Source organism: Cricetulus griseus, chromosome 2, assembly GCF_003668045.3.
Source record: "Cricetulus griseus strain 17A/GY chromosome 2, alternate assembly CriGri-PICRH-1.0, whole genome shotgun sequence".
Lineage (NCBI taxonomy): Eukaryota > Metazoa > Chordata > Mammalia > Rodentia > Cricetidae > Cricetulus > Cricetulus griseus.
This window is the reverse complement of record NC_048595.1, coordinates 437,147,197-437,263,066: the sequence shown is the minus strand read 5'-3', so window position 1 is coordinate 437,263,066 and position 115,870 is coordinate 437,147,197. Positions and strand designations below refer to the sequence as shown.

Sequence of the window (115,870 nt, the reverse complement as noted above, 5' to 3'; positions counted from 1 at the left end):
GCGGGAGGAGAGTTGGCCCAGGAGGAAACGGGGTACTCCCGCCGCCCTGCTTCCCCTCATCCCTGTCCCCTTCCCGCTGTCCCTGCTGCAGCTGCGATTGCAGATGTTGGGGGGCACCCCTTGAAAGACCCCCCCGCCGGCCTCCACTTCCCCCGCCGCCACACACCCGGCCACCGGCTCCCTCCCAAGCCTTCACCCCGGCGGGGCTCGCGCCCCCGGACCGCCCCGCCTGGCACCGCGCCCCGGGGCTGGGGCCGAGCGAGGAGCCCGCGAGGCGGCCAGAGGCAGGCCTGCCCAGGGCCCCCGCCCCCGCGCCCCCGCCTGATGGGGAATGCTCCATCCCAAGGTCAGCCATCTGGACACGGAGGGAGTTAAGTAGAGCCAAGGCCACTTCGCCTGATTATCAGACCTTGAGAAAATGCTCTGTACCTCATTAAATTGTCCAATAGAATCCCTGTAACTATGCTTTTCGCTTCTGTACTGCGCTTTTGCTATATAAGGACCTCTCTCCCTTGGCTCGGCGCGCTTGGCCTAACAGAAGCTAAGCCGCCCCGGGTACCCGTGTAATAAAGCCTCTTGCTTTTTTGCATCCAAGTTCGTGGTCTCACTGATTCCTGGGTGCGGGTCTCCTTCTACGAAAGTACCTCTTCTGAGGTCTTTCAAGAAGAGGGGGGAGGACCACACAACTGATAGAGTGACGATTCACCCTGCAGACACCTGGCCTCTGCTCAGACTGCTAGAATAAAGGAACAATATCTTCTATGACTAAAACTGCAGTTTACAGGGTGAGCATGTCAGCAGTAGAGCACTTTCAGTGTTAGCATTCAGGCATCTACACTGGCCTCCTCTCAGGGACCAAGCAGGATATGTCATTAGCGGCAGCCAAGATGTGACATTGTAGGTAGATCAGTATTTCTGTGTCCCTGGAAGTAGGTTTCTCCGTCCATCAAGCCAGATGAAGCCAGATTAAAAGTCCCAGTTTGATGAGCAAAGCACTCTCAGATGACTCTCTAGTGCCCAGAAGTGAGGTGAGGGAGCGAAGAGGGAAGAGACATGGCAGGTCTATGGACTGGAGCTTAAATACACTCTATTTGAAGGCTTGAGCAGCTCTGGGGAGGATCCATTGCTTGGCAGGCTTTCTGAGGGACAGGGTTTGGAGAGGGAGGAGGGGGCTGAGGCAGAGCTTCCAAGGGAACATTCCATCCTTCTTGTGTTGTATGGGTGCTGCTTAAAGCATGGCTACTTCCTGTTGGCATCGGATGATGTGGGAGTCATGGGGTGGGGACTCAGGAGTCAGTGGGCCAATGCTCAGTGGGAGGGGTGGGTGAAGAAGCATTCAGCTGGCTGCCATGCTGGAGGCCTCGGGCATCTGTTCCTTGAGGAAGTGGAGAAGGCAAATTGCTAGGAGAAAAAAATAGGTTGTTTTCCCCGGCCCTATGAACGGGACTAGCCATGGGAGAGTGGAGACGTGCCCTGGCCCTGGCTGTACTCACAAAGACGAAGGAGCGGGCAGAAGAGCAGACAGGCTCTTCATTGGGGCAACTTGTAAAACCGGAGGACAGGTGCCCGCCTGAGCCTGGAGAGGTGGTACCAGCACTGATGCCCCAGGAGCTTGGGGGATGGCGTGTCAAATCAGGGGATGATGTCATCCAGAGTACCTGAGTCGTCACATCTGCTGTATCCTGGAGGTGGGGAGTCTCTCCAGCCATCCTGCAAAGGTGTTGCTAAGAGTTAAGAGATAACAGAGCTTTTTATGAGTGGGCACGTGGGTGAAGACAACCTGCCGGTACTCACCTGGTTGGTGTCCTCGGGGATGGTGCAGGAACTGGTGCATCAGGAGCACGCCCTGTGGGTTGGCCTTGGCAGAGGTCTGCCAGGAAGAGTGGACCTGTAAAATACAGGCTCGAAGATGGATGGGGTCAAAGAGGGGCTCTAGAGACTGATGTTAGCTTCCACCAGGCCAGAGTTCTTGATACAGTAGCAGAACTCTTTCCCCAGGAACCTACAGGGCCTGTAAAACAGCTGGGACAGATGTATACCTTGGTGTCACAGCAAAGCCCATGTGTTTGGGTTAAAGCATTTTCCCTAGGGCCTGATGAAACATACCTTTAAGTCTATGCTTAGAACGTAGTTTTTACACGTGTTAAGTGGGAAGTCACACCTGAAGCCTATTTATCCTTTATTATGAAGCCTTCTATCCAATACTGGCAATTGGGTTTCTGGCAGGGCTGCCTGCCTCTGGCCCTTCCCTTGAATGTGCGGCCTCCTTTCTCGAGTCCTTTCTTCACCTTCTGGCTTTTCTTGAAGTCCTGGTACTAGGTGACTATGCCTCTCTTGAGCTCAGAGCCCTTGGCCCCTGTTCTCAGTGAAAAGGTACTGAACAGCTTGTGCCCACTCCATCATATCCTCCCTGAATGTCTGGGACATCCAGGCTTTGGATTTTCTTCCTCTGCCTCAACCTTTGGAACTGTGTCATGCATCTCCTCACTACCTTTGGGATGTCTTTTGGAGACCCACTGACCACGCCTGTCAAATCCAATCTGGCCTCAGTGTTTCTTAGACCAGACTGTCCACTTTCCTTTTCATTGCTCTAAAGTCTGTCTGTTTTCCCTCTCTATACATCCTGTCTAGGTTTGCTGCAACATCGGAGTCAAAGATGGGGACAGTCCTCAGGAAAGATGTCTTCAACTAAACGTGCCTTTAAAAACATCTGTGTTAAAAAAAAAAATGTCACAGGAACTTCACCTCAAATAGGACCCTGCTCCCTTGAGTTTCAGAGGGCACCGAGATCAACTGCCTTCCCCAACTCCAGAAAAATGAGGGTTCAGCCTGCAGCTGCACTCAGCTCTCCTGGACTGGGAGTCCCACGTGAATGCTCCCCTTCCTGACTCTTCTGCTCATTCTCTTATCTTGAACAAACACATCCTGCCTCGTCAATGTCTTCTCTATGTATCTCCAACGACACATTCAAAAAAATCTCTGACCAAACAACTAATCAGCTATTGTTACAGGGCTACCAACTGTTGGGTGCAGAGCTGGAGGTGCAAGACTGTCTATCTGTCAACCAAGTCCAGGTGGGGAGAACCAACAGCACCCCAGAGGTATGTATCCACATCCCCTCAGATTCAGAAAAGAGACCCAGAACAGATTTTTTTTTTTTTTTTTTTTTTTGGTTTTTTGAGACAGGGTTTCTCTGTGTAGCTTTGGAGCCTATCCTGGCACTCGCTCTGGAGACCAGGCTGGCCTCGAACTCACAGAGATCCACCTGCCTCTGCCTCCTGAGTGCTGGGATTAAAGGCGTGTGCCACCAACGCCCGGCGTCCCAGAACAGATATTAACGCAACTATTATCCCTTTATTTAAAAGGTATTAACTATACAATGACTGACCATCTGTGTTTCCTGGTAAATTGGATGAAAAGAGGGTGTTCAGGTGATGCAAAAGAATCAGGTGTTTTGTTTTTTTTTTTTTTTTAAAGATTTGTTTATTTATTATGTATACACTGTTCCGACTGCAGGCCAGAAGAGGGCACCAGATCTCATTATAGATGGTTGTGAGCCACCGTGTAGTTGCTGGGAATTGAACTCAGGACCTCTGGAAGAACAGTCGGTGCTCTAAACCTCTGAGCCATCTCTCCTGCCCAGAATCAGTGCTTTAAGGTTTGTTTATGTGAAGAGAAAAGAGCTTAATTGGTGATAAGGAAAAGTGACTTCACACTTAAAAAGAATGGAACATGTTCCAGATTTTTCTTTCACTGAGACTCCTTCCCCTATAATGAGATGGCTGACTACCTTGAATGCCATCAAAGAGCCTTCACCCAGTAGCTGATGGAAGCAGAAGCAGAGTTCACAGCTAAACACTGAGCCAAACTCCTGGAATCCAGCTATAGAGAGGGAGCAGTGATGAGCAAAGGGGTCAAGACCATGCTGGGGAAAAACACAGAAAAAGATGACCAGAGCAAGTGGGAGCTCACAGACCCCAGTTTGACAGCTGGGGAACCAGCATAGGACCTAACCAAGCCCCCTGAATGTGGTTGTCAATTGGGGTCCTGGGCAGTCTGTGAAGCCTCTGGCAGTGGAAGCAGTATTTATCCCTAGTGCACAAATGGGCTTTGGGAACTCATTCCCTATGGAGGGATACTCTCTCAGCCTAGATACACGGGGGAGGGCTAGGTCCTGCCCCAAATGATGTGACAGATTTTGATGATTCCCCCATGGGAGGCCTCACCCTCCCTGAGGAACGAATGGGGAGTGGTGGCAGTGATGGGAGGACAAGAGGGAGAGGGATCTGGGATTGGTACATAAATTAAGTTGGGTTTTTGTTTGTTTGTTTTTGGGGTTTTTTTTCCTTTGGTTTTTCAAGACAGGATTTCTCTGTGTAGCTTTGTAGACCATGGTGGCCTCAAACTCACAGAGATACACCTGCCTCTGCCTCCCGAGCACTGGGATTAAATGCGTGTATCACCACCACCCGGGAAAAATCAGATTGTTTTTAATTTAAATAAAAATTAATTTAAAAAAAGGCTCCAAAAGTTCATAGTCTTAACATTAATTGCTGGAATTCTGATACGCTATTAATCTAGCAGAGTACTGCCACTAGGTAAGTATACTAACTTTTCTGTAATGAGGATTTCTGTAAAGATTATAAACAGTGGGAAATGTGTCTAAAAACTACCTTTTCATAATTTCAAAGAATTATTGTAAGTTCCAGGGACATGACTTGGATCCACCTCGAACAACATCTTGCCAGGTCAAAGAGTCACTGAACACCCCACAGAGCCTGGATAGTGAAGCAAAATGGCCAGCTATTCTTGGACTTGGCCAGAACCCCAGCTTTCTCTGGTCCACCAAAGATTGCAATGTCCCCAGGTTGGCAGGAAGCAGTGTCAATAAAACGGAGTCCTCATCCCCACCTCACCTGCTGCCCCTTTCTACCTCCTCACCTTTTTGTAGCAGTCACCCCCTCCCCTGAACACCTCACACACTAGTTTCTGTCTACACTATGGTCAGGATTGTTGATACAGGAATCTAGAATACTCAGGCCTTGTGTTAATCCACTTAGGTGAGAATAAAACCACTACCATAATTTTGAACCCCGTTTGAAGCAAGCTTTAATTTAATATAGGTCAAGATGATGGGCTCTAGCCAGGCCCATTCCTGGGTTTCCAGAAAATGGCAATGAGTCACCTTTTGCAGAGCCTTAAAAAGGCAACTCCATAAGGTCACTGTATTTCCCATCATGTCCAATAAGGGGCAAGCTTACATCCTGCCATATTTCATGCCTACAAACCTTCAGCCCACATGGGATCAAGCACATCCACTGCAGCTAGGTCAAACAAACTAGTTTAGGGGATTGAAAACTTGTGGCTTGTAATGTCCCATAAACAATAGCCTCTAGTGTTTCAGGAAGTATCTGTCCTTGGGCAAAGGTTAGAAGCATTTGAGTTTCTTGGATCTCTGGCACAGTAATTAAAACAAAACATAATTTTGGCTGTCACACTTGCTCATACCAGCAAACACTTCTTCAGCACACAATGGGGCTTAGAGAGAAGCTAGAATGAAGGTTTCAGGAGAGGAAAGCCCAGTTTAAGGCAGTCTGGGAAGAGGGTGCAGATCAGAAAGTGTGAACAGACACTCCATGGAAAGATCTGGCAGGCACTGGGTGGTTAAAAGGGTTGTGGAGTCTGGGGGCCCATTCTGGGTCAAGACTGATTGGGTTGGCAGTTGCCTACCAACTCCTGCTCAAACCAGAACTGGGAAGCTTTGTTACCGCAGAGGGAACACGTGGTTATGATGGCTCAGATGGCAAGCAGTCTTCGTACAAAGGACAAGGCTTAGTTCTCAGTTCAGATGGAATTCTGTTCACCTGGACATCACCAGGCCCTTGGCTTTCTCTTTTCTGAAATTTCCCCTTCACTCCCAAGAAATCCTGGTAGTTCTGGGTTTAGTTTGTTCGTTTATTTGTTTGTTTGCTTTGCTTTTTTGTTTCTCCATGACTCTACCCACCGGAAAGCTTCCTAGTAAAGTTCAGTCTGCCCTGAGCTCTAAAGGTCAGGCAGTAGGAAGCAGCAGGTTGATTCTGGGCCAGCTGCCTCACAGGTTCTGTCTTCTCTCCAAAATCCCTCTGCAGAAGCCTCGGGCTGTTTGGGTTTTTGCACAGCATCCAGAATCGCTGCTGATAACAGCCTAGTTGTCAAGTGCCTCTTCAGGAACACTAAGTCAAGCTCCCTTATTCTTCACCGAACAGCAGCATGGGAGTCCTGGCCATTCCCGTACCCAGCCTGGATCTTGGAGCATGAGAGGATCCAGACAAAGCCCTCTGAGCTTCTTTACCCACTCAGGGGACAGATGTGCCCCCACCCAGCAGCATCAGACATGAAGCATGCCTTTGAGAGGAGAAACACAGCTTAGACTCACAGGCCCTTGTGCTTACATGCTCCCAGGAATGAGCCTGTTTCAGAAACATAAATAACACACCTGTGGAAAAGTCATGGGTCATTGTAGACTTTCAGTGGGAGTTAATACAGGCTGTCCTGACAGGACTGATGTAGATGCTCTGTGAAGCCTGAGAGTTCCTCTTCTTTGCTGAAGGATGTGGAGTGACAGCATCAGATCTGGTCCATGTTCTAGACACTAAGTAGTCCTCACTCTCCAAGGGATCCAGGCCACAGCTGAAAGACCCAGAGTAAGTCTGAACATTAGCCCACCTACCCAGATTCTTCTATTGCTTGAACCTTCTCCCATATTCTCTGCAGAACTTTTGGCTCAGTTGGTTAAAAAGGAAGACAAGATCCCAGCTGTGTCAAGAGCTATGTTAAGATAACCACAGATTTGGGTAAGCAATCCCCTCCCCCTGTTAAGCTTGTACAAACACCTCGTTATGACAAATTATATCACTGGTTGTAAGATATTATCACAAGTTGTAAGTTCCTGGAATGTACATCACCCAAGACTTAACCTCTAATTGTGAAAGTCCCTTCTTGTTTCACACTTGACCCCTGTACTTGGAACTCTTTGGCTTTAAAAGGACCCTACTCCCTATGTTCGGGGTCACAGTGTTTGAACCGGACTTACCCATGAACCAGATCTACCCATGGCCCTAAGTAGTTAGAAGTTCTGCTACCCTGTGGTTATGGAGTAAAGATTCCTATGCTCATCTATAATTGGCCTCACCCTTGACAATTCCCAGACCCAACACAGCCTTCCCTGTCTCCTGCTGTCTATCCCTGAGCACATAAAGATAAGAAATCACAGTCTACCAAGCAGACTAGAGAGCTTGACCTAATAGTTTTTGGGCGCCAGGGTATTGGGAAGCATCCCAGGGCCATCCCCACCATGGGAACAACTATGGTTCTCAACCTTCCTAATGCTGTAACCCTTTACTACAGTTCCTCATGTTGTGATGACACCCAACCATAAAATTATTTTAATACTGCTTCATAGCTGTAATTTACTACTGTTATGAAATTGTAATGTGAAATAGCTGATGTGCAGGATGTCTGTTATTTGACCCCTGTGAAAGGATCACTTGACACCCCTCCCCACACACACACACAGAAAGGAGTCACAATCCACGGGTTGAGAAGCATTGAATTACAGCATCCCATCTCCTCTGCTCCTGATGTAAAGTGCGTGTCCCCATTGCAGCTGATTCTGAGGAGTGATAAGGGGAAATTCAGGCTAAGGGTTATCCCCAAGAGTCTTTGACCTCTCAGCTCAGGACCTCACAATCAGCAGAGTAAGAATACAGCTAGGCTCTACAATCTGGCAGCACACACCTGCACTCCTGAATTCAGGAAGGATGACTGACAGCTTTAGTCTCTTTCATTGCTGTTGACTGTCCAGTAGGGTGGAGTAGATATCTTCCCTTCTAGAACAATGACCAACTCAGCCTTTGCCTCCACAGCACAGGGCAATGAAATAGTGATTCTGCTCCAGCACACTCAGAGTTTAGCTGCAGGCTCTTCATCCTTCAGATTGGCTTGAAGCTATCCCATCCCTCCACTGGGCAGCAATGGTCCACCCTGGATGTTTCTCAGATTGGATCCATCCCTCAGCCATGTTATCCTCAGATATCCAGCCTCCCGTGCATCAATATTCTAGTGGTACCTTTGGGTGAACAACCTGTCCTCCTTTGGTATATGTATAGAGGGATCGTTGATGGGCACATTTAAGCAATCCCAGTTAATTCTACTGTCTTGTGTGTGTTGTGGTGGGAGTTCCTGTATACTGGAGTGAAGAGTTATGAAGAGTTTTTTGTTTGTTTGTTTTTACAGCATGTAGCTGATCATCAGGCCCTTAAACAAGAAATCCCAGGTGTTTCTGGAGTCAATGCCCAGCCATTACTGGTTCCTGGGCTGTTTGCCATATCAGCTTCCCAGGCTTCCTACCCCTTTTCTGCACCACCATGAATTTCATCAGTGATGTCCCCCTTTGTCTAATATATAAAAATGAATTCTCTCTGGGTGGTAATGAATCTTGACTCATTAAAGGATGCTTGTGCAGATTTTGCAAATTTGTGTTGATTATTTTTGTAGATTACATACAGGGCCAATCACTTCATAAATGGGTGATTAATATAAAGCCAGCCATCTCATGGTCTATATACATCTAGCATCTTCATGATACAGATGAGACAAGGGCAAGCAACTTACCCAAGGACACACAGCCAGCCCTGGAGAACCTGGGTTTCCATCCACATGGGCTGACTTCAGAGTCTTTGCTTGTCTTTGCCTGTGAGTATTAGCAACTTCTGCTCATACCACCAAAAATAACTAAAAGAGATCCAACTGCAAACAAGATAATAAAAGGCAAAAGCCCAGATATTTGTAACTTTGCTGTTTACTGGTGATTGTATCCATTATCCAATATTAGATAGAAAACATTAATTAGCTCATTTTCTTAAGACAGCATATCTTCTACCCCCACTCCCACCCAAACATATAACTCACAGAGCCTTGAATGGTTTTCATCAGATTGCCAGCCATAGTCATTTTTCCCTTCTCCTCCAGCAGACTCAAGGAGCCGAGCCCCTGGCACTTAACCTTCTGACTGGCTGGAACTGCCCCTTCCCTCTGCTGGGCAGCAGCCATCTTCTGAATTTGTGCTTCTTAGTTGTAGGAGATGCACAGTACAAGGGCTTGGAACTGTGCAGGGGAGATCCTGAAAGCTGCCAAAACCAGCAGGTTTGTCTCTTAACACCTGGAGTGCCTGTGACTTACCCAGGTACCAAAATCCACAAGATTCTTGCTCATCAGATTCAAAGAACATATAGTTAACAATATAGAGAATTGCAATAATGTCTGACAGAATACAGGCAGGCTCGCTCTCTGTCTCTCTGTCTCTCTCTCTGTCTCTCTGTCTCTCTCTCTGTCTCTCTGTCTCTCTCTCTGTCTCTCTGTCTCTCTCTCTGTCTCTCTCTGTCTCTCTCTGTTTCAGGAGAGGAAAGCCCAGTTTAAGGCAGTCTGGGAAGAGGGTGCACGTCAGATAGGAGACTGCAGATCAGAAAGTGTGAACAGACACTCCATGGAAAGATCTGGCAGGCACTGGGTGGTTAAAAGGGTTGTGGGGTCTGGGGGCCCATTCTGGGTCAAGACTCTCTCTCTCTCTCTCTCTCTCTCTCTCTCTCTCCTCTCTCTCCTGTCTCTCTCTCCTCTCTCTCTCTCTCTGTGTGTGTGTGTGTGTGTGTGTGTGTGTGTGTGTGTGTGTGTGTGTTTAAGACAATTGTCCTATTATGTAACTCTGAATATACCAGAACTTACAATGTCGACCAAGCTGGCTTTGAACTCATCTGTCTCTTCCTCCTGGGTGCTAGAAATAAAGGCATGCACCACCAGACCTAGCAACAGGCTATATCTGAACAGAAAGCAGGGAAATTCACTTTCCACTAAGGTTCAGTATACATACAACAGTGTGCTAAACAAACAACAGTGTACTGTACATGATACTGTTATCCAATCCATGCAGTGGTTAATTCTCTTAAGCCTATGACTTCTGGTAGATTTTCCATAGTAATAGCTGCACCTCCCTTCCAAGAGGCTGTAATAAAGATACCAGGTCGGTATCTTTAAAGGTTGAGAGCACTGGCTGCTCTCAAGGGACCGTGTTTGGTTCTCAGCACCACTAGGCAGCTCAAAACCATCTCTAACTCCAGTATTAGGATCAACCACCCTCATCTGGTTGCCTTGGGCACCAGGCACAGGCATATATGAGGGCAAAGCACCCATACACACAGCAAAGAAACAATACATCTGATACAACAACTGGGGCTTCACCTTGTTAGCTTTTGCAGACTGTTGGCAGATGAAGAGATGGAGGTGCAATGGGGATAACAAACCTTGCATCTTTGTATCCTTGCGAGCGGCACTGCCCCTGTCATTCCTGGGCTGTGTTGGGATACTGCTTTCCACTGTTTGTCCCATGGGAAATCTGTGTCCAACATGCATTCTGCTTGGTCCTTCTGAGACAGTCTTTGTCATTTCACAGATGCCATCTCAACTAGCCTGATCATACATCTGGGAACAGAAGAAATGATTGTTTGGTGCCTCTGAAGATCTGGTGGACTCATTGTGACAGGAACATTACCTTACCTCTTCATGGCTTCCTCTCTCGGGAGACAGTGATGGAACCTTAGGTTCCAAAATGTCAGCATCAGCTCAGATGCTGTGCCCAGAATCCCCTGAAGGAGCTATGCATTCCTTTCCCTGGCAGGAGACAATGTGAATAGATGTTCTGATATTCCTTTAGGGGAAAAACTATGAACCACTATGCATACATTTGCAAGGTTTCTTCTACTGAGAATGGCCTCATTCCTTTGATGGGTTCTGAGTCCCATTTACAAGCAGCTCAAATTGGAAATAATGAGAAGATTCTAAACTTTTTATTGGGATAGCTGACTCCCACCATGTGCCCTTCTACTTCCTCTAGTCTTTCGTTGATGATATATGAACAGTAGCCTACGGTCTGCCCCACTGGGCTGACTATAGGAACATTTTATCCCATTGGCTGTCTCCACAGACATCTACAGACAAGCTCTCCAGCTGTCTCTCTAAGGAAATTACTTTACCTGGTTTCAGCAGTTGTGTGCTTCCACCTGGTCTCTGTTATTCTGGAGAGACCATGGTTCCATTGCTACTATGGAGATCAGGACTGTGAAATGTTCCTACCATTATTGCATCCTACAGACAGCAGCCACTGGTGAGCTGCTCCAGGATGCTCATGGCCTGAGCGGTGTTTCTTGTTACCTCGTCAAGGTCATATCTCTGAGTGGCCCTGAGTACCACGGTCATTTTCTAGTTCTAGAGAGTAGAGCTATCCACCATTTCAATTCGGTTTGTCCCCTTAGTCAGCTATCATTGTTCCAGCAGCCCTACTAACATTTCATTAATGTGACCTGAAACTATGTTGAACCTTCAGCAGCCACCAGGGGACATGCGAGAATCATTACCCTTGGCCATCACCATATGGATATGACTTTATGTCACAGAAGAACATTTAAGTATTGATAACTCTGTTAGCCAGTTTAGTATTTTAGCTTTCTTTATTCAGGGTCCTCTCTGAAACACACCTTCCTTGCCCCTCCTGTCTGCTGAGATCGCTATTCCTTTTGTGTGGAGCCTCTATCTCACACCTTCCAGTCCCATCCAGCGCTTGTCCACTTGAGTCTTCCTGGAAGGCCACACACAGGCTTCATTCAAGCAAGACAGGGAACAGACGTGTATGGTGTTATATTGTTTTATGATTTATTAAAGCCTGCCTGAGGATTCAGAAAACAGAGTCACTGCAAGCCACAGAAGACAGGCAGGCACACACCTTTAATCCCAGCAGCCTGAAGCTAGGAGGTAGTGATACACATCTTTAATCCTAGGACTCAGGAAGACAGATCCCTCTGAGTTCAAGGCCACCCAGGGATACAAGAGATTGAATCAGTCTAAAAGAGTAACAGATGACAGGAATTTAATGCCAACACTAGAGGGGTAAAAAGATAGAAGCAGGGTCTTCAGTGGTGAGTAGGAGGCCTTCATTCTCCAGCCAAGCTGAGGACAGGTTACAGTCTGAGGCTTGGTAAGAGCTTGTGGAGACAGGATCAGCCCATTCAGTCTGAGGTAGAGGTAAGAAGCTAGTGGTCAGCTGCTTTGCTTTTCTGATATTCGGCTTGAAGTTTGCATCCCAGTATCAGTTTCTGTGTCTCTTATAATTAATGCAACAAGGTAGCTCTTTCTTCCAAGAAAGAGTGAAGGGATTCTTTCAGAGGCAAGCAGGTTCAAGGGAAACAAGTTCACAGTTCTCCAAATAACTATTTCAATCCCCCAGTCAGACTTTCAGGACCCTGACTTTGGCACAAGAGACTTCCTAACTTGACTCCAGTCTTCCCTGGAGTTCTGTCTTTCTGAGTGTAAAGGCCTAGAGCCTTTGCTGCTATCTGAAAACACAGCTGCAGGACTGGGTGTCTCTTTCCATAATACTTGGGATTCTACATCTAAGCCTGTCAATAACTGCTGTCAATTTATTAGCACCAAGTACCAACAGCCACCAAATCCCATCATCCTTAGAGTGGGAGCTCTTTGCCTGTAGCTCACACAGTCATTAGTGCCTTTTACAGGCTAAAAATTGTTCCCTGTGCTGGTTTAACACCTGAGGGCCTATTCACATCCCACCAATCACCTTTTGAATTGGACAGTGACCCGACTCTAGAATCCCACCCCTGAGGCTTTGCTTCTAGAACTGTCATCTTAGGATGAGGCTCCTAGAGAAAAACCCAGAGTTGATTGAGGCCTTTCTTGTCTTATTTGGTGAATTGTCTGCTCTTGAACCAGGATCTTACTTTATAACCCAGAGTAGTTGAAACTCACTATGTAGGCCAGGCTGGCATCATACTTACAGCTATTCCCTGCCTCAGCCTTCCAAGGTCTGGGATTACAGGAGTGTGTCACCATATAAATTGAAGTCTTGGAAACTTGTGGTTAATTATGATGTGCTCTCAGGAGGAGGGACAAGGGCAGCAACATATGTGTCACAGGGGAAGTGGGGGCTAAGCCAGATGCAGACAGGCTCCAGCATAGACCCTTGGTTGCAGCTGGAGGCAGGGGGATGGACCACAAGGCCAGGAGGTGTGACTCCATATAGATGATAACAAAGTGGAGTCAGAGATAAGTTGATAACAGGTAGTTTATTGGGGAAAATACTCACGCAAGGGAGCCAGTGACAAGGCTTGCACCTGAGCAGGACGGACCCAGAAATGCTTCATAGTCAGCTCAGCAAGGCAAAAGAGAGCCGCTTGCGCACTTCCTGCCTTCTTAAACCCTTGTTATGTACCTGTGACTATTTCCAATCAGGGTTTCTCCCTACAATTCCCAGTTGTAACTGTGTCCATGTGACCCAGAAATCCTCTGGGGATGGTGGAGTCATTACAAAATTCTCACTGTTGCTTCAGATGGGAAGGTCCAGCCAGAAAAGGACACAGTGCCAGGACACCAGTAGCATCTGTATTGTCAGTCAGCTGTTTCCATTTGAGTCCTGAATAGCAAACACTTCCTTGAAATTCTTCTCAAACTCAGACTCCAGTCCAAGTCCCATTTGGCCAAACTTGGGGTCCTAGAAAAAAAATAACAAAGACAAGAATGATAGAACATATTATCTGTGAAAGAAGCATCTCCTTCTTGGCACTTTTACCCTCTGGAGAAATCTGTCAACTTCATGGTCCAATCACATGAAAGGAAAATTAGACTTTGCTATTTCTGAGAATTAATTGTGCCTAGGAGAATGTAAGAAGCAGAAAATTCCCAGACTTGGGAGATGACTCAGTGGGTCAATGTTTGCCACACAAATATGGGGATCTGAGTTCATATCCCCAAACCTATGGAAAGCTGCATGTGGCAGCCCACATCTGTAAACCCTGCTCTCCACAGTGGTGAGCAATAGGTTACCTTGTGTCAAACAAGGGGAAAGATGAAGAACACTAGCCAAGGTTGCCCTCTGACTTGATCCTCTTGTATTCTATGACACACAGGCACCTGTATTCACACATGAACATACACTCACTCATGTATACACACACATCACACACACACACACACACACACACACAGAAAGAGAGAGAGAGAGAGAGAGAGAGAGAGAGAGAAACAGAGACAGAGACAGAGACAGAGACAGAGACAGAGAGATTTAAGCTATGACCTGAAGAAATGGCTTAATGGTTAAAAGCAAATACTGTTCTTGCAGAGGACACAAATTCAATTCCCAGCACTCATGGCAGGCAGCTGTAATATCAGCTTTGGGGGATCTAACACCTCTGGCCTCCACAGGCACCTACAATCACAAGTACATACATTGCGCCTACACACACACACACACACACACACACACACTTTATTCTACATAGTATTTCTCTGCATAGCACTGGCTGTCCTGGAACTTGTTCAGTAGACCAGGATGGCCTCTGAATCAGAGATCTGCCTGCCACTGCCTCCCATATGCTAAAACTATATGCTATTAAAACACTGCTACCATGCCCAGATTAAACATATACATATTTCTAAAAATTAATTAATAAAAACACATTCTCATATGTAACTTTCCTCTGCATGCTCCTAGAGCATGGGGCAAGAAATGAGCTATGGTGTCTAGGTACCTGCTAGATCTTAAACTGAAAAACAAAACACCTCACTTGCAGGTTTCTTCATTTTGGAGTTTGCTTGTTTGTTTGAGATAGGGTCTCATACTGTAGATAAGGCAGGCTTTGAACTCTAGACAATCCTCCTACCTCAGCCCTTTGAAAGCTGTGATCACAGGCATGCACCACTGTGTCTGGCATCTCAGACTTCTTGCTTATGAAACCTTATGACAGGAAGATGTGGGAAACTAGACTTTCCAAGTACCAGAAACTGAGGGAAGAGTAACCCAGTGGAAAGACGAGATGCAGGCAGGGAGGGATGCTTACCTTGAAAGTGGTCCTGTGATTGTGGAAGATGAGTCTCATGTCTTGCACAAACCCTTCCACATGGGAGTAATCTCTCTCTCTCAGCTTTTTCTTGATCAAGTCCAACCACATCATCTTCTTCACACCCACAGGCGTCTCTCTAAACTGGTAACAGAAATAGCAATTCTTAGAGAGTGACTAGTAAGACTCAGCATTTCCCTTCCACAGGACCCCAGAAAGCAAAGCTGAAAAAAAAAAAAGAGCCTGTGGTCCTGGGGGGTTTGATCCCAATCCTACAGGTGCCCCTCACAGTCCCATGACATCATGGCACCAGGGATGGGGTCACCATCAATACTCACATAATAGTAATATGGAATCTTGGAAAAAAAGGAGCTCTCAGAACAGCAATAGATGCTCAATAGGACAAACTCACACTTCTGCAAGAAAAAGGAGTCTCAGTCAAGTGACTTAGAAAGGCAGAGTCCATACACATGCCCAGGAGGAAGGAACCACTCAAACCCATCTGGAAGTTTCCCCAACTCGAGTGTCTCTTGGTTACAGACTTTAGTTTTTATGTCAATGGGTTATGTGTGACAACAGCATGGTGGAGTGTGACTTGGAGGAGCAGGCTCCCTTTGAGCGCTATTCTGGCTCCAAAACCATTTGGCTCTTCCAGGGGACAGGAGAAAGTGTGGGGTTCATAGGAACTCACCAGCTGTTCCTGGGCAACCATCTGCCTCTGCAGTACCTCAGATTCTGGAAGACTCTGTTGACTTCCCAAGGACTGTATCCTACAGAAGATGCAACTCCACGGTGTTCTGAAAGGTTGGATGTGGGGTGAGCAGAGGCAAGACTTGAAAACAGCCACAATTCTATGCCTGCTTCTGTGCTTTAAGGAATGGCTGACAGACTCATCTGGGGGAGAGGTTCCCAGGCTCTGAGGGAGCCCATGTAGGATCTGAAGCTGCCAGAACTCCCATCAGGGTCATGGCAGGAACCAGTCCTTGGAAAAAGTGAGATTTGTGGTGAGAGGTGGGATCCACATTTCCTAACAAAGATTTCTGGGAGCACAGAGAGGCCAGCCTATCAGGTTTGTACACAGAAGATGGTCTTCCACAAGTTCTGGGAAACTTGAACCTTGATTGGTCTACTATAACCTGATGAAATGCACAAAGCACTCATGTTTCCTTCTTTCATGAATAAGTACATTAAGAGAAGAACCTGGCATATGCCACTCTCAATGCTTTGGACAAGAGGCGCCAGTGAACAGCTTTGAGGAAGAAGCAGTAGTAGTGTGTAGGCAAAGGGCCTGGGCTTTGTATCAGGAGAGAAGCCTCCCCTAACACAGAGAACATCAACCTCTTGCTGACAACATCTTGAACCAGCTCTCTGCATCTTCCTGTCTGGTGTCTGTTATTAAGAGCTCTTGCTCATCCTCCATTGAGACACAAGCTAACAATCTCCATGGCTAACGTGTCTGACAAGGAAAGGGTGTCTAGGAGACAGAGCAGGGACCACATCTCACTCACATCTCAGCCTCCACTGTTGGGATGTGGCACTCCTCATGGAAGGCTCTGGAGCAAGTATCGCAGAAGAAAAGTGTTCCTCCATTCCGGCACACCTCACATTTATCTGAGTTCTGCATCTAGAGTAGAAGATTTACATCACCGGGAGATGAGACCCACAGAGCCATCACTGTGGCAATCCCCAAGGTGTGGCCTTTTGCACGAATCTGCAAGGACATGGGTGCTTCTTCCTGGGATATTCAGGAACAGCATACAATGTAAATTGCAGGAGCAAAACTGTGTCCTCTTTTATTTGCTCCTCACACTTCATCCACAGACAGCCATGTCCACTGCCACTCTGGCCTCTGTCCCAGGGACCCCAGAGATGTAGAGCTCTGTCTCCCCCACCCTTAGGGTAAATGAGGACATGAGAACACATGGTGAAACATGGTAGGATGCTGGCCCAAACACTAAGACTGGTTCTCCATGCCAGGGTTGGTAATGATGACTCATCACCCAGAGCAGCATACCCAAACTGAGTGAGTCCCTTCAGGGCAGAAGGAACTATGACACTGGCAGTGCACCAAGGATAAGAACTGGGCTTTTCTGGGGTTGTTAGGGGTTGGTACTTATACAAGGCTCAGCTGGGGAACTGTACACATTTTGTGTTCTCTGCTGAAAGAGCAAATTTGAGTGACAATGTTAATCAAATTTGAATTTGTTATTCATTCAAGGAGTCAAATGACAGTTGATTAAATTTGTTTTCATCATCGCCAGCCGTAATCTTATTTTTGAGGTATGTCTTACTTTAGCCCAGGCTGGCCTTGGAATCACTATATACCCAGGGCTGGACTTGAACTCCCTATCCTTATGCTTTCATATTCTATGTGCTGGGATTCCAGCCATGTGCCATCTCGCCTAGATAAAATTTAATTATTTATCAGCTCATGGGTAGGAACAGCTCAAGTATTTGGCATTCACACCCAAACAAATTAGAGGCTAATGCAAGGCAAAATGAAAGGAGGCATTTTACGCATAGTCTCTCACTAAGGACTTTCCATCCTGATCTATCAAACGTGTTTCTCAGTCTTACTTTCCCTTCAGCCTTGTGCACCTGCAGGGGGAATCTCAGAATTTGCTGACAGAGGACCCTTACTCTTGAGTTCTTTGATTGAAAATATTGGTTCAGGTCATTCTGTCTAAAGCGTTTCTCTTGAATACTTGTCCCAACTACCCCCTAAAGAATTTTTATGGACCTAGCATCTGCTAGGAGAAAAAGAGGTGCCATTGAACTGTTTTTGTTTTTTTTTGTTTGTTTGTTTGTTTTGTACCAAAGCAAGTTCACCTTCTCAGCCCTGGTCCCCAGGGAGCCCTGGTGGACTCATACAGGAGGAAGGGTCAGTTTTCTCAAGACTAGCTTGAACCAGTCCTAGAACACTTACGGCCCTTTTCTTTAAATTTGGCCACCCAGGATGTATCAACCATGACCACCAGCATCCCACTGCAGAGCAGCTGCCATGAGAACAAAACTGAAGATGTACTGAAGGGACCAGCTGCCCCTTTTGGCAGCCATAACAGCCAAACACCTGTGATTGTCTGACCTTGCCTTGGTCACTAGGTTAGATGCCTGCCTCGTGGCAAGGAACCAATCAGAAGTTAGCTGGTGGTACTATGCTTTACGGACAAGTGCACAGCAATGACGCACAGAGCATAGCAACCACCCTGAGAGGGCCTATGGGCCATAACAACCAATTGGCCAATCAACACAGGGCAAGCTCTCCAAGCCTGAAGGCACACCAATCCTGAACCTGTGCGTACCCCTAGACACTCCCATTATGCTGCCCTACAAGATCTCTCTGCAGCCGGTTTGAGCTGTCTTTGCTAGCCATCCACCATGGCGGGTGGGTGAAAGGCACGAGCTAACATGGAGTTAGCTCGATAAACAATAATAAAGCCTCATGCAGTTTGCAACAAGCTATTGAATCCGCCAGGTGATTGGGGTGACCTCGGTCCTGGGCTAAGACCCTGGAAGCCTGAGTTTTCTGGGGGTCTAACAGTACCACAATCATCTTTGAGAACCCATAAGGATCAGAGTCCTGGAGTCCAAGTGATCCCAGAGAGGAAATTGGTCACCTTCTGTTGCTCGCCCTGGAAATCAAATGACCCCACAGCACCCAGGGCTGCAGCTCTTCCTCTTGATGCCTCCCTCCCTCCTCTCTATTCGAAACTCAAAGAGATGCCAGAGTGCAATGTTAAGAGGCAGCACTGGAAATCACATTGCTTTAACACATCCATTGGAATGACTTGTCACCCTTCCCTTCTGTGACCCAGGCAGTCTCAGCTCTTAACTCCAGTCCAAGACCTACTAGTGCTGGAGACAAGCATGACCTGGGCTACAATTGAAGGAACCGGCTTCCCTTTTGGCAGCCATAACAGCCGAACACGTGCTTGCCATAAACCTGCCTTGGTCACTTAGAGGTCAGATGCCTGTCTCGTGACAAGGAACCTTAGTCACTAAAAGGTCAGATGCCTGTCTTGTGACAAGGAACCAATCAGAAGTTAGCTGGTGGCGCTATGCTTTACAACCCTGGGTGTGCTTCACGGACAAGCGCACGACAATGACGTAGAGAGCATAGCAACCACCCTGGGAGGGCCTATGAGCCATCACAACCAGTTGACCAATCAACACAGGGCAAGCCCTCCAAGCCTGGAAGCACACCAATCCTGAGCCTGTGCGTACCCCTAGACACTCCCCTTACGCTGCCCTATAAGATCTTTGGGGAGACCTTAGGAGCCGTCTTTTTCTAGCCGTCAGCCATGGCGGGTGGGTAAAGACCCGAGCTAACATGGGGTTAGCTCGTTAAATTACAATAAAGCCTCGTGCAGTTTGCAGCAAGCTCTCGAATCCGCCTGGTGATTGGGGTGACCGCGAACCTGGCCTGAGACCCCGGATACTTGAGTTTTCGGGGGTCTAACACAATCACCTAAGAGAGGGGACTGTCCACTGACCACTGTTCCAGAATCTCCTACTTCACACTATTTGTTATTCTTTAATGGGACAGTGACTTTGACACGGTCCTTGACATCCCTCGGGGTACTGTTCCTGGCTTATCTACAGTCCTTGGATGTTCTGTGTACACTTGGTAACTGTGAATTACACAGATGAGTAAATATGGCTTTGCTTAGAAAGAGAAACCAGGTATCTCAATGCAGACGCCAGCATACAGAAATGATGGCTCTGGTGACCATACCAGACGGTCTGACACATGCCAGTCATCACCAGGAAGCTTTAATGGTCCTGCATGAGTTGGGAAGCTGTCATGTGATGCTGACAGTGACGTGGAGGTTTCCAGAATCCATGGCTCTGAGCACATGAAGAGGCCCTGAGAGACTCATGAAAGTGGAAATGGACCTGGGCTTCTGTTTCTCTGGGAATTCTGTTCTTAGAAACAGAGACTCAAAATAAGAGGCAAGTGTCCCTTGTGCTATGAAACATTTCACCCAGGAATAAGGATGGTTGTGTGGGTTGGACATTTCTACCACACTTGAGGGATCCAGTACAAGATACTGGATTTGGATCCCGGCGTTGGTGGCACACGCCTTTAATCCCAACACTCAATCCCAGCACTTGGGAAGCAGAGGCAGGCGGATCTCTGTGACTTGGAGGCCAGCCTGGTCTCCAGAGCCAGTGCCAGGATAGGCTCCAAAGCTACAGAGAAACCTTGTCTCGAAAAAAAACCAAAAAAAAAAAAAGATACTGGATTTGGGGGAAAGGTAGAAGCAATGGGCTTTAAGCAGTCATCGAACAGGTTGTGTGGTAGATTCCTTTTAGGAAACTGAGTGGATGAAATGTCCCAGTGGCTTAGAGTTCAAACCAGCCAGACAATAATGCAAATGACAAAAAAAATGCAAGTCTGAAGTTCAAATTCTCAGTGAGCTATGAAGCCCAGTTTGGAATGATATCTTTGTCAGGACCCATGCAAAGGAGTCCATTTCATTTTGACTAATGGTCAGAGGGTTTTAAAATGTCCTTCTGAATTTAAGTCTATAGCTTGGGGCTATAGGATGTCTTGGCCCTGGCAGTGGATGTCTCTTATCTAAATAACAATAGACTTGGGTTCAGATGCCTTTACTCTGGACCCTGAAGGCCCCATGGCAGGTGTGGCTACCTGGCCTGGAGGATTAAGGGAAGTAAATCCCTTGTACATGATAATAGAAGTCTTCAGCCATTTTGTCCTCACTGTAGGTTGAATACATAAGATTCTTAAAGAAAAAACTAAGGGCCCTTTCAGTAAGGATTGAATCTGCATTCCCCCCAGCTATCCTGTGTCTCTATTCTTAAACCCTTTCAGCTAGCCTTTCCCTCATCCACACCACCCCTTCTCAGGCACACACCTGGGGTTGCTCAGCTGACTCTGATTGCAGCCCCTCAAACACGGCTTCTGACATATGTTGAAGACTATGAAGTCTGTGTTGGTGGCTCTCTATCATTTTCAGCTCAGAGGAGTCAACACTGAAGGCAGACCTAGCCTTACCCACAATGCAGTAGCATGAATGAGGACATAGGATGAAACAACAAAAGAAAAAAGTAGAGGAAGGAATGAGAGGTGACGTGAAGTATGGCAACCCAACTGAGACACCACAAAATAAGAGGCTGTGTGCATAAAATCACATGTTGAGAACTCACCTTTTTTCTCTTGCCATATTTTCGTGGATAATTGGGTAGAAAGTCTTTCTGCAAGACAGAAGGACCCAAGTATGTAGTTATCTGTATCTCGGTGGTGTGAGTCTGGCATTGCCAGCCTCCTCCAGAAGTTCTGCCTGGTCAGATCCACGTTGTCTGACTCCAATTCCCTCTCATCACCTACAACTTAGAGACTCCGGCCTGTGGAAGCTGGAAAGACCTCCTTACATCCCTTTTCCTTAGTCCAGAGAAATTGCCCTCACTATCACTATCACTGATTAAACCATTACATGCTCTCTGCTGCCACCTGACACACTTCAGCTTGACTTTCTGTATCAGGACACACTTGTTGCATGCATCTAGGGTGTCACATACTCTGATGAATTTGAAACACAGAGACAGAAAACCTGGTTGGGGGGGCGGGGGATAGAGGAAAAAACTCATGGAAAAAGCATCTCTCTCTCTCTCTCTCTCTCTCTCTCTCTCTCTCTCTCTCTCTCTTTGTGTGTGTGTGTGTGTGTGTGTCTCCAGGGTTTCTCTGTGTAGCCCTGGATATTCTACTTGCACTAGAGCAGGCTGGTCTCAAACTCAAGAGACAACTGCCTCTCTGCATCAGCATTGCTTGGATTAAAGACATGCACCACAACCACCAGCACACAGAACCACTCTCAAATAGTTTAAGAAGGGTCTCTGGGAGCTGAGGGGCCAGGACATTCAGGAAGAGGTGAGATATCTGAGCTAAAAATAATAGGATAAATAATGGCTTTCTGGATAGAGAGATGATGAAATCATGTCTAGGGCAGTCTGTTTCTAATAACATTGTGGATGTGTCCTGGTTAGTTTGGCTGTCAGCTTGACATACCAAAGAAGAGCAAATGTCAGCTGAAGAACTGTCTATCTCAGATAACCTATAGGCATGTATATGGGGGCATTTTATTGGTTGTGAATTGATATAAAAAATTCAAGCCCACTTGAGCATTGCCATCCCTGTTTAGGTGGGCCTAAGCTAATAAGAAAGGCAGGTGAACATGAGCCAAGGAGCAAGTAAGAAGGCACTGTTCTTCTGTGGTTTCTGCTTCAGCTCCTGCCTCCATGTTTCTACCTTGTGTTTTTGTCTTGGCTTCCTTCCATAATGGGCTGCAGCCTGTAAGCCAAACACACCCTTTCCTTCACCAAATTGCTTTTGGCCATGGTGTTGTGTTTATCATGGCAGCACAGGAAGCACAGGAGAAGAGGTCTGAGACTAGCTTAGTGCTTCTTTAGCTTACTTGAAGCCTTGGCTTCTATCCCCACACACCAGATGATGATGATGATGATGATGATATATCAACTGCCATTTCCTTGGTCTTTCTTTTTTGTGGTATTTTGAAACAGGGTCTCTCTATGTAGACCTGGTTGTCTTGGAACTTGCTATTTAAATCAGGCTAGCTTCAAAATCACAGAAATCCTCCTGCCTCCACCTCCCAGGTGCTGAGATTAAAGGCTTCCACCACCAGACATAGACTTCAGCTGCAATTTCTTTTTTTTTTGTTTTTTTTTTTTTTTAATTTGTTTTTTGAGACAGAGACCAGGCTGGCTTTGAACTCAGAGAGATCTACCTACCTCTGCCTCCTGAGTGCTGGGATTAAAGGCGTGAGCCACCAAAGCCCGTCCTCAAGTGCAATATCTAACCTCAAGGACATCACCGAGTCCTTGTCCACATTATAAATCTGAAGTAATTAGGGTGGCATTAAATCCCTGCACAAACAACATAAATTGATGGCTTATGCCTTACACACAGCTCCTCCCCCACACCCACACAACTGCCTTTGGTGCAGCTGCTTGCATGTGCTCTCTCTAGATTCTCTTTCACTTGTCTGACAGTCAACTCTTCCTTTGGCTCAATGCAGAAATCTCTCTGCAAGAACACCAACCCTGAATGGCCATTTCCTCCTCAGAAGTTCTCTATCTATCATTTGCCAATGCCACCACCTCCCAGCAACGAGGCTGTGAATGTGGGCTGCTTCTCTCCTAAGTGACAGGTAACCATCATTGGCATCAGGGCTTCCCAGTATCTCGTACCTATTTGTTTTGTAAACAGGGCAAGAAGCACTAACACGCCCCCCTCCACAGCAATACCTGGATCAGCGATTTCAGGGGCCAATTGTAGCAGCGCAGACTCAATTTCCAGTTCTTGGATCTTCCAAAGCCTCCCAAGATTTCAAATTCAGTGGGTGTGTACCAGTCCCCATCTTCACTCTGTATGGACTTCACAAATATCCCTGTAAGACCACAGATATCCCTGTAAGACCACAATAGGCTGTTTGTGAGCCTGCTTTGTCTCTAGTGGTTTCCCACCACACTGAAGCTGGAGCCACCCAAACTGTGCTCAAAGTCAATAGCAGAAGAGTCCTGTCTCCTCTCTGGCTTCAGAAGTCCCAGCTCAGCCCTGGAGTTCCCTAAACTTAGCTGAAGCCATGTGTGTTTATTTGATTTTCATGCATGAGGAATATGGCTGTCGCCACCAACAGAAACCTTTCAAAACTACTTCAGAGTCAACTAGAAAAGGACAAGCTAGTGACTGACTGCACAGCGGGAGCCGGGGTCAGGAGGCCCCAGGCAAGGTGGAGGTGGGGACCTGAACTTAGAGCTGAGACTGCAGCTGGGTTCTGTAGCTGGGGAGTCCTGTGACATCATTACCCAAGTGAATGAGACAGTTGAACAGAAGCTTGCCCATCCCTGCAGTTGGAGGAAGGTACCTTTTATTATTATTATTATTTTGTTTTGGTTTTTATCATTTTTTATTTGAATTAGAAACAAGACTGATTTACATGACAATCACAGTTCCCTTCTCCCTCCCTTCCTCCCCTACTCCCCTCCCCCCCCCCCCCCGTAGGTAACATTTAAACACAAATGACATATTACCCAGCAGAAATTTAGATTAAGTTAAAACAAAAAACAAAAAAAACCTAGTCCTGTGTTTGGCATCTTCATATAAAAATGCAAACAACATCACAACAACCACCCTTCATATTCCACCAGGATGACCATAATAATAAAACAACAAGGAATAACAGCCATTGATATATATGAAAGTTGGGAGGTCTCCTGCATTGCTGATGGGAATAGAAAACAGTGTAGCCACCACCAAAAACATTGGAGTGATTCCTTACTGAGTTCAACATATAATCACCATGACCTAACAGTTCACTACTATGCTTGTACTGCAAAGTGAGTGGTTTATATTGCTACACATGTCGTACTTGAATTCTCAAAACAGCATTATTCATTATAGCCAAGCGGGCCGGGCAGAGGCAGGCAGATCTCTATGACTTTGAGGCCAGCCTGGTCTCCAGAGCCAGTGCCAGGAAAGGCTCCAAAGCTACACAGAGAAACCCTGTCTCGAAAAACCAAAAACAAACAAACAAACAAACAACAACAACAACAACAAAAAACATTATAGCCAAGCGTAGAAATAATACAAATTGGCTAGGTGGCGGTGGCACATGCTTTTAATCCCAGTACTTGGGAGGCAGAGCTAGGCAGATCTCTGTGAGTTTAAGGACAGCCTGGTCTACACAGTGAGTTCCAGGACAGCCAGGTGTTACATTGAGAAACCCCATCTCAGAAAACGAAGAAAGAAAGAAAGAAAGAAAGAAAGAAAGAAAGAAAGAAAGAAAGAAAGAAAGAAGGAGGGAGGGAGGAGGGAGGGAGGGAGGGAGGGAGGGAGGGAGGAAGGAAGAAAGAATACAAACTGATGAATGAAAAAAGAAAATGTGATAGGGTCATAAAATGGAATATCATCTTATTTGGTAATTAAATATAATATTGCATGAACTACACAGACAAGGTCTGAAATCATCATGCTGAGTGAAAGAAGGCTGTCATAAGTGGCACACATCATATGATGTCATTTGTATGAAATGTGTACAGTAGGCAAATTTATAGAGCAGGAACTAGGTGGGTGAATGCTCAGTAGGGCAGTAGACAGACAAATTTGCTCTAGTGTAAAATAGTGACAACGTATCTCTGTCAACTGTCAATCACAGGTTCATAATGAGAGAGAGAGATCTGAGATGAAGTCCGTCATAGCGCAGTTTTTTTTGCAAACCCTCATGGCCTATCATTGCAGAATATGTTCTACCAATGGCATCAATTAATCCTCATGGATATGCCATGGGTCAGGCTTTATATTCTTGTCCTCTACTTAAAAATGGGAAATTTCATGCTCAGAAATCCCCTCCCCCATTACAGAATGAGACACCTGGCTTGGCATAGCTGAGTCTGGGACTCAGGTTCTCTGATTCTCAATCCTGTGATGGTTTCACCATGACAAGTGCCCTCCCCTGGTGCTAATGACCCAGGGATGTGAAGGCAGAGGCTGACTGGAAGAAAAATATGCCATAGTTTCCATCTCTGGATGGAAGTTCATGGGCTTCTCTCTGGTTCCCTGGGCATCTCATGGCTACATCCATGTTGTGAGCATCTATTAGGTATGGTTTCTTCAGGGGTGAAAATAGAATGTTAGGATCCCTTCTTGTTTTCAAGCCACACACCTCCAATTCCTTGAGTAATTCCATTTTTGCTTGTGATTTTTTTTTAATTTAGCAGTTGCAAATTAAAGACCATGAAACCCACCTTGCTTGAATTTTTCCTTGTGTAACACTCCCTTCACGGCACCACATGTCACAGGAAGCAAGGCAGCACTGAAGTCTTCATTTTGTGTTCTGGGCTTTCTTGGAACTGAAAAAGATTTCTTCTGTCTCACTTTGGAGGTCCACATGCCCCTCCGCTGTCTTGGAATCATTCCTTTAACACTGGGGACATTTTGCTCCTCAGATCTATAGCTTCTAAATCATTCTGGCAAGTGGAATGTTGGATACATAATGACAAATATTTTACCTCTATCTAATTTATAAAAAAACAAAAACCAGAAGGCTCTGGCAGAGAATTTTGGCTTTGATAAAACTGTTCTTATTCTCACTCTAGTAACCACCACGCTTTGCTACATGACCATGAAACAGGACTGATCTACCTACTCAGTGTTACTAAAGATGCCAGCCAGAGATGGTCCTCTTGCCTCCCCATTTGAGCACTGACTGGGCAAATAGGGAGAGGAGATGATGGGCAACCTAACAGAGTTGAGTTGGATCATCTCTACTTCTTTTTGTTCTACCCTGCTCCATTTCTCACTCACGACAGATACTGAGAACAGAAACACAAACCGCAAAGGTGCTGTGCAGATAGGCTGTGGCTTCAGTCAGTTAGTGCCTTCTGGGACCGCTTTATTTGGAGATGTTTCTTTCGTACAAGCTCAATACTAAAATTCAAATGTTAGCTTTGTGGAAGACAAAACTCGGCAAACACACAGTGCAACACATCCACACGAGGTGCACATACCCACAGTTCCCCAGGATATTTAGCAAATGCATAAGGGAAGAAGGGATAACATCTGATTAAGGTTAGTGAAAACTAAACCAGTGGTAGGAGAGAGAATTTTCCAGCCAGAGCGCAGGAAAAGCAACCCGTTCCCCACTTAATAGGGAGAATGCAAAAGAACACAACACATCTCTGTGGCCTCTGCATTCTTTGGCCGAGAGAGGGAAGACTCCTCCTCTCATGAGCTATTGGCAGGAAGTGCATCTACAGCCTCCTCACAGGCCATTTGGCAGCATCTATGAGCAAGTGATGACTAATGCCTTTTTGTTGTTGTTGTTTTTGTTTGTTTGTTTTGTTTTGTTTAGACAGGGTTTCTCTGTGTAGCTTTGGAGCCTATCCTGGCACTCGCTGTGGAGACCAGGCTGGCCTCGAACTCAGAGATCCGCCTGCCTCTACCTCCCGAGTGCTGGGATTAAAGGCGTGTACCACCAACGCCCGCCCGGCCTTTTGCTTCAGTCACTCCATTTCATTTGTTTTAGGCACAAGACTAATGAAGTATAATGAAATTAAACAAAATGAATTATATGGCCACTGATTTTACAGCTTGTTGGTGACAGTGAACAGTGGTAGTGGCCTAAAAGTTATCAAAAGCAGACTGGTTTAAAATCCCTGGTAAGGACTGGCAAGATGGCTCAGTTGATAAAGGACCCAGAAACCCCAGAAATCACAAGGTAGAAGGGAAGAACCAACTCCTCTACATTGTCCCTTAATCCATGGTACACACACACACAGCTGAAACACATAGGAATAAAATAAAAAATGATCAATCTCTTGTTTCATGTAACAGTCCTCTGAATAGAACGGAGCTATTAAAAATAATAACGTAAATGTATAAGGATTATGGTGAGGACTTCACTAAAGAAGGTTTCTACTTTACAATATCAATCTGAGGCTCAAAACAGAACAATATTAAAAATAGAAATACACGCTATGTGTTTATGTAAACAAGTTATGCACAGAAAAGCTTCAGAAAAGATAAAGAGGCTGGAGAGATAGGTCAGCAGTCAAGAGTACTGGCTGCTCATCCAAAGGATAGGAGTTTGGTTCCCAGCACCCATGTCTGGCCTCCAAAGGCCCTGCCCTAATAGCTCTCTCTCCTACTCCCTCTCTCTGGGACCCCCCTCTCTCCTACACACACACACACACACAGACACACACATAGAGACACACACAGAGACACACACACACACACACAGAGACACACACACACACACAGACACACACACAGAGACACACACACAGAGACACACACACACACACACACAGAGACACACACAAAGAGACACACACACACACACAGAGACACACACACAGAGACACACACACAGAGACACACACACAGACAGACAGACACACACACACACACACACACAGTAATTATGTTTTGGAAGATAAGGAAGATCCAGGCATGGTGGTGCACCCCTTTAATCCAGTACTGGGGAGGCAGAAGCAGGTGGATCTCTGTTGAGCCTGATCTATATAGCAAGTTTCAGGACAGCCTAGACTACATGATAGAAAGAGCAAGAGAGCCTGTGTTAAAGAAAGAAAGAAAGAAAGAAAGAAAGAAAGAAAGAAAGAAAGAAAGAAAGAAAGAAAGAAAGGAAGAAAGGGAGGAAGAAAGGGAGGGAGGAAAGAAAGAAGCTTGAACTCAAGACCAGGAGCTGTGGAGAATGTGTATGGCATACAGTTAAAGTGATTTTTATCCTTTCTATATTTCCAGAAGGTTTAAAACTTCAAAACCACATTCTATTGTGCAGGACAGTAATCCCAATCACTCAGAAGACCCAGGCAACAGGATCACAAGTTCAAGGTCAGCCTGATCACTTAGCAAAGCCTTGATTTTAAAATACATAGAGATATACAGTCACGCATATTCAAGGCCCTGGGTTCAGCTGCAGTGCTGGAAAATAATGTGACTTCCTTTGCAGTGACAAACACACGGACTGTATTACTTCTGAGCAGCACATCTGAATTAACCACTGCTGGAGCAGACAGAGGTCTGCCATTTCCTTGTCGGAACTATCGTCAGCCTAGGACAGGACACTAGAGTGAAAATAAAATCCTGCAGCTTGTCCTGACCTTTGCTACCAAGGGCCATTCCTCCCTTGGGTCAAGATCTGTTGAGTGGGAGCTCAGACCAGGAGCGAGCCTGGGAAGAGCTTCCCAAGTGACAAGTCCTGCCAGACAGGTAGGAGACCAGGATGGGGGAGGGGCAGCTGTTTACCCTGAGTCTCCCCAGGAGTCCCTGACAGCTGTGGCCAGAGTCTCCTTCTGACGTCTAGCTGACTGTGGTTATAAACAAGAAAGCTGTGACTGTGTGCATAATGGCAAGCTGGCCTTGCCAGCTGATATCTTACTCAGTTTTAAAAATGACAGATGTCCTCTGTCTGTCTGTCTGTCCCTGTCTCTCTCTCTCCCCTTCCCCTTCCCTCTCTCTTGTCTCTCTTCTCTAACTACAATTCAGAGTTTCTTCATGTCCAGGGGTTTGCCTGACTGAAGCTGCAGCCACTTAACTCAAGACATGAAGTGACAAATGTTGTCAGAGGGCAATGTTACAGAGGGAGAAAGACCCACCTGGTGATGACCTGCAGCTGCTATTTTTCATCTTCCAGCTCCTGCCTGGGGCCTGGGAGGGAGAGCTTTGATCTGTGGTCTCCTCACAAGCCTCCAGACTGTCTGTTGTGGCCTACAACTGAGAGCAGGAAGTCAGCCTGAGTACTAACTCAAGAGGGAGGGCTCCGCCCAACTCAGCAGGATGGGCTCCGCCCTGACGGGGAAAAGAGAAAGGAAAGTATTTCTCTAATCTCAAAAGTGCTGTTGTAAGATACTGTCGTCCCCCTCCAACCCCCCAAAATGTGCTCCCAAAGAAGGCAGAGAAAGGGGACTTAGTGGATTACAAAGAGGCACACCAGCGACAAGTGGAGCCAGTTCCTGGGAGTGCCTTATTTAGGTAAAGACAAAAAAGCAAAACTCTACTCAAACCCGTGCTGTTTTCAACTACTCCCATGTCTAGAGGCACAGAGGTTTACCTGGGGTTGGCAATAATCCCCTTTTGCTGTCTCATTCCAAGTTGAATTGGTTTGGGTGTGATAGAGATGGGAGGGAGGGACAAAAACTTTCAAGTTATCTCTCAGGCTACCAGGAGAACCCAGAGCTGGGTCCTGACCAAGAGAAGCTTTCCCTCAGACCTGAAGAGAAGTACAGGTGGAGAGGGAGATGCCCCAGCTTGAAAGACACTCTGGGTCAGAGCATTGTCTCTGAGAAGTTGTCATCACAGCTAGAACTCAAGGGTGGGAAAAAGCTGTCACAGTGGCCACCTGGGCATAAGGACAAAGAACTTGTCCACCCTTCTGAGATGTGGACCTGGAGAGAAATGGACAGACACTTCCAGGGAGTCCTTCTAGGAAGCCCCCAGGGATCATGAGGACACATCAGGTCCCTCTCTCTTCCTCCTTCTGGGAAGACTTTCTCTCAAGAACTTGGTGGACTGGGGTGAGCCTGTACCCTGTCAGGTCTCCCAGCGGGCTTCTTGCCTGCACAGACCATGGCTCTATTCTCATCCCATGGCTCAAATGCACAGGGAGAGGCTGGCATGGGGCTGGAGTGGGCATGACTGGCAGCAGAGGCTGAGGCCATGCCTGGGGTTAGAGTTCAGGGCTCCTTTCATGGACTCATGTCTTAGCCAGGTCTCCAATTCTATTTCTACCAGAAATAAAACATTCCAAAATGATTTTTTTAAAGGATGAGTATGTTTCTGTATGGGGTGTGTGCACATGAGTGCATGTGGCTGATGAGGCAAGAAGACAGTGTGGGAGCTGGAGTTAGAGGCAGCCATGAGTCAGCAGCTGTGGGTGCTGGGAACCAGACCCAGGTCCTCTGTAGGAGCAGAATGCACTCAACCTCTGAGCCATCTCTAGCCCTCCACGGTATTTTGATCCCCATCCCATCTCTTCATTTTGCCTATCTGTCAGATGGTTTAGAACCAAGGCTTGGGAAATGATAGAGTTGGGGCTATGAGTCCCTAACCCTGTTTAAGCCTAAGCCTGTTTTTTTTTTTTCAAGTTCCTTCTACCTGTGAACCAGATGAGTACAGAGGCTGGGAGCCCTGGCAATTCCATGATCATGATGCAATTATCTCCAGGCCTGGTGGACTTTGGGTAGCAACATTTGTGCTCTTAGAGCCTGTGTTGAGACTGAGGCTAACACCCGGTATTAGTCAGGGTTCCCTAGAGTAACAGAGCTTACAGATTGAGTCACTCTCTATATAGAAAGATTTTACTAGAATTACTTACAGGCTACAGTCCAGTAATACAACAATGACCGGCCAAGAATGGAAAGTCCAAGATTCCAGTAGTTGCTCAGTCCACAAGGCAGGATGCTTTTAGTATACAATGGAATCCAGAAGAATCAGGATCTAAAGCCAAGGAAGAAATGGATGTGTTAGCATGAATAGAGCAAGCAGGCGAAGACCAAAAGCATCCCTCTTCTGGGTGCTTCCAGCAAAGGGTGTAGCCCTGATTGAAGGTGTGTCTTCCCACCTCAAGATCCCTAACAAAAGCCTGTGTCGCGGGTGGAGGTGGCGCACGCCTTTAATCCCAGCACTCAGGAGGCAGAGGCAGGTGGATCATTGTGAGTTCGAGACTAGCCTGGTCTACAAGAGCTATTTCCTGGACAGCCTCCAAAGCCACAGGGAAACCCTGTCTCGAGAAAAAAAAAAAAAGCCTGTGTCTTCCTATCTTAAAAGTCTAGAATAGAAGTCAGCCCACCCAAATCAAACCAAGCAAAGAATCCTTCACAGAAATGCCTGAAAGAGCTCATAAATTGCTATCATAATAGCAATAAATATTTGTAGAGAAAATGATGGTTTGGGAAGATTTTGTATGAAATAAGTCACACTGTACACACAATATGTTTCTTACTTTAAAGTAAGTATAAAATGTCTAAGAAATGCTGCTTTTAAAGGGTTTAATAAAATAAAAAATGTTTGCTCAAAAAAAAGAAAAGAAATGCCTGAAAGACCCCCCAGAGGCTCAGGCCCCCAGGATCTTAGACCAGGACCACGGCGACCCCAATCACCAGGCAGAGGCGGAAACTTGATGCAAACAGCAAGAGGTTTTATTAAACCAGCAGATTGGGGTCCGGAGTCAAGCTCACTCAGGAGTCAAAGAGTCGGACCCCGAACAAAGGTTTAAGGGCTTCTTAAAGTCAAAAACCACAACCAGGTGGGGCCGGGGGAATGCAGAGAATGCAAGGATAAACAGTTCTGATTAGCTAGTTCCCTGTGGCAGACCATAATCTCTGGGCCCATGGGATCATGGAATGTTCAGGGTGGTGACTTCCCTGTTTGTGGGCTGAACAGTTACCAACAACAGAGATGTAATCACTCAATGGTTCATTTCAGTAAAAGTCACAAGTTCTGGTATTTTCACTCAGGGTTCTTCAATGCCCTCCATTTTTGGGTTTTAGTTCCAGATGTTGATAGCCAAGAATGATCATTAGACACCCCTAACAATCAGACCCCTGCCTAGAACCTCAGGAGGAAGCTAAGGTTGTGTGAAGATTGATGTCACAGGCTTTGAAGTTTGTGAGATGCTGGGGAGATAGAGGAGGAAACAGGAATATTTCTACTTGGATTGTGAATGGGAAGAGATCCCAAGGCAGACAAGGAAGAGGCCAAGGACAAGGGCACACAGGAGGTCCATCTGGCCATCTCCTGAAGATCTGAGGACTATCCACAAGAAACACCTTGAAGAAGCCCAGGGTCCTGATGATGCTCAGGAGGAGGCAGGATGCTGGTCCAGGGCCTCATGTCTGGGGTGTCCCTACTTCTAGTCTGCATCATCACCATAGCCCTTCAGTTTGTATTCTGTGTCATCAAGTGGACAAGGACAGAGAGTCCCTGTGTCCTGGGTACAGGCGGGAGACCCAGCGACTCTGTAGTCCATTAATGTCATACATCCCTTTCCTCCACAGTCCCCTGCCACTGAGATGGCCATGTGCACACCACCCAGCAAGGAAAGACCTGATGACTTTCCTTTCCATGTTTGCTAGTCTATTTGCTTGTTTAACAAAATATGGTTTCTCTGTGTAGCTCTGACTTTCTTTGAACTCCCTCTCTAGGCCTTGAATGCAGAGATATACCAGCCTCTCCCACCTAAGTGTTGGGATTAAAGGTGTGTACCAGTACCACCCAGTTTGTGCTGGCTGGTCTTATGTCAACTTGACACATAAAGGAATCACCTGAAAGGAGGAATTTCAATTGAGAAAAGGCCTCCACAAGATCCAGATGTAAGACATGTTCTTAATTAGTGATTAATTCAGGAGGGCCCAGAACATTGTAGGTGATCCCATCCCTGGGCTGTTGGTCATTGAGTTCTATAAGAAAGCAGGTTGAGCAAGCCAAAAGCCATCCCTCCATGGATCTGCATCAGCCCCAGCCTCCAGGTTACTGCCCTGTTTGACTTCCTGTGCTGATTTATTTTGATTATGAACAGCAATATAGAAGTGTAAGACAATAAACTTTTTCCTATCCCATGTGCTTTTTGGGCATGATGTTTTCTTTTCTTTTTTGGGGGGGCGGGGTTGACAGGGTTTCTCTGTGTAGCTTTGGAGCCTATCCTGGCACTCGCTCTGAAGACCCGGCTGGCCTCGAACTCACAGAGATCTGCCTGCCTCTGCCTCAGAAGTGCTGGGATTAAAGGCTGCGACACCAACGCCCGGCCGGGCATGATGTTTTCTTACAGCAATAGAATCCCTGACTGAGAGATTCTCTCATTTTCTTTTTCCTTTCTTTTTTGTTTTGTTTTTTTGTTGTTCGAGACATGATTGCTCTGGGTAGTCCTAGCTGTCCTGGAACTTATGGAGATTCCCCTGCCTCTGTCTTCCGAGAGCTGGGATTAAAGGCTGCTGGTGAAGGGAGCAGCTCCCCATTTTGGCAGCCATAACAGCCAAACACCTGTGATTGTCTGACCTTGCCTTGGTCACTAGGTTAGATGCCTGCCTCGTGGCAAGGAACCAATCAGAAGTTAGATGGTAGTACTATGCTTTACGGCTCTGGGTGTGCTTTACGGACAAGTGCACAGCAATGACGCACAGAGCATAGCAACCACCCTGAGAGGGCCTATGGGCCATAACAACCAGTTGACCAATCAACACAGGGCAAGCTCTCCAAGCCTGAAGGCACACCAATCCTGAGCCTGTTCGTACCCCTAGACATTCCCCTTACGCTGCCCTATAAGATCTCTATGCAGACTCTTGGAGCTGTCTTTCCTAGCTATCTGCCATGGTGGGTAGATGAAAGACCCGAGCTAACATGGGGTTAGCTCCTTAAACAGCTGTAATAAAGCCTCGTGCTGTTTGCATCAAGTTTCCGCCTCTGCATGGTGATTGGGGTGGCCGTGATCCTGGGCTGAGATCCTGGAGGTCTGAGCTTCCAGGGGTCTTACACTGGAAATAAAGGCATGAGCCATCACTGCCCAGCTTTTCTTTTCTATTTTAAACAATGATTTTATTCCTTTTTATTTTCTGTGCATTTGTGTTTTGCCAGCATTTATATCTTTATGAGGGTATCAGATACCCTGGAACTGAACTTGCAGACAGTTATAAGCCATAAAGTAGTGCTGGGAATTGAACCTGAGTCCTCTGGTGAAAGACCCCCTGAAGCACAGGCCTCCAGGATCTCAGCCCAGGACCATGGTCACCCCAATCACCAGGCGGAGTCGAAAGCTTGATGCAAACTGCACGAGGCTTTATTATAGCAGTTTAACGAGCTAACCCCATGTTATCTCGGGTCTTTCATCCACCTACCATGGCAGATGGCTAGGAAAGACAGCTCGAAGAGTCTGCATAGAGATCTTATAGGGCAGCGTAAGGGGAATTTCTAGGGGTACGAACAGGCTCAGGATTGGTGTGCCTCCAGGCTTGGAGGGCTTGCCCTGTGTTGATTGGTCAACTGGTTGTTATGGCCCATAGGCCCTCTCAGGGTGGTTGCTATGCTCTGTGCGTCATTGCTGTGCGCTTGTCCGTAAAGCACACCCAGAGCCATAAAGCATAGCGCCACCAGCTAACTTCTGATTAGTTCCTTGCCACGAAGCAGGCATCTGACCTTCTAGTGACCAAGGCAAGGTCAGACAAGCACGTGTTTGGCTGTTATGGCTGCCATAATGGGGAGCTGTTCCCTTCACTGGTAGAGTAGCCAGTGCTCTTACTGTCGGAGAGCAGTAACCACTTTCTGGCCAGAGTAGGCTCTAGCTAAAAATACAAGCCCCCCTCCCCAAGTGGCTTTTGCAGGTAGTAGTCTCCTTAGACCTGGATTCTACTGCCATTGATAGAAACCAAAAATCCTTTTCAAGAGCTGTGAAACACTTGGGACTGTCAGTAGAAGTTCTGAGTTTTGATATAATCTTAATTATTGACAATCCAGTAGCATAAATGAGCTCTTGGTCTATACAGAGACTCGTGGTTCAAATTGTCTGGGAGGTACTGTGAATCTGGCTCAGCCACACCTCCTGGAAAAGCCCATTTTCTTCCTGGAGACCTACATTCTGCTTGTGAGCACCAGGGAGACCCTATTTCACGGGAAGTCAAATCATTGTGTCCCTCACCCTGCAGTCTTGTGGGGTGACCTGGAGTCTCCTCAAGCACAGAGTTCTCATTGAATTGTGATTTAAGACACTTCAGAAGATTAAACAGAATCAAGATGGATGGAATGAAATTTTAAGAGAAAGCATAGGGCTTGAAGAAGTGTTTTATGTGAGACCATCAGAAAGTACCGTGCACCCCTATTTCATACACTACAGCCTCCCTTGGGGTGATCTTTACCGCCCTCTACATTCAGAGTCTTCTTGAGTCCACATAGCTTCTCCCAGAGGAATGGAGAGCTCTCTGGATTCCCTAGACATATTATCTATGGCCTGTGACTCCCACACCCAGAAATCAATCCAGTGCTGAGTGAAGGCTACAAGTACCCACCATAGCTTCCAGGTAAAGACATAAAAAGAGAGAGAAAATGTGTGTGTGTGTGAGAGAGAGAGAGAGAGAGAGAGACAGAGACACAGACAGAGACATAGACGGGGGAGGGGGGAATCTCTCCATTATGTAACTACCTCTGGTTATACTGGAACTCTGTATGTAGAACAAACAGCCTGGCCTTGAACACACAGGGATCCACCTGCCTCTTCCACCTGGGTTCTGGGATTAAAGGCAAGCACATGCATGCCTAGCAGACAGGCTATATTTTAACAGAAACCAGGACTATACATGTACACTGTTGTCCAATCCATGCAACTGTCAACTCTTTTTTATCTACTACTTTCTGAATGGAAATTTAAAAGTACATTTTTATATTAATAGCTGCATATCACTTCCCAGGATGTATAATATGTGTATGTATATAGTATGTATGTATATAGTATATGCATAATACACACATGTATGTATGTATGTATGTATGTATGTATGTATGTATGCATATACAGAGAGAGAGAGAGTAAAGATCATGTATCTGGGGAGATAGCTTAGAGATTAAGACAATTGAGTGCTCTTCCAAAGGCCCTGGCTATGATTCTCAGCACCAACATGGCAGCTCACAGTTATCGCTAACTCCAGTTCTAGGTTCTAACACCCTCATTTGGTTTCCTTGGGCACCAGCTGTGACTGTGTGCACACACATATACAAGAGCAAAGCACCCATCCACACAGCAAAGAGACAGTACATCTGATACTACTACAATTGGGGCTTCACCTTATGTTAACTCCTGCAGACTGTGAACAGCTAAAGAGATGGAGGTGCAATGGGGATAACAAACCTTGCATCTTTGTATCCTTGCGAGCGGCATTCCTGTCATTCCTGGGCTGTGCTGGGATATTGCTTTCCACTGTTTGTCCCATGGGAAATCTCAGTGTCCAACATGCCTTCTGCTTGGTCCTTCTGAGACAGTCTTTGTCAATTCACAGATGCCATCTCAACTAACTGCTGTATCTAGCCTGATCATACATCTGGGAACAGGGGAAAGGGTGGCAGGGTGTCTCTGGAGATCCAGTACTCATTGTGACAGGGACATTACCTTACCTCTTCATAGCCTTCCTCTCTCAGGAGACAGTGATGGATCCTTGGGTTCCCAAAATTCAGATCAGCTCAGATGCTGTGTCCAGCATCCCCTGAAAGAGTCATATGTTCTTTCCCTGGCAGGAGACAATGTGAATAGATGTTCTGATATTCCTTTGGGGGAAGAACTGTGATCCACTGTATGTATGTTTACAAGGTTTCTTCTACTGAGAAATGAACCTCATTCCTTTGATGGGTTTTGAGTCCCATTTACAAGCAGCTCAAATTGGAAATAATGAGAAGGATCTAAACTTTTTATTGGGATAGCTGACTTCCACCATGTGTCCATCTGTTGTGGGATGTTTTGATCACACTCTGACACTCCCAAGAATGACATTAAGTTTACTTTGAAACACAAGGCTTAGCTAGCTACTAGCTGACCAAAATTAGCAATAGAGTTTGGAGGACTGAGGATATAGAGAGACACTGGAAGAAGTAGGAAGGAACCGAGAGAAAGGCTCCACCCTTTTTGGACAGAGGAATGAAAGAGATAGGGCACTGGTTGCTTCTTGGCTGCTTCTCTGATCATTTAGGTTCCTAACCCGATATCTGACTCCCAAGTTTTTATTGATGAGGAATAATTGGAAAAATTCTTGGCCCATCTGTTTCCAGCATTCTTTTGATGATATATGAACAGTAGCCTACGGTCTGCCCCACTGTGCTGACTATAGGAACATTTTATCCCATTGGCTGTCTCCACAGACATCCACAGAGAAGCTCTCCAGCTGTCTCTCTAAGGAAATTACTTTATCTGGTTCCAGCAGTTCTGTGCTTCCACCTGGTCTCTGTTATTCTGGGACCTCATGGTTCCATTGCCACTACGGAAATCAGGACTGTGAAATGTTCCTACCATTATTGCATCCTACAGACAGCAGCCACTGGTGAGCTGCTCCAGGATGCTCATGGCCTCGGCAGTGTGCTCTATTTGGGAGTCCCCTAGCAGTGAGACCAGGACCTGGTTCATGAACTGGCGTTTTGGAACCCAATTCCCTATGGTGAGATGCCTTGCTCAGTCTTGAATCAGGGGGAAGGGCTTGGTCCTGCCTCAACTAAGTGTGCCAGGATTTGTTGAGTCTCCACAGGAGGCTTTACCCTTTCTGAGGAGTGGATAGGGGTGGGCTGAGGTGGGAAGTTAGCATGGGAGCAGGAGGAGGGGAGGGAGAGGGAATTGTGGTTGGTATGTAAAATGAACGAAAATTTTAAAATAAAAAAGAACACATCAATTGCAGTTTGAGGGGTCAGTCGGCAGTGGTGTGTTTGACTCTTTTACAGACTGTCTTTAGCATTGTTCAATTTAGGAATAACTTAAGTATCTTGGACTTACATAAATCTTGAATTGTATAAACTATAAAAAAAAAACCACATCAGTATTGATATGATAACCCTGTTAGCCAGTTTAGTATTTCAGCTTTCTTTATTCAGTGTCCTCCCCAAAACACAACTTCCTTGCCCCTCCTGTCTGCTGAGATCGCTATTCCTTTTGTGTGGAGCCTCTATCTCACACCTTCCAGTCCATCCAGCGCTTCTCCACTTGAGCCTTCCTGGAAGGCCACACACAGGCTTCATTCAAGCAAGACAGGGAACAGACGTGTATGGTGTTATATTATTTATGATTTATTAGAGCCTGCCTGAGGATTCAGAAAGCAAAGTCACTGCAAGCCACAGAAGACAGGCAGGCACACACCTTTAATCCCAGCAGCCTGAGCTAGGAGGTAGTGATACCCATCTTTAATCCTAGGACTCAGGTAGACAGATCCCTCTGAGTTCAAGGCCACCCAGGGATACAAGAGATTGAATCAGTCTAAAAGAGTAACAGATGACAGGAATTTAATGCCAACACTAGAGGGGTAAAAAGATAGAAGCAGTGTCTTCAGTGGTGAGTAGGAGGCCTTCATTCTCCAGCCAAGCTGAGGACAGGTTACAGTCTGAGGCTTGGTAAGAGCTTGTGGAGACAGGATCAGCCCATTCAGTCTGAGGTAGAGGTAAGAAGCTAGTGGTCAGCTGCTTTGCTTTTCTGATATTCGGCTTGAAGTTTGCATCCCAATATCAGTCTCTGTGTCTCTTTTCTTTCTTTCTTTCTTTCTTTCTTTCTTTCTTTCTTTCTTTCTTTCTTTCTTTCTTCCTTTCTTTCTTTCTTTATTTATTTTTGGGGGTGGGGGGGTTGAGACAGGGTTTCTCTATAGCTTTGGAGGCTGTCCTGGAACAAGCTCTTGTAGACCAGGCTGGTCTCGAACTCACAGAGATCTGCCTGCCTCTCCCTCCCGAGTGCTGGGATTAAAGGCGTGCACCACCGCCGCCCAGCTCTCTGTGTCTCTTATAATTCATGCAACAAGGTAGCTCTTTCTTCTAAGAAAGAGTGAAGGGATTCTTTCATAGGCAAGTAGGTTCAAGGGAAACAAGTTCACAGTTCTCCAAATAACTATTTCAATCCCCCAGTCAGACTTTCAGGACCCTGACTTTGGCACAAGAGACTTCCTAATTTGACTCCAGTCTTCCCTGGAGTTCTGTCTTTTTGAGTGTAATGGCCTGGAGCATGCCTTTGCTGCTGTCTGAAAATACAGCTGCAGGACTGGGTGTCTCTTTCCATAATACTTGGGATTCTACATCTAAGCCTGTCAATAACTGCTGTCAATCTATTAGCACCAAGTACCAACAGCCACCAATCCCATCATCCTTAAAGTGGGAGCTCTTTGTCTTAACACCTGAGGGCCTATTCACACCACCAATCACCTTTTGGCTGGACAGTGACCCAACTCTAGAATCCCACCCCTGAGGCTTTGCTTCTAGAACTGTCATTTTAGGATGAGGCTCCTAGAGAAAAACCCAGAGTTGATTGAGGCCTTTCTTGTCTTATTTGGTGAATTGTCTGCTCTTGAACCAGGATCTTACTTTATAACCCAGAGTAGTTGAAACTCACTATGTAGTCCAGGCTGGCATCATACTTACAGCTATTCCCTGCCTCAGCCTTCCAAGGTCTGGGATTACAGGAGTGTGTCACCATATAAGCTTGGAAGCTTGTGGTTAATTATGATGTGCTCTCAGGAGGAGGGACAAGAGCAGCAACATATGTGTCACAGGAGAAGGGGGGGGGGCGAGCCAAATGGAGAACAGGCTCCAGGATAGACCCTTGGTTGCAGCTGGAGGCAGGGGGATGGACCACAAGGCCAGGAGGTGTGACTCCCAGTTGCAACTGGGTCCATGTGATTCAGAGCAATCCTTTGGGGATGATGGAGTCAGTAGAGATCTCTCACTGCTCCTTCAGGTGGGAAGACCCAGCCAGAAAAGGACACGGTACCAGGACACCAGCAGCATCTGTATTGTCAGTCAGCTGTTTCCATTTGAGTCCTGAATAGCAAACACTTTCTTGAAATTCTTCTCAAACTCAGACTCCAATCTAAGTCCCATTTGGCCAAACTTGGGTTCCTAGAAAAAAAATAACAAAGACAAAAATGATAAGGCTCATTATCAGAAAGAGACACATCTCCTTCTAGGCACTTCTACCCCCTGGCAGAATCTCTCAACTTCATGGTCCAATCACGTGTAAGGAAAATTAGACTTTGCTGTTTCTGAGAATTAATTGTGCCTAGGAGAATGTAAGAAGCAGAAAATCCCCAGACTGGGGAGATGACTCAGTGGGTCAATGTTTGCCACACAAATGTGGGGATCTGAGTTCATATCCCCAAACCTATGGAAAGCTGCATGTGGCAGCCCACATCTGTAATCCCTGCTCTCCACAGTGGTGAGCAATAGGTTACCTTGTGTCAAACAAGGGGAAAGATGAAGAACACTAGCCAAGGTTGCCCTCTGACTTGATCCTCTTGTATTCTATGACACACAGGCACCTGTATTCACACATGAACATACACTCATTCATGTATACATACATATCACACATAATCATGCACACACGCGCGCACACACACACACACACACACACACAAAGATTTAAACTAATGTGGTAGTTTTGAAAAAAGTGGTTGACATAAGGTGGCCTTGTTGGAGGAAGTGTGTCACTGTGGGGGTGGGCGTTCAAGTCTCCTATGCTCAAGCTATACCCAACGTAGACAGAGACTCCTCCTGCTGCCTGGGGATTAACATGTAAAACTCTCAGCTCCTTCTCCAGCGCTATTCCTGACTTCACATCGCACACCATGATGGTAGTGGACTAAACCTGTGTAACTGTAAGCTAGCCCCAAATAAAAGTTTTCTTTTATAAGAACTGCTATGCTCATGGTGTCTACTTCCAGCAATGCAAACCTTAACTAAGACAACTAGCATCTAGAGAAATTGTTTGGTTATTAAGAGCATATACTGCTCTTGCAGAGGACCCAAGTTTAATTTTCAGTACTCATGGCACTCAGCTATAACATCAGCTTTGGGGGGTGTGAGATCTCCAGCCTGCACAGGTAACTACACTCACATCCACATACACTGTGCCTTTTGCCAAACACATATACACACACGTGTGTACACATGCTAAGATTCAAAGCCTGCACCACAATGGCCAGTGTTCTAGAATAATCTCTTTGCACCATGTGAAGATGTGTCTCTGCATTACTTCATCTGCCGAAGGTGCCTTCTGATTGGTTTAATAAAAAGCTGAACAATGGGCAGGAAAGGATAGGTGTGACTTCTAGGCAGAGATAGGAACATGGGACAGGAATGTGAGGGGTGGGGTGGGGTGGGGTGGTATACCAGCCAGATGAGGAGGAAGTTAGACTTACTAGGTAACAAGCTACATGGAAAAACATAGATTAATATATATGTGTAATTTAAGTTTTTTTTAAAGGTTTGTTTATTATGTATACAGTGTTCTGCCTACATGAATCCCTACAGGCCAGAATTGGGCACCAGATCTCATTACGGATGGTTGTGAGCCACCATATGGTTGCTAGGAATTGAACTCAGGACCTCTGGAAGAGCAGCCACTGCTCTTAACCACTGAGCCATCTCTTCAGCCCTGTAATTTAAGTTTTAAGAGCTAGTGGGAGTAAGCCTACGCTAAGGCCAAGCTCTCATAATTAATAAGAAGTCTCCAAGTCATTATTTGAGAGCCAATGGTCCAAAGAAAGTCAAGCTACATGCCTAGAGTGACCCTACATATATATATTTTTTAAAAATCAAGCAATCAAAAGAAATAAACATACTTGTACTGAGAATAGGTAGCTTAATTGTCATTTGTGTGGTCCTTTAGCCTCATAGACTGAAAAGGAAATGAACTCTGTGGTGTTGGGGATCTTTCTGTTAGTGAAACACCTTCGATATTAAACCAAAACAAATTTTTCACTTCTAAATGTTTTTTTCTTTTGGGATAGAATTTCATACTATAGACAAGGCAGGCTTTTGTACAAGACAATCCTCCTACCTCGGCCCTTTGAAGGCTGTGATCACAGGCATGCACCTGATGGGGGAAGTCCTTCTGTGTATGTGTTTGTCTTATTGGTTGATAAATAAAGCACTGTTGGCCAATAGGAAAGCAAGATAGGTGGGTTTAGGAGTCGAGGAGGATTCTGGGAAATGTAGTAGAGACAGCAATTGCCATGTGATCACTGGCAAGAGAGGGCGCATAAGGCCAGTGTCCTCAATAAGATAAGTTTTTATAAAATATATGGATTAATGGTAATGGTTGATTATTAAGACTGAGCTAGCAGATGAGAAATCCTAATCATTGGCCAGCAGCATTGCACTTAATATAAGTCTCTGTGTGATATTTTGGGGGTCCTAACATTTTGGGGGAAGCAGGCGGCTGGCAGAAAGATTTATCGTTACATGCACCACTGTGTCTGGCATCTCAGACTTCTTGCTTATGCAACTTTATTACAGGAAGATGTGGGAAACTAGACTTTCCAAGTACCAGAAACTGAGGGAAGAGTAACCCAGTGGAAAGACGAGATGCAGGCAGAGAGGGATGCTTACCTTGAAAGTGGTCCTGTGATTGTGGAAGATGAGTCTCATGTCTTGCACAAACCCTTCCACATGGGAGTAATCTCTCTCTCTCAGCTTTTTCTTGATCAAGTCCAACCACATAGGTTTCTTTACACCCATAGGTGTCTCTCTAAACTGGTAACAGAAATAGCAATTCTTAGAGAGTGACTAGTAAGACTCAGCATTTCCCTTCCACAGGACCCCAGAAAGCAAAGCTGAAAAAAAAAAAAGAGCCTGTGGTCCTGGGGGGTTGATCACAATCCCACAGGTGCCCCTCACAGTCCCATGACATCATGGCACCAGGGATGGGGTCACCACCAATACTCACATAATAGTAATATGGAATCTTGGAAAAAAAGGAGCTCTCAGAACAGCAATAGATGCTCAATAGGACAAACTCACACTTCTGCAAGAAAAAGGAGTCTCAGTCAAGTGACTTAGAAAGGCAGAGTCCATACACATGCCCAGGAGGAAGGAACTACTCAAACCCATCTGGAAGTTTCCCCAACTCGAGTGTCTCTTGGTTACAGACTTTAGTTTTTATGTCAATGGGTTATGTGTGACAACAGCATGGTGGAGTGTGACTTGGAGGAGCAGGCTCCCTTTGAGCGCTATTCTGGCTCCAAAACCATTTGGCTCTTCCAGGGGACAGGAGAAAGTATGGGGTTCATAGGAACTCACCAGCTGTTCCTGGGCAACCATCTGCCTCTGCAGTACCTCAGATTCTGGAAGACTCTGTTGGCTTTCTAAGGACTGTATCCTACAGAAGATGCAACTCCACGGTGTTCTGAAAGGTTGGATGTGGGGTGAGCAGAGGCAAGACTTGAAAACAGCCACAATTCTATGCCTGCTTCTGTGCTTTAAGGAATGGCTGATAGTCTCATCTGGGGGAGAGGTTCCCAGGCTCTGAGGGAGCCCATGTAGGATCTGAAGCTACCAAAACTCCCATCAGGGTCATAGCAGGAGCGAGTCCTTGGAGAAAGTGGGATTTATGGTGAGAGTTGGGATCCACATCTCCCAACAAAGATTTCTGGGAGCAGAGAGGCCAGGCTATCAGGTCTGTACACAGAAAATGGTCTTCCACAAACTCTGGGAACCTTGGACCTCTATTGGTTCACTACAACCAGTGAAATGTATAAAGCACTCATATTTCCTTCTTTCATGAATAAGTACATAAGAGAAAAACCTGGCATATGCCACTCTCACCAGAAACGCTGGTGAACAAATTTGAAGAAAAGGCAGTAGTAGTGTATAGGTAAAGGGCCCAGCCTTTGTATCAGGAGAGAAGCCTCCCCTAACTTACTGACAACATCTTGAACCAGCTCTCTGCATCTTCCTGTCTGGTGTCTGTTATTAAGAGCTCTTGCTCATCCTCCATTGAGACACAAGCTAACAATCTCCATGGGTAACGTGTCTGACAAGGAAAAGGTGTCTAGGAGGAAACAGAGCAGGGACCACATCTCACTCACATCTCAGCCTCCACTGTTGGGATGTGGCACTCCTCATGGAAGGCTCTGGAGCAAGTATCACAGCAGAAGAGTATTCCTACATCCTGGCACACCTCACATTCATCTGAGTTCTGCATCTACAAAGTGGAAGATTTACATCACTGGGAGAAGAGACCTCACAGAGCCACCACTGTGGCAATCCCCAAGCTGTGGCCTTTATATGAATCTGCAGGCACATGGATGATTCTTCCTGGGATATTAAGAAATAGCATGGAATGCAAATTGCAGAATAAGACTTTGTGCCCTTCAGCGATGTTTGAGAGAAGAATGCCATGAACCAGTCCCAAAACAATCTTCCCTGTAAAACCAAAGATCCTGACACAGAAAGATTAGCAATAAAACAAGATTTTATGTAATCTGACTAATTTTTCTATCATATAGATTAAATGAATTTCTGAAATAAAATATTAAGCTCATTTGCCTGTATAGCAATGACATCAGCTTATCATAGAGAGATGTACCAGGAATTCAATCTTATGGAATAAACTAAGAGAAAACTGTAATTGAGCCATGAACAAGTCATGAATTGATGGGTCTGAAGAAGAGTTTTTGGATACTGGGTTCTGTACCTAGAGAGCCTTGAGCCTGTGATGGTGCCTCTGAGAAGACAGGGTATGAGTACAAATGAACAGCCAAGTGGGTACAAAAGAAGCAAAGACTCCGTGGCTGTTGGAATCTTTTTTTTTGTTTTTTGTTTTTGTTTTTTTGTTTGTTTTGTTTTTTGAGACAGGGTTTCTTTGTATAGCTTTGGAGCCTATCCTGGCAATCACTCTGGAGACCAGGCTGGCCACAAACTCACAGAGATCGGCCTGCCTCTGCCTCCCGAGTGCTGGCATTAAAGGCGTGTGCCACCTACGCCCGGCTTGTTGGAATCTTGTATTAGATTCCACATGACCAAAGAAAATGGGCATGTGAGACATGGAGTCACCAAGGTCTGTAGTCATGGTCATTGTAACCATCCAGGATTAAAGACTGGGATGGTTTTAATTGTAAACTTGAAATAATCTAGAATCACCTGAGAAAAGAACCTCTGAGAATGTCTATTAGAGATTATGTTAATTATAGTTCGACCCATTCACAGTGGGTTCCTGGAGTGTGTGAGTGGAGAAATGGTGGTGATCATAAACACACACACATTAACTCATTGCTCTATGCTCTTGATGGTGGACGTGATGTGACCACATGCTTTATGTTCCTCCTACCTCGACACCCCTGCAAGGATGGACTGGAAGCTAGAACTGTGAGCCTGTTAAGCCCATCCTCTCTCTCTCTCTCTCTCTCTCTCTCTCTCTCTCTCTCTCTCTCTCTCTCTTTTCCCCGAGACAGGGTTTCTCTGTACTGCTTTGGAGATTGTCCTGGAACTCACTCTGTAGACCAGGGTGGCCTTGAACTCACAGAGATCCACCTGCCTCTGCCTCCTGGGTGCTGGGATTAAAGCCATGCGCCACCAATGCCCGGCTAAACCCATCCTCTCTTAAGCTGCATCTACCAGGGTATTTTTATCACAGCCACAGGAAAGGAAACTGAAACAGAGACCAAAGCTCTGACATCATTTTCTGGAAGCCCAAAAGAGATCTCTGTTCTATGAAAGAGAAAAATCCCCCTAAGTCAACAGAGATTCTTACCAGGCCTAACACAGAGTTCCTTTAGTCGAATTTAGTCTTCATCTGGAGAAGTTCAATTCTGACAATGTTTGTGCCTTGTTGCTCTAGAGTAAGGTCTATTTATTAAAACCAATAGACATTATAGAGCAATGGGGAAGAGATCAATACACATCCACTGTACGGTATACAAACACATGTATGTTCAGGATGCATAAGTGGTATATGACTGAACCGCTGCTGTGTGGGAAGAGTGGCGTAACACCAGCATTAAGGCTCAATTTCATATACTGCTTGGATATATAGAAAAGTTGGCAGGCGGGCTGGAGAGATGGCTCAGAGGTTAAGAGCACTGACTGCTCTTCCAGAGGTCCTGAGTTCAATTCCCAGCAACCACATGGTAGCTCACAACCATTTGTAATGAGATCTGGTGCCCTCTTCTGGTGTGCAAGCATGCATGCAGATAACTGTATACATAATAAATAAATAAAAGAAAAAGAAAAAAAAAAAAGAAAAGTTGGCAGGCTTAAGTGGGGTGCACGGATTAAGGCATCCCACTCAGGAGACTAATACACCAAACTCATGAGTTTGAAGACAGCTTGAAACCTCGGTACCAAAACCAAATAACCGAGAGGGCCTAAAGTAGTCTGTAAGTTCTCTGCACCACTTTGTTCCTATGGGTGAAGCCCCACAACTAACAACCCCTATCATCCTTGATTGGCAGGTTCAAATGTGTTCCTCACAACCTCACAACCCTTGGGATGTTGGTGGGGTTTTCCTACTATCAGTGTTAACACAGGAACCCGAAACTGTAGCCTCTATACAGGAAAACATGCATTACTGGAGCCACCTTCAGAAAGAATGGTGACCGGTGGAGAACTGGGTGGTGACCCTATGTCAGCACAGAGAACACCTGAGTCAAACATGATGGTACATTCCAGGAATCTAGGCACTGGAAACTTGAGACAGGAAGACAGAAAGTTCAAGGCCTTCAATGGCTACATAGTGATTTTGAGGTCATTTTGGTCTACATGAGACTCTGTCTCAAAAACATTAAGAAGGGAAGAGAAGGAGGGAAAGGAGGAGGGATGGTGTGAAAGAAAGAACTCCCATGTAGTCCATGAGCTGTTGGGAAAAGTCTACCTTCTCATGACCATCTGAGGGACAGACATGAGACTTGCCTGAGGACTGCCCCTCCACTGAGTGAGTGGTGGGAAGAAGAAAAGTACACAGGTGATATGGTCAAACATTCTGTGCGCTCTGCCATCTCTGCCTTCAGGAGAAGCCTAGCCTGTGGCATCATTCTTGGTGGTTTTGCTCTATTACCTAAGCTGCTGGACCACTTTCCTTCCTGTGTCCTTCTCCTTGTCCTCCAGACACAAAGAACGGAGTTCCTCTGGTTTTCATCCTTGGCCACGTTCTGTCCATATGATCAGAGTAACTCTCCAGTGGCAGGTTTCCCTTTGTGTCCTCAGCTCAGGGTATATCATCACTTCTCTGCACCCCTACGTGTCCTAATGCTCATCAATGTCTCCTTAGGGCTCCCTAGATACACCTCAAACTCATCCTGTTAAACTATAGTCCTACTGTAGCCTGCTTTATTTTGCACTTACTTTCTATAGAATGTGCTTCATACATCACAAGCCTAGGGGTCCATCTGGCTTCTATGTTCTCTCTCATTTCCCAAAGGCATTCAATTCTTTGTCCTTTGAATACTAATTTTTAAGTTTATTTAAAATTTTGCTGTGTTTAGCAAGATCTACAAAATACAAGGATGCTGGTGATCACAGAACATTGACAGGATAGGAAGGAGTAGGAGGTTGATATGGCTATTATGGGTTGTTAACTTGACTATCTGGGATGAACTACACTCCAAAATTGGAGGGCACATCTGTGATCTGGATTTTTTTTTTTTTTTAAGGAAAGCAAACTTCTTTATTGTACACAGTACAGAATATAATGCAACTCGGCAGGTTGTACACAGCCCTGTACAGGGGGAAGTATTTCAAATCAACTGGCAGGCTAAAGCCTTTCTGCACTGTAGATTTTCCACACTCTGGAAAAGAAGCAAATGAATGATTCTGATCTTGAGGCAGGAAGACATCATGCCTTTGATCAGGATTTTGATCCAGAATGACACATGCTTTTAATCCAGATCTTGAGGCAGGAAGATACATCTTTAATCTGGGTCACACCTTCTTCTGGAAGCCTATATAAGGACAATGGAAGAAGGAAGGGTTCATTCATTCTTCTTTGCCTGCTTGCCCCATCCTTGCCAGCACATCTATTCCTTCACTGGCACTGGATTCTAGTATATACAGAAGACCAGCTGAGACACCCATCCTCATGGAACTGAGAAACTACTAGATTCTTGGACTTTCTATTCACAGCTAGCCCTTGTTGGATTAGTTGGACTGCAGTCTGTCATTCCAATAAAGTCCCTTTATGTGTAGGTAGATGATAGATAGATAGACAGATGATTTGTAGATAGAAAGATGATAGATAATTTGTAGATGATGTAGATAGATAGATAGATAGATAGATAGATAGATAGATAGATAGATAGATAGATTTCTTCCATAAGTTCTGTGACTCTAAAGAACCCCACACTTTGATACCAGCCTGGTTCTAGAGAAACAGAAGTATAAGGATGTATCTTTTAAGTATCTGGAATAGGCTTTTAAATTCACCAGTACCTTCAGGTACTGAATCCTCTCCAGACACTCCATATCTTGGGAGTTCAGAGAGCACTGAAAGTCCATAGTGTGAACTACATTACAGACTTAAAAATATAAATGCCTGCTGGGCTGTGGTAGTGCACGCCTTTAATCCCAGCACTTGGGAGGCAGAGGTAGGCTGATCTCTGTGAGTTCAAGGCCATCCTGGTCTACAAGAGCTAGTTCCAGGAAAACCTCCAAAGCCACAGAGAAATCCTGTCTTGAACCACCCCCCATATATATATATGCAAATGCCTTTGATTATCTTCACTAATCAACTGTGGATGGCAGAAGATTTGGTGAGCCTATGTATGAAACTTTTGACAGTTTGAGGGTAAGGAAAAGCATATTGCAGGGAGGTTGCTCTTTGCATATCTGGATAAACTGATCAAAAGATAGTAATGAGCTCCATGGTAAAATTAACCAACTTCACAATACAGTGAAGGACAACAGTGAACTTAAAATTGACCGGCTATAGATGTAAATAAACAGTGTAAAGGTTTCTAAGTGTGCCCTGGAAGAGAGTTTTCTCTCCAGCAGCCACAGAGTTGTGGACAATCAAAATGAAAAGCTCATTATAAAGTTGCCGAAACTACAGGAAAAGTTCAGGTCTCAGCCTCAGGCCATCAGCAGTTAAAGTAAGGGCATTAATTGCTAAAGAATGGGATCCTATAGCCTGGGGTGGGGATGTGTGGGACCCCACTGAATCTGAGAACTTTGAACCCTCAGATTCTCAAGGGTTTATCTAGCCTGAGGAAGTAGAACCCTCAGTCCCGCCCCTTTCCCATCACCCTTTTCACCTTTCCCTGAAGAAATGAAGCCTTCAGTGTCTGGCAAACCAGCAGTGACTTTCTCTGAAGGAAATGCCAGACAATACAATGCTGATGTCCCTCAAGGCCCACCAATAGACGCCTCTAGACCCATGATCAGAATCAAGGCCAAGCAGGCTCCTAGAGGGAAGATAGAGAGTGTAGTCCATGAAGAAGTGCACTACTCTACTAAGGACCTTAATGAGTCTGCTAATTCATTCAAGCAAAGGTCCAGGGAGTATGTGTGGGAATGGAATTTGAGGGCGTGGGATAATGGTAGAAGGAACATAAAACTAGATCTGGCTGAGTTTTTTGATAGGGCCCCCCTGAATGGAGATTCTACCTTAATATGGAAGCTCACACAGTTTAAAAAAAAAAAAGGTGTCAAAAGTTTGAATGGTTGGCTGAAGCATCTATTAAAAGATGGTGTACTGAAAAGGAGTTGGAGATGCCTGATATCGCTTGGCTTAGTGTTGATGAGGGCATTTTAAGGCTCAGGGAGATTGCAATGCTGGAGTGAGTGTGCTGTGTAAAACCTGATCCTCCACGATGGGAAGACCCAGAAGACTTGCCTCTCATGAGTCCTATAAGGTGCAAAATCATGAGAGGGGCTCCAGCACATTTGAAAAGTTATGTTGTCGCCTTTTTCCTTGTGCCAGATCTTAGGGTTGGAGATGCTGCTGCTTAATTGGAGGAATTAAATGCAATGGGTTTAATTGGGCCAGTGTACAGCATTGAATCAACATAGACTATCACCAGGTGACCATGGCTATTTTAATGGGCAGTGTAGACAAAACAATGTTCACAACGGCCTAACCTGTAATGGTCAGCACAGGCAAGGTGAATTTTATAGTGACATGACTCCTATGGACCTTTGGTACCGGCTAATCAAGCATGGTGTTTCCAGATAAGAAACCTACAGCTTTTCTGTTTGATGTATAAGCAGAAAAAATTCTCAAACAAATAAAAGAAAGGCTACATTGGATCGTGGCAAAAGGTAATCCCAGCTAGTGAATGAATCAGTGTCCAGATGAGCCAATTGGCAGACCCAGACCCCTTGAATGAAAGGATAGCCAGGTTCCCTTGAGGAAGAACCCTGATATGACACCTAAAAGTTTACAGTTAACCTTTCTCCAGTTCTTCCTCAGAGGGACCTATGGCCTTTTACAAGGGCAACTATACACTGGGGGGAAGGACAATCAGACTTTCCCGGTCCATTGGATAATGGTTCTGAACTGATACTAATTCTGGGAGATCACAAGAAACATTGTGGCCCTCCAGTAAAAGTAGGGGTTTAAGGAGGCCAGGTGATTAATGGAGTTTCGGCTGGTATCAGATTCACAGTAGGCCCGATAGGTCCCCCAACTCATCCTGTGGTTATTTCTCAGGCTCCAGATGTATGACTGGGATAGGTATACTTAGAAGTTGGCAGAGTTATCACATTGGTTCCCTGTATGGGGTGACGGTTATTATGGTTGGAAAGGCAAAATGGGAGCCTTTAAAGTTGTCTCTGCCAAAGAAAATAGTGCATCAAAAACAATACTGCATCCCTGGAGGAACTGCAGAAATTGGTGCCACCATCACGGACTTGAAAGGTGCAGGGGTGGTGGTTCCCACCACATCTTCCTTCTATCTGACCAGAATACAGATGGATCCCGTAGAATGACAGTTGACTATCGAAAAATCAGTCAGGTAGTAACTGCAGCTGCTGTACCAGATATAGTGGAACACGGTCTGCAGCTACTGATTTAGCAGACGCCTTCTTCTCAGTGCCTGTCCATAAGGACCACCAGAAGCTATTTGCTTTCCATTGGTAAGGCCAGTACTACATCTTTACAGTTTTGCCTCAGGGATGCATTAACTCTCCTGCCCTCTGTCATAACTTAAATAGAAGGAATCTTGATTGTCTGTCTCTTCCACAAAATATTATACTGGTGCACTATATTAATAACTTTATGGTGAATGGACCAAGTGAGCAGGAGGTAGCAACCACTTTGAACTCCCTGGTAACATACGAGTGTCAGAGGATGGGAAATAAATCCAGCCAAAATTCAAGGACCTTCTCCCTCAATGAAATTCTTAGGAACCCAGTGGTGTGGGGAATGCAGAGATACTCCTTCTAAGGTGAAGGATAAGTTATTGAACCTGGTCTCTCCCACCACCAAGAAAGAAGCCCAATGTTTAATGGATCTTTTTGGCTTCTGGAGACAGCACATTCTTCACTTAGGTGTGTTACTCTCTCCTATATACCAAGTGACTTGGGAAGATGCTAGGTTTGTGTGGGGCCTGAAACAGGAGAACGGTCTTCATCAGGTCCTGGATGCTGTGCAGGCTGCTCTGCCACTTGGGCCATATGTATGATCTAGCAGGCCTTATGGTACTTGATGTGGCAGTGGCAGATAGGGATGCTATTTGGGGTCTTTGGCTGGCCCTATAGATGGATCACAGAGGATCCTTTGGGATTTTGGAGTAGGGTTCTACCATCATCTGCAGACAACTATTCTCTTTTTGAGAGACAGCTCTTGGCCTGCTATTAGACATTCATGGAAACTGAACATTTGACAATAGGCCACCAAGTTACCATGAGACCTGAACTGCCCATCATGAGCTAAGTGTTATTGGACCCATCAAGTCATAAAGTATAGCATGCACAGCAGCAATGTATTATCAAATTGAAATAGCATATGCGTGATTAGGTCTGAGCAAGTCCCGAAGACACAAGCAAGTTACATAAAGAAGTTGCCCAACATATACCCAAAGGATGCACATTCATACAACAAGGACATATGTTCAACTACGTTCATAGCAGCATTGTTTGTAATAGTCAGAACGTGGAAGCAACCTAGATGCCCCCCAACCAAAGAATGGATGGAGAAAATGGGGTACATTTAAACAAAGGAGTACTACTTATCAGAAAAAAAAAAAAAAAAAAAAAAAAACAACGAAGTCTTGAAATTCACAGGCAAATGGATAGAACTGGAAGAAACCATCCTGAGTGAGGTAACCCAGTCGCAGAAAGAAAATCATGGCATGCACTCACTCATATAAAGATTTTAGAAGTAGAGCAAAGGAATCTACACCGCCAGAGATACTAGGAAACAAGGAGAACCCTAAGAGAAAAATGCATGGTCCCCCAAAGAAGGGGAAAGGGACAAGAACTCCTGAGAAAATTGGGAGCACTGGGGGGGGGTGATGTAGGAAAAAGAGAAGGGGAGGAGAGGAGGGGGGAGGAGAACAAGAGGGATCAGAAAGACTGAATCAGGGGAGGAATAAAGGAGAGCAAGAAAAGAGATGACTTAATAGAGGGAGCCATTATAGGTTTAAAGAGAAATCTGGCACTAAGAACATGTTCAGAGATCCACAAAGATGACCCCAACTAAGAATCTAGGCAGTAGTGGAGAGGCCACCTTTGATGTCCTTCCCCTATAATGAGATTGATGACTACCTTAATTACCATCCTAGAGCCTTCATCCAGTAGCTGATGGAAGCAAAGCAGGTACCCACAACTAAGCACTGAGCCATACTCCTGGAATCCAGTTGTAGAGAGAAAGGAGGGATGAGTAAAGGAGTCAAGACAGTGCTGGAGAAACCTACAGGACCAGCTGACCTTACCTAATGAGAGCACATGGACCCCAGTCATAAAGCCGGGGAACCAACATTGGACCAGACCAAGCCCTCTGAATGTGGGCAGTCTATGGGTCCTCTAACAGTGGAACCAGTATTTATCCCTAGTGCACAAATGGACTTTAGAAGCCCATTCCCTATGGTATAATACTATTCTGCCCAAGATACATGGAGGAGGACCTAGGCCCTCCCCCAAATGATGTGACAGACTTTGATGATCCCTCATGGAAAGCCTCACTGTCCTTGGGGAGTGGGTAGGGGGTGGATTGGGGGGGTAGGTAGGGGACATGGAAGGATGGGAGGGAGAGGGAACAGGGGGATTGATATGTAAAATGATTGTAAATTATTAAATAAAAAAAGTAGAAAAAAAAAAGGAAGTTGCCAAAATACCTATGGTTTCTACTCCTGTTACAATGCTGTCTGCTGCCAAGCGTGCACCTGAAACCTCATGGGGTGTCCCCATGATTGGTTGACTGGGGAAGACAGGACTAGGGCCTGGTTTCCTGATGGTTCTGCACATTATACAGGCACCACCCGGAAGTGGACAGCTACAGCATTATAACTCCTTTCTGGGACAACCCTGAAAGATACTGGTGAAGGAAAATCTTCACAGTGGGCAGGACTTCCGGCAGTGTACATTACAGTTTGTTTGGAAGGAGAAGTGGCCAAATGTGCAGTTATTCACTGATTCATGGGCTGTAGCCAGTGGATTGGATGGATGGTCAGGGACTAGGAAAGAACACGAATGGAAAACTGGTGAGAAAGACATCTGGGGAAGAAGTGTGTGGCTAGATCGCTCCAAACGGGCAAAGGCTGGAAGACACTTGTGTCCATGTCAATGTTCATCGAAAGCTGACTTCAGCTGAGGAGGAGTTCAGTCGTCAAATAGATAGGATAACTCCCTCTATGGACAGTCAGCCTCTTCCCCAGCCATGCCTGTCATTGCCCAATGGGCACATGAACAAAGCAGCCATGGTGACAGAGATGGGGGTTATGCATGGGCTCAACAACAGGGGCTTCCACTCACCAAGGCTGACCTTGCTACAGCTGCTGCTGAGTGCCAGGCCTGCCAACAGCAGAGACCAACACTGAGCCCCAGATGAGGCACCATTCCCTGGTGGCAGGTTGACTACATTGAATCACTTCTTTCATGGAAGGGACAATGCATTGTCATTCCTGGAGGAGATACTTATTCTGACGAATGCTTCTGCCCAAAGCACCATCCATGCTAGCGTGCCTGATCCACAGACATGGTATTCCACACAGCATTGCTTCTGACCAGGGAATCCACTTCACAGCCAGAGACATGTGGCAGTAAGGCCCACTGGTCGTACCATCTTCCCCACCATCCTGAAGACGCTGGTCTGACAGAAAGATGGGTTGGCCTTTCAAAGACACAGTCACAGTGCCAATTAGGTGGCAGAAGCATGGAGTGCTGGGGCTGGGGTCTCCAGAAGGCAGTATTATGTTCTGAATCAGCATCTAATATATGGTACTGTTTCTCCCATAGCCAGGATCCCCAAGTCAAGGGATGGAAAAGGAAATAGTTCCACTCACTGTCACCCCTAGTGACCCACGAGGGAGGTTTTTGCTTCCTGTTCCCACAACCCTAAGTTCTGCTGGTCTAGACATTTTGGTTCCAGAGTGGTGGAGTGCCCTGCCAGGAGCCACAGCAAACATTCCATTGAACTGAAAACTCGGACTTTGCCTGGATGCTTTGGGCTACAAATGCCCTTAAACCAACAGACTAAGAAAGGTAAGAGGGGTGATTGATCCAGATTACCAAGGGGAAATCGGATTGCCTTTCCACAATGGAGATAAGAAAGATTATGTCTGGAGATCTTTTTGGTTTTTCGAGACAGGGTTTCTCTGTGTAGCTTTGGAGCCTGTCCTGGCACTCGCTCTGGAGACCAGGCTGGCCTCGAACTCACAGAGATCCGCCTGCCTCTGCTTTGAGATTGCTGGGATTAAAGGCGTGCGCCACCAACACCCAGCAATGTCTGGAGATCTTTTAGGACGTCTCTTGGTGCTACTGTGCCCTGTGGTTAAAGTTTCCCTGAGGGAAACTACAGCTGCTGAATCCAGACAGGATGACAAAGGTCACAGACCCATCGGAATGAAGGTATGGGGCACTTTGCTAGGACAAGAACTAAGATCTGTTGGGGTGCTTGCCTAGGGTGGAAGAGATAGAGAGTGGGTAGTAGAGGAAGGTAATTCTAAAGATCAGCCAGGGCCACGTGACCAGTTGCAGAAATGAGGATTATAACGGACATGAGTGTTTCTGCTGTATTTGTTAAGAATGTGTTTGTACAGTATTTGTGTTTTCTCTCAATTTCCTTATCATGTGTTCTAACAACAATTAAAAGAATACTGATAAGATGTCCCCCGAGGGACACTGCCACCTCTTCTAAATTTAAAATTCATTTGTGGTTGCATGGGGGATAGTTATACCATGTTATGTGTAATTATGACCTAGAAAAATATATAATGCGTTTGCAATTGGACATGGCATAGTTATATTATATTTGGGCATTACTATGACCTGGTTGTTGTTTTTATTTGGAAATTAATCATGGCATAAGGAAATAAGATTGTGTGTCCAGTTGACAAGGAGTGGATTGTCGTGGCTATTCTTGTTGTTAACTTACTTGACTATGTCTGGAATGAACTACAATCCAGGAATGAAGGGCACACCTGTGATCCAGGTCTTGAGGCAAGAAGACAACATGTCTTTAGACCCGGATCTTGAGGTGAGAAGACACACCTGTAATCTGGGCCACGCCTTCTGCTGGAAGCCTATATAGGGGCAATGGAAGAAGCAAGGATTTGTTCCTTGCCTGCTTGCCCTTGCCTTGCCAGCACATCCATTCCTTCACTGGCATTGGAGCCTGCTTTTTGAGATTCCAGCATATACAAAAGACCAGCTGAGACCCCCAGCCTCGTGGGACTGAGCAACTACTAGATTCTTGGGTTTTCCATTCACAGCAAGCCTTGGTTGGGTTAGTTGGATTGCAGTCCATAAGTCATTGCAATAAATTTCATATATATATACATATATATATGAAACTTATTCATATGTATTTTATTAAACATATGAAATTTATTCACGTATATATGGAGGGAGAGAGAGAGAGAGAGAGAGAGAGAGAGAGAGAGAGAGAGAGAGAGAACTTCTATAAGTTCTGTGACTCTAAAGAACCCTGACTAATACAGATGGTTTGCATATATCTGAGAACCAGCCAATGTGACCAAGGGAAAACACCCTGTGAATTGCACCCTGTGATGGTTTTAGTCCTAATCATAAGTGCCCCTGACAGCTCTGTTGAGACTGGCCCTCAGGGTTTCCATGAGAACCCATTCAAACTGCAAGAAATTTTCTGCAGGATGAGGAGAGGTCTACACCTAGAACTTGCACAGGAGACCTGACCTGCTCCTCCTGGGCTCTACCCCCACTTGGGATGCATGCTGGGATGTTCTATTTTACAGATGCTGTCTCCTCTTGTATTTGTTCATAACCTTCATCCAGGGCCAGCCATGCCAACTGCCATGTCAGTGTCTGTCCCAGGGACCCCAGAGATCTAGAGTTCTGTCTCCCACCCTCATCTTTAGGGTAAAAGAGAACATGAGAACATATGGAGAAATGTGTGGTAGGACTCCAAACCCAAACTGGTCCCCCCTCCCTTGGGTTGGGGACAAATCTGGTAACCTTTGCTTATCACCCAGAGGAGCACATCCAAACTGACAGTGAGCCCCTTCAAGGGAGAGACAGCCATGACATAGGCAATGAACCAAGGAGAGGGCGAGGCCTTTTCAGAATTGTAGCTAGGAGTCAGTACTTACACATGCATTAGCTGGGGAACTGTACAGATTCTGTGTGTTCTTCTGAAAGAAAATTTAAATGACAATATTAAATGTAAGATTTGAATATGTTATTCATTTAAGTAAGTAGATGATAGTTGTTTAATTTTTGTTTTAGCACCACCAGCATTATTGTTGTTTTTGAGCTAGGTCTCAGGGATCCTGGGCTGGTCTTAGACTCACTATATAACCAAGGCTGGACTTGAGCTTCTGATCTTTGTGTTTCTAGGTATGGAACAGGGAGTGCTGGGATTCCGAGGATGTGCCATCATCCCTGGCTAAAATTAGTTTTATTAACGAGAGTAGGAATAGCTCACATGCTTCAAGTTCCCATCTATCAAATTAAGACCTAATGCTCATCACCCAGAGGAACATAACCAAAGTGACAGTGAGCCCCTTCAAGGGAGAGGCAGCCATGCCATAGGCAATGCACCAAGCAATGCTCCTAGCAAAATCCAAGGAGTTATGTCAGCCACATAAAGCTACCACCTAATGTCTCACAAGGGCTTTCCATCATGACCACTCAAATGTGTTTCTCAATCTCATTTTCACCTCAGCCTTTAGAAGCCATGGCCTCACATACCTGTAGGGGGTCCCCAGGAACCCTCACTGGACAGAGAGAACTCACTCTTGAATTCTTTGATTGAAAATATTGGCTTAATTCATTCTATCTAGAGGGTTTCTCTTAAAATATCTACTTTTTTCATACATATTTTTATGAACCTGTGCATCTCTACAGAGAGAGGTAGGTCATCAGACTACTGTTGGATCCAAAGGAAGTTCCACTCCCTGGCTTTCGGTCCCCGGGAAGCCTTTGTGGACTCATACAAAGAGACAGGGTCTGGTTTCTACAGGCTGGTTGAAGCAGTTCTATCTGCCCTCAAACATTAATGGCTCTCAGCCATTCTCCTTCAGTTTGCAGCCCAGGGTGTATCAGCATGACCACCAACCAGCACTGCACCTCAGAGTAGCAGAAGTGAGAATGAAGCCGTGGCATACCAATCATATCCCAGAACTCATAGGGCTCAAAGAAGTCTGGGTGACCTAGAGAGGAAATCCATCACCTTCTGAAGCAATCCTGGGGCCATACCTTTGAAAATTAAATGTAACTCACTGCACCCAGGGCTGCAGCTCATCCTCTTAATGGCCTTCCACCCTCTATTCACAACTCAAGGCTGGCTGCACATTTAGAAGTGACAATGGACTTCACATTGCTTTTGCACGTCCATCAGAATGATCTTGTCACCCTTCCTTTCTGGGACCCAGGCAGTCTCAGCTCTTAACTCCAGTCCAAGACCTACTAGTGCTGGAGACAAGCATGACCTGGGCTACAATCACCTAAGAGAGGGGACTGTCCACTGACCACTGTTCCAGAATCTCCTACTTCACACTATTTGTTATTCTTTAATGGGACAGTGACTTTGACACGGTCCTTGACATCCCTCGGGGTACTGTTCCTGGCTTATCTACAGTCCTTGGATGTTCTGTGTACACTTGGTAACTGTGAATTACACAGATGAGTAAATATGGCTTTGCTTAGAAAGAGAAACCAGGTATCTCAATGCAGACGCCAGCATACAGAAATGATGGCTCTGGTGACCATACCAGATGGTCTGACACATGCCAGTCATCACCAGGAAGCTTTAATGGTCCTGCATGAGCTGGGAATCTGCCATGTGATGCTGACAGTGACATGGAAGTTCCCAGAATCCATGGCTCTGAGCACATGAAGAGGCCCTGAGAGACTCATGAAAGTGGAAATGGACCTGGGCTTCTGTTTCTCTGGGAATTCTGTTCTTAGAAACAGAGACTCAAAATAAGAGGCAAGTGTCTCCTGTGCTATGAAGCATTGCACCCAGGAATAAGGATGGTTGTGTGGGTTGGACATTTCTATTTCACTTGAGTGATCCAGTACAAGATACTGGATTTGGGGGAAGGTAGAGGCAATGGGCTTTAAGTATTCATTGACCAGGTTGTGTGGTAGTTTCCTTCTAGGAAACTGAGTGGATGAAATGTCCCAGTGGCTTAGAGTTCAAACCAGCCAGACAATAATGCAAATAAAAAATAATACACAGGCCTGAAGTCCAAATTCTCAGTAGCCATGAAGCCCAGTATCCAGTGACATGTAACCCAATGAAGTTTGTGTTGGTGGCTCTTTATCATCTCCAACTCAAAGGAGTCAACACTGAAGGCAGACCTAGCCTTATAAAACAGTAGCATGAGTGAGAACACAGGCTGAAAACAAGAAAAGGAAAAAGTAGAGGAAGGAATGAGAAGTGACTTGAAGTATGTCAACCCAACTGAGACACCACAAAATAAGAGGGTGTGTGCATAAAATCACATGTTGAGAACTCACCTTTTTTCTCTTGCCATATTTTCGTGGACAATTAGGTAGAAAGTCTTTCTGCAAGACAGAAGGACCCAAGTATGTAGTTATCTGTATCTCAGTGGTGTGAGTCTGGCATTGCCAGCCTCCTCCAGAAGTTCTGCCTGGTCAGATCCACGTTGTCTGACTCCAATTCCCTCTCATCACCTACAACTTAGAGACTCCGGCCTGTGGAAGCTGGAAAGACCTCCTTACATCCCTTTTCCTTAGTCCAGAGAAATTGCCCTCACTATCACTATCACTGATTAAACCATTACATGCTCTCTGCTGCCACCTGACACACTTCAGCTTGACTTTCTGTATCAGGACACACTTGTTGCATTGTTGCATGCATCTAGGGTGTCACATACTCTGATGAATTTGAAGCACAGAGACAGAAAACCTGGTTGTGTGTGGGGGGGATAGAGGAAAAAACTCATGGAAAAAGCATCTCTCTCTCTCTCTCTCTCTCTCTCTCTCTCTCTCTCTCTCTCTCTCTGTGTGTGTGTGTGTGTGTGTGTGTGTGTGTGTGTGTGTGTGTGTGTGTGTGTGTCTCTCCAGGGTTTCTCTGTGTAGCCCTGGATATTCTACTTGCACTAGAGCAGGCTGGTCTCAAACTCAGAGACAACTGCCTCTCTGCATCAGCATTGCTTGGATTAAAAACATGCACCACAACCACCAGCACACAGAACCACTCTCAAACAGTTTAAGAAGGGTCTCTGGGAGCTGAGGGGCCAGGACATTCAGGAAGAGGTGAGATATCTGAGCTAAAAATAATAGGATAAATACTGGCTTTCTGGATAGAGAGATGATGAAATCATGTCTAGGGCAGTCTGTTTCTAATAACATTGTGGATGTGTCCTGGTTAGTTTGGCTGTCAGCTTGACATACCAAGAAGAGCAAATGTCAGTTGAAGAACTGTCTATCTCAGATAACCTATAGGCATGTATATGGGGGCATTTTATTGGTTGTGAATTGATATAAAAAATTCAAGCCCACTTGAGCATTGCCATCCCTGTTTAGGTGGGCCTAAGCTGATAAGAAAGGCAGGTGAACATGAGCCAAGGAGCAAGTAAGAAGGCACTGTTCTTCTGTGGTTTCTGCTTCAGCTCCTGCCTCCATGTTTCTACCTTGTGTTTTTGTCTTGGCTTCCTTCCATAATGGGCTGCAGCCTGTAAGCCAAACACACCCTTTCCTTCACCAAGTTGCTTTTGGCCATGGTGTTGTGTTTATCATGGCAGCACAGGAAGCACAGGAGAAGAGGTCTGAGACTAGCTTAGAGCTTCTTCAGCTTACTTGAAGCCTTGGCTTCTATCCCTGCACACCAGATGATAATGATGATGATGATGATATATCAACTGCCATTTCCTTGGTCTTTCTTTCTTTTTTGTGGTATTTTGAAACAGGGTCTCTCTATGTAGACCTGGTTGTCTTGGAACTTGCTATTTAAATCAGGCTAGCTTCAAAATCACAGAAATCCTCCTGCCTCCACCTCCCAGGTGCTGAGATTAAAGGCTTCCACCACCAGACATAGACTTCAGCTGCAATTTCTTTCTTTTTTTTTTTTTAATTTGTTTTTTGAGACAGAGACCAGGCTGGCTTCAAACTCAGAGAGATCTACCTACCTCTGCCTCTGAGTGCTGGGATTAAAGGCGTGAGCCACCAAAGCCCGTCCTCAAGTGCAATATCTAACCTCAAGGACATCACCGAGTCCTTGTCCACATTATAAATCTGAAGTAATTAGGGTGGCATTAAATCCCTGCACAAACAACATAAATTGATGGCTTATGCCTTACACACAACTCCTCCCCCACACCCACACAACTGCCTTTGGTGCAGCTGCTTGCATGTGCTCTCTCTAGATTCTCTTTCACTTGTCTGACAGTCAACTCTTCCTTTGGCTCAATGCAGAAATCTCTCTGCAAGAACACCAACCCTGAATGACCATTTCCTCCTCAGAGGTTCTCTATCTATCATTTGCCAATGCCACCACCTCCCAGCAACGAGGCTGTGGATGTGGGCTGCCTCTCTCCTAAGTGACAGGTAACCATCATTGACTTCAGGGCTTCCCAGTATCTTCCCAGTACCTATTTGATTTGTAAACAGTGCAAGAAGCACTAACACGCCCCCCTCCACTGCAATACCTGGATCAGCGATTTCAGGGGCCAATTGTAGCAGCGCAGACTCAATTTCCAGTTCTTAGATCTTCCAAAGCCTCCCAAGATTTCAAATTCAATGGGTGTGTACCAGTCCCCATCTTCACTCTGTATGGACTTCACAGATATCCCTGTAAGAACACAGTAGGCTAATTGTGAGTCTGCTTTGTCTCTAGTGGTTTCCCACCACACTGGAGCTGGAGCCACTTAAACTGTGCTCAAAGTCAATAGCAGAAGAGTTCTGTCTCCTCTCTGGCTTCAGAAGTCCCAGCTCAGCCCTGGAGTTCCCTAAAGCGCTTTGCTGAAACCAGGCGTGTTTATTTGATTTCCAAGCATGATGAATATGGCAATCGCCACCAACAGAAACCTTTCAAAAACTACTTCAGAGTCACCTAGAAAAGGACAAGCTAGTGACTGTCTGCACAGTGTGAGCCAATTTCAACCTGACGTTGACTCTCAGACTGGAGAACAACCAGAGTCTCAGGAGGCCCCAGGCAAGGTGGAGGTTGGGTCCTGAACTTAGAACTGAGGCTGCAGCTGGCTGCTGCAGCTGGAGAGTCCTGTGACATCATTGTCTACCCAAGTGAATGAGACTGTTGAACAGATGCTTGACCATTGCTACAGTATGGTTTTTTCAGGGGTGAAAATAACATGTTAGGATCCCTTCCTGTCTTCAAGCCACACACCTCCAATTCTTTAAGTAATTCCATTATTGCTTGTGATTTTTTTTTTTATTTAGCAGTTGTAAATTAAAAACCATGAAACCCACCTTGCTTGAATTTTTCCTTGTGTAACACTCCCTTCACAGTACCACATGTCACAGGAAGCAAGGCAGCACTGAAGTCTGCATTTTGTGTTCTGGGCTTTCTTGGACCTGAAAAAGAAGATTTCTTCTGTCTCACTTTGGAGGTCCACATGCCCCTCCGCTGTCTTGTAATCATTCCTTTAACATTAGGGACATTTTGCTCCTCAGATCTATAGCTTCTAAATCGTTCTTGCAAGTGGCACGTTGGATACATAATGACAAATATTTTACCTCTAATTTATAAACAACAAACAGAAGACATTGGTAGAGAATTTTGGCTTTGATAAAGCTATGCTGATTCTCACTCTAGTGACCGCCACTGTTTGCTACATGACCATGTAATAGGACCTGCTCTATGTTCCTAATGATGGCAGCCAGAGATGGTCCTCTTGTCTCCCCATTAGAGCACTGACTGGATGAGCAAGGGGAGATGAGGGGCAATGTAACAGAGTTGGGTGGGATTGTTCTTCTTTTTATCTCTTCTGCTCCATCTCCCTCACAACAGCATTTTCTGCCTGTAACTGAGAGAAGCCCAGAATGTTCTAGAATAATCTGAAAACTCGTATGTACACCAGAGCTGCAACTCCATGGAAGTAGAGATGACAATTCCTCAAACAAATATCTGGGAGATGAGAAGCTGAGCTTCCCCTGCTTGTTATCAAAGCAGAGACCTGGCGGGGGGGGGGGGGGGGGCAGCTCTGTCTCTGGTGCTGAGATTGTTTTCAAGGTAGCTGATCAAGACTACAAGGGACTAAGGATGGTTGACATAAATCAACCTCTCTTTAGAAACGAAGAAATTGAAGTAAGAGCCAAGAGATGGGCCCAAGTCTGTGTAATCATAGAAGAGAATGCTTGAACCCAGGTATCTGGGCCACCTTGATATACAATCGCTGGTGGGTGATACTGTGTATGGCAGAGGTTGTCTCCACTCTTCCAGGTCAATAGAGGCAGCACTGCAGTGGTCCAGGGCTCTAGATCTCAATGGAGGCACCACTGAGATTCTTGTTTCTCAAGCATGGTGAATAAACAGGAAGCGTCTCAGTGGTTAATTCAGCTACATAAGGCTGTTGTGCAAGCTAACACTCTTGCTTCCTCTTTGTGCATAGTAAGACCACCAGAAACAGAAGGTCATCCTCTCAGAAATGGCTTTCCAAGGGACTCTCCTCCTCCCTGTCACCCAAGTTGTTCCCAGGACTCTGGAAAGGTAAAACATGCCTGAGAATACCTCATTCCTCCCTTTTCCTCTGAGGGTCCACACTCACAGCCTACTGGGAAGATTTTCACATGACTTATTCCTACAGCTGTCCCTCCTCTATTCCCGCTCTGGTGACAGGCTCAGTCAGTCCAGTAAATGCAGAATTCTTTTCTCCCTAACTCTGTGCTTATTTTCTTGTTCCTGGAGGAACTGTTGGATTACCTTTTGTCAAATGTTTAGGCTTGCATTTTGGAGAGAAAAAGGAAACACTGATGTCTATCCTAACCCATGGAGGGGAAGTTGGTATAGGGAGATTTAGAGTTTAGATATAGATACATTTTATCTCCTATTACATTTTATTTCCAAGCAGAATAGCTGATCAAGGCAAAATTCAGTTCTTGCTGCATCCAAAGGCTATTTTGCCCATGTAATAACATGAAATCCATCACAAAACCATTAATACAATTATGGTCAAAATATGATTTAAAGTTAGTTTAAAATAATTGTTATGGTCAGTCTTAAATGTGAGAACTATGACTGATTTGTCAATACCCTGCTGTTTATCCAACATTATAACAGAAGGTCCAGTCACTGGGATTTATTTAGTAAATGTCAAATAAGGTCAATTTCCTCAGAACTAAGGACATAGTTCCTATGGGGGGGGGGGGACTGTAAAGGCTCAGACAACTATATTGAGTTGGTCCCTTGAGGATCAAGGATACACATCCTAAGGCAAAGTGCCAAACCACCTTTGTGACCACAAAACACATTAGTGGGATTGGATCAGGCCAGCAGGGGCCCCTTACACCAGACCCCAGAAGAAAAGCTGCATTTATTCTAATGAGGCCAGCATGGTGTCTGGCCTCTCCTCTTCCCTACTGTGGAAGTGATGGAAGCATCTCTTGGGAGAGAGTGCATCTGCTACTTCCAGCATCATCCACAGCTAAGCCCATCAAACACGACACCTACACAAGCACCCAGTCATCGTGGTTCTCTCTTCAACCTCCCCAACACGGATGGGCCCACACCAGCTGCTGTTGAACAGAGGCAGAGCTCCAGGAGAACACTGAGCATGGCTTGGCTACAGCCCTGCTTTCCATGTCCTATTCTAGGGCTTGGCCCAGGCTGAGAGAGGGGAAGTGCTTTAGATTGGAGAAAGCAGGAAGGTTTATTCCTTTGCTCTTTCAGACAGGGTCTCAGTGTCTCAAATAGGGAGCATCAGGCCAGAAAGGGCACTCAGCTTCTGGTGTGGGATGCTGTTGCTGCTAAAATGGAATTAGAAAGCTTCAGGCCTGCTCAAGACAAGAAAGAGCTCACTGGAAGGAGGAGGAAAAGGACCATGAGAGTGGATTTGCTTTCTGTTCACAATTCACCTAATCTAGACATTTTAATAACCAATGTGTCAGAGAAAAGCATTTCTATAAAACCAGGTTCAACTCAAAGGGAAGGAAGAAATTAGGACAGATAAGATTGATGATATAAATACAGTTCATGGCCTTGCTCCAAACAGCTTTGCTTTTAGATTTTGCTGCTCTCAAATTGAGTAAGGTTGAGTAGATTTTTTTTTAAGGCTTTAGATTCCCCCAAATATTAGCAAAATCTGTGTGCACTCGGGGGCGATGGAAAGATGTACAGAAGTCACCTTACTTACTTACCCCTGCGCCTGACAGTCCTGGCAGAGCCTTCTGGATTGCTTCTCCTTTGCCTTCTCCTGACAGCTGCCTGGCCACCAGCTCCTCTGTAATCTAGGAGAGACACAGGCAAATGCAGAGTTGAGGCAAACTACAGCTGAGAATGGGTAGGAGCAAGGGAGGCATCCAGGTTACATCAGGGTATTTTCTCCACACACTGTGGTGAGGGCTCACACACGGGCAAGGAGCCAATTCCAACCGACCAGGCAGGAGTCAGAGTTAAAGCCTGTGCAGGTGTCTGTTGTATTAACATTTTAGGCAGAGGCAGGTGGATCTCTGTGAGTTCGAGACCAGCTTGGTCTACAGAGCAAGTTCCAGGACAAGCTCCAAAACAATACAGAGAAATCTTGTCTCAAAAAAAAAAAAAAAAAAAAAAAGAAAAAAAAAAAAAAAGAAATCTCTCTACACATAGAGACTTGAATAAAATTGTTTTCAAAAACTCAGCCTGAGTAATGTGGTTTTCAAAATATGCATTCAAAAAATGGACACAACTATCTTTTTTCTCCTTTCTAAACAAAAATGTACATGTCAATCAACAGCACAGCTGAGTCATTGTCAAGAGTATAAGATTCTTGTTTGTGAAATTAATATTGAGTGGGATTCCAAAGACTACTCCATGGACCTGATTTGAAAATGACAATCATTTAGAAAAAGACATTTAGCTTTTGTCCAGGAAGAAGGAATGCCTTAGACTATTACTAAAACCAGATGCCAGGGTGCTGTTTGTAACTATATAAAATTTACAGGAATAAGATTATAGGAAATGGGGTCTGGAGAGATGGCTCAGAGGTTAAGAGTGGCGACTGCTTTTCCAGAGGTCCTGAGTTCAATTCCCAGCAACTACATGGTGGCTCACAACCATCCATTATGAGATCTGGTGCCCTCTTCTGGTGTGCAGATATACATGGAAGCAGAATGTTGTATACATAATAAATAAATAAAATCTTTAAAAAAATTATAGGAAATGTTACCATGTAGATATGTGTGTGACTAACTTGCTCAAAAATGTTCTAAGATTGATCTCTCTCGCTCTCTCTCCTTTAATAAAAAAGGCTGAGCATGCTCAATGTTTTTAAAACACAAATAAAAATATGGACATCACTTCTATTCCAATAGCCAAATATAATTACTGCACACATTTTTGCATGTGTACATACACATTGTGTTCCTTTGTATGTACATGTGTGGGTGTGCCTGAATGTGTGTGGAGGCCAGAGATCAAAGTCAAGTGTCTTCCTCAGTAGCTCTCCACCTTAACTGACAAGTTCTGACCTGAAAACCAGACTTCACTGATTTGGGTGGCTAGGCTTGTAGTCAACAAATCCAAGGTATTAACTAGTGAATGATTACAGATGTGTACATCGTGCCCAACTTTTTATGTGGGTGCAAGGGACCCACACTCAGGTCCGTGGGCTTAGGTAGCAAGCACTTTACCAATGAGCCAACTCACAAGCCCTTCAATGAACATTTGTGAAAATGGACTGTCAATCATTTTTCTATATCTAAGAACATCTCCCTCACTAGACAGATACATAGTTATATTAAAAGACCTGAGTTTATAAACAAAAATGAGTGGTTTTATGTTGTGGAATATTATTTTAAGATGTGTTACATTTGTTTATGCTGTGGAACATTTGTTTTAATGATGCAAAGATGTGTTGCATTTGTTTAACTCTGTGAAGCTGTGATTCTTTGCCTGTCTAAAACACCTGACTGGTCTAATAAAGAGCTGAACGGCCAGTAGCAAGGCAGGGGAAAGAATAGGTGGGGCTGGCAGGCAGAGAGAATAAATAAAAGGAGACAAAGAGAGAAGGGAGATCGAGCAGCAAGAAGGGTCCAGCCACCCAGCCACACAGCCAGACATGGAATAAGAAGGAAAGAAAAGATATACAGAAATAGAGAAAGGTAAAAGCCCAGAGGCAAAAGATAGACGGGATAATTAAGAAAAGCTGGCTAGGGCTGGAGAGATGGCTCAGCGGTTGAATTCAATTCCCAGCAACCACATGGTGGCTCACAACCACCTTGAATAAGATCTAGTGCCCTCTGCTGGTGTGCAGGCAGAAGACTTAAAAAATCTTAAAAAAAAAAAAAGAAAGAAAAGAAAAGCTGGCTAGAAACAAGCCAAGCTAAGGCTGTGCACTTATAAGTAATAAAAAGATTCTGTGTAATTATTTGGAAGCCGAGTTGGGGGGGGCAAAGAGAAAGAGCCAAAAGAATAAAAAAAAACCCTACAGTTTCATAGGTGCATATGAATATATATTTTCTTATCCCGTGTACATTTATACATTTGTTACATGCATGCACACGCAGCCTGTTTTCTTCATTCATCCTTCTTTGCAACATTTTCCAAACCAATAAAAAATTCATACTAAGGATGACAGCACCTCCCTTTCGACTCTGGACCACTTACCTCTGGATGACCACCTGTACCAGAAACAAACCATTTGTAAAAGACATTGTAGTATCAGAACCCTTTGTTACAGCCTCTCCCCCCACGTCTAACAGCAGCTATAAAACTTTGTGGGAGAGGGGGGTTGCTCAGTGGTTAAGAGCAACTAGTGTGCAAGCACTAAGACCAGCACCCATGTAAAGAATACATATGTGAGCACAAATAGTGCTGGTGTTCAGGGACGGAGACAGGAAGCTCACTGGTGTTTGCTGCTGACAGTTATCAAGGGAATAAAGTAAAGAATGAGAGAGAGGACATTCAACAGCCTGCCCAGGTCTATCCACGTGGGTGCAAGTATGTACACCCATCTGCACAAGTGTGGCTACAACACACACATCCTACCATGGCTCAGACACTCACAGGCCTACAAGTATGCCATAGGCAACAACGTAATAAATTCAACAGTCGTAACTCCGTTCCTCCTTTTGCTTACTTTTTGCCAGTGCAGTTCTCTGTTTTGCTTTTGACCAGTTGTGGCCTCTCTTTTTTCCTTCAAAACAAAAAGAATAAAATTAATCACTCATGGGGGGGAGGGGCTGGAGAGAAGGCTCAGAGGTTAAGAGCACTAGCTGCTCTTCCAAAGGACTGGGTTCCATTCCTGGCATCCACATAGCAGCTCACAACTGTCTGTAACTCCAGTTCCAAGGGATCTGACACCTTTACACCAATGCACATAAAATGAAGTTAAATAAATTATTTTTAAAAAATTAATCATTCAGATATATGAATGTAATTCTCTAAGAAGCCTTATGTGTCATCTGTATTCAAATACTGTTTTCAAACTTCAGATCCTAGAAATGAGGCAAAATTCTTAACAACCAGTTTAGTCATGTGAAAGTTGATGGCAGAGTTAAATTTCAGTTATTTCTGTGTCTTGGGCTATGGCTTTGGGAGGCTAGAGGAAAGAACCTTCCTTTGAACACCTTTGAATAATGGAAAGCTAATCCCTGCTCATGGCTTAGACTGATTGAACAATAAGTGTTAGGGCATGTATCTATCATGAAAATTCAAGCCAGAGACCATGCTACACTGGAAATTGAAGAATGCTCTAAACTTCTACGTGAAGACTTTTTCTTTAAAAAAAAAAAAAAATCTCTATTCTTGGAGCTGGAGAGACCGCTCAGTGGTTAAGAGCACTGACTGGTCTTCCAGAGGACCCTGGTTCAATTCCCAGCATCCACGTAGCAGCAGCAACTAACAACTTCCTGTAACTCCAAGATCTGAAACCTTCACACAGATATAAATGAAAGTAAAACACCAATGCACACAAAATAAAAATAAATACATTATTTTTTTTTTAAATCCCTGTTCTCTTGGAGTTGTAGCATGAAACTCCTCACGTGTTTAATCTAGCAACAAGAAGGGCCAGGGTAGGGCCTGGGAACTTTAAGGAAGCCCAGTAGGATCTTTTTGTTACAATTTTGTTTTCTTTTGAATTATCCAAATTCATGTGACCATAGCTCTGGGGAAATGGAAAGTCAGTCTAATGATGAACGTGATGGATCATTATTATTTATTAACCCATGGGTGTGTTGGTATATAGGATGTGTGTATGTCCGTGTTCATGTGTGTGTATGAGAGCAGCCATCATACCAGTGCATGCATGGGATGACATCCTTTCAGAATTGCCAGACCCTCACTTTGGTGTGCTCTCCCCCACTGAGAATCCTCAGATGATATCGCTCAGTCAAGGTCATGGGCAGAGAGTGGATAGGATGCTTACCCCACAGTCTGTAACCCTTCCTCAGCCAAGGACTAAGCATGGTGCAATGAGCTGGATGTCCCCAGGCCATGTTGGAGGCACTGCCTACCTTCATGATGACTAAAGAATGTACTGGTCAGAGCTGGAGAGATGGCTCAGGAGTTAAGAGCACTGGCTGCTCTTCCAGAGGTCCTGAGTCCAATTCCCAGCAACCACATGGTGGCTCTCAACCATCTGTAGATGTAGTGAGATCTGGTGCCCTCTTCTGGCCTGCAGGCATATGTGCAGACAGAACACTCTATACATAATAAATAAATAAATCTTAAAAAAATAGAATGTACTGTTCAGGGTTGTCCAACTATTATAAACACTTCTTTTCTAGGGACATGTTTTCTAAGGACCTGTGTGAAAGCCAGGCATTCACATATCTCCCTCATGCAAACACACAGAGCTGCACTTTAGTGAGCTGTCAGAGATAATCAGGAATTATATTTTATAAACCTTGTTAAATGCCACAGGAAAAAGGTCATATTTGCCACCAACACCTGCATTGCAGCATATACCTGGCCTCTTAGAATCACAGTCCTTGTGGATCTTGACAAAGGGACAAGAAGACACCTATTCTATATATACCAGATGTCACTAGAAGCTCCTGTAAGAATATGAAAGCACGGGGCCTCAGAGAGACTCCTACAAGGATGCTCCTAACAGTATCCTTATAATACCCCAAGATGAAAATGTTGAAGAGCCCAGCATTTGGAGAACATGCAAACAGATCCGGGCTATTCAGACAACATATATACTCCTTAGCTAAGAAGAAGCCAACTGGCACCAAGTCCCTCACTGTGAGTCATTCTGTGGAGAGAGGGAAACTTTACAGTAAAGAACGTGCTGGGAAATCTTATCTACAAAGCACTTAAAAATCTACCTAAATTAAGTCATCCTTGAACAATAAGTGACTGCCTTGATGGGTAGGGGGCAGAAAGGGTATGGAGAATCTTCACAGGCGTATGCTAATGTTCCATGACCCCATAAGATTTTTATTGTAAAAATAATGCAATTAGCAGGATTCACCAAAGGGTGTGCTTAGGATTTGTGTCTTTCACTATAAATTTTATCTTAAATAAGAACTGGAAAAGACAATGAGCCCTAGTTAATGGCCATATTGTCAAATACTCGAGTGGGTATAACCAGAATGAATGTAGGTTTTCTCCCAGGTACTCTCCACTTCCTCTCTGTGCATCTAAGAAAGGTTCTGCACTTCTTCAGATCTATAAAATCAGAGTGGTCACCTCTACACCAACAGTCAAAGACAACCCCCCTCCCCCAATATCAAGGTCCCTATCTTAACCATATGTGTAGAATGTCTTTGTCATTAAGATAACAGTTTCCAAGGGCAAGGAGGAACTCAGGGGAGGTCACAGTCTACCCCGTGTCATACACAATAACAATATTAAGTCTAGCAGCAGACAACTTATCAGTAACACTGAAAGCACATAAACTCTCATCCATTTCCTTACTTCTTTTCCCCTTGGATTTTCCTGCTTTAGTGTTGTTCCTAGTCTCCAAGGTATCTAGAATACAATAAGTGGCAATGAGGGAAGACATAAAGAAGAGAAGTTACAAATCTTAGGACTGATCACGCTACAAAGGCTTACATCAGCGTTTGGACTGTCAATCCTTTCCTCCTCCTAGAAGTACCCAAGGATGACAAACTGAGAACTGGGAATCCAGGGAGGGCCCTGGGCATTTTCAGCCCCACCCCCAATGGGACATTTTAAATCTTAACACGTTTTTGCATGGATAAAATAAGAATTTTGTAGGATATTTTCTGGGTAAGCCCTAATTAATTACTTGACACACTTGAGAACTCTGGTTGGAAATGCACAGTGGATTGAATATAGTTGGCCTGAACTCTTTCCTCCTCACCAGTAGCAGGCTCACACTCCTTCCTAAGGCCATGACAAAACAACTTCATTATCTGGCTGCAGACATTTAACCTGCTGTCTTGGGTGGCAGGGAAGAATGGGTACCATTCAGTATATCAAGGTAGCAGACAAGATAGATGCCAGTTTTAAGAGTGCATTTCTTCTACTCCATTCACATGTAATCAACCAACTCCATCCTCTTAAATATGGCTCTCTAAAGGGTTCTTGCTTCTCTCCAGCTCCCAATGGGCAAATGCAGAGAACTAGGGGTGGACTGAACCACAAGCTGAAGCCTGTGGTACTCCCTGAGCCATGACTAACCCATGACCCTTGGTCAGCCTTATTTATTAATTACCTGTTTGGTTGTTTCCCATCCTTGCTTCCCGGTCTTCTGGCTTGTATGCTGGGGAACACATGACACAGGGACACATCTCATTTTCACTTGTGGATTGCTCTGCTCCTGGATCAAAATTGTGGGCATTGATTTATTTGTTATTTAATTTTGCAATACTGGGGACCAAACTCAGGGCCTCACTTGGGCTAGGCAAGCAGTCTACCACTGGGCTACACCCTCACATGTTTCTTTATGTTTCAGTTCTAGACATGGTGCCAACTAATCTCCCTGGATGGCTTTGAACTCACACTAGCCCAAGCTAGCCTTGAACTGGGGTCTTCTATTGTGATCCCAAGCATCTGACACATGACCTCTCTATATCTTTATTGATCTACCCCCATTTCTCACTCCTCCAAAACAGTTTTACATTCTCCCTTTGTCTGGCTTTCAGTTCCTTTTTTTTATTTTTTCCGTTCCTGTCTTTCCCCCTTTGTCAGAACTGCATCTGTGTGATTATTTTAGGGCACAGGCATCTTGTCTGTCACGAATGGCAGACTAGAGGCACGCTCTTCTAACCCCTTTCTTGTTCACTTGGTGATCTAGCGTTCTGGAAAGTAATCCTAACCAAAAAATTGCTGTCCATGGATCCGGAGACAGATACACATGAGAGCCCCATTGCTCTCTGACTGCTCAGCAAGCTAGCTAGATTCTGAACGAAAGAGGAAGCATTTTCTGGGGAAACAAACAAGCAAACAAAAAACAATGAAGACTAAGAATCAAACAAAACCTGCTCTAGAAATCACACCCAAGATCCAATGGAGCTCTTCTCCTTCCACCATGTATATTATTTTCCATTTTTCCACTTTTAATTTGCTACGTGTAGCTGCAAGGAAACTTTTAAGGTTCTTATTTTCCTTGATGAAGGAAAAAAAAAAGTTCTTTGAAAACAGAAAAGGATGACTTTTGCTAGTTTTTCCAGTTTCAAACCTGTCCTAAATTAGCCAATGACTACCTAATCACTAACCATGCTTCTGAAATCTAGCCAGTCAGAAGCAGTGATACAAATTTGAAATCCAGCCAATCGGCAGCAGTCGCTCTCCAAATGCTTGGTTGATGGTCCCATAGCAGCCTAAGCTAAGCACTTCTGCATGCTGGTACCTGCTTCTCGGGGCTCCAGGTGAAGTGAGCTGTAGCCTAGGAGTTATGTGCTTTGAGTACAGTGTTTCCTCCCACTCCCATCATGGCCTTCACTCAGCAAGCTTCAGCTTCAGACCTGAGAGTGATGATCTCTAGCTTTTAAGTATGGTGCTCCCACCAAGATCATCTGAAGACTTGCTGGGAGAATCCTGTAGGTGTAAATTCTAGACCTCTTGTGCACAACTCAGGTGGTATTCCTGAACCACGGCCAAGCAACTCGGTCTCAACAGTAACTTGTCTCATTGTGCTCTTATTTCTGAGTTATGTTAGTTAAAGATGCATGTATAATTCTATATAAATAAGTTGCTATCCAAGGGGCATCAAGATCATGATGGCTGACAGCTGACCTGAGCTTGTGGAAGCTCACAGACTCTTGACAGACAGCTAGGGAGCTGGCATGGGACTGACCTAGGCCCTCTGCATCTGGGTGACAGTTGTGTAGCTTGGTCTTTTGTGGGACCCCTGGCAGTGGGACCAGGATCTGTCCCTGATGCATGAGCTGGCTCTTTGGAACCTATTCCCTATGGTGGGTTGCCTCACCCAGCCTTGATGTATGGGGGGGGGGAGCTTGGTCCTGCCTCAATTTGATATGCCATGCTTTGTTGACTCCCATGGGAGGCCCTACCCTTTCTGAATTGGAGACAGAGGAGGAGTGGATGGGGGAGGGTAGGGGTGAGGTAGAGGATGGAATGGAAGGAGAGGAGGGAGGGGAAACTGTGGTTGGTATGTAAAATAAATAAATATAAATTGCTATCTTGATTTGTAGGTACAGTATTTAGCAAATATTTTCTCTGTGTTTATTCTTGCTTCATTTTGTCTAATCAACTTTTAAAGTCTTTATCTTGTGTCTGCTCTTGATTTTCCCATTCTTTCTGAATATTGCAAGATAATGACCCCTCACCCAATAGATGGAAACAAAGGCCTAAGGAGTCCCCAAGCCAAAAGGGTCTCAAAAGATAATGAATGTGGATCCACCAGTTGGTGGCCAAACTGTGCAAAGATTCTTGGTCCTACTCTATCTTGGGACATTCACAAAGACAAATGGTGGCTTGCCAGTCTATGAAATAAGTCATTTTTCTCATTGTGCATGTAGTTTTGAGTCAAATACCATCATGGAACCAATCACACATCCCTTTTAAGCCTCTATTTCTCTCAGGAACCCCAGTACTCCACACATGGCAACCCACTGTTCACCCTTATATAGCATCCTCTTTCTATTTATCATGGGGTTCTTTCCACAAAGTCAAATCCCCCATGACAGAAGCTACACTTCCTCCTTGTACTCTCATAATGACTCTACTTCTAATAATAATAAACGGCAGATGTCACTAACGGTTCCACTTCACAATGAGGGGATTCACATGTTTGTCAAGTAGCTCTATAAAATAAGGGAGAAAGTCTCTCATATTCTCATGGCCTCACCAGTACTTGTCATTGCAGAATATTCTCTGGAGAACATTGCTTTCTTTGACAAACCCCCACAACCATGAGGTTGAGATCGTTCCAAAAAGGAACTGCCAGGTTAAGCGAACACAGACGTCATTCAGAGGTCCTGAAATGTTTGCCTGCACCTGTCTCTGTATAATCGGTCTGAGGCACAAGCCCCTGACTAGGTGTGACACAGACACAGGCCCTCATCCCTTCCCCAAAGTGCCTCACCTAATCATGGTAGTCTCTCTGTCTCTCCTAAAGGCTCCTTCTTGTCTTAGCACATTCATGGTCTACTTTTGTTTGATGACCCCTGTAATGTCACTTGCTTGAGATCAGTGACTCATTCAGACATTTCTTTTCTATGGGGTGTCTTGAGCTCTCTGGTGGTAAGTAGAATTCTAAGATGGTTCTCTAAGAGCTTCTTTCATAATCCTGGAAACTGTGACCATGTTGAGACATTATTACTCCTGTGCTTATCTTAGGTCATGTGGCAGAGTTGGCCTCAAGAGAGAGAAGGCTTCAGGGTAGGCCTGCTCTAACCAGATGAGCCCTTTACAAGCATCGAAGTTTTTGTTTGTTTGTTTTCTCAGCTGGCAGCAAAACAGGAAATCAGAGACTGGAAGCTTGAAGAGGGTTCCAGAGCCTCCTGCTTCCTTCAAGATGGAGGATGACTCCTGTTGGAGAAAATGAGCAGCTCTGGAGAGCTGACTGATCTGAGGTAACAAGTAACAAAGTTGTGATCTCAGTGCCACAGCCACAAGGAATTGGATTTTATTTGAGGGGAAAAAAAAAAACTGGAGAAAATTGGTTGTAGGAATTCCCCCAGAGCCTTCAGAGAAGAACTCCTGACTGGCATGGAGATTTCAGCCTGGAAAGACTGAGAAGGAACTGCTTGTCTGGTTAAACATTTATTTGCAGCATAATTTGTTAAGTGGTGAATAAGATTTCCCGGTCACCTCTACTCCAATACAAGTGTCACTTCCTTGTAGCTGTTACTGAGCTCATGTGAAACTTGGAAGGATGAATTCTAATTTTGTGAAAAAGTCTGGCAGTAATGTATCTTATTCTCTCAGTTATACTCTACTGGCCAAAGACATATTCTCCAAAATTACCCAAACACAGTGATCACAAGGCAAAGAGGATTCCTACAGTTCACTGGCCTTCAAGAAAATGAGGAGCAATCCTTTCTGACACGGTTTTTTTGTTGTTGATTTTGTTGAATTTTTGGAGCCATTTTCCAGGAATACAAGAAATGAGAAGACCTTCATAATTTTAAAAATACTTTCTTATTGACTACTTGCAGTGGATTATCCCACATTATCATAATCTAATTCTGTTGGAATAATAAAATATAGACCAGGCTCTATGGGTATAAGTTCAAAGCATGAGAGGCCTTGAGGGCTGACTCAAAATGATGGATGATGGTGGCTCTCAGCCAGGCTTTGTGCTGGAACCACCTTTAACCATTATGACACTGTGAGGGCAACAACTCTGTGGCAAGTTGGAAACACTGGACAGTTCTCTACCACCTGAGTGAAATATTCAGCACTCTAACTTTTCTCCCAGGACTGAGAATGGGAAGTGAGCACAAGTCCCACCTCTAACCAAGAAGCTGTTAGCAATGGATACTGCTGCACGAGGAAGTTAGTTTTCTCCAATGCAGAGCCACTGGGTAAATCAACCACATTCCAGGACAGGCCCCTTGCTCAGGAGTTGGCTAGGACAAATGTCACAGCTTGTGTGTGTGCTTCTTTTGTTTTCTTTGGGATTTTTTTTGTCTTGTTTGTTTTTAAACAAGACATGCACACACATACATACACAGAGAAGAATGGAGGGAGGGCGGGAGGGAGGGAAGGTGGAAGGGAGGGAGGGAGGGAGAAGGAAAGAACCTGAAGAGTGGGTAAGGATATGGAGAGGATTTGAAATGGGTTAGGGAAGAGGAAAGAATAATCTCAAAAGATACTTTATGAAAAAATATTTTAAGACAATAAATTTGAAAAAAATAAAAATGTCTTAACTTCTCTTTTCTATCCCCATCCACAGACATAATTCTTTCAAACCACTAATCTACAACTCTTACTCATTGAATTGGACTCAGGATTTTGTACTCAGTGTCCTCTTACAGAAAAGGTATTTTCGATATGGACAATACATACTCTCTTGCCTGCCTCAAATGATGGACTTCCTAAGGGAGAAACTAGGAATTGAAAGTTCCTGTACCAGAGCTAGAGTGATGGCTCAGCAGTGAAGAGCTCATGGTGCTTTTCCTGAGGACATTAGTTCGGTTCCCAGCACCAATAACAGGTGGATCACAACCACCTGTAACTCTAGCTCTGGGTATGACACGCTCTTCTGGTCTCTGGGAGTTCCTCCCATGCATACATGTATTTTTTTTTTAAAGAAGAAGAAGAAATCTCTAAAGGTTCTCATACTCCTAGGGAGATGCATTATTCTTTGACCATTTAAAAAAAAAGACACAACCAGAATAATCCTAATTGTGAGTCCAGGAAATGGGCTTGTACAAGCCAACCAACCAGCCCTATTGCCATGCTCCTGACAGGTATCAATCTATAACAGCCACGCTCTACTCACCCACTAAAATCAATTAGTCCCCCTACAGCCACTTATGAACATTCATCAGTTGCTAAGTTCAATGCTTGCACATATGCTCTACAATACAAGTGTTCACTCAGAGAGAATGGGACTCACAAGCATAGCTGTTCCTTGGTTAAGAACTTGGCTCATACCAGGTGGTAGCTACTTCTCCTAACAGCTCCATTTTCAGTGCTACTTGGGAAGGTCTTTGTGCCTCTTCCTAGCCCTCTGGGTTTTCTCACCCTGTCGTTTACTGGATTCTTCACCATCTGTTTTCATCTCTGCAGTGTGCACTGCATTTTACATTGCCTTTGGGTTCATATTTTCTAGCTTGATTCTTCTGGGGCTCGCCTATCTCATGTAACACATTCACACACTTTCTAAATCTCGGTGGTGGCTTTTCTCCTCTCTCCCTAAGCAAACCTGTCTACTAAATAGAACCTGTTTCCACTAGACCCTTGCAGGCTCACCTGAGTAGCCAAATTCCCTTGAACTTGCACTTTGGTTCAGATCTTGGGAACCTAAACACCAGCCTCATTGAACCTAGAGCCCGGGTGGAACCATCCAGAAACTTGACCTCTGATCTCCTTGTCCTTGTCAAGTTCTGAAACATACCAGCAACTTATTCACTCCTGTGTTTCTAGAAAATTAAAACTGCATCTATTCCCCCCCACCTTGACAAAGTCTTAAGAGTTTTAAGACTGAAGGAATGACACATGTGTCAAAGAATGTAGGAAGAGTGTATAGTACAAATAACATGAGATATATTGATCACATAGCTTTGGGTTTCATTAAGTTACATCAGTCAGATGATGTAATACTTCTTCATTGAGCACTTCATATTTTTTTTTAGTGAGCCTAGCCCTTAACAGCTGAGCCATCTCTCCAGCCCTCTTTGATCATTTTAGCAAGTTTGTGAAAAACACAACAAAAACCATCAACCTGCATGGAAATTATAAGCTTCTTGATTTCCATGGAGAATGAGAAATGAGAGCAAGAAATTGTCCTATGGGTTTAACACATGGTGGCCTAAGTGGCTTTGAGCACCTAACTACAAGTAATATTCTTTCATGGTGTTTCTCAAGACTTTTTTCCTCCCTGAATTTCCCCCAGAATACCATGGGCAAATATGAAGAATAGTAGCCAGAGCATGGACATCATGATGTGTGCAGAGCAAACACAACAGGAAACACCAGTTCGGAATTCAGCCCCCAGAACCCTGTAGACCACCCAGCATTCCCCTTGTTCACCTGGTTCACATCTCTGTGGTGATGAGGATAAGTCACCCTGGGGCTCTTGTTCATCCAACATTTGTTCATAAGAACTACTTCCCTCTGTAGAAAAGAACAAAAGACCCAGTGGACTCAGATGGCCAAGGAAAATCACGGCAGGAGAGCCACCTGAGACAAGCAGGCAGGTCAAACTGGCTTAGTGTCTCCTAGAAAGAATGTTTCTGTTTTGGGACTCTGAAGGGGAGGCTGACATGACTCCTTCTCTGTCCCCAGAGTCAGAACATTGGTCACCCACCCATCTGTCCCCTCTCTGCCCATCTTATTCCCCTTCATTTCTGATCCCTGTTGCTGCCTCTATGATTTCTTCTCTCTGAGGATAGAAAGAACAGGATAAGTGGGGGGACTTTCTCTCTTGCAGATTCACGAGCTGACTGGCAAATGAAGGCTCACTCACCTCCTCCGTTGCATTGTGGTAGGTTAGGCACCTCCTCTGCCTGTTCACCATTCATTGGGGAATTTCCGACACTACAGGATGCTGAAGAGAACAGAGATACCACAAACTATGCAGAGGGACCTCAGTTTTCTCTGGCAGAATCAGGGAAGTTCAGGGAATGTAAGAAAATGAGTACAAGGGATCAAAATGACAACATGGACTGTGTAACACAGATAGTGAGAAGAGCAAGGCCTGTCTTTCCCCACTAATACTACTTCAATATGAATAAAGAATCCACACACCTGCCCTGAGGAGTGGAAGGGGGGCGGGGATGGGGTTGGTGGGGGCATGGGAGGGCAGGAGGGAGAGGGAACTGGGATTGGTATGTAAAATAAGATTGTTTTTAATTGAAATAAAAATCAATTTAAAAAATAAAAAATCCACATATTCTACCCATAAAAATCAGGTTATTCCTAACAGGAGTCAGAAGTACTTCTCCCTGTCTCACACAAAAGACAAAGGGTTCAAGAAGAACCAGGGAATGGAAGTAACTAAGAAAGTTATATACAGACTAGTCTCTTGAAGAACAATAGAGGAGACAGGAAGTTGGAAACTTTAGGGAGGAAAATGGACTCAATCCTTAGGATAGCGGAAGTTGCTGAGCTGAAGGGGAGAGTAAGGTGTGCCCACTGCATGTCTGATTGTCTTGTAGAGTTGGAGAGAATGAATTTGATGGAACAAGACTGAAAGAGAAATGGCAGCTGAGACTAAAGGTTGTTTCTGTCGTGGTGGAAACAAGAGATCTGATGTGGTGGTGGTGGCGGAGTGTCTGAAACATGGTCCAGTGGTTAAGAGGGCCTGCTGCTCTTCCAGGAGACTCAGGGTCGATTCCCAGTGCCACATGGAAGCTCACAACTGTCTGCAATTTCAAGTTCAAGGGATTCGACACCCTCTTCTGACCTATTTGGACACAAATCAAGTATGTGGTACATATAGAAATGTAGGTAGATAGATAGGTAGGTAGATTATAGATAGATAGATAGATAGATAGATAGATAGATAGATAGATAGACAGACAGACAGATGGAGGCAAAACAGCCATCACATAAAATAAGAATGAGAGATCCGATATGGTGTTTCTGTTGGAAAAGGAGAAAATGGTCACGGGTGATATGTGGTAGGCTAATTTCCACTGGGAAGGGGCAGTCAGTAACAACCCTGCTTGAGAATGGAGAAATGGTTTCCCATGCTGAGACAGAGACACCAGCAGAGGAGGCAGGTCTGCTGTCCAGACAGATATCACATGCAACTTCGCCAGCGTCTCACACTGAAATTCTTGAAAAACACCTGGATAGAGGAGTCTCTGAGACAGCTGCATGAAGACATTCAGGCCTGAAGAGGAGGAGGCTGACAGGCAAGTCTGAGGGTTCATGTTTGGGCATCATTAACTTACAGACTGGAACAGATAAGAATGCCTGGGAGACACTGATCACCCTGGAATGTTTCCAATAGCACTTTAAAAGTTGGGGACATCCCAATCTGAAAACTCATAGCTAACGCATGAACCTTATGCCAGAAGTTGGTTTGGGCTAGTAACTCAGTCTCTTTTTCTCTCTTCTTTGAGGATAACTTTTGCTCTCAGCTGAATTAAAATATTATTATTATTATTATTATTATTATTATTATTATTATTATTATCATTATTGGTGTTGTTGTCGCTGTTATGTTTATTTTGGAATGGGGGAGTGTCTCACGTAACGTGACACATACATAAAGGTCACAAGACAACTTAGAGGAATCAGCTCTCTCTTTCCTTCATGTGAGTCCTGGAGATCTAACTCAGGTCATCAAGCTTGGCAGCAAATGCCATTTAACTGGCCTTCTACTGTTTTTTAATTCATTCTCCTTTATCTTTTCTCTGTATGTAGGGCTGCTGACTTTCATACACTGTTAGCATCTCCCCTGTACATAATTTTCTCCACATTTTAAACTCTGCACCTGTTTTATCTTGAGACTAGCTCCCCTCATTGTTCTCATTTCTCTAGCTTAGTCTGTTTTCTTTAATTAGCTTGCTGTGTCTGATTTTTCCAACTTAAATTTGAATATAAACATTTCATTTCTGCCCTTTCTGTATATTTGGTTTCATCCTTTCATGTCATAAAAAGTCTTTGTTCACTGGGGATGAAGGAGTAGATTCCCTTGCCAAGTGCTCTTCAGAAGTCTTCCACACAAGTTTTCTCAATTTTAGTTGTACTCATCATGTCCGTACTAGCCCAACCAAGAGGAAAGTAGCTAAAGGTGACCAGTCCTCCTCAGTGCTCCAAATGGTGAGATTAGGATTCAATGTCCATTTAGGTAAAACTGGCAGTCACTCAGAGCTCCAGATGTGATGGCTCCATCTAGAGTTCTCAAATTCCCTCTCTTGGTGTATGGTCTGTACTCAGGAAAATTTCAAACAGCCTGAAATCAGACTTCTATACTGTTTGTGTCTCCTGAAAACAATTCAAAAGTTGAACATAATCTGGCCGTCTGTGGGGAGTAGTGGAAGAAAAGAAAAGAATGGGTGGATGGATGGATAGATAGATGGATAGATGGACAGACAGAAAATAGATAGATGGATGGATAGATAGATAGATAGATAGATAGATAGATAGATAGATAGGGAAATGGATGGATGGTTATATTGGCATGTGAGTCAATGGATGGACGGATAGATGGAGGAGAGATGCATAGGCTGGCAGATGGGTAGCTAGATGGTTGTATTGGTACATGAGTGAGTGGCCTCATGGATGACAGATTGGTGAACAGGAAAGGAGGTAAAGGAATGGAGGTTCTTCTCTGTGATGGCTGAGAAATAAAACTCGTTAGGTCATTGAATCTATATCACCTTCTGTACTTCTGATTTTCTTCCTCCAACCATTTGTAAAGAAGGTGCCTGAGTCATTAAAGAGAGAAAAACCATGAAGATAGCTGCTAATGACCTGGATACATCCCGGCTGTGAATAGGCGGGACTCTGACAGTGTCAAGTTGCTGCCCAAGAGTGAGCATGTTTGCACCCCCAAGATTTGCCAACCTCTTTGAGCACTCTGCCTGGCCCGTCTCCTTTTCCTGTCTTCAACACTATCTTCCCACACTGTTGTCTGTATACCATGCATCTGTTTAAAGAGCTTATTGACTTGACTTTCTCTTGCTGACTGTTGCCATATCTTTCCATTTCTGTCTTTTTCTCTAGACACAAGGTTTGATCTCTTCTCTAATCATCTTTATTTTTAGACCCCCTTCCCCTACATTTCGCCTAATGCCACGTTTCGTTGTTCTTATATGACCTCTAGCAAGCACATTTGCATTTTTCACTTTCTTATCAAACTCCATCCTGAGAATACTTCTTATGACGCATGATAACATTTTAGTCCAGGATGGACCACATATGAGACAGACATTGCCTAGGCTAATATGACCTGATAACTGGGATCTCTAGGGGCAGGGAACTCTACAGTGTCGACGCAATAAGAACTCACCTCAAGGCACATTTCTCAGAAATTCATTGCCATCATTAAGTGACACATAACTGTATGTAAAGCCAGATTGATTTAGATAAACTCAAGTCTGCTTAGGAATCTCCTGTCCCTGCCTCTAATCGTCATTTTTATGACTTTGTACCCTTTAATTACGCAGCAGCTCTTCTATTAAGAGACTCACCTCCTTCCTTCTTGTTTCCCACTGGGGACAGCAACCACAAGTTGAACAAAAGTGTGTGTGTGTGTGTGTGTGTGTGTGTGTGTGTGTATGTGTGTGTGTGTGTGTGTGATGAGGGAAGGGTACAGAGAGGAAAACAGCATCAGTGAGGTAATTTGTAATCTAAGAACATAATCACCTTCCCTAACAACTGCTGGCAGTCTGGGCCTGTCTTCAGCATGTCTTCCATTTATCCTCTGAAGAGCCCTGTGATTGTTGGAAACTGAAGAGAAACATGACAATGACTGAATCAGACACTGATGAGAGGCAGAGACCCCCAAGCACTCTTAACCAGTTCTTGCCCTCAGCACACAGGTAAATTACTTCACCTCATCTGAGGTACTCACCCCCACCCACCCAGAGCCGTGCTCTGTCTCTCTTCTCTCTGCTAACCCCTGTCATTTTCTTCTCATCTTTTGGTCCCCAATGCTGTTCTTTTGCAACAGAAAGCAGCTCACATGCCTCAGCCCTTTTCTTCCTTGTTGATCTCAAAGCTCTTTAGCTCATCCCATTTGTGTCTCTGAGCTTCCTTTGACTCTACAGCTCTTACCTCCACGAAACGGGCTCCAATTCTATTATCTCTCCCTGTTTTTCCTCTGTATCAGACTCATCACACTCCTCACATCCCTGAGGTCTCCCATGAGAACCCTGTTCAGTGCTGCTGGCCACCCTGAACTTCTGCCAGCCTCAGACAACATCACCTATGCTTAGCATGTCATAGTCCCCCAATAAATTATATGTCAGCTATCACTGAAAAAGAGAATGAGTGATTAAATGAATGAATGAAATGTTCTTGAATTCCCGGAGCTATATTTACCATTTAGGATGACTCTTAGAATCTCCTGTAAGTCTGGGTAGGCCTTCAGATGCGTTGGGCTGAAGATCACTTCCAGAAGTGCCAGGCTAAAATTGTTCTGTAGGTCACTGAGGATGTCATACACCACTCTTTCCACTGGGATCAGGTTCTGACAACTTCCTTTAAAATTCTTAAAAATATTGAATGAAGAATTATGTCACAATGGATTTATGGGTTATAAGAGAGGCTTAGACCGGTTCAAGCACCATTTGATTGCTTGTGAAGTGTCTGAGTTTTGCACATATCGGGTGACATCTTGCATGTCCTCTCCACAATGACAGACCCATGCTTATCCGAGAGCATCTCTGATGCTGACACACAGTTGACAGGAAAGAGTATTCTAAAGAATAATCTAATGATGTGTCTGTAAGAGCCAGGCCAAGATGCTCCACAGTGGCCCTAACAGGCCATGAGAGGCTGTCTGGGGACCAGACAGTAACTCCTCAGAGACTGACATGGTCATCAGGGCTCAAGGCAACCAAGTGAGCATCCTGGCCACAGGGCAAAGACAATGCACAAAGAAGAGAAGGCTTGTCTTCATTATCCCCAGGGGACCCCATCACCCACCTTTACTACATTCTAGGGCCTCAGTGGTGCCTGAGGAACAAGGAACATTTAGGAGAGAAGCAAGCATGACTTCCATTTCTAGCCTCACGTGACCCAACTGCCTGTGGCTTTCTGTTTTTCCTTCCTTCCTTCCTTCCTTCCTTCCTTCCTTCCTTCCTTCCTTCCTTCCTTCCTCCCTTCCTTTCTTTCTTTTTGTGTTTTGAGATAGGGTTTCTCTGCATAGCCCTGGCTGTCCTGGAATTCACTCTGTGGACCAGTCTGATCTCAAACTCACAGAGATCAGCCTGCCTCTGCCTCCCTGAGTGCTGGGATTGAAGGCCTGCTCCACACTGCTCAGCTTCCTTTGACTTTCAAAACCCTCAGGCTCTGGGATTTGGAATAAAAAGGCTTTGTCAGGAAGTCCTGCTTGGACGTGTCCACTCTCATTCTAGCTTCTGATATTGCACTGCACAAGTTAACCTGGGGTGCTCCGCCCTTTAGATCTTTCCCCTCCCTATCCACCCTCTGTCACCATGAACCTCTCAGCCTTGGTTCCAGCAGCGATGGATGCGAACATTCCCTGTGATGCCCGCTTCTCCTGTCACCTCTGACTTCCAAGAAGGGAAGGTCCCTCCTCCCTGGAGGCCCTTCAGCCTGTTGGCTGCATCCAGAGGTTCAGTGTAATACAGCATGGGGCAGGCTTACTCTCAGGGCTGAGGTCATTCTCCTCACTCACCTGGAACTTCTGCTCAGAGAGGAATCCACGGTCTCGAAGACTCATAAGGAAAGGAAATGGCTTTGTGATGGCGCTTGCGATTTCCACCTTATTTTCTTTGAAGCGTTTGAACATGAGTTGATAGTCAGCTGACTCCTCTTCAAACACGCTGCCCTCAGGGGTTGACCTAAGGGATAGATTCCATGTAGAAGTATAAACTGGCTTACAAGAGGCTACCAATGGCTGGATAATTTCTGGCACGAAATTTCCACTAAAAGGAAATTTTTGAAGTAAAATTGAAACTTAAAACATTTAAAATAGTGGTGCAAGTTGCGATGCTTTGGGTTTTGTTTGTTTGAGACAGCCTGTAAGTCTGGCTTGTCTGGAGCTTGCTATGTAGACCAGGCTAGCCTCAGAGATTCACCTGCCTCTCTTGAGTGCTGGGATTCAAATCATGCTCCACCATGGTCAACATGATGATTAGTGTTAATTGTTAACCCGACAGACTCTAAAATCATCTGGGATTGTGTGAATCTTATAGGACTGTCTAGATTAAGGTCTGGGCTTAATCTAGATATAGGACTGTCTATGAGTACATCTGTCTAGTAGGGTTGTCTTCATTATGCTAATTGATATGGTAAGGTCCAGCCCACTGTGGGTGGCACCAATTCCTAGGTAGGGGATCCCAGGCTGCATTAAGTGTAGGGAACAAGCTGAGCCCTGATAGGCACTTTTGCATTCATTTCTCCTGCTCTTGACTGGGGATATGACTAGCTGCTTCAAGTTCCTGCCTAGACTTCCCTGTGGTGATGGACTGTAATCTAGACCTGAGAGCTAATAAGTTCTTTCTCTCGCAAGTCACTTTATGTCAGGGTATGTTATCACATGTTATCACAGCAACAGAAATGAAACTGGAACACAATCTATAGACTCCTGGGTAAAGGAATAACAAAACAACAATAACAAACAAACAAAACCCCACCATCTTCTTCCAGTTCATGTGTGAAGGCAAAATTGGTAAGTACTTGATTCAGGACTAAGAAAACGTTCTACACACACACACACACACACACACTGTGCAGCTCATCCTTCAGTGCTCCACATGCTTTCTTCCCTCGAGTTTCCCATCTCCTTGCAGTGATGGGGTCTCTTTGCAGCTCAGAGCCAGCACTTTTTAACCACTCTGTCCTCTGCTCCCAGGTCTGACATCTCAGGTGGCTACTGCTCTGTACCCAGAGACAGAGTCCAAGTAGAGTATCCTTTAGGGAAGGAAAGCCCAGAGCCCAAGGAGACATGGGGGTTGCTTGTTCATGTTATTGACTCCATTCTGGCAGACAAATGGAAACAAATTATGATGTATAGTGCAATGACAGACAGAAGCAAGAAAATTGGGCATATAGTCTACAGTCATGGCCTCCTGGAAGCTGAAGCAGAAGGACCATCGTGGCTTACAAAGTGGTTTACTTTCTTTTTAAATTTTACTTATCATTAATACTATTACAGTAATAGCACACGTATTGGTGAGTGGAGTTGGTTCTCTCTTTCCACTCTTTAATGGGTTCTAGGCATCAAACTCAGGTTGTCTGGCTTGCCCAGGAAGCACCTTTACCCACTGAGGCATTTTGTTAGCCCTTACCTAGTGACTTCAAGGCTGGCCTGGGCTATATAGAAGGCTCTGTCTCAAATAATGGAAAAAAATCAATACCAGCAATTTTCTACTACAAAATAAATGGCAGGAGGGCTGGTGAGATGGTTCAGTGAATAAAAGTGCTTGCCCTCTAGTGTCTGATTTTTTTTTTTTGCGGTGGGTGGGGGTGGGGGGAGTTCGAGACAGGGTTTCCCTGTGGCTTTGGAGGCTGTCCTGGAACTAGCCCTTTGTAGACCAGGCTGGTCTCAAACTCACAGAGATCCGTCTGCCTCTGTGCTTCATACGATACATACGTATGAAGATGCCATGATGAGACCCATTATTTTGTATGCTAATCTAAATAATTAATTAAAAATCAAAATAGAAAAATTAAAATAAGACACATTTTTTCTTTTTGCCTTTTGCTTGCTTTAGAATTTTATAATTTTTTTGAAAATTTCATCCATGAATACTGTATTTATTTCATTTCAACTCCTCCTTTTTCCCCTACGGTGCCCCCATGCTTTCCTGTCCCATTCTTCCTCAAATGCCTTCTTTAATTATTATTACATATATATTTATACAAATACAAATACAGAGATGATGATGATGTAGATAGATGATAGATGAAGATGGATAGATGAAAGATAGATAGATGATTGATAGATAGATGAAGAGAGATAGATGATGGATGGATGAGATAGATAGACGGATGGATGGATGAGACAAACGGATGGATGGATGAGATAGATGGATAGATAGAATCTGCTGAGTTCATTTAGAGTTGTTCCTATGCCTGTGTTTAGGGCTGACCACTAGGGAGTGGATAACATAACAGAATTAGGTTATCCTTGAAGAATACGGGTTGAGCCTCCCCTTCTCTACAGCTATTAATTGCCTATAGCTCTTCATCTAGGGGTGGGGCCTTGTGAGATTTCCCCATCCACACCAGCACATCAACTGGTACTGTCACTTTGTGTTTTTTTTTTTTTTTTTGGCATATAAAATGCTAAATCATTGAAAATGGTGGCTGTCAGGGTAGAGTCTGAGGAACCCTGGCACTGCTCAAGACTTTTTTAGTTGTCACTGAGGACAAACTATTCTCAGGCTAATACTGAGATACTGTTTACCCTTTTTATCTCTTTCCTCCTCCCAAAAGTGTTCAGTGGGATTCTCAGAGGTTCCCTGGGCTGTGGCATCACAGCAGATTAGACAGAGAAGTAAACTGGGAGTCTGACTTTGCCTAAGCAGGAGAGTAAAGGCATTTGCAAGAAGATAAAGCAGGATTACATCCTCTCCTTCATTTTTATTTTAGAAAATATAATAGCGACCCTGCACCAAGTCTGAGGGAGAACCTGTATTTAGTCCCCTAGACCTACATGGTGGAAGGAGAGAACCAACTCTGGAAAAATTGTTCTCTGACCTCAACATACACACTGTGGCACTTGCACACATACAGTAAATGAACATAATTTAAAAAAAACTATGGGTATAGACAGGTAAAAATGTGGCCCTTTCTCCTGCACTATAAATCCCTGAAGATAAAAAAAAAATTAAAGTTGAGATACAACAAAGGCTGTGCCTAGGGGGAAACATATAGAATTAAATGCATACATCAGAAGCTAAGAGAGGTCTATATGAAAATCTTCTAAGAATCAGGAAAAATAAGAAAAGCAATTTCATCCCAATGAAAACAAATGATGCAATAAAGGTTAAAGCAGAAATCCATAAAATTAAAATAAGTTGGCATTATACTTAGACTAAAGAGGTGTGATTATATATCACACCAAAAGCTACTCATTTGGAAAGAGCAATAAAGTTATTATCTTTACCTTTTATTATCTTTACCTTTTTTATTATTATATCTCTAGTCGGGCTAACAAGGAAAAGATAAACAAAAAGACAGACACTATGAGTTCCTCCAACATTGAAAGGACAGCAAAGATCAAGTAGAGCAGCCATCCCTAGATCTGCAGATTTGATAATAACAGCAACAAAAATGACCAGATGTTTTAAAACACAGAAGCTACCAAAACTCACACTCTGAGAGACAGATCACCTGAACAGGCTTGTATTAAAGAAATTGAGCCTCTAATTAATACCACACCATGCCCAAAAGAGACAGCAGGCTGTTGGTATCACTTGTGGATTTGACCGAATTTCACCGGAGAAACCATGCTTTCTTAGGACTTCTGCAGGACCAGAAGTGGCCTTGACTGAGTTCCAGTTAGAGATTGATTAGCTCCATAAACTTTTGTCTTACTTGTTCTGTTTTCCTTTTTAATCATGTATGTGTCTGTCTCGATGTGTGTTTCCTACATGTTAAGTGCAGTGCCTGTGGAGGACATAGGGGATGTCTGATCTCCTAAAGTTGGGTCGTTGGCAGTTGGAAGCCCTAAGATGAGTGCTGGGAACCCAACCCATGCCCACTAATAGAGTATTATGAACTCTTAACCACTGGGCCATCTCTCCAGTCCCTCCCACTGTGTGTGTGTGTGTGTGTGTGTGTGTGTGTAAGATAATTTCAAACCATTTCTAATCAGCTATGTAACCAGCACAGATTAAGAAAGAAAGGAAGAAAGAAAGGAAGAAAGAAAGGAAGAAAGAAAGAAAGGAGGGGAGAAAGAAAGAAAGGTTAAAGGCAACGCCCACTGCCCACCTGCTTCCATTACACATTGGTGTTCATCACCTCTCACTCCCCTTATTTGCTTGATCAAACTCCTGAGCTGACCTAAGCGATACAGGTGGGCTCACAGCTCAACTGTTCCCAACTGTAAACTGAGAAAATGTTGATGACAGACAGAATCAGGTTTGAACTTTTTCTAAATGATCATTTTTGGACAGAGTTGACTTTTAAAATGATAATTAGGGAGAGATCACAATGAACCAGCCACTCCTCCAGGAGCTCCCAGGAAGTCCACACAGTGTCAGCCCAGCTGTGACAGGAGTAAGGAAATGGAGTGAGGTGAGTTGAGGTGGCCACAGGACTCAAACAGCTAGCCTAAGGCACTGAAAACGCTTGTCCAGGTTCTTAATTCCTTGTGATCTCATTGTCTCACATACCTAAGGACTGTGAACCCGGTTTCGGCTACCCTAATAGCACATAAAAACATTGATCTTAGCAGGACTAGAAGAGGAGAAAGGACTTACCTGCTTCTGGATCCATCGTTCTCTCTTGCCATCCCCTACACAGCCCCGAGGGTGCCCTGAACTTGGCTCAAAGCAGAGTGCACCACCTTTGAGCCCCTGGGAAGCTCAGAGAGAACTCCTTGAGGGCCCTCCAAACACAGGGAAACAGAAAGTGAAATTGCTCAGCTGTGACGGGGCTGCACCCACACCCTATTCGGTTCCCCCTCCCCTCATATCGTGTGCATGCCCCCTCCCCCGCTCCTGCCTCCACCCAGTCTCTGCCCCAGAGGAGAGGAGCAAAGGCAGCCCAAGTCCCTAGAAACCTGGGAACCCTGATTTACTCCAAGGAAAGGTGGAAGAGTCGGTTTCAGCCAAGGGCTCAGAGTCGTCTGAGGAGAAGTGGCTGCCGAGTATGGGAAGGAAGTAGCTGCTTTGCCCTTAGCAGGGGTGGTGCCTGCTGCCTGGTAGGACAAGGGAGAGTAGGTTGTCCACAATCTCTTAGACTTGTGGCTGTCCCGGAACCCTAGTGAGCCAGAGCTTGAGGAGTTGGACCTGATAGTTGAGCCTCAGACTAGGAAAAGTCAGAAGGTATGACCTCCTAAAGTGCTTAAAGTTTCTGAATGTAACCAGAAGCAAGAAAAAACTCTTCCCTGCCTTCTCCAATCAAGGGCAAGTGCAGAACACTTGCCAGGCAGAACAGGTTGAGCAAGTGTGCCCTTGACAGCTAGGCAACAAAAGGGCTTCAGCTTCATCCAGGTCTTGAAAGCAAGAGATTTCTTGTAGGATGAGGAAGGGCCATAGCTGTCAAGGACAGTACAGCTCTGGAGAATGGGTACATTACATTTATTCTGTACAACTTTTTCGCTTATACCTAAGCCTCATTCTGTAAGTTAGAAAGTGGAAAGGTAAAGAAACAGGAGTAAAAATGCAAATAAGACAAACAACAAATGTAAGACTGGAAATACAGGCAAAATATGGTATCAAAGACAAGGGGGTGGGGCAGAAGGCCTGTGCAGAGTTCAAGGCTCAGAACTCTGCTAAAGAGGAAAATTACTGTAGCAGCAGGTCCCAAGAGTACAGTGGTGAACAAAGGAAACCGTACATTTCACGAGTCTTTATTTATATGACATTTTCCTACCAGTCAAACTTATCTGTGCAACAGTTGATCTGTGGTGACCTGGAACTGGAATTCAGGAGGGTTTTTTTTTGTTTTGCTTTTTTTGTTTTTGGGTTTTTTGTTTTTTGTTTTTTGTTTTTTTTTGCCAGAACAGGGGGATTTTTTTTTCCCCTTGGGGGGGAGGGGGGATGGCCCATGTCTTCATTGTGGCATGATTATATTTGGTGGAATTCACCAAAATCATCACTTTAGATGAATGCATTTTACATATCTATCAAACTGTGCTAAAATATATAATCTTACTGGGCTCTCACTTGCTGTGAATTAACAGGTGAGGTTTTGCCATGATTACTGTATTCTCGAGTATGTTTGTCGTAGAATAACATCTTTTGTCCGGGTTTACATCTGTCTAATTTAATAGTTTCCCCTGCTTTAAAGGTGTCTTGGGGTGGGGGATTTTGCTGGCACACAAGCATGCTTACACACACACACACACACACACACACACACACACGCACACACACTGAATTACACACACACACACACACACACACACACACACACACTGAATTAACTTGGACTTGCCTTGCTCCCCTCCTCCCTCAGTTCCCATCCCTGGGACAGTCTGGGTCAAGCCTGCTGCCCTGACTGTACTTGGCTGGAATGTGACTGTTGGTGCCTCCTTAGGAAGTGCAGAGGGACTCTCTCATGTGTGGGCTAGCCTTGGTTCAAGTCTAAAGCTGAAGAGTCCTCATGGGTGTCCTGGGCGGGAGTTCTTCATGGGTCAATACATTTGGGGAATATTCGACATGGTTACACAAAACTCTCAGTTCAGGCTCATTTGGGATCTTTAAAGGGCATTGCAGCATCTGTCTGCCAGTATTCACCTGCCCGTCGGCGGGCGCGGGGGGGGGCGGCGGGGAGTGGGGGCGGCGGGAGTGGGGGGGCGGGAGCGGGGGCGGGGGCGGGGGGGGCTGGGGGCCGGGGGGCAGGGGGGGTCACTTGCTTGTCTTTCATTTCAATTTTCTCCTATAGTTTTCCCCGACCAATTCTAAGCATGTCAAACATGTCTCTGGCTAGTGTTATTGTTGATTTTTTAATTTGACAATTTCTAGCAAATTTATTCAGTCTAACCTTCACCACAATCCAGTTTGAGGACATTTCAGTCTTCCAAAAACGTTAAAACAGGGCCACTAGGGAAAAAGAGACAGGTTGAGAAGGAGACAGTGGAAACCCCTTCCCATGTTCTCCAGTATTGGTCCTTAGCCTCCCCAGCCTGTCACTCCACCCTAGAAGAATCTGGATTCACAGCAGCGCCTCTGCAACCCAAACTACTAACCGCCCTGGGGAGCCTCCCCAGATGGGGGAGGAGGGAAGAAGTGGCGCGCTGGATGCTGCCGGGCTTCCTGCTCTGTGTGCTGAGATCACTTTCGGTTTTCTTTTCTGGAAACCTGAAGCGGTGGCGTGGCCAGGCCACCAGGACTTCTAGACTGGACCCGGAAGGCGTCTCCAGGCAGGGTCCCGGATCTCCTTAAATGATCTCTGGACTAGGGAACCTGGGTGACAGCCCGGCATCAAGGTGCGTTCTGCCCTTGGGCTCTGCAGCGCTGAACTCTTCATTCTTGGGGATCGACTTTTATCTGCTGGACTTAGGGTCCCTAAGCTCTTTCTTGGCAAACAAGTGCTTTTCAGAGACTCGGGGAGGGTGCCTGGGCCCTGCTAGGAGGTGGATAAGGGGGATGGAGGGGAGTGTGGTGGAAACTAACACAGAGTTCCTTTTCTGAATGTTAAAAGCTGTTGGGGATACTGTCCTGTGCGTGTTCCCGAGGTTGGACCCTGGTGGGCAGTGCCTTCAGCATCTACCAGGCATTTGCCTCATTTTGGAGCTAATGAGAAAGAGAAAGTGAGGAGTGTGCTTACTTCTCTGTAGCATGTCATGAGATTTGTTTTTGTTGTTTTGTTGTTGTTTTTGGTATATTCATGTTCGTTTCCTTGAAATACATTCCTGTGCATGAAAATTCAAGGGGATTCGTATTTTAGGGCTCATGACAGTGATTACCAAATGAGGCATGAACGCTTGAGCTGGTTTACCTTTCTACCATTATCAGGGTTGTCGATACTGTTTTCTCCGAGGATCACTTTGACATGAATTTGCACTGTCAAGCCATTCCCGCTTTTCTGGCTACTCCCACTTAATGCACTTTTTGTACACGCAGCTTCATTTACTGATTGCTCATGTTTGGGCTTTGTCTTTCCTACTGGGTGTTTGCCTTTTCCTAATTTATTAGTAAGACCCTCAACATAATAAAAACCCAAATGCAGGTATCTGTGAGATGCAGTATCTTTTTTTTTTTTTCTTACTGTTTTTAACTTCAAGACAGAGTTTCACTATGCATCTCTGGCTGTCCTGGAACTTACTAAGTAGACCAGGCTGGCCTCAAACTCATAGAGATTCTGAGTCATTTTGTCAGGCTTGAGATACAGCATCTTGCACAGTGAGAAACGAAATGTTAGCGTCAGACTCTGCCGTGCCATTGGTTTCCTCTGGCTTGGTTACTTATCCCCTCTGGGGCCTGCTTTTCATCCTTTGGAAACTGTGGCAGGTGATGAATGAGAATTCATTCTCTGTCACTGTCTTAGTCTGAGTGCTTCTATATAGTAAGTCATCCTAAACAGAGCCCAGAGTATGTGTCCATTCTGGTGCCCTCCCCCCACACACACACCCATGACTTTAATCAACAACTTTCTCTCCTACCTGTCCTCAGCTGCCAGGATTTCCTTGGGACTGAAGGCTGTTGATGGCACATACAATACTGCCATAGCTGCTGCTTCTTCTTCTTCTTCTTCTTCTTCTTCTTCTTCTTCTTCTTCTTCTTCTTCTTCTTCTTCTTTCCTCAAATTTTCTCCTGCCAAAGTCAAGAAATTTGGAAATTAGTAGAAGTGAGCAGGACTGCTTAATTTGCCACTGGGATTAACTTCCTAGAAATACACACTAATTGCAGTTTACTATTCTATTTAACAAAAGGTGAAAGGGGGGAATCCTCATGTACTTTGTGCTTAAAAACAACAACAACAACAACAACAACAACAAAACTTTAATAGGGCACTTACCAAAGATGCCCAAGGGCTCAATCCCCAGTACTGCCAAACAACAACAAAAGTGCCCCCTAGAAGATGGCACCTGTTACAACACTTTGCCAAAACTGTCACCTGGAAGTTTTCGTCCTGTTATAAATGACTGGTTCTTTTCTCACACTCTGGGAGTGGTGGATTTTATGAACATCCTATAGGAATGAGGAAAGGCACAGGTCTGTCCTTAAGAATGCAATGGCTTCATAAATCCAAATGGTGACATCACTTTGACCAATCCTATTTTTCACATCCTTCCTGATTTCATTTTACCTGTTTGTGTCAAAATGTGTGATTTTTCAGTGTCTAAATATTACCAGGTTCCGGTGGGGCGTTGGTGGTACACGCCTTTAATCCCAGTACTCAGGAGGCAGAGGCAGGTGGATCTCTGTGAGTTTGAGGACAGCCTGGTCTACAAGAGTGAGTGCCAGGATAGGCTCCAAAGCTACACAGAGAAACCCTGTCTCAAAAAACCAAAAAAAAAAAAAAAAAAAAAAAAACCAAAAAAAATTACCAGGTTCCTAGCTCCCCACTTTTGGCAGTCCCTTTTCTTGTGAGCATTGCCACTAGATGGGCTTGGCTGCAGTGTGGGTGATCTGCTCTAACCCTGCTCAGTGTAGCCAAGCTCTCATTCAACTGCAAACAAGCAACCAGAAAGTTAGGATTTGATATGTACTCTGCCTCTTCAACATTGTATAATCTAGAATGAGGGTTACCCCCCCTCTGTCTGCTTTAAAGTTCTCCACAGTTACATAGTTGCAATGACAGTGACTATCTTACAATAATTTGTGAACTCAGTGAGTTACTACTATGAAACCCTCAGAACAAAGGCTGGACATAGGAACCACTTGGTGAATAATGGATATTTTCAAAATCCCTTTCAGGATGGTAGTATGCTATTGCCCGACTCTCAGCCACTGCCTTTGTTTGCTCTATCTATAGATCTTTAAACCAGACTTGGGTCTGTAGACTGCTAAGGGATGCTTGAGGACTAGGATGTCTTATCTTCAAGTACCCATTGCAGCAAGAGCAACTCCCCATGTTCCTGGGAGCCTTTGCCTCTGTCCCCTCAGCCTGCCTCTTTCTCTAGGATGCTCACTGTGACCAACGCCTTGAAAGAGGCGCTGCTCCAGCACTTCATATACACAAAGCTGGACATTGCCTACGCCATCAACAAGCCATTCCCCTTCTTCGAAGCCCTCCGGGACAACTCCTTCATCACTGAGAAAATGTACAAGGTGAGGCCTAGGGACCCTCCACAAGGCAGGCCATTCCCCAATAAGTATGCTCCGCTATTGAGATCTAGGACCACAACTGACCAGGGCTTCTAGAACAGGGAAGGCCCATTTTGACTGTGATCATTATTGCAGCAGGGAAATGGTTGGGAGAAAGGGTACCATGGGGCTGTATTAGTGACAGGGTATATTGTAGGTGTTACCATAGAAAAGGACCACAAACCAGAATTCAGAAGTTGGAGGCCAGAAGACCCAAATTGAGGTGTTGACAAGTTGACTTTTTCTAGAAGCTCAGAGATGGATTCATTTCTGGCCTCCATTTAGCTTCGGTTTTTAGACAGCAGCTTTCAGGTTCTTAGACTAACACTTCACTGAGGTCTCTTCAGATCTCTGCATCGTCTTCTCTTCTCTCTTCCTTCCTCTAATGAGGACACCTGTGTGTAGGGACTGCTCTGATCCAGGAGAGTCTCAGCATTCTCAGTTACATCCCCAAAGACCTTTTTCCAAATAAGTTCATACTCTCGAGCTCCAAAGGATGTATCTTGTTTGGCTGCTCAGATGAAGAAGCTGCTCAGCCCAGCACAGGCATTATCCTAATGTATAAGAACATGGGGCTCCCAGGTCATGCTAAAAGTAATTGCATGTTTTTGTGGTGTGGGTATGTGAATGAGTGTGTTGTACACATGTGCCATGGCATGTGTGTGGTGGCATGAGGAAATTACATGTGGGTGCTAGTTCTCTCATTCTGCCATGTGGTCCCAGGGGTAAACTCAGGTTATCAGGCTTGGCAGCAGAAGCCTCTACCTGATGTGTCATCTTGCAGGCTCCCTAGTCCATTCTGATGTAAGGCAGGCACTGGAGGACATGGCTGTGTGTACAAACTTAGTGACTTTTATGCAATTTTGGTGTTTTTAAGTGGTTTTGAATTCCAGGTTAAGGAAAAGCACAGCAGGGATTCCCAAGTCTTGGCGCCTTCAGCTCCTTCATCAGCTGATAGCCCACACTGTTGCTCAGGAGGGTACCCACCAGTCCTGAGATGCCCGTGTTTTCCTTTATGACCCTTTTCTCAGTTGCGATGGGCTCTACTGACTTTCTGTTCAGGGCTGGACGCCCTCCTCCACCTGGGCAGAGCCCCTCTAGGCAGTGCTCCCACCTGGGCAGTGCTCCACCAGGGCAAGACCCCACCATGTCCATCTGGTGGTGGGCACCCAAGGACTAGCTCACCAAGCCTAGCAGACACTCACTGGGAGAATTTTGCAGTCAGTCCTCTCCTCCTATGTCTTCTGTTTTGAGGACTTAACTCTACATTTTGTATTAAATTTCCTCTTAAATTAAAAAAAAATATTGCTTAAATTTTGTTGTTTTGTTTTGTGAGACAGGGTTTCTCTGTGTAGCCCTGGCTATTCTGGACCTCATTTTGTAGACCAGGCTGGCCTCAAATAGAAAAAATTAGAGATCTGACTGCCATCTACTGGGATTAAAGGCATATGTCACCAAGCCTGGCCTCTTACTTTTTTTTTTTTTTTTGTAAATTACAATCATTTAATTTTTGTAAATTAAATGATTTGGGGGTGGAGGTGGGCAAGTGCTTGATATACAGCTGGAGTTCGAAGGTCAACTCATAGAATCTGTTCTCTCCTTCCACCCTATGAATCCCGGGAATCAACCTTGTGCCATCAGCTTTCATGGCCAGTGCCTCCACCCACTTAACCATCTGTAGCAGCTCCAAAGTATTTTTTTTTCCCCCTTTGGTTTTTCAAGACAGGGTTTCTCTGTGGCTTTGGAGGCTGTCCTGGAACTAGCTCTTGTAGACCAGGCTGGTCCTGAACTCACAAAGATCCACCTGCCTCCCGAGTGCTAGGATGAAAGGAGTGAGCCACCACCGCTCGGCCAAAAGCAGCTTTCTTACAACATAGAAAACCACAAACACAGAGCTCTCAGTTCAACAAAGAATCGCTCACACTAATCTTTGCTCCACTCTTTGAAGGAATCTCTGCAAGCCTGTCAAAATCTGGTCCCTCTATCCAAAGTGGTGCACAATGTTCTCACCAGTCTGGAGCGGACTTTCCAACCATCACTGTTAATGATACTGTTCAGCCAGGTCAACCTACGAGAATACCCCAGCCTGGCGGCAATTTTCAGAAGCTTCAAAAACGGTAATGTGGTTTCTCCAATAAATTTTACGTGTACAGTGCTGCTACGCTAAAAGCCTGGGTTTATCTCCAGTGTGGGAATATGCATTCTGGTGCCTGCTTTTCCTGTGTAAAGGTAAAATACACTTCACAAAAGCCCCTTCCTCCGGAATCCTGCCTCATTTGAGTTCCTGTCCTGACTTCCTTCAGTGATGAACAGCAATGCTGAAGTGTAAGCCTATTAAACCCTTTCCTCCCCAACTTGCTTTTTGGTCATGGTGTTCTGTTACAGCGATAGAAATCCCAACTAAGACATCTCCCACTCTCTGAATGTTGTGCAGATGGTAAGCTCTGTGTTAACTCCCATCAACTGCAAAAAGAAGCTTCTCTGATGAGGATTCAGTGGTGCACTGATCTGTGGATGTATTAGGGTTCTCTAGAGGAACAGAAAAGATAGAACGAATCTATATATAGGAAGAGGATTTATTAGAATGGTTTACAGGCTGTAGTCCAGCTAGTCTACCGATGGAATGTCCAAGAATCCAGAAGTTGTTCAGTCCAGGATACCAGCTGGGTATCTCAACTGGTCTTCAGTATACATTGGAATCCCAAAGAAGTAGTCTCTAGTGCCAATGAAGGAATGGACTTGCCAGCAAGAACAAGCAGGTAAAGAGAGCAAGCTTCCTTCTTCCATGTTCCTTCTGTAGGCTTCCAGAAGAAGGGATGGCCCAGATTAAAGGTGGATCTTCAAATCCTCAAATCTAGAGGTGGGGCTCTCCACTTCAAATGATAAAAGGTAGTGGGTCAGTCTCATAATGTTTGTGCCGCTGTTGCACCCGTGAGAATGGCAGGTCACAGTATTGTAGCTCACTGTTGTAGGTCACGGCATCCCTAGCTGGGTGAGATTGATGCATAGGACGGCTTCCAGCACTACGAATGCTGGTCAGTAGGGGTAAAGCGCCATCTTGATTTCTCCATGTTAGATGACCTAAGTGTATGATTCGTTCAGCAGTAGGGTCTTACCAGCAGGTCATAAACAGTAACCAATAGCATTGGCAGTAGCCTGTAGTGTTTGGGGGCAGGGGAACCTGTGGCATGCCTTTGGCCACTGACTCAAAATGATGTAACACATTCCTGGGACTAGGAGTTTTATTTGGTAGCATATGGTATCTTATTGGGGCATTGTCTCCCCCATTATATGATAACTCCATTTAAATTCCACATATATGTATTTATTTTAGGGAGCTTCCACAGGAGTAGGTTTCTAGAAGGCCAACTCATTTTTGGTGATATATCAGTGACTGAGTATCCAAATGAAATAAAAATCAAAAGCAGCCACAAGGAGGAACTTGTGGGGAGGAACCTGTTCCTCCCGGAAGGAACAGATCTGTGTATCTGGGGGAAATCAGTAACTCTGCCTCCTGTGCTGTGGGTAAAAAAGGTGCACTAGGCAATCCTTTTTGCCATATGACTTGTGAATCTCCAGGGTCATGATGTGTGCTCCTTTGCTAATTCCAGTTCGTACTGCCTATGAAGAGAATAAGAGAACTGCTCATACCCTACCCAAAGCCCCAACCGACCCAGCAGAAGGGCACTCCTTCCGGACTCTGCTGCCACTGCCCCCACCCGAACCATCTCCACCAAGTCATCTGTCCTCTGCACCAAGAGTCTGTGAGCCCCGAGAAGCCTCACACCAAATCACTGAGATCCTGGATGAGCAGCCCAGCCCTTCTCACACAGCCGTGCCTCCCCCTGGCTTCATTCGGGAAGGAAAGACCACTGCAGGCAAGAAACAGATTTCTCTCCTTCAGCTTGTAACCCTCCCTAGGAATGCTTGCTCCCTGCCACTTAGAGCCCCCAATTGCTTCCTTCTGTTCATCTGTTCCTTTCTGTGCACCCACCTACCTCCACACAACCCTTTCTAAGAAAATCACAAGCATTGCCAGTGGCCAGTGGCCAGGGAGGCTCAGATCCCAGAACACCCTCTTCCTACACCTGGACACCCCATCCTCCGCCCTTGGCCTTGGTACTTCACCTTCTCTGACCCTTTAGGGCAATGGTTCTTAACCTTGCTAATGCTGTGTTGTGGTCATGCTCAATCACAAAATTATTGTCATTGCTATTTCATATCTGTGATTTTGTTACTGTTACGGATTGTAACTGTCTTTGGAGATGGAGGGTTGCCAAAGGGATGGAAATCCACCGGTGGAGAACTGTTAGGTTAGGCATTCACTCTCTTCCTCATAGCCAGTCCTGGAATCCATGCTTTTCCTTCCTCCTTCATCTGCCAGTTACAACCTAACAGCTACAACTGATAAGGAAGAGGACTCAGAAAGGAAGGCCAGCACTTCCCCCGACACTATGCAAAGTAACGCTGACTGGGCTGTGGAGGAAGAACATACACATGCCAAATGGAAGGCTGTGCTTGGAACCTCAGGAGAAATAGATAGGCATGAAAAGATGGGCCTGGGAATAGATGGGGAGAGAAGGGGGGGGCTTTCCACAGACTCACGCTGCAAAGGAAACCTTCAAAGTGATGGGTGTCTGGGGATGTAGCCCAGTGGAAGATCACTCACCTTAAGGATGAAGGACTTCTGGGTTCAATCCGTAGTATATGAACCTCACTTCCTGTTCTGAACTGACACATAGCTTGTTATACACGTATAGTGATGATTCTCCCCTGACTATAGAAGCCTTTGAGTCTCAGCCTTATTCATTCCTTTTTTATTTCATAGTGCGTTAAGAGTAGAGCCCAGGGCTTCTTGCATGCTGGACAAACAATGACCTACATCCCTAACCCCCCTTATTTATTATTAGATGGATTAGATTCCAAGACATATATGGCATTAAAATTATTAGAAAATATTACAAAAATTTTAAAGGTCTATTGGACCTAATTTAGCTTCCAGACTTATGCCACTTGCCTTCCCCAAACCATCATTAATATTATAACACAGTTTAGTGACATTAACTACAGCAGGAGGTGCTACTGACATTGCCAAAGATACATTATTATGGATTCCCTGCTCTCCAGGACTGAGAATAAAGGAGTCCTGTTTGAACTCAGTGACATTTCTCTCACTCTTCTGATACATTTAACATAATCAGAAAGCTAAAGTCAACAGAAGGGTTCATCTTCCACTTTAAAAAAAAAAGAGTAAATACTGTTATTAAATTAATGAGTTGCTAATTAAGAGTAAGTGACTGGCCGGGCAGTGGTGGCACATGCCTTTAATCCCAGCACTCGGGAGGCAGAGGCAGGTGGATCTCTGTGAGTTCGAGACCACCCTGGTCTACAAGAGCTAGTTCCAGGAAAGTCTCCAAAAAAAGAAAAAAAAAAAAAAAAAAAAAAAAAAAGAGTAAGTGACTGTTCTGTTCGCTGTTCCGTCTCTATCCTATTTTACCCAGGTCACTTGCGTTCCTTGCTGGGTAGTTAGAATCACATCTGTTCTCTTTACCACTCTGGTCCCTGCTTGCTCATCCTGAAAGCTTCAATTCTTTTTCTTCCCTCTGCTCAGAGTCTTCCAGGGATCCCCCGAGAAATGATAAAGACGACTCTACAGAGACGCCCCCCAGTCCCTCAGGCTCCATTCCAGGTAATCTTCCTTTGGCCTTCATGTGCATCCTTTTCTGGGCACTCACACTATCCACTCTCCTCCCTGAAATCCAAGTCTGGTAACCCAAGATTTTGCTTCCTCCTCCAGTGATCCAAGACAACTTAACATCCAAGGCTGAGGAGGAAGAAGACTCAGGAGGGCAGCCTCCCGGTTCCCCTGGCTCTGTGCAAGGTAATGCTGGTTAAGGCTGACTTAACTCTTAGTTGAGATGGTTTAAACTTACCTCTGCTGGGGTACTTAGGGAGGCAGGAGACCTGTGCTCCTGAAGGGAGGGAGAGTTGTGGAGAGGGCAAGGAGGCGGGACTGGAAAAGTAGACTTAGAAGAGCCAATCACAGAGGTCAGAAAGTCCCTTCATCCCTGCTAGACTCTAAAATGCATAAGGTACTGGCAAACAGAGAAGATTCCTCAGCCACAAGGGACTATGGTGGCCTCCAGGAGAGAAGAAGACAAGGCAGGGCTGGTTGCTGTGATGAAGTCGCTGCAATAAGTAAGGCTCAAAATGGTCCTAACAAGATGCTAGATAGACCAACAAACACCCTGTGTGTCCCCCAGTGGTGGGTGATGCAACTAGTGTGGCTAGCCTTGTTGTCACCCTGACTGTGGGAACAGTCCCTCATTGTTAGTCAATTTTACATAGTATGGAATACTAAGAATATATGTTACTAAAATTATATGAAAAGAAATTATTCAAAAGTCTGTAGATGATTTACAATGTGCCTCAGTTACCTGACCGTAAAGAAGCCAGAATTTAAGACAATTTTCATGGTGTTGTGTAAACAACAGACAGCATTAAGGAAATGAACCTTTGTCTGTAATAATGTATTTCAAGTCCCTTTGTTTTTCTTATTGCATCAAAGTTAGTAAAATTTCTAAATATATTTGCTGTTAGCAGATGCATAGGTAACAACAAGGTGGTCAGGGCTGGAGAGGTGGCTGAGTGGCTAAGATCATGGGCTGCTCTTCCAGAGGACCTGAGTTCAATCCCAGCACCTACATGGTAGCTCATAACCATCTGTAACTCCAGACCCAAGGGATCTGACACCCTCTTCTGGCCTTTGTGGGCACCAGACACACATGTAAGCAAAATACCCATACGCAAAAAACTTTAAAAATAATAACAAGGTCAGATGAAGGCAAACCCCTGTGAGCTGTCAGATCCCTGCCTTCACTCCCTACCATTTAAGTTCTATTGATTTCCCTTCCAATTTTCTCTTTAGTCCATTCTGAGTTCTGAGATGGGTTCTTTTTCTTTTGCCAGCAGTAAAAGATGAGTCTCCTGCACCAAATGACCTGGAGCTGCCCCAGGAAGCACCCAGCACACCTGCCAACAAGAAAGGTAGAGACATCCTTTCCCTTGAGATGCTTTCTGTTCTTCCAGCTGTGACACATCCTAGCACCCACAATGCAACCAGTTTCTACCGTTGCTGTGTTTCTGCGACTTCTTTTCATTCCACCTTCCTCAAAGGACTTGTGAAGGTGATCCGTAACAAGCAGACACTTAGTCAGATTGAACCAAGCATCCCTCAGAATCACCAGACTCCTATCCCACAACTGCTTAGCGTATCTGTCCAATAACAATCTCTTAACCACAGTTGGTCTACCAGGAGGACACTGCTTCCTGGTAAGTCACATTCAGGCAATACCCCATGGTGGCAAGCAGGTTGGATGTCCACTTGGCTACCTACTTCCTGCCTCGCTCTTTGCTCTCCCAGCTTCTTTTCCAAGGTGTCACCATTCAATTAAAATGTGTGCTATTATTGGCCCAGCAAGATGGCTCCTTGGCTAGAGGTGCCTGCCACCACACCTGATGATCTGAATTTGATCGATGAAACCCATAAGGGGGAGAAACAGCCAACTCATTCAAGTTGTCTCTTGACCTCCACATGTGTACGATGGCACACGTGTCCAACACACCACTGCCAATAAATGTAATAATAGTAGTAATAATAACAAGAGTAATAGTAATAACAGGAATAATAATAGCAAACACTGTGACCTCTCTGACACCGTCATCCATTGGCTTCCCCATTGCTTCCTGGGACCCTCCTAAACCTAATTGTTTCCCACCTCAGATCCTGCCATGGTGATTGGTGCCTTCAAGGCATCGTGGGTAGCAGGCAACCCACCCAGTGCTCTGGCCGCTCAAGTCTTTATCTTCTAACATCTTGTGACTTTTTTCCTTCACAGATTCTTGGTTCCTCATGCCCAAAAGTCATCCATAGGCTGTACCGTTATTCGAGCTTAGTAACTAATACAAAAATTCTCATTTTAACACTTGTCCTTGAAGTTTGCTGCCTCCTTTCCAGCTAACACTTTAAAAGGTTAGGAGTGAGCTTGGAAGCTACACACACATGCACACACATACACACATACATAAATACACATGTACACACATACATATACACACAAGAACACACATGGACACATGCACATAAATGCATGCATACACACACACATACACATGCACACACAATTAATGGATAAAAATATAATTTAATTTTTTTAAATAAAAACCATTGACAGATCTATGTTTGTGGCTATAAAAGACTTTGTATCCTTTCTTCTTAGCAAAAAAGAAGAAAAGATGCATCTGGTCAACTCCCAAAAGAAGACATCAGAAGAAAAGACCCCCACAAGGTGAGATGGGGAGACTGGCCAAGGCTCCTGAGGAGCTGTAGATCTGGTAAAGGCTGGAGTTTGCTCTGGGCTCACTGAGAAGGCACACAGGAGCTCAGTCTGGGCAGTGTGGTGATCTGGCTTTAAATTTCACCAGACCAGTTTTGCCACTGAGTAACTGGTGAACTGGAGCATGCTGGAATCCTTCTGTTCTGACGGCAGGTTACAGTCCAAGGTGAAGGATGGAGAATGACAGATTTCCTCTTTGTATTCATGAGGACAACAACCATCCTTCCAAACTAGAGGGGGAGTTAACAAGTTGCTACTTTGAGATAAAATGGAAAAGAGCCAGGGTCCTAGATCTGAGGGGCAGGATCTTAGGGTTTCTATTGCTGTGAAGAGACACCATGACTGCACTAACTCTTATAAAGGAAAACATTTAATTGGGGTGGCTCACATTTCCAGAGATTTAGTCCATTGTCATCATGGCACAACAACTTGATGGCCTGCTGGAGATGTATCTGGGAGTCCTAAACCTTGCTATGCAGGCAACAGAAAATGCTCTGAGACACTGGGCATGGCTTGAGCATGTATGAAACCTCAAAGCACCCCCACACACACAGTGACACACTTCCTCCAATATGCCCATACTTACCCCAACAAAGTCAAACCTCCTAATAGTGTCACTCCCTTTTGGGGGTATTTTCTTTCAAACCACCACAGGGACAAACCCCAGAAGAGTAGAACTCTGGAGAGGCATCCTTGTGCCGGGAGACTGTGACTGTCCTGGTGGGTGTCAGCTCCCAAAGTCCTAGCAATGAAAGTACTGTGTCCTCCCTCTCCTCAATGAAACCCACTGATCCACCAGCCCTGATACCAAAGAGCCCCTGGGCCCTAGCCACACCCTCCAGTGACACTCCTGGGAACTGCCTTTGTGGCAGGCACTATGCCTGTCCCTTATGTGCCTCTGTACACTTTACCTGCAAGAGATGCTGGGTGGCTTTTAGATGATGTCTGTTCTGCACATGGGTACTACATGGAAGGTCCTCCCTCCCCACCTGAAGAATCTCAGGGCTTTGCTATTCAGGTCTGATGGGACCACCTCATGGTTCAGGAGTCTTAGAAACAGGAAGCAGAAAGCAACCCCCCCAATCCTATATTTGTCTGGTTAATTCAATCAATAAAAGCAAAGTGAGGTGTCGGGGTACAGAGGTCTGGAAGGGAGGGTAGGTTAGGTAGGGAAGTCCGTGAAAGAAGAAAAGGTTCACTGGGTGTTGTAATTTTAAAAAGTGGCAACCAGAGAAAGATGCCATGGGACAGAGCTTGGGTGGAGGTGTTTTTTATTGGGGGAAAGCAAATGGGAAATGGGGGAGGGAAGAAGGGAAACCGGCCTCTGGAGACAGGAACAGCAAAAGAGAAGAGAGAGGCAGAGAAGCAAAGAGAGAGAACGAGAAAGAAAACTGGAAGGTGGGCAGAGCCCTATAAAAGGGAACGAACGTGCACAGATGTGCTCTTAGCGGCTGCAGCTGAGGGCGTCTCCTGTCAGAATCCCAAGGACAGGCGGGTACAGATGGCTGAGTGCTAACACTGGGGACCTCCATTCACGAGTCTCTCTTGGCCCAGGGGTGGCCTCACCTGGACTTGGAGTCCAAGAGAAGCTCAAAGTGGTGGGTCAGAGGACTCCGAGGAAGGGTGACTCAACCAGGACCTTGAAGATGGTGACCAGGTCTCAGATGGCAAAAACTAAACGTGCTCAGACATCCAGATCACAGGGTAAGGCTGAGGATGGGACCTGCCATTGGAAAGGCTCAGTATGGCAGGGCCTCTTAGAGCTGGCACAGGGGTGGGGAGGTACATGAACTCAATGTTAGGAGAGAAAAGTTCAGAGAATGAGGATGGGTGTGAGAGGGGCAAAGAGGCAATGATCTACTGTGGCTGAGGAGAAGTTTTTGTTAAAGAAGCATAGCCACAGGTCATAAGGCCATAGCCACAGGTCACCTCAGCTGAGACCTAAGTCAGAGGGTCTCAACCCTTCAGATTTTACGACCTTAACGATTACTAAGAACTTCCAAAGGTCTGTGTCCATGTTGTTTGTGTCTGCTTATTTGTACATTATTCATAGCTAAAACCAGTAATTTAAAAATCTTTATTTAGAGTGAAACAATTTGTTTGGTCGTATAACTCTGTATACAAATATATTTCTGAGCCAGGCAGTGGTGGTGCACACCTTTAATTACAGCACTCGGGGAGACAGAGATAGGGGAATCTCTTGAGTTGGAGGCCAGCCTGGTCTACAGAGAGAATTCCAGGACAGAAACACTGTCTGGAAAAACAAACCAACAACAACAACAACAGCAAAAAAGTATTTCTGAAGCAAAAACAAAATTAGAAGATTGGTGTCAGTCTGTGTTCTACAGATCTCGGTAGTTTCGGACTTCATAAGAGACAGATTTTTATAGTTGTTCCTGAATTCGTGGTTATGAGTGGCTGTGGCTGAGAACAGGGGAAATCTAGCCTCACAGAGACATGAAGTTGAAAGGGTCAGGTATTCTTTTTTTTATTTTTTATTTTATTCTTTTATTAGTTCAAATTAGGAACAAGCTTGCTTCACATGTCAATCCCTTCTCCCTCTCCCTCCCCTCCCCCCAACATCCCACCTGCCCCTAGCCATCCCCCCTCCACTCCCCAGGCAGGGTAAGGCCCTCAAAAGGGGCTCCCCAAAGTCTACCACATCATCCTGGGCCAGGCCTAGGCCCTCCCCCATGTGTCCAGGCCAAGAGAGCATCCCTTCACATGGGATGGGCTCTCAAAATCCCTTTTTTTTTTTTTCTTTTTTTTAAGACCTTACATATTTAATACGAAAGGGTCGGGTATGCTAATAGTCTGTTAGGGTATCTTTGGGCATTCATCTCTAATACTACATAAATAACCATATGGTGGTAGTTTCTTCAAGATTTATCTTATTTTAATTTTGAGGGTGGAGGGGAATATACATAGGCACACAGAAGACCAGAACCATTAGATGCCCTGGAACTAGAGTTGCAGAGGGTTTCGAGCCACACGGTGGCTGCGACTTGACCTCCAGTCCTCTGTAAGAGCAGTACACGCTCTTAACCAGCCCCAGCCTCTTAGTGGTTAGCAGTAGGGTAGACTCTAATTTCATATCTCTGGTGCTGTAGTTCTATTACAATAAAATATATTATGCCAGCTGAGTGTGGTAGCCTGTGCCTTTAATCCCAGTGCTTGGGAGGTGGAGACAGGTGGATATCTTTGAAGTTAATCTCTTTGAGGCCAGCCTAGTCTATATGTTGAGTTCCAGGCTAGTCAGAGCTACATAGTAAGACCCATTCATGTCTCCCAAAAGCAAGCAAACAAAAAGTGTTAGCCATCTTACTCTTTTGGCAGGGGGAGCAGTTTTGTTTTGTCTTGTTTTGTTGTTGTTTTTAATGTAGCCCTAGCTGGCCTGAACTCACTATGTAGATCAGCCTTCCTCAGACTCAGAGAGATACACCTGCCTCTGCCTACCAAGTACCAAGATTGAAGGTGTGTGCACCACACCTGGCCCCCTTCTTATATCTCCCATGCATCCTCTGTTCATATAAGATTTTATAATGTCTCAGACATTTGGAAAGTGCTGAACTATATAGTGAGCTAGCAACACAGGCACATACACATTCTTCTTGGGACAACTGGAATTTCCAGATGAGAAAGAAGTATTTTATATTTACTTCTCCTCCCATGGGGGAGAAGGTGACCTGTCAACCGATGTCCTCAGCTCTGCAGGCCTTCCAGGGTCAGGAGACCTCTCGTGGAGCTTCCACATGCAAGGAAGTCTGTCTTTCTTCTTTCTTCTCCTCTTCCTTCTTCTTTTCTAGAGGTCATCAATGGGGCTTCAAAAACAAATGGAATAAGGAGGCCTCAGAGGATGCCCAGCCTATTACCAAAAACCACACAAGGTAAGGATGGAAAGGATGAGGCACTGCAGGTCTCAGAATGCAGCCAGCAGGAGCCAGTCAGAGCTGCCCTCTCTAAGCCAGGCTTTCACTGCCCTAAGGAGCCCTGTGGGTGTTTATCTCCTCACCACAACCTTCCCGTTATAGCTTAGTATCACTTATGTATAACCGTGCATAGAATGTGTGTGTGTGTGTGTGTGTGTGTGTGTGTGTGTGTGTGTGTTATACCATCTTTTACCCCTCCTGAAAACCCATTTTTACCCTACTGGGGACAATATCACCACCACTAAGAATCTGTGTTTGAGAATATTGCTTGCATTTTTTTTTTTTTTTTTTGGTTTTTCGAGACAGGGTTTCTCTGTAGCTTTGGAGGCTGTCCTGGAACTAGCTCTTGTAGACCAAGCTGGTCTCGAACTCACAGAGATCCACCTACCTCTGCTGGGATTAAAGGTGGGCGCCACCAACGCCCGGCTCTCCTTGCATCTGTATTTGGGCTCCTAGATCAAACTCGGATTGCCAGGCCCCACCACACAACTGCCAGGACCTACCACACAACTGCTGTCTAAAAACAACGATCCCCTACAGGGCTCTGGATTCTTCTGTCCCTCCTCCCCATTCTCTCTCTCCTCCCTTTGTCCACCCTCTGATATATATATATATTCTTTTACTCAGAACCCAGGTTGTTCAAATCACTGGCGATTCTCTTTTATGTTCCACGCCTTCGTGGGGCACCGGCACTCTCCCAGCTCCCAGGAGCAGCCAGTGCCTCACTGCTTTGTAAAGTCCAGTCCTTCCTAGCGTTCCTTAGTCAGCCCTGCAATTGTGCTTTCATAAGACATGTGCTTCCCCCTCCCTCCTCCTCTCTACCTCCTCCCTCCTTCCCAAGGGCCTCCTCTCTCTCACACACACACCCAAGACAAATCCTGTCTTCCTGCCTCCATTATCTGTCCAGCCGCCGGGGCATAGGTCTCCGGATGACATGTTCCCGGGAAACTCTGTAGCGTTCCCCTCTGGCTCTTTCAGAGTTGTGATTGGTTGTCTGTGTACCTCCTGTTTACTGTGTGAGTGGCATGTGAGGCCGGGAAGTGGACCTTTCTGCTCCTCTGTGCCTCTGTTTATCCTTAATTAACAAACCAGAACACAAGGGAGTCTAGGCCAATGAGAATGCCCATATCTGGGTCTATGCTGCCCTCTGCTGGAATATCCTTGTACTGAGTCTACAGTGGATTATTTCTCGGGACCTTACGCAGAGGCCTGGACAAGACAAGTAGGTACATTAACAAAGTACTTGTCCTTCATGTGCTCATTTGGTCGTCATGATTGGACTCAAAAAAAAAAAAAAAACTCAAATGAGCTAAAAACTTCACCTAAATGCTTCTGAAAGCTTTGTTCTTTACAGTGGAAAAGCAAGTGAGCAATCGCAAATGCCTCTTACTCCTTTTTATCAAACACTCGGGGAAGCAGGAACCCATATCTCGCTGAGCGCTGCCCCCCTCCCCGCCCCCCAGCTCAGCTTCCACCCTGGTGGGCCACAACTTCGGAGTTGATCTGGATGCTTGTGCTATTAGGAGTACTGCTAAGCCATTTTGGCTTTTTAAAAATAATGCTTTTATTTGTTCTTTTAAAACATCATCGTGTATACAATGTGCTTTGATTGTGCCAAAGTGTGCATGTTCCCTCCTGCAGCTTTCTTTCCCTGACCTCCACCCCTCCCCCGCAGTCCCCCTCCCATCTTCAATGTGCTGGGTGTGGGACCAGCCTCTGGAGCGTGGGCAACCTAACAATAGCCAGAGGCACCCCATCAGCTGCCAGCTGCTCCTTCTGTGGCATGTTGGATGGCAAAGCAAGAGCTCTCTGGCACATCTGCATCCCAGGGCCAGCTCCTTTATACATGTCACTGATGCCCGGTCTCCTTACCGCTGAGCCTCGGGCCCATCTGTTAAATGGGCTATCCTTGCCTTCAGCTTGTGAGGATGAAGGATGCAAGTCTTGACGTTCTTGATCTCCCTGTGACTTCTGCAGCCACCCCACGCCCTCACCCAGGCCCTTGGTCCACAGGTCACTAAGTGTGCAGATCTTCCCTGGGCATTTCATCTTCTCGGGTGTAACCATTACCTTGCCTTTCTCCCTGTGTTCTGTGTGTGCTGGGATATCCAGCAGCTGGTCTTGGGGTCGCTAATTAGGTTTTTGTTTTCCAGCCCACTACTCCCCTTCCCTATCAGGCTCCCTCCATAGAGGTTCTATGCTTCAGGAAATTGTTTTTCTCTTTAATTGCTTACTTGCAGGCTCCTGGTTGTTTGCTCACACTAATGAGGCTCTAAACCAGCTGCTGCAGCTCCCTTAGAATGGGGCTGGCTGATGCTGAAGGCCACACAGGGCTTCTCTCAGGTTCCTAAACTAAAGGCCTTTTGCTGAAATGGGCAAATGAGGCTAAGCTAAACTCAGCACCACTGAGAAGTCACCAGCAAACTGCCCTTAGGGGTAGGGTATATGGCTTTAGAAGTCCTGGAACTAAAGGCCCATCACATTTGAGGTACAAGGGGTACCTGCACAGGTGAAAGAGAGTGTGATGCTTATGGGCGGACCCTGCACACTAGCTTGCTGCTCACAGCACCCCCAAACCTCCACTGCCCCTTGCAAGCATATCCAGGACTTCTGTCTTCTTTAGTGCTACGCTTACCACAGGAAATTAGCAAAGATGTTTCCATGGAGACAAAGAACAGTGGAAAATCCCCACACTATGCTAACCTCCCCCCCCCCCCCCGGGTGTGTGTGTGTAATAGTAACTTGGGGTTACCTATAACTCTGCTTCTCATTCAAATTAAGACCTGACTGCTGCAATCTCCCACTCAAATTGGGTAACACCACTGCAACATTAGTGGTCCTTCTAGGAAAGTGCAGAGCCAAGATTCTGCCTCTGTCTCCAGATTCTCATCTACTGTGCGATATTTAAGAGGAGCCCAGAGACAGGGGGTGGGCAGGCTACTTCACAAGCCTGCCTCCTCCTAAGCCGAACATCCTTTGGGGTCCTTTGGGATATCCATGCCCTCAGTTCCCAGGAGCCCCTCCTCCCACAGTGTGACTCTCCAGGCTCCATCTCTCCAAAGTAATTAATGGTAATTAGCATCTACACATCAACACTATTCTTTTCCCAATAACGGGAAAGGAAAGTAGACATTTTTTCTTTTACTCTTTTAATATGTGTTAGAGGTGAGAGAGGGTTAGCCCAATGCTGTTATCTTACTGTTAGCCTCTAACTCAACACAGAAGTTTACTGCACTTTTCTCTGTCCCCAGGAGACAGCCCTGCATGAACTCTCTCTCCACAGGAGCAAGAGAATGAGCGGAGCAAGGGAGGGAGGCTGGATGGGGAAGGAAGCAGGAACTATCGACAGCTATTTTTAAACTCTTTCACAATCGTTTCTCTTGAATCTGGACCTGAGAAGCCTGTTCTGAGGTTCCGAGCTGCCAGATCTCTCTAGGTGCAATTTGCACATTCATCTACAATCACCCAGAGTTGGGTTTTTTTGTTTGTTTTTTATTGTTTTTCAGTTTGCAAAGGAAGAAACAGGGACCCCATAAAGTGTAAAGTGGCGGCAGGTGACTGGCAACATCATCTCTCAGTGCTGGCCTCCTCACTTACCCAAGTCTGTTTGTTTTCACACTTCCAGGGAAGTCCAATGATGACACTGCGGATTTTCTCTCTCCTATACTTCCTGTGACCTGTGGTAAGGTCAAAGGGATTTTGTTCAAGGAGAAAATGAAGCAAGGTGAGTGCCTGCTCTTCTGATGCTCTGGTACCTGGAGGACCGGTGGGCTGGATGGGAAGAGAGTGCCCTGTGTGCAACTCATCAGGAAACAGACCCTGCTGGCAAGGCTGCAAGGGAAAAACAAAAACAAAAAAGATTTCCAGGAAGGAGTTTCCAGACTTTTCCATAGGTGTATCTGGAAAGCACACCTTTGAGTCATCTATTGGCCCTGTGAGAGGGACATCCGTTTCCTTGCTACCAGTCACTGAAAATACAGATTCTGCCCCACCCCCTCTTGTCCTATAGGGTCTATGGTTCCCTGAATCTGAGAGGGGAGCCCAGATTTCCCTACCTCTGCTTCCACCAGTAACGAATCCCCTCTTGACCTGGAAAAGTGCAAAGCCATAATGGGGAGACTCAAAGGTTTGTGTAAATTCACAGAGGATCCAGGTGGGTCCTGAAATGGCCTGTCTTTTTCTTCCAGGACCCTCAGGAAAATGCATTCAGAATGAGGCAGGGGATTTGCTCACTCCAAGGGAATTTTTAATTAAAGGAGGAAAGGCCAGGTCAAAAGACTGGAAGAAAACTATATGGTGCAAGGGGAAGACGTTAAGATTCCTGGAGCAGGTATCATAATGGTCAAGGCTGATGGGTTCCAATCCTGGAGGAGTGAGTGGAAGTTCAGTAGCAAAAAACGTGGACCAATTCCCATTGTGATTGCACAGCATGGCTTACCAAGAGCTAGACGTTCAACCAGAAAGCATTGCTAAGTGACCAAGTTAGAAACTCGGGTATGCAAGATGAAGACCATTTTGCACAAGCAAAATGGGTGGAGAATTTTAATGCAGGCCAAGTCTTTGTGCTCAAGTGAGATTTAAGAACCTTGGTCTAGTGGGTTTGGGTAGGTAGGTAGGTTGAAACTAGAGCCAGCCAAAGAAACCCACCCTGGCCCTGAAACCAGAGCCAGTGAAAGAAACACAGCTTGGCCTTTTTGCCCTACATTGGCAGGAAATTAACTGCAGGCAAAGAATTTCCTTTGTCTCCATCTACTAAGCCTTTACAGAAGACCCAGTTCATGTGGACCCTGTGAGACATATTCAGCCACCTCAAATGGGGCAGTCACACACACACACACACACACACACACAAACACACACACACACACACCTACCTTTGTGGCACTCTCTTTCTAGCCTGTAACAATTGCAGAAGGCATGAGTTGTGGTTCCTGAGCCTGCTCGGAGCTTCTCAGTAATACTCAAGCCATTATCACTGGAGGCGGGGCGGGGGGCATTGCAGGTAATCATGCAAGCTTTGCAACCTGAGGTCAATCCCCAGAACCCAAGTAAACGTGGAAGGGGAGAACTAAATGCACAACTGTTGTCCTCTGACCAGCTCCACGTGTGCACTATGGCACGTGCTCACCCCATAATAAAGCTTTTGTTTTTTTCTTTTTTTTTCCTAAATAAACTTCAAACATTTCAGGGATGAATGTGTAAGGATGTTACCTGGAGGGGAAGAATGGAAAGAGAAAGTGGGGAGAGGACTGAAAAAGGAGAGCTTGGGTCTTGGGTTTAAGTAAAGGGGAAAATTATTTTATCACTAAGGGGAATTTAAAAGAGAAAACAGGGGGCTGGAGAGATGGCTCAGAGGCTAAGAGCACCAGCTGCTATTCCAGAGGTCCTGAGTTCAAATCCCAGCAACCACAGGGTGGCTCACAACCATCTTGTTATGAGATCTGGTGCCCTCTTCTGGTCTGCAGATATACATGGAAGCAGAATGTTGTATAAATAATAGATAAATAAAATCTTTTTAAAAAGAGAGAGAGAGAGAGAGCAGTTAGGCCCTAACCCTTAGAGGAAGAAGCTCATTTCTGTCCCCACACTGTGGGTTTCCTAGTCTTGATATCTAGGTACAGGTATTTCCTAAAAGGAGGGGAACATGGATACCCACAAACGAGCAGCTTCCAGAATAATCTCACTTGTCAACCTTCTTTCTTTCAGAAAGGACTTTTGCTCTGCACCTCCAACAGCAACCTCAAGAAAAGGGTGACGAGCAGATGAAGTCCTGACACGTGCTCAGCTGCTGCGCCTCAGACTCTCGGTGTCTGACTTTGCCACCGAGCCCCTGAGTGCCCCAGCTCTGAAGTCCTTCCTGTTTGGTCCAGCAGTGGGTTACATGCTCACGATGCCTCTGTTGACAGCTGATACACAATGGAAATGTGCCTGGATCCAGGAAATTAAAGACAAAGCTGTTGGTGTCTGTGTGCCTTAGAAAACGGTCTTGATTTTACGATGAGTACAAACTAAAGGTTCCAGAAGAGAAGGCTTTAGTGCAGGAAGCAAATATGTTACCAAGTGTTGCTCAGTGCCACATGCTTATTGCTTGTAGCATAGACAGATGTTGAGTACAGTGATCCAAATGAGCTTTGTCTATAGCACCTTCCTCCCCGGGATCCAGGGCAAATGGTAATCACCTGCCAGCTGCACTAACCTGTAGCCAGGTCAGAGTCCTCTACCTTGGTCTCCTCTGTGAGCTCCTTTCAGATAAGCTCTCCCTGCAGAGGTCATGATGCTGTGTCTCCTTGCCTGGGAGACTGGCCTGACCCTTGGCCAATTTCCTTCAAAGTTTAAAGCCAAGAACCCCCAGTGTCACTTATAATCTAAACCATCCTTTTTCATGCTGATGGAAAGATACTGGGATTAAGGATGCTTAGTGTGCAGTTGCCACCAAATTCTATTGATACTATAAAATATATTGATACAGGTACTGGGTAAACTTTTGAAACACACACAGGCATCGCCTTGGTCTTAATGTTCCCCACCAAGACCTATGTTGAAATTGAATCTCTGTTATGAGTTAGTAATCCATTTATGGCTGTTTCTCAGCCTGTGGGTTGTGACCCCTTTGAGCATCAAACAACCCTTTCTTATGGGTCACCTAAAACCATCAGGAATATCAGATATTTACATTACAATTCATAACAGTAGCAAAATTACAGTTATGAAGTAGCAACAAAAATAATTTTGTGGTTGGGGGTCACCACAGCATGAGGAACTGTATTGCAGGGTTGTAGCATTAGGAAGGTTGAGAACCACCAGCTTACGGTATTTGGAGGTAATTGAGGATAATGAGGTCATAAAGGTGGGTGCTCATCTGTTCAGATTGTGCCTGTATCAGAAAAAGGGGGGAGACCAGGTTGATACCCAACCCGTGCAGTCCCAGCACTTAGAGAGCTGCAGCAGCTGACTTAGACCATCATTAGTAAAGTGTAAGCAAACAACTAGAAACCTGCAAAGACTCGATTTTTGAAAGAGCAAATTGGTTTCCTGACATGACAATATCCATGGAGGAAATCAAGAGAACACCTAATAGGGAAGAGGGCAGAGCCAATGGGGAAATCTAATTAGTGACCCAAAGACCAGCTCCTGGGCACTTCCAGAACACGGGGGAAAAACACAAGGTAAGTGTTACACCTATGCCCAGGGAAGATGTGGGCACTGAGTGACCTGTGGTCCAAGGGCCTGGGTGAGGGTGAAGAGTGGAGGTGGGGTGGCTGGAGAAGACACAGGCAGGTCAAGGACAGAGGGAACTGCGTCATTCACATGGAAAAAGGCAAGGGTAGCCCACTTAGGAGATGGGGCTGAGGCTCAGACACGGGGACAGCCAGCAGCAGTGACAGCCTGTGAGGGAGCTGGCCCTGGGATGCAGATGAACCAGGATTCTCTCTGTGTCATCCTATGTACCTCAGCAGTGGGTAAACTATTGGCAGTTGATGACCACTGGGGGAAGAAGGGTCAATTTTCTTTGGGGGCGTGGCCACTAGTCAGTTGTCCTGTTCAAGTAGATGGCACCACAGCCATGGGCAGCACTAACTGGACTTGGTGAGATATATATCTTAAAAAGCAGAAGAGCAGGATATGGATTAAGGGAGTGATGTATTAGGGAGGTCTGGGTTTAGTTCCTTAAAACTGCTGAGAAAGTGGGAGAGCTCACATTATCTGCAACTGGAATTCCATAATCCTACACTGGCCTCTGGCCTCCCAGGGTGCTGCATATATGTATACACACACACACACACACACACACACACACACACACACACACACACACGGATGGGGAATCAAAGGCATCCAGGTGACCCCTCCCACCTCCACCACCCCAACAAGGGTGAAGACAGGCACAGTTCCTTAAGGATCCCAAACTAGCCTGAACTAGGGTCTTAGTCTTCACTTGAGAGTTCTGTGTAACCCTGTCTAATATTTCCCAAATGTATTGGCACCTCCACCAGAGTCCCCTCCTGGGACATCCATGAGGACTCTTTGGCTTTAGACTTGAACCAAGGCTAGCCCACACAGGAGAGAGTCCCTCTGCACTTCCTAGGGAGGCATCAATAGTCACATTCCAGCCAAGTATAGTCAGAGCAGCAGGCTTCACCCATACTGTCCCAGGCATGGGGACTTCGGGGAGGAGGAGAGCAAGGCAAGTCCAAGTTAATTCAGGGTGTGTGTGTGTGTGTGTGTGGTGTGTGTGTGTGTGTGTGAGAGAGAGAGAGAGACAGAGAGACAGAGAGACAGAGAGACAGAGAGACAGAGAGAGAAAGAGAGGACACCATGCTAATGGGGAGGGGACTACTTTGTGAAAATGTCACACTTTATTATCTGAATCCCCTCCAATCAATCTGGCCCACACTTCCTGATCATCTTAGGACTATGGCAGCAAGGACTTCCTTTAGGCCTTTACAGAACTATGCCAGGAAATACCATATCCCCCCCCCCCAAAAAATTTTAAAGCAGTAAAAATTATTACACCAGGCATGTGTGAGTAAAGTTGAAGATGTTTATTCTAAGCCATACATACTCAAGCATACAGTAATAATGGTAAAACCTCACCTGGTAATTCACATGCAAGTGATCTATATAAGAGCCTATTAAAATTATGTATTTTAGCACAGTTTTATAGATACATAAAATGCATTCATCTAAAGGGATCAGTTGATGAATTTTACTAAATATAATCACTGTCACAGGAGAGCTATAGGCCATTTCCTATGCCCCTTGAAAACTGCCCTATTCTTTACAGAAAGTCCTCTTGTTTATCCCAGATTGCTGCTGTGCTGAGCACAGAACAGTGGGAGACAGGAGCTGCAAAATTCCCAGCTGTGGATCTCTGGGTCAGAACACAGTGTGACAAAGCAGGGTTTGCTCGAAAGGAGCAGGAACATCTCTCAAGCCCCACTCTCACTGTGGGTCAGCCGCAGAACATCAAAGGCCTTATGCTTGTGAGTCGAAGAAGCCGGCAGCTCAGGGAAGGCAGCTCTGCAGAGGCTCTGACCTGCCTGCTGCCCAGAGGCAAAGAGGAAGCACACTAGGGCAGGCTGAATAGTGTCTATGTCAGGTTTGCGTGTGCCACCGGGACCCACAAAGGCCATGAGCAGAGGACCCTGGTGCCAAGAGAGGCAGCCCTCCTCCTAGCAAAATCTTCAGGGAAGGAAGGTGAGGGAAGGAGAGAGTAAGAACAGGAGAGAGGGT

The 115,870-nt window shown here is 45.2% G+C and overlaps 3 protein-coding genes across 8 annotated transcripts; 1 reads left to right on the top strand and 2 right to left on the bottom strand.

Moving 5' to 3' along the window:
* Nucleotides 1-13,151: 13,151 nt before the first annotated feature.
* On the bottom strand, nucleotides 13,152-29,229 carry LOC100751610 (nuclear body protein SP140-like protein). Of its 3 annotated transcripts, none has more exons than XM_027397428.2 (9): nucleotides 29,097-29,229; nucleotides 25,722-25,826; nucleotides 23,223-23,365; nucleotides 21,108-21,155; nucleotides 16,445-16,560; nucleotides 15,628-15,733; nucleotides 15,275-15,352; nucleotides 14,937-15,080; nucleotides 13,152-13,591 (listed from the first exon to the last, which is right to left on the bottom strand). In XM_027397428.2, exons 1-9 carry the CDS (start codon nucleotides 29,125-29,127, stop codon nucleotides 13,493-13,495), a joined length of 870 nt encoding a protein of 289 aa, XP_027253229.1. In that variant the 5' UTR covers nucleotides 29,128-29,229; the 3' UTR covers nucleotides 13,152-13,492. The 3 variants fall into 3 exon arrangements, with proteins under 3 accessions (XP_027253229.1, XP_027253228.1, XP_027253230.1); XM_027397427.2 differs by having other exon boundaries at nucleotides 25,722-25,943; nucleotides 29,097-29,209; XM_027397429.2 differs by lacking the exon at nucleotides 21,108-21,155 and having other exon boundaries at nucleotides 25,722-25,943; nucleotides 29,097-29,209.
* Nucleotides 29,230-38,845: 9,616 nt separating this feature from the next.
* LOC100751314 (nuclear body protein SP140-like protein) lies at nucleotides 38,846-88,948 on the bottom strand. Its single transcript, XM_027397426.2, has 19 exons — nucleotides 88,813-88,948; nucleotides 84,057-84,222; nucleotides 82,736-82,904; nucleotides 82,058-82,141; nucleotides 78,204-78,284; nucleotides 77,768-77,851; nucleotides 71,316-71,420; nucleotides 70,553-70,606; nucleotides 67,764-67,820; nucleotides 64,846-64,935; nucleotides 61,960-62,064; nucleotides 61,179-61,321; nucleotides 59,026-59,073; nucleotides 56,652-56,693; nucleotides 44,022-44,137; nucleotides 43,234-43,339; nucleotides 42,881-42,958; nucleotides 42,544-42,687; nucleotides 38,846-40,050 (listed from the first exon to the last, which is right to left on the bottom strand). Exons 1-19 carry the CDS (start codon nucleotides 88,842-88,844, stop codon nucleotides 39,952-39,954), a joined length of 1,803 nt encoding a protein of 600 aa, XP_027253227.1. The 5' UTR covers nucleotides 88,845-88,948; the 3' UTR covers nucleotides 38,846-39,951.
* Nucleotides 88,949-91,333: 2,385 nt separating this feature from the next.
* LOC100751025 (sp110 nuclear body protein) lies at nucleotides 91,334-112,601 on the top strand. 4 transcript variants are annotated; one of them, XM_035441084.1, is made up of 13 exons: nucleotides 91,334-91,487; nucleotides 94,128-94,275; nucleotides 96,260-96,428; nucleotides 97,923-98,189; nucleotides 99,923-100,000; nucleotides 100,109-100,192; nucleotides 101,284-101,358; nucleotides 102,591-102,659; nucleotides 104,262-104,411; nucleotides 106,514-106,594; nucleotides 110,262-110,360; nucleotides 110,824-110,966; nucleotides 112,343-112,601. In XM_035441084.1, exons 1-13 carry the CDS (start codon nucleotides 91,444-91,446, stop codon nucleotides 112,400-112,402), a joined length of 1,467 nt encoding a protein of 488 aa, XP_035296975.1. In that variant the 5' UTR covers nucleotides 91,334-91,443; the 3' UTR covers nucleotides 112,403-112,601. The 4 variants fall into 4 exon arrangements, with proteins under 4 accessions (XP_035296975.1, XP_027253221.1, XP_035296976.1 ...); XM_027397420.2 differs by having other exon boundaries at nucleotides 101,281-101,358; XM_035441085.1 differs by lacking the exon at nucleotides 110,824-110,966 and having other exon boundaries at nucleotides 101,281-101,358.
* Nucleotides 112,602-115,870: the final 3,269 nt, after the last annotated feature.

Excerpts from the sequence above, each read along its gene's own strand:
- LOC100751025 (XM_027397420.2), top strand. The coding sequence starts at position 91,444 with ATGATCTCTGGACTAGGGAACCTGGGTGACAGCCCGGCATCAAG. Across the intron at positions 94,276-96,259 it reads TCACTGAGAAAATGTACAAG|GAATCTCTGCAAGCCTGTCA; the intron begins GTGAGGCCTAGG and ends CACTCTTTGAAG. Across the intron at positions 102,660-104,261 it reads GAAGAAAAGACCCCCACAAG|GGGTGGCCTCACCTGGACTT; the intron begins GTGAGATGGGGA and ends CTCTTGGCCCAG.
- LOC100751610 (XM_027397427.2), bottom strand. The coding sequence starts at position 25,890 with ATGATTCCAAGACAGCGGAGGGGCATGTGGACCTCCAAAGTGAGACAG. Across the intron at positions 15,081-15,274 it reads AGATTCCATATTACTATTAT|TTTAGAGAGACGCCTGTGGG; the intron begins GTGAGTATTGAT and ends TTCTGTTACCAG. Across the intron at positions 13,592-14,936 it reads ATCACAGGACCACTTTCAAG|GACCCCAAGTTTGGCCAAAT; the intron begins GTAAGCATCCCT and ends TTTTTTTTCTAG.
- LOC100751314 (XM_027397426.2), bottom strand. The coding sequence starts at position 88,844 with ATGGCAAGAGAGAACGATGGATCCAGAAGCAG. Across the intron at positions 64,936-67,763 it reads GAGAACTGCACTGGCAAAAA|ATTACAGAGGAGCTGGTGGC; the intron begins GTAAGCAAAAGG and ends TGTCTCTCCTAG. Across the intron at positions 40,051-42,543 it reads ATCACAGGACCACTTTCAAG|GAACCCAAGTTTGGCCAAAT; the intron begins GTAAGCATCCCT and ends TTTTTTTTCTAG.